Source organism: Pituophis catenifer, unplaced genomic scaffold (assembly GCF_029215685.1).
Source record: "Pituophis catenifer annectens isolate HBS135680 unplaced genomic scaffold, rPitCat1.0.hap2 SCAF_3, whole genome shotgun sequence".
In the NCBI taxonomy this organism is placed as follows: domain Eukaryota; kingdom Metazoa; phylum Chordata; class Lepidosauria; order Squamata; family Colubridae; genus Pituophis; species Pituophis catenifer.
This window is the reverse complement of record NW_027256883.1, coordinates 137,869,104-138,013,282: the sequence shown is the minus strand read 5'-3', so window position 1 is coordinate 138,013,282 and position 144,179 is coordinate 137,869,104. Positions and strand designations below refer to the sequence as shown.

At 38.6% G+C, this 144,179-nt stretch overlaps 1 protein-coding gene across 1 annotated transcript; it reads right to left on the bottom strand.

Moving 5' to 3' along the window:
* Positions 1-54,095: 54,095 nt before the first annotated feature.
* Positions 54,096-126,810, bottom strand: TTLL7 (tubulin tyrosine ligase like 7). The gene is made up of 20 exons (XM_070939435.1): positions 126,786-126,810; positions 125,497-125,628; positions 123,807-123,928; positions 121,140-121,207; positions 107,320-107,478; positions 106,258-106,474; positions 105,271-105,435; positions 104,656-104,814; positions 93,891-93,985; positions 92,230-92,377; positions 92,055-92,128; positions 88,459-88,594; positions 86,789-86,875; positions 77,004-77,193; positions 75,222-75,487; positions 72,844-72,972; positions 68,521-68,601; positions 63,953-64,113; positions 63,000-63,173; positions 54,096-54,210 (listed from the first exon to the last, which is right to left on the bottom strand). The coding sequence occupies exons 1-20, from the start codon at positions 126,808-126,810 to the stop codon at positions 54,096-54,098; spliced, it is 2,703 nt and encodes a 900-aa protein (XP_070795536.1).
* Positions 126,811-144,179: the final 17,369 nt, after the last annotated feature.

Here is a 144,179-nt window from a genome sequence, read left to right as displayed (position 1 = left end):
TCTTTCTGTTCTGAATCCTTCACTATTTATTGGATTGAAGGAGAGGGAGAGGGAGAGAATTCCCCATTTTTCTCTATCATACAAAGATTTATATAACTTTATCGGTTTCTCTTTATTCTGCTGTTTTTTCCCCCTAACATATATCACCCCAAATGCTGTCATCTTTCCTTGTACAGGAGTTACTCCAGCCTTTTCATCTATCTGGCTTCATCCAGATCATGATTTAAACTTGAAGGACAACAGGTAGAAATTCAAGGATAACCATTCTTTGATAAGCTACAGAAGAAAGTCAGCAGACCTTAAGTCTCCAATTTCAAACTTTGTGTTTCTTTATCTGCTTGAAATCTTAATAGACTGAGAACTGGTCACTTCTCCTGGGGGGGAAAGGGAAACAGTTGACATCTGAGTATTGTTCTTGAATGAAACTGTGTCCTGGTTCTTTTGAACTTTCACCACATAATTTGCTTCCCTTTTTCTATACTTTTTCAACCTTAGATGCAGACCTTGACAAAGTACCCAGGGTGATAATAGATAGATAGATAGATAGATAGATAGATAGATAGATAGATAGATAGATAGATAATGGATAGATAGAAGATAGATAGATAGATAGATAGATGATAGATAGATAGATAGATAGATAGATAGATAGATAGATAGATAGATAGATAGATAGACAGACAGACAGACAGACAGACAGACAGACAGACAGACAGACAGATAGATGATAGATAGATAGATAGATGATACAATAATTACAATCATGGCAGATTTCTTTTTGACTTATGTTCTAATTATGAGTTAATTGGCAGGCAGATTTTTCTTGTTGGCCTAGCAATTCCATGATTCATTCCAGGTCTTAAACTTATTTATATAACATTATAGTATTTTTCCCCTGTGGATCTCCATTCAGCAGGCCTCAATTGCAATAAAGAGAATTTTATTTTGGATTCCATCCTAAGGGATCAAGGAGGCACATCTCAACCACTAGTTTGGAGTGTTCAACGTTAAATTGTTGTTCACATTTTTGCTCTACCACATGATTCATCATGACTTGTAATGTCTCACTCTTGATCCAGTTTTGCTATTAATTTTCTGGATTGTAATGCCCCTCAGTTCATCAATATCCACTATGCTAATCACAGTCTATTGTAAGGCGAAACCCAGAAAGTGTAGCTTGCTCTCTATTTAATAAATAAAAACAAAATAAAAAAAAGCCCACTGCCATTGTTAATCTCCTCTACTCGGAAAAGAGAGTGAGGGAGAAAATAATACAGACTGTAAATTGTTCGTCTCAGCTGGAACGCTCTGTTCAGCTGCACTCCATGTCACTTGTGAGGATATTGTGTGATTGGTTAACAGCCTTTATGGCTTTTATGAAGAGGAAAAGGGGACGATGGGGTGGAGGGGAAAAGCTTTCTCCAGGCGATTCACAGTCACAGATACAAGTTGCTGTTTTGTATTCCCTCTATGACTTTGTACTGGAAGCAGCCAGCCCCGGGAACTTGCTCCCTTCTGCAGTTGCCAAGTGTTTGATGAACACCGCTCCTTGTTTAAGTTCAAAGAACATGCAAGGTTCTCACTTCCCCCCCCCTCAGTGGAGCAGCTGCCAGTGCTTCAGTCATTGACAGAGTCACTGAAATAAAAACATACTGTCATGGTCTATTTGCACAAGGCCCAAGTTTCCTTTGGGCAATTTACCTGTGACTGTCACAGTTGAAAAGTGCTCACTGTTGGGAACGTGCCTCCGTTAAGCATCCAGAGCAGCTTACAAATGTTGTGGTTCACCAGCAGCCTGCGGAGCTGGCAGTGGAGTTGGACAGTGAGGAGGCAGGGGAGGAACATGGGCCAGTCCTGGAATCTGGGAAGGCCCTGACGAGGGCTCTGCGTTGGAGGCAGAGATGGGGCTAGGGCCATCTGAGAGTGATGCGTGGACACTCCAGAGCCTCCAGAGTCGGACAGCAGAGAGGCAGAGGAACAGGAATGTGCACAGAGCTGCCAGAAGGCATGAACAATTAAAACAAAAGGGATGACTTGGGAATAAGGCCTGGAGATGATTGGCCCCTCCCATAAGGCTTAAAAGATTTTGGTTACCACCTTTAGAGCTCTCCATGGCTTAGGACCTGGGTACTTACGGGACTGCCTTCTGCCACCAGTAGCCTCTCACCGGCCAGTACGCTCACATAGAGAGGGGCTCCTCAAGTTGCGGTCGGCCAAACAGTGTCGACTGGCGGCCCCCGGAGGAGAGCCTTCTCTGTGGGGGCAGCTGCCATCTGGAATGAGCTCCCCCCGGAGATACGGAGGATCCCGGATTTACGCACCTTCTGCCGTGCCCTCAAGACCTTTTTATTTCAACAGGCTGGCCTGGCCTAACTTCCCTTTCAATTGTAAATTTTTAAATTTTGTTTTAAAACATTAGGGGTGTTTTAATTTGTTTTGGGGCAAATTATTTAATGGGTTTTTATATTGTCTTTTAAATTTTGTAGTTTGTGTGTTTTATCTTTTTGGCTGTTCACCGCCCTGAGTCCTTCGGGAGTAGGGCAGTATATAAATCCAAAAATAAATAAATAAAATAAAAAGAGGAGAAAAGGCATGTAGGCACTTTGCAGGAAAGCAACGTTGTTAATTCTGTTCCCAGTCGGCATCTCTGTTTGATTCTGGATTCCATGTGGCTTTGCCAAGTAGGTCTTTGGCAGCATGTCAAGGGAAATAAAGGTTGGTGATTCTCCCGAAGGAGTTTTTGCAACTAATTGGGACTCAGCTGTGAATGAAATTAATTCACAGCTGTTGTAATAAAATAAGTTTTTGGGACTACTCATGTGTTTTAATGACTTAGGAAGCCTAGATCACAACACTTACAGCCATTTGTCTAGCGACCATTTGAAGTTACAATTGCCCTGAAAAAAGTAATTTATGACTGTTTTTCACACAACTGTTGCAGCATCCCCATGGTCACATGATCAAAATTCAGACACTTGGCAACTGGCTCATATTTATGATGGTTGCAGTGTCCCGGGTCATTTTGCGACTTTCTGACAAGCAAAGTCAATGGAGAAGCCAGATTCACTTAACAACCATGTTACTAATTTAACAGCTGCAGTGAATCACTTAACAACAGTGGCAAAAAAAAGTTATAAAATGGGACAAGTCTCACTTAACAACTCTCTCGCCTAGCAACATAAATTTGGAGCTCAATTGTGGTCGTAAGTCAAGGACTACCTGTAGTTGAATAATTGAACTGCCTACAAAATTCAGGAATGCCTAGCTAAGTGAAAAGTTAACCAGGAAGACAATGCTAACCATATCCATGTGTCTGCCAAAAGAACTGTGTGGAATCAGTCACCAGGTAAAATGCACCTCTAACTTTGCTTTTACTAAGTACTTAAAACAATATTGAGATGATCTTAACAGTCAGTGGTGGGATTCAGCCAGTTTGCACCACTTCGGGAGAACCGGTTGTTAACTTTCTGAGCAGTTTGGCAAACTGGTTGTTGGAAGAAATCATTAGGGCAGAGAACTGGTTGTTAAATTACTTGAATCCCACCACTGTTAACAGTGGATCAAGATGGTCATTAAATGCTATTATATTTCAGCCCTGCAGTCCTCCAGATAGGTTTACAACTCCAGCAATGCCAAAGCCAAAGCCAAAGTTCAGTACAGCTAGATGATCCCAATCAAGGAAAGCTGGCATGCAAATCATTAATCTGATCTGGTGCTTACCAAAGTGACCCATATTCAACACCATATACCTAAACCATTTAAATTCTGCAACATGGCTCAGGATTTTGTGTCTGCAGAACTGTCCTCTCCAAAAGGAATCTGCCTGTTTTGTGCGTCCATCACAAGAGATATTAAGGAGATTGGGAACCAGGAGGAAAATCTTTAGTAGTAGCCCTATCATGATGGAAAATTTACCCCCTGAGATCCAGAGGCCCGGATACCACTTGGTTACAGCATAGGAAAGCAGTGAAGATGGTGTATTGCAACTGTTCATGTTTGGGACATAGGGATAATCTCGCTGAGTTGTTACTGTCGATGTGTGATGTTGAATGGTTAATATGTGTTAATTTTAAGTTTAGCTTTAATTGATAGTATAATTGTTTGATTGTCTTTAACAATTGTGGGGGTTATGCTTTCATAAATTGTGAAATCCTCTGAATGAGAGCGAGGGATCAAATGTTGCAATAAATTTTTGAAAAAAATAAAACAAATGTGTATTTATGAAGTTGTTTGCCCTCCACACTCAATTTCCTGGGAGGAAATCCCATTTAATTTTATTAGACTTGCATTCAAGAATCCTTTGAAAAAATTCTCCCTGGAGGATGAGCAAAGTCTCCAAACCTGAACTAACCAATGTGCCTGAAGAACTAATGCTTGGTATCCAACCTCAGTGAAGATGTGAAATCATTGCTTGAGTCCGCAGAAATACCAAAACATTAAAATTCAAAGTCAGAAAGATAGTAGGCATAGAAAAGCTCGCCTGCAGAGGAAACCCCATTGAAAAAACAGGCTTAATCAGGGAGAAGATTTCTATTATAGTTTTTGTGCCAGTTAGTTGCAGCTGGGGACAGGTGGGGCCTCTGGAGACTGGAACATAAAATCGTTCCATTTGTAACAGGCCATTGCCAGAGCAACATCTGGCATTAGCACAGCTGCCCTGTGGTTGCACAGTGCTTGATGTATGAACTCATTTATGTTTGGACCCCTAACTTTCTCTGATATGTCTTTTTCTCTTTGCTTAGTTCCTGTGTTTCTTGAATGTGACCTTGGATTGTCTCCTGACTCAACTCTTGTATTCTTTTGAATGAGTTGCTGTATATCTCTGTGTAACAACCTGCAAGCTGTGGCTGATAGATGCTATGAAAGGCAGTAAAAACTCAGGAACCCAACCAAAGGACTAGCCTCTTGTCGCATTTCAGATTCCATACGGAGTGTGTTTCTTTCTTCCTATTTAGAATCTTATCTATGAACTTCTCTCTCTTCTTTTTTTTTTTTGGCTTCCACAGTACACAATAAATAGTACATGAAGAATGTAAACAAAAGTGACTGTGAATGTGCATACACACACACACACAAGCACATATTTTTCATAAAGAGAAGAGAGGAGGATTAGAGTTTAGAGTTCAGAGTTTATTGAATTTCTATACTGCCCTTCTCCCAGGGGACTCAGGGCGGTGTACAGCCACATTAAACACATGAATTTATAAAATTTAAAACCAATTAAAACAAATATATACAATTTGGCCCTCAAATTAAAACACGCATACACCCACTTAAAATTCATATTAGGCCAGTCCGGCTTGCTGAAACAGGAAGGTCTTTAGGGCACAGCGAAAAGTACACAGGTCGGGGCTAAGACGAAGCTCTAGGGGCAGCTCATTCCAAAGGGCTGGTGCCCCCACAGAAAAGGCTCTCCCCCTGGGTGTTGCCAGTCAGCATTGTTTGGCCAATGGCATCCTGAGGAGCCCCTCTCTATGGGAGCGTATTGGCCGGTGGGAGGTTGTTGATGGCAGAAGGCGGTCTCGTATGTATTCCGGTCCTAAGCCATGGAGCGCTTTAAAGGTGGTGACCAACACCTTGAATCACACTCGGAAGACCAACTGGAGCCAGTGCAGCTCGCGCACGAGGGGTGTTACATGGGCGCGCCGAGTCGCACCCATAACCACCCGTGCGGCTGTGTTCTGGACCAGCTGGAACCTCAGAGTGCTCTTCAAGGGGAGCCCCATGTAGAGAGCGTTGCAGTAGTGCAGACGGGATGTGACCAGGGCATGAGTGACTGTGCGCAGGGCATTCCAGTCCAGAAAGGGATGCAACTGGTGCATCAGGCAAACCTGATAGAAAGCTCCCCTGGCCACGGCTGTCATGTGCTCTTCCAAAGACAGCTGTGCATCCAGGAGAACACCCAAGTTGCGAGCCCTCTCTGTGGGGGCCAAGATCTCACCCCCAATAGTCAGCGATGGCGCCAGCTGACTATATCGGGACGCCAGAAGCCACAGCCACTCAGTCTTGGAGGGGAGAAGTTTGAGCCTGTTTCTCCCCATCCAGATCCAAACGACCTCCAGGCACCGGACATCACATCAAGAGCATCATTGGGGTGGTTCAGAGTTGAGATGTACAGCTGAGTGTCGTCAGCGTACTGATGGAATCTCACTCCGAAACCACAGACGATCTCTCCCAGCGGCTTCACAGAAACGTTGAACAGAAGAGGCGAGAGGACTGACCCTTGCGGCACCCCACAAACAAGGCACCTCGAAGGTCGACTTCTGCCCCCCTGCGGCCGGAGAGGAAGGAGGAGAACCACCGCAGCATGGTGCCTCCCACTCCTAACCCCTCTAATCGTCGCAGCATGATACCATGGTCGATGGTATCAAAAGCTGCTGAGAGATCTAATAGGACCAGGACAGAGGAACAACCCCTGTCCCGAGCCCTCCAGAGATCATCAACCAATGCGACCAATGGTGTTTCCGTGCTGTGCCCTGGTCTGAAGCCTGACTGGAACGGGTCTAGATAATCGGCTTCATCCAGGTACTGGGGCAGTTGTCGTGCTACCACACTCTCAACAACCTCCAACCAAGCGAAGGTTGGAGACTGGGCGATAGTTCGCTAATGTAGCCGGGTCCAGGGAAGGCTTCTTGAGGAGAGGCCTCACCACCGCCTCTTTCAAAGAGTGGGAGAAGTAACCCTCACTCAATTGATTGATCGGCCGAAGAGGTTGTAAAAAAAATGCTTTTAAAAGCCTCTGACGATCCCAGCTGAGATGCACGATCATCAGAGGCTTTTTTTTACTTTTAAAAGCATTTTTCTGCCGAAGAGGTGGTAGAAAAAATGCTTTTAAAAATAAAATTAAAAAAGCCTCTGACGATCGCGCAGCTCAGCTGGGCATGGGGGGGGGCAGGGATTTTTGCTACCGGTTCTCTGAACCACATACCTCCATCACTACTGGATCGGGCGATCCGGTCCAAACCGGGAGCATTTCATCCCTGATCCTAGGTATGAAATAGGTATGATCAGGAGGATGAAGCACAGCCCAATCAGACTTGCAAAATTATGATAAGCCAATCTCAATACAAATAGTTTTAGGTTTTCTGTGGAGCTAATTATTTCATCTAGTTTACCTTGTGGGCCTGACATTTAACTCTTGCCATTTTTAAAAAAATATCAAAGTTCTTTTCTGATGCCTATGAATAAAAATGTTTAGACCATACTGGTCAGATTTGTTCTGTATTGACAGGCCAATCTCCTATGAACCTAAATGAAATCTCATTGAGAAAACAATCAAGACCAGATTCTCACTGGACATAAAGAGGGGGAAATAATGCCATTGGTATTTGTAATGCCAGGAATTACTGGAAACAAACAAACCAAAAAATTTGGAGCCTGTTTAGGGGGAAAAAGACAGCTGTGTTCTTGTTTGGAGGACCCAAAAGAAGAGTCGTGTATTTGTATCAATGAAATATGTTAAATGTACAGCAAAGCAAAAGCACAAAATGTTTGCTGAAAAATTAAGATCATGCTTAACAACTCGTGTTATGAAATAAATGTTAGACAGATAACATCACTTACAGGCTGTAATTTCAAGTTTGCAACTAGAAGAAGAAAGCCAAAATGATATGGCTGGAGAGACTAATGAAAAATTCATACATTTTTAATAATTTACACCATTGGACCACTGACCTTAAAGTCTTGGGTTAAAAATTAAGAACCTCGTGGAAATATTATTTCATACACTCAGAATGTGACCTTAAATGCATAATGTAGCCTTAACACACACAAAAACTTCACCTTTCGCAATTAGAAAGGAACAGTTTTTTGTCATAAACACACATCATATGCTTATGTATTCCCCACCAAAGCTGCACAAATCAAAGAACAGGCAACTTGATAGAAAACCTAGAATACTTATGTATGAAAAAGGCAAATTCAACTGATTTTAGATTTCACTGAATACCTAAAACCAGTGTTTAGCAGCTATGGGGAATAAAAATCACAGGCAGCTACATTGGTAAGGTTTCATCCACCCTTTTCTAAATGCAAAAATAATTTTAAAATATCTAAAACAAAGAACAACAGACCTCCAAAGAGGGTTACATCAATCCAAGGGGCCTTTAGACATAAGTTTCTCAAATTCTGCAGTATTAAGGAGTATTAAGGAGCTACAGGTAATCCTTGACTTACGACCACAATTGAGCCCAAAATTTCTGTTGCTAAGCAAGACATTAAATGAATTTTCCCCATTTTACGACTTTTCTTGATACAGCTGTTAAATGAATCACTGCAGTTGTTAAGTTAGTAACAGGCTGTTAAGTGAATCTGGCCTCCCCAATGACTTTGCTGGTCAGAATGTCAAAAAAGATGATCACATGACCCCGGGACACTGCAAGCATCATAAATATGAATTGGGTGCCAAATAACTGAATTTTAGTCACATGACCGGGCGGGCGCTGCAACGGTCGTAAGTCACCTTTTTTGTGCTGTTGTAACTTTGAATGGTCACTAAATGAACTGTTGTAAGTCAAGGACTATTTATACTCTTCTGGCGTACCAGGAATAGAGTGCATTGTTTTGTGAAGCCTGCTACAGAATTCTACTTGAAAAATACATTCTTTTTCTGTTCATCCAGATAGTTTGTAATCAGTCGGAGGGAAGCTTAAGATAAGCTAAAGGCATCTACTTGTGGTTTTCATCAAACGTGACACAGTTTCAGCCCAAATCAGTGCCCAAGAACAAAGATTGCTTGGGAAAGGCAACTAAATTGAAGTTTAATCAACCAGAAGCAAAAATGTTAATAGAACTAATAAGGACCCAGGCTGAGATCTGCCCTATTCTGTATAGACCTGGGTACTCTGAATGTGCATAATATTGTTCATGTTAAAAATGGACGGAATCCTGCCGCTTATATTTGCAATATTTTTAATCCTACAAAGGAAGCCTTTTTAAATGGGACTTTCGCTGAGGTAAAAATTAATTTTTGAAAGGAAAAGCAGCTTACTTTAGAGGCTAAAGTGTAATATTTTTCTTTTAGCTTTGCAAACTTATAGTAGCTCCATTTCCAATTTTCTTACTTTTGCCTACAAAAGCAATGATCACAGAACAATCAGTTGATTGTGCAACTTATGTGGACAGCCGATCATTATTAGAGGTGATGAAGATAGAGATTGGGAAAGTAAATAGAGGTGGTTGTTATTAAAATAACAAGATCCCTCCTTTCTCTCACTCTTCCAACCATGAATGAATATTAGAGGAAAACACTAGCATGTCACTAGTTTAAATGGAATATATAGCCAGACAGGCTTTTTATGACCTTTGGATCCGGTAATCTATATCTGTGTCCCTATGGAACCTGTCAATTAAATCTTGATAGCCTTCAGAATACATATCACAATGTTATATATGTGGAGTCCTTGATCCTCTCTGAGTTTGGTTGTTTGCTGGCAGATGTTTCATTATCGTAAGAATTTATTTCATAACAATTGGCATATCTATACCCCTGCCCGGAGTCTTGACTGGGCAGATTTCAGAAAAGGCAACCCTTTCTTCAGAACCCAAGTCAGATGTGTACCGGGTTAGTTGTCTCATCCACAATCAGATCAAGGATGATAGGAGCTTTATGACAGACCAACCTGCCATTGGGTAGCAGCAACCAGAGTCCAGGATCCCTGAAGGTCCATTGAAGGCTGAGTTCAAGGAACTGGAAGGTGAAACTATTACAAGACAATGGTCTCAGTCTCTGAGAGTGGCACCTTCCTTGTCTCCCACCATACTACCCCATGCCCACTACCATCATAATATTTTAGCCTACCTCCAATCTTCAAACAGTAGGACTACCCCCATTTCCCAGGCCTTAGTCCAGACCTTAGACCTGGGAACCAACAACTCTTCTCAGCAGATATCCTTGGAAAGGTCATATAGGTACTCCTCAACTTATAACCCTTCATTTAGTGACTGATCAAAGTTACAACAGCACTGGAAAAAAAACTTATGACCATTTTTCACACATATGACATTGCAGCATCTCATGATCACATGATCAAAATTCAGGCAGTTGGCAAATGGTTCATATTTATGACAGTTGCAGTGTCCTGGGGTCATGTGATCCTCCTTTGTGACCTTCTGACAAAGAGAAGCCAGATTCACTTAACAACCATCATACTCACTTAACAGCTATGGCGATTCACTTAACAATTGTGGCAAAAAAGTCATAAAATGGGACAAAACTTGCTTAACAACTGTCTTACTTAGCAAAGAAATGTTGGACTCAATTGTGGTCGTAAGTTGAGGATTCCCTATACTTGCTTTCACTTTTATTTTTTGCTTCATATCTTTCCATTTGCTGCTCAACAGTCATCTATGCCTTTTCTTGCTCCTTCTGCCGAGGATGTGCTTGTAATGCCCGGGTATTAGTAAATAGGTAGCAAACATTAGTTTCTGCTTAGTCTTTTTCTCACGTACCTCTCAGCATTCTTTAGTCATCCTCTGCAGTCTTGGATCTCACCTTAGCTCTGATGCTATCATTTATACTACCACCACCACCCCAACTTTTTGGGCACCAGGGACCGGTTCCATGGGGAGATAGGTTTTTCTGCGGACCAGAGGGGGCGGGGTTTCACATGCTACCTGCATCCTGTGAATGGAGCTTTGCTTGTTTGCATGGACTAGTTGCTGGCATGCTGCAGACCGGTGCCAGTTCACAGACCAGGGGTTGGGGACCCCTGATTTATACCACTTTTGAAAGTTCTTTGCTTTTCAAAAACTGGTCTCTCGTGATAAAATGTCCTTCCTCTTTCAAGGTGCAAAAAAAAGACCAAGGCAAAGAAGGACGAAATGGCTGTCCCCCAAAGTTGGAAGGAAAAGTATTTGATGAATAGAAATGAGGCAGAAAATCATTTATCTCATATTTGAATGCAAGCTTATCTAATTTTACTTCTTCTTTTTTTTTTTGAACCAATACAGAAACTTCAATTATTCACTGAAATCCAGGCATCTCCAAATTTTATTATGTAAGTCACCAATTATATATCAAGTCTACACAAAAATGCATATATTCATGAACACCATGAACAAAAATGCATTATATAGAGAAAATTAACTGCAAATACAGTGCTCATCAGACAAAATTGCAAGCAAAATGTTTAAGAAATATGCAGGAAAGGTATATAATGTATGCAGCATCTGAAGGAAACATTCAGGCTTTAACAAGCAGCCATACTAAATTCTAAGCAGGAAATGATGTAACAACAAAAGAAATAAGAAGAATACAGAATATCAGGTTTGTCAAGGAATCATGAAACTGGAAGAAGAGTCAATAATTAAATGAGTATTTTCTTGCATACCACAATATTTAAAATTTAGTGTGAACTTTTTTTTTTCAAATAATAAATGATGGAAGTGCGGTAGACTGAATATGTTAATAAATTCACAAAAATTAGAAAAGCTAACAGAACTCAGAACTGGTTATTATGCCCATCCCATTTCATGAGTCCCCAATCAGTTGGAATTAAAAAAACAGGCAATGAGCTGAGTGATCAGGGAGATTTTAACAATTCTGTTAGGGTTTTTTTTTTTAAATATAAAGCTAGGCATGATTGTTTCCCATGTCAGATGCTCTATCCCAGTAGGCTTAGAAAAGACAAGCAGAAACTTCCCAGAAAGGCATCCCGGAGTTTTGCACTCCTCAGAAATACCCAGGATGTTTTCTTCATAATGTGCTGAACTCCACCTTACAACATTCTGTATTCCAGTGGTCCATGGCAGTCACCTTCTCATTGGTCCCCTTGACCCCTGCAAAGCTTTGGAACCGTTTCTTAAAGGTACAGAGGTTAATAAGCTCCTTTCTTCTGGGAGACAGGCAGTGCTCGGTTTTTTCCCAGAGAGATTTCAGGAGAACAAGTGGCCGAGCTCGCTCTAAGCTTCTTTCTATTCCGTAGTAGATATGAATTTTCATTATAGTTTTATGCTATTTTACGACTTTATATCTATTTTTGTTTTTATTTGCTGTGAGCTGCCCTGGGGCACTTTTAGAACAGGAATGGCAGGAGATAAAATTTGAAATAAATGGAATAAAATCAGCACCCTGCTCCCCAGTTCTCTACAGCAAACAACCCCTTTCCAAGGACATTGAGCAGCAAAAACTTACTTTAAAATAAAAGAAGTTAGAAGTCTAGCCTCCGTCTAGGAAACAGGAACAGGTGATAATGCAAGCTAATGTTTCAGTTTGCATTATCTGAGCAGTGAAATAGACCCACCAGTCACGATCCCTTGGCCAAATGTAGAATCGTGCCAAGCTCAGAATAGAAATAATCATTCCGATTTTCACTTGATAGTTGCTTAGAAATGGAACTGGGAGAAGAAATTCCACTCAGAAAAAGCTTAGTTACATCAGCTGTTATGAACCCAACCTCTACTATTCTATCCCGAGACATGGAAGCCATAAACAGTGGGAACTGGGTGGCAACAGGAAGTTTAGACTTGTCTTATTCTGAATAAGATCAATCATCCACCTAGTCCTGTATTGTTGATGCTGATTGGTAGAGGATTGTTAGATCGTGGGAAGCAATGAAGAGGCAGGAGGACAGACAGTAACTTCAGCTCTTTATTTAAGTGAGTGACTTCTGCTAAGGCTGAGTCGGCAGCACTCCCTTTTAAAGGGAGCAGTCCCACCAATTCAGCCACTGACAATGCTTTACATTTCCCTCCGTTTGAATCCACCAATCAGTGGCGGGCCCCATTTGAATCCACAAATCAGTGGTGGGCATGCACATGTCCAGCTAAACCTGGACCTGAGTGTAGCCTACATCCATGGCTACACTTGCTATTTACATATGTAACAAGGATCACCAATGTTTCTGACATTCTCTAGCTCAGGGCTGTCAAACTCATGGCCCATGCATCACGCGCTGGCCATGCATGCCCGGTTTAGCAAAGGGGGGGGAGTTGTGATACATCATGTGATGCTGCAAGTTTGACACTCCTGCTCTAGGTCTTCTTCAAATGGCCAAAGACTGAATCATGAATCAAAGACCTATAAAGTATGCACTTCATCAGTGAAGTATGACATCAGTAGGAATAAGATAGGAGCTCCTTAGCCTGGTGGTTATATTGTCATGGCTGTAGTCTTGCATCCATCTGGCTAGGTAGACCGGATCCGGAAACCAACTCTTTAAGGAGGCTAAAACTACTTTTTATTGAGATTGGCTACAACAACAGAATCTAGCAAGTCTGGTTGTGTTGTATCTCCTCCTACCCCACTTCTTATACCCCTGTGAATCAGGAAGGTACAGTATCTGCCTGAGCTGCTTCAAAATATTATCTCATAACTTGGACTTAAAAAAAATATTGCATCACCTTTGCCTAGGTAATGCTTTGCGATATTTCCATCAATGTTATCTTCTTTACTCTTTCTATCCTGCATGTATCTCCAGTATTGCATTGATGCCTATTTATTAATTCACTGGACTGGACTAAACTCAAGCCATATGCCCAAGTATTTATGCAAACTGTACTGCAAATGAAAGGACTTTTTTCCTAATATTTTTTGCCTCAATTTTCCCCTAAGAATGTCTTCCTTTTTTTTTCACAGAGGATCATTCAACCATTGAATTTCCCAGTTCAATTTAAAGTGTATGATCCAGACACAGCTAATTCAAAGGAAAATAGGGCATGAATACACTTATAGAACTTATTTTTGGTATTATAAAATTAAGTATATACTTAAAATATTTAGGTTTAATTAAATTACAGGTAGTCTTCAACTTATAAGCAACCATGTAAAGTTTCACAGTACGGAAGTTCCATTTAGCAACCATGTAAAGTTAAAACAGTGCTGAAAAAGGTCCTTGCACTTACGAGCATTGCAACACTCCCATGGTCATGTGATCAAATTTAGGCATTTAACAACCAGCCTATATTTATGAAGGCTGCAATATCCTGGGATCACATAAAACCTTGCCAGATGCAGCCATTTGCAATCTCCCCACCTATCTTCCAACAAACAAAGTGATTGGGGAAAGCTGGATTCATTTAACAATCACATGATTCACTTAATAATCACAGTGATTCCTTTAACAACCATGCAAAATAGGTCATAAAATTGGACAGGGTCACTTAATGATTGCCTCACTTAGCAACAGAAATTCCTGTCTCCGTTGTGGTCATTGTTGAGGACTACTGTATCCTTTCTGAGAATAAGTCACAGAACTCTAACATTATGAGCGGTATATTTTTAAATTCAAGGGGGCGGGGATAGAAATGTAAAATGTTGTGTTATGTAACAAAACAAAGAGTTGTTCTTTCTTAAACCAGGGGTGGGGAATTATGGCTTCTTTATGACTTGTGGACTTCAACTCCCAGAATTCCTGAGCCATGCTGAAGTTGAAGTCTACAAATCATAAAAGGGCCATAGCTCCCCACCGCTGTCTTAAACAAACCCAGAGGTTTGTTAATAATCTGGAAAATGTATATTGCCAGCATCACAGATTTCTCAATTGCTAATCAGTTCTGAGCGCCCTACTGCAAATGTATGAATTTTGCATGACTCTCTATTTCTGGATCCTTTCAGAGCCAGGGTGCAACTGTGATCTCCCATAATGACAACCCCTCCCAAAAAGTCCTAAATTTTTTGAAGCTATCAAATGGTATAGATGGGTGGGTGAATGTCCTGTTTGTTTGTTTGTTTGTTTGTTTGTTTGTTTGTTTGTTTCAAATAAATATTTAAGGTTTGATTTAAGGTTTAAAATTTAAGGTTGATTTTGAAATCAAACCTTAAATTGCCAAAATGAGGCCACCATTTTGGCTTTATCATTGACCAGAACAAAATCATTTTCAGTGCATTCTACTAGTGGTAAATACGGATCAACAAATGGGCCAAAATCTGAACCTGCATGTTAAATTTATATTTACTGATGAATTCTTTGTCAGTAAATATAAGTTTAACGGTAAATATAAATGTAACACAAAATAGTTTGTCATGAAAGCGACTGCCTGTGAAGACTCCCGGATTGGGGCTGAAAGGCAAAAGGGAAGCAATATGTGGCTTTCCATATTTTGGTTAGACCAGGTTGCCCTGATAGAAAAAACACTTCTGCATCTGCATCTTTCCACATTCACACAGCGTGTTGTTATCTGCCAGCAACCCTGACTTGAACATATTAGTCTTAACACTTAGGCACTCACACCCTCAACTATTCATTTGTCCTCCAAGTAACATAAGGGGAGATCAGATCCCTCAGCCATGTTCTCTTCTGGGATTATTCCTCATTCCATAAATGTCCTTCTTTTGAAAGCACCAAAGAGAGGTTTTTACTTAGCTGTGTTCTTGAGGAGCAGAATTATGAATATCAAAGGAGCTCTACAGGAACACCTTCTACAGGCTCTGAGTTCAATATACCTGCTGTCTTAAGCATCAAGTCAATGCCCCATAGTGAAAGACTTAACTTTTGATCCTGTTGGTCAAGAAAGAACAAAACTAAGGAATATATGTAAGTATTTGCCATGGGGGGAATGAGGGAACAAAGCATATGAACAAAATTAAGTGTAGCACAGAATGCATTAAATTAAACCACTACTTGTGGGGCAGGGTTGCATTAAACTGATCTCTTGAAAGAGAATTTTATAAATATATAAATTTTAAGCGATGTTAAAAATAAAAGGTGTATGCAGACAACAAGATTGAAGTAGATCCAGAGTTTTAGATGTTGCCCACTTTGTTCCAGACCAAACCACAAAATATTTGATCCAGTCTGATGCCCAAATGTGAAACTTTGGCCATCTCATTGTCTAACATTCAAAAACCACAAGCAGTGATAACTTTTGCTTGTTTGTCCATCAAAGAAGGACAAAATTTGTAGGTAAAATAGATCTTTATGATGAAAAAAAAGTCTGTCTAATGTCATTTAAATTGATTCAGGCAGTCTCTGAGCTGTGTTTCTTTATTATTTTTTTAAAATGTACTTTTATTGGCTGGGGAACAACATTTGATGAAAATTGCAGTGACAGTAGCCCCTACAGTATGAAATACTCATGCCAAATTTCAGACAAGTTTCAAATTTTATGTGCAAAGGAATGTTCATAATAGATTATGATGCCCTGTAAAATTCTTCTCCAGCTTGCTCTTCTCTAGATATTCTGAGACTGTATTTCCTCAAATTCCCAATTATCCTAGCCAAATTGGTTGGAAACTCTGGGAGTTGCATTCTCAACTAATGCTGTAGCTAACATTTCATCTACTTCAATTTCATCCTGTTCATAAAGGAGACGGAGCAAATTTGGAATGAATGGAGAGCGGTAACACATAACTAATTGGTTGGTTGTATAGAAAACGAGTAGAAATTAATTGTATAGTCAGCCAGATGATTTTATCGACCTATCAAATGTTGGTATTAAAGGTATTGTTGATATTAAAGTTATTGTTGCAGGATGTAACCCATTCTAAGTAAAGAAGTCTTTTTCAACTGACTGTTGGTGACTTTGTCAGTGCAGATGACAGATGGCAGATGAAAGATTTTGGCACCCAAGATGCCTATTACTATTGGTATTATTTTTGCTTTCTTTTGCCAATGTCATTTTCCTTCTCTTTGCATGTCATTTTGTGATTTTCCCCTGTTCTTTTTCTTCTATTCTGCTATCTCCAGTCACTGCCACTATCTAGACTTTTTTTCTGTGTGTTTTTTATCAACAATAAGAAAGTCTGGGGCGCTATGTGGCTGATACTGTTTGAATTCTAAAGTCCCAGAAAAAATTTAGCTTCTTCATTTTCTATTACTTTGCCTACCATATCTTTCGGAGTATAAGACGCACCTACCTTTTTTGGTGAGGAAAAGAAGAAAAAGAAATCTCCTTCTGCCTCTGAGCAATTTTGCCTCGTTACAGCAAACAGCCTGCTTTACTTTCATTTTCGTTTTCAGCATAGCTTGATTAGCACAAGGGGGGAAAAAAATCTGCTCCAGCAATTTTCTTCCTTGTAGCAAGCAGCAGAGGCCTTCATAAAACAGCTGAGAGCAAAACAGCTGAGAGTCGGGAGGCCGATCCAATCAACTTCTGATAATTAGGCTGTGCTGAAGCTGAAAGGAGCTGTTTTTTCTTGCTGTTTGCTGTCAGGAGGTAACTGCTGGGAGACAGAGGCCAAAGGGTCGGGGCCAGTGGGTGGAAGGGGCTACATTCAGTGTATAAGACGCACCTAAATTTTCACCGACTTTTAGGTGGGGGAAAGGTGTGTCTTATACTCTGAAAAATACGGTATTTTGTGGTCCTGCCAGCCCTTGATCACAGGCTAATGGTATTTCTTGTACCATTGTTGCTACTTTGTCATGCCATTGTTTGTAATCAGTCTGTGTGATCTTCATGCAGCGGCTAATTAGGTGGTCCACTGTTTCTTCAGCTTCTTTGCAGAGACAGTGTTATTATTATTAAGATTTCAACCCTTCCACACGACAATAGCACAAAGGAACCAGTTCTTTTAGTTTCTGATCACCTAATCACACAACACTGTATAATCAAGCAATCATTGTCAGATTAAACAAGACAGCAGAAAAGGTTCCTTGTGCTGGAGGACTCTTCAATAAGTCCAGTTCTGTGTGCTTTAAAAGCTACAACTTAATTATTGTGGTTGAATTCTGAACACTCCTCAGAGCCCATAGGTTAAGCAAGTCAAACAATGAAAGTATAGAGAAACATGAAATGTCTTTGTTTTCAGAACAGTGAAAAGTAAGGCTTCCTATAGAGGTAGAATTGGAAGCAGGATAGGAGAAAAAAGATTTCAGGGTCCAATTGAGAACGAGTTAGAAATATTTAGCATATGTTGTGATTTAATTTGACTTTTAGATGGGTAATTTGTATCTTACTGTCCAAATGGGCAATGTTATAAACTTTTATTTACTTTCTTCCATGATACTAACTGCCACGTACATGGAAAATTAGAGTAAAATGGCTGTGACCATCATAAGAGGAAAGGTGGGGATAGAATTACAGTACATTCTTATCCTGAACAATAATTCTTTGTTTCAAGAGATGAGGACAAATTTTGTCCTTACTCCAACAATTTTCCAAAAAACATCTCAATAAACCTGACTCCACCGAAACTAACAGCTTTTTAAGAAGAACAACTATGAAAAGGGGAAGAGAATATGATAATTCTTTGCATTCTCTCCCTTTTCAAAAATTCTTGAAAAGATATTGGACAATGTAGAAATCCTGGACCGACTAAGAGAATTATCTAGGCTGAATACCAAAGGGTAATAGCTAAATGCTTGTCACTGTGATTGACAGGACAGCAGAGAAAAGGACTCACTATGTGTCATATTCCCTATATCTGGTTTGCCTGGGTTGCACAAATTATGTATGCAACAAACAGCAGGGTTTTTAATCACAGCAAATGTAAAGAATGTTCTCATATAATATCAATACATTAAATTGTTGTTTCATATACGTTTCTCCTTTTATTTCATACAAATAGGAGTGCCTTACCCCATGGTAAAAATTTATAGGCTGAAAACCCTGGATTTAATCTTGATTGGATTGAATTGTTGAGTTGAGTTGAGTTGAGTTGAGTTGAGTTGAGTTGAGTTGAGTTGAGTTGAGTTGAGTTTATTGAACACCTTGCCTTCAGAAATCATGGGTGCTCCATCACTGGAGGTTTTTAAAAAGAGACTAGACAGTCACTTGTCTGAAATAGTACAGATTCTCCTGGTTGAGAAGGGAGCTAGACTAGAAAATCTCCAAGGTCTTTTACAGTTCTATTCTATTCTATTCTATTCTATTCTATTCTATTCTATTCTATTCTATTCTATTCTATTCTATTCTACTCTACTCTACTCTACTCTACCCTACCCTACCCTACCCTACCCTATCCTATCCTATCCTATCCTATCCTATCCTATCCTATCCTATCCTGATGCCCCACTTGTCAACCCAATCACATTATTTGATACTCCTATGTTGGTGGTTTCTGTTTATACAATCAACTTTCGTTTTCAGTAGAACTAAGAATCATTTAGATATGCTGTCTGCCAAAGAAATCAGCATTATAGAATTATTTTTTTCAAAAGCGCCCAATCCTGAATGCTGCGGGAAAGTGGCCAGTGTCCTGGCAAGATCAGTTACCATGTCCCTGCCAAAAATGAAAATGTGTTTTATATTATCAGACAGACAGCTATTGGATTTCTGGTCCAGGAGAGCATTTCAGTAAGATCTTTTCTAATCTTGTTAAGTGATGCCTCAGCGGTCTCCTGTTTTTGAAACAACTTCTAAATGACAACACAAAGAGAACAGGGGGGGAAAGTCTAAGAAAGCTCTTAGTTGATTAAGGGAGAAAAATATGCGCTTTCTTTTAGAAAAAGAAGAGGAACAAACAATTCAGGACCACTTGCAAAAATTAAAATTGAAAAACTTCATAACTTCCAAGAAAGCGAAAACAAATTAGTGCTTGAGTCTTAAACTAATCCATTCTGGATTTGTTTCTTTGTCAATGCATTAAATATGAGGGCTTTGCGGTGATTCAGATTTGGAGACAGAAAGGTCTTTTGGAGAGTGTAAGGATGTGCATATCGCATATATCTGCAACTTCTTAAAAGGAAGGTGCCATTTCCTGAAGTGGTGCTACAGGTGCAGCAGTGAGCCACATGATCCCTGGAACAGACTTAGCTTAAGGACAGGTGCTATGTGAGTGCCACTGGCATTTTGTGTAGCATCCTCTGATTTTTGAATTTGAAGCACTCCGTAACTCTTTAAGAGCTTTGAAGACCTGGCTTTTTTCCCAGGCTCTGGGCTGGAGGAAAGAAAGGAGGGCACCTGAATGGTATGAGGTGAATATGGATGAGGTTGTCAGTTCTCCGACATTTTAGCCATTTTTATTATGATTTTAATTAACACACTGTTTAAAATTATATGTCACCCCAGTCATTGGGAGTTGGGTGTCTTACAAATTTAAATTATAAATGGATGGATGGAGATAAAAAAATGATTAAAGTGTTCCTGTTTCAATATTGATGTGGCCTAGGAACTAAACCGGGGGATTGCCCAACATTTATTCAGCCTAAACTGTCCCAGAAGCCCCTTGGTAACTGGCAGTGGTGGGTTCCTCCTGGTTCGTCCTGGTTTGGCTGAGCTGGTAGCGGTGACGATATGACATCACTGAACCGGTTCTCTTTGTTCGGGAGCTGGGGCCTCTCCCCCCGCGTTATTCTTACCTTTTATTTGGCCCTGCCCCCAATTTATTCACTGCCTCCAGAGTCCCAGCTGATCGGCTAGAAGGAAAAAAACTGTTTAAACTCTTGCCACGGGGCTTCAAAGGGCCGCCCTACAGCTGATCAGTGTTAAAAGGCAGTGTGGTGGTAGACCAGTGCGCTCAAAAAACAAATGGATTGACCGGTGCCTCCAAAAACAAATGGGTAGACTGGTGCCTCCAAAAACAAATGAGTAGACCGGTGGCTCCAAAAACAAATGGGTAGACCGGAATGCTCCAAGAACAAATGGGTAGACCAGTACAGCTCTGCAAGCAGTTCAAAACCTGGTAGACCAGTACTTCTGCTAAATCCTAAAGAATTGTCACATGACCATCAAACCATGCCCACAAAATAAGCCATGCCCACAGAACCGGTAGTAAAAAATTTTAGACTCCAACCCTGATTACTGGTGAGGGATGGCTGGTTTCCATGTTCCTCTTTCTAGTATGAAAATATTGATGGTTTACCATCTAGAGATGTTGGTATAAAGTGATTAGGGTGCCACAACGGGCTATAAAATGGTGCATGATCAAAATTCTCTCTTCTGTCACATTACCATTTCTTCTCATAATATAGTAATTTATATCATTATTATAAGATCCTATATACTTCCATCCACCATTATCCCTTCCTTTTGAGAAAACTAACACCAGTTCTCTCACAGATCCACAAGATATACAAGAGAAGAAGAAAAAAGGTGAAACAACTGTGAAATTAGTTGTCCCAGAGTCATACGTTTTTTAAAAAATCAGACTGTTATTTAAAAAAAGAACAGATGGAAACTATAGGTCCTTCCCAGACAAGAACGTCTTCTAGCCCTTTACTCAGAGTGGGCAGGAGAAAAAAATGCAAGGCACTGATTATTATAACTAGGACTTATATTTGACACTCAGCACTTGCTGCAATTGATTTGTAATGGCTTCTTCACTTTCCCTCAATAAATTGCACTTCAGAAGTTCTTGGACTCTTGTGTATTTGTTTCATTAGTTTCTGCCCAGCCAGCTGAGAAGAAACCTAAAGCAACAAGGAGGAACAGAGATTATACGGAATGGAAAAGGGGGAACAACAAACAAGAACATCCTACATTATGGCACTGAGTCTGGCACTATGTCACAATCTACTACCCACAGGAGATACAAGAGTGTATATTATGGATTAGGGTTTATGCTGCATCGTCTCTCTGTCTATCATTCTGCTTGCTTTTTGTTAAATGAGATTATTAATCTCAAATCACTTCCTGCTGCCTTTGGTCTCAGACATGTAAATATGGGCATTTGCTTATAAACTCTCTTCCTGACAGGAAGTAGTAAATTAGGTGTTACTCTTTGCCTATATATGCCATGTATTTCCTGAAATAATCTCCTTTCTAACCTGACTCTTCCCCCAAGCATTGGGTAGAATGGGGTTGGGATCAGTGGTGGGTTTCAAAAATTTTTACTACCGGTTCTGTGGGTGTGGCTTGATGGACATGGCTTTGTGGGCATGGCAGGGGAAGATACTGTAAAATCTCCATTCCCACCTCGCTCCAGGTGAAGGATACTGTAAAATCTCCATTCCCTCCCAATCCAGGGAAAGATTACTGCAAAATCCCCATTCCTACCCCAATCCAGGGGAAGTTTATTGCAAAATCCCCATTTCCTCCCAATCAGCTGGGACTTGGGGGGCGGGGCCAGTCAGAATTTTTACTACCGGTTCTCCGAACTATTCAAAATTTCTGCTACCGGTTCTCCAGAACTGGTCAGAACCTGCTGAAACCCACCTCTGGTTGGGATGGGGTGTCAACAGTATGGATAGAATCATAGAATCATAGGGACTTCAGAGGTCTTCCAGTTCAACCCCTTGCTCAAGATAGGAGAGTGTATACTATCCCGATCAAATGGAAGTCCAATCTATTTTTTGAAAATCTCCAGTGATGGAGCACCAACAACTCTAGGAGGCAAGCTATTCCATTGATTAATTGTTCTCACTATTAGAAAATTTCTCCTTATTTCTAGGTTAGATCTCTCTTTAACAAGCTTCCATTAATTACATCTTGTCCTACCCTCTGATGCTTTGGAGAATAAATTAATCCCTTCTTCCCTGGGACAGCTATTCAAGTATGAAAGACAGTTATCATGCACCCCCTAATCCTTCTCTTGGATAGTCTCCACATACCTAGCTCCCTAAATATATGATGTATTTTTATGATGATGTTTTACTGGTTGCTGTAAGCCAGGGGTCCCCAACTCCCAGTCCATGGCCCACTAGTGGGCCGCAGCCTCTTCAGAACCAGGCCACATGAGTAGTGGGTGAGTATGCACATGCAAGCAGCTCCACTTGCACGAGTGGCAGTTGCTCACGCTCACAAGCAAAGCTCCATTTGTGTGAGTCGCAGCCATGCATGCCTGCAGCCATGCACACCTGCAACTCACACAAATGGAGCTAGATGCGTACGAACATGCCTACCGCTCACACGGAACTATCACCTTCCTCCCCCTCGCTGGGTCGCCAAGCCGGAATGGTTGGAGATGGCTGCTGTAAGCCACTTAGGATCATTGTGTGAGATAGGAGCCCATGTAAGTTCTTTAAATAAATACATACATAAATTATAAAATCTGCGTCAGTAATCATTGCTCCAATTGCATCCCCGTTTTCAAGAACCCTCCTACCTGCCCTCCAACATCTATCCATTTCGCCTTCCTGTTAATGCAAGTATCCCTAATGTCTCAAAATGCTATTACTTGGTCCCATCCTACATGGCAGTTGGGGGTTTCAAAATTTTTTACTACCAGTTCTGTGGGTGTGGCTTGGTGGGTGTGGCATGGCTTGGTGGGTGTGGCAAGGGAAGGATACTGTAAAATCTCCATTCCCACTCCACTCCAGGGAAAGGTTACTGCAAAATCCCCATTTCCTCCTGATCAGCTGGGACTTGGGAGGCAGAGAATAGATGGGGGCAGGGCCAGTCAGAATTTTTACTATCAGTTCTCCGAACTACTCAAAATTTCCACTACCGGTTCTCCAAAACTGGTCATAACCTGCTGAAACTCACCTCTGCTACATGGCAAAAGTCAAGTTCCAATACAGAATAGCTTACTTCCAAAACTCTTATCAAGAATTTACAACAATGTAGAGAGTTTGGAGTATTAAAAGTAAAGGTAAAGAAGACAGATCCAGTAGCAACCATAGGGATTGGTCAAAATTAACAAAAAGTGGATGGAGTATTGCAGTGCAAGTCCCTTTTGTACATGAACTAATACTGGTTGCATGTTCAAAGGGGGTGGGTGGAGCTTATATTATGATATGCCTTGCACTTTTCACACACATATCTGGATATTTACTGTATAAATATTGTAAATTTCTAATCCTGGTTCAGTAAAATCTTCATAAATTGAATCGCTTTAGTTTAATAAAAGCTAACAAGCTCAACTTTGCAGCACATCTCTGCGACAGCAGTATTTATGGGACCTGGCACATCATATATATATTTGGAGAACTTTGCTCCCTCTCGCTACCTAAATAACATGAAACTTTCACCAGAATTTGCTAGATGTTCTCCAAGATCTTTAGATCTCCAAATAATATTTGCATTCTGCTGCTTGAAGAAAAGGACTTCCCCTGTTTCTCTGAGGTGGCAGTTTATGAAACATGTTGAGCCACAAAACCAGCAGATATTTGTGTCAGTGTATAGAAGGAGCTCGGAGGGATAGGAATGAATAGGTAGCATTGTTTGGTATTACAAGAGCCGGGTCAGTTCAAGCAGCTGTTTATAACATCTCATGCCATCCAGACTGATTACTCACTGGGGTAATCCTTTGCTTTTAATCAGGCTATATCTCTTTAAATGGACATGAAATTACTCAACTACGTTTTTGAACATAGGAGCAAATGGCTAAATAAAAGAGCAGCATGACTTCCAGTGTGGCCTTTTAAGAGGTCCACTATCAAAGGGCTTTTGGGAGATTAATGGGGATTAGGAATAAAGGCCCATCTGGCAGATAGTTATGTAAGCAAGCTTTGGGCCTTATCAATCTGTGCAGCTCCTGAATGAAGTGGAATATTTCTGAGTACCAATCTGAATGAAATGCACACGAAGCTGCATGGAGTTAAAGCTATTTTCCCCTACTCAGTAAAGATTGAGGCATTTTCTTCGTCAGTCAAAAGAGCACAGCGATGGCTAGAAAGCGGGTGGGACTCTGACCGAGGATTTCTGAGAACACAATATGTGCATATGCATAATCTAGGGAGCTGATTGTGTGTTATCACCAGAATTTAAGAAGCGAGGTCACCGACAGCTTTGACTTAGAGAACTAGGAGGATCATGACCAATATAAAGAGGCAAGATGAAAGATGAGATTGTAATTCACATTATATTTGCAGTAATGTGCGCAAATGGCTTTGCCTGTCCATTAATCCTCTGAAAGCTTTCACAGTCAAGCAAAAAAAAAAAAAATGCTGCTGGACTTTGGCATGCCAAGCACATGTATTTCTGACCGTTCATGGCAACAGCTCTGAGTTTGAAATAAAGGGCATTCGAGTCATCCTGACTACTGAGCAAAAGGTGTAGTATTTGTGGATCTACTGTTCAGGCTTTGCCAGGAAGAAGACAGGTGGCAGGAATGACTCTAGGCACCATCACCAAGCTGTGGCTTTATTAAAATCCTCCTAAGGAAGCCAACAAGCACCTGCCCCCGTACATCACCTGGGATCTTGCAGTTTGCAGTGTCTGGCTACAGGCGACTTACTCGGCACCGATAATTCCTGTCCCGGAGCTTCATCATTTTTACAGAGATCTTGTTGTTGTTGCAACTAATTGGGGCTGAGATTCATCCAATGCAAAACCCTCACTTTGTTTTTTTCCTTGCAGCTCAAGGTAACTCAAAGGGAGTTACTCATAAAGTGTTAGCATGGGTGATGATGGCAACACTGAAATATTTTGTGTGTCTATACATACACAGGTGTATGTGTGTTGTGTCTGAAAGTGTTTGTCTAGTAGAAAACAGACTAAATAGTAAGAAAAATGTGTGTTCTAGTGCTCAGGGATAGAAATATTAAGAAACCTGAATTCTGCAGCCTATATAGATTATTCAAGTTAAGACACACACATTTATATGGTTATTCAGCAGTTGTGTCTCTTTGCAAACTTTCTTCTGCTTCCGCTAATTGTTGGAGACTATGAGTCATGAGAGGCCCTGACTCTTCCCTGTTGTCACCAGAATCCTCTTTTTAATAAATTTCTAACCTTGCAGATGTTGTCAAGCCTTGCCACATAGTTCCAAGCACATTTTTAAGACCCTGAGGATTAGAAGTCTGATTTTAACCAAATGAAGCAGAGAATTCTGTATATGATATGTTTGTTCAGCATCTGATGGTTTAAAACTGCACGCTGCCTTTCCAAACAGAGCTTTCCCCACAGAGTTTGTAGGGTGTATTTTGACTTGCCTGAAAGCTCTTCTGCAAAGCAGCCTTAAGCTGCTTGTTTCCCAAGCTGAACCCTGATGGAAATAATGAAATTGCCATCCCAATTTAAATCTGTTCTTCCACTTTGGCAGTGATGACAGTCAGGTATTCTGTCCAGACATTAGACTCCCCCTCCCACAGCCCCAATCAGTAGATTTTCCTTCCTTTTCCTTGTTCCTATTCAAGCTAACACCGCAAGAACCCTCCGTGTTCCTTTCTGGGGGTAGTTTTTTGAAGACATGCATTTTCCATTTACCAAACTTTTCCATAAATCGCCTTCTGTTTTAAACAAAGGTTTTCTGGTCTTGTGGGAAACTTTAGAACGTTTCCTTCTTGTCCTTTCTGGCTATCCCTTGTGTTGCAAGAAGGGCTGGCGGTATGGGCATACGTTTTGCCAGTTTCTCTATTATGTTTCTTTGCTCTGCTGTTTTACTGTAACACTTTTACACTAGTTCACTAATTAAAGAGGAGGGACGGTTACTCCTCCATTTTTTTATCATTTTGTCCTTTCATTGGTTGATTAGCATAAAAGAATGTGGACAAGATGCAGGAGATGACCAGGTTGAGCCTGAAGGAGGGGCCAAATGTGTCATGAGTCCCTGCACGCCTGCAAGAGATCTAAATCCAGCCTACCTTGAATGCCTCTCTTATCTCCCGCTCATTTCCCTTGACTGCCAATTGATCAGATTCTTGTAGAGAGCTTAAGCTTGCAATAAATCTTTATGCTCATTTGAACTGCCTGAATCTCTTGACTTCCCCCGCACTTGACACAATCATCTTGATTGATGAATTCAAGAGCCAACCCAGTCTTGGGAAAGGGGAAAGGCTGAGAAAGAAAATCACTGTCACATCACCTTGATTCTGTTTGGCCTAAGAGTGGGCAGAGAAAAACTCTAGCAGGCTTCCAAGCTTCTGTAACTACACCTGGTGGTGTCTATTTCCTGACCTGGCCTCCCTCCATCAATCTTGAAAGTCTGGCAGTGTTGGATTCATTGTTAGAATGTATTTCTATGCAACAACTATAATGGTATTCAGCCAGTAGATAGCAGTATTTACACATTTGGATCTATGGTATATACTCTATGCTCTTTTGTTCTGAGTAGAGTTTCCTGTTTCCTATTACAGTTAACTAGTTGAGCAGTAAAGCACATGATGACTGTACTCTGCCTATTAGAAATTCTGTTTATATAAAGCACCATAGAACGAACGGAATTTGAGGGGCATTTTGAGGATGGCAAAATGCTCTCCTGTAAAAAAAAATAATAATAATAGTTGGGCCCTGCTTGCACTGGGACACTGGCAAGATGTGTGAATGAGCCCTTTCTCACTGAAGTGGCCAACCGTACCTATGAGGTAAACAGGACTTGAGATATTGTCGTCAACCAAGTCCCTTCATAGCTGTCATATTTGTTTTGCCTCATGAAACTCAACCAGGATGTTTCAATAATTACAATACAAGATTGCAACAATTCATTTCAAGTTCCCTCTCAGAGCACCAGTGATTTTGGTCATTTTTGGAGACTGCATCACACAGTCCCTGTAAAATTAAAACGGCAGAAGCAAAGATTATACAGCATCTTGAGCTTCTTAAGAAACATGGGAAAAGCTATAACAACAAATAAATTTGCCTACTTTTTTTTCTTTTTCTTTAAAGGTTAATTAGATGACTGCTATCATAACAGGATAAGAAATCATCAATATCTTCTTACTTTTGGCAATCATAGACTTGCAAACCAGCTCTGCTTGCTAGGAATAATAATGCTACAATTAATATTTCTAAGGACGGCACTCCTAGAAAGGATTTTATAGACAACAATTTCTTCACATAAAATATAGACACAAAGAAAGATTCACCAGCTCTCTTTTTAAAAAAAACAAACAGAAGAAAGACTACATTGTTTCAGCTTATTCGAGATGATGTAGTATTTTGGAATAAAGAATAGTGAGCTGCAGGGTCTGGGAATGCTGAGAGACCACCCAGAGAATTTTAAGGCAGGTTAGTTGTTGCCAAAATTGGATTTTGCAATTTGTCACCATTCAAGTGCTATTATATTAGCAACAACTATACTTTGACATGAAATTATTTTCTGAGTTATATGAAGGGGAAAGGAAAATTTGGAATTTGGAATCTATACAGTAGATTGTTTTGTGCCTGCCTTCTGCTTGGGTATTGTTTTGTTTTGTTTTGTTTTGTTTTGTTTTGTTTTGTTTTGTTTTGTTTTGTTTTGTTTTGTTTTGTTTTGTTTTGTTTCAAGTATTGTTATAAAAAGTGCATGTCTCTGTCTCCATTTCTTTCTCTAAATATTGTCACTTTACTTAATCAGCTCAAGGCATATCAACTCAAGACATCATGCTACCTGGGGTAAAGGATAAGATGAGGTCTCCGTCATCCCATGAGCCAAAGTAGGCTTAGGTTAGCAGATGAAAACTATTTTTACTATACAGTTGAGCCAAGTTTGCCTTCTGCATTTCTGAGTACAGATTGGTACACAAAGTACAAGGCAGGCAATAAGGGTGCCAAAATTGATAAGTTGGGTAGTTTTTAATTTTGGGGAGTTTGGGGAAAAGTCTTGGGGCCTGGTGGGTGCAAAGGGGCCAGTCTTTGGCTTAATAATGATAAGGATTACCCTGAATAGTTAGTTTTCTTTCTATAAGTCTGGAACTTCACAAGTAACAAAGACATCTATACCAGTGGTAGGTTTCAATTTTTTTTATTACCGGTTCTGTGGGTGTGGCTTGGTGGGTGTGGCTTGGTAGGTGTAGCAAGGGAAGGATACTGTAAAATCTCCATTCCCACCCCACTCCAGGGGAAGATTACTGCAAAATCCCATTTCCTCCCTATCAGCTGGGACTCGGGAGGCAGAGAACAGATGGGGCGGGGCCGGTCAGAGGTGGTATTTACCAGTTCTCCGAACTACTCAAAATTTCCGCTACCAGTTCTCCAGAACTGGTCAGAAACTGCTGAAACCCACCTCTGATCTATACAGGACTCCATACAGTTACAAGATAACATGATAACTAGCAGTAGTAGCCAATCTTACAGAATAATATCTGTGTTAAGATATTACAAGTAAGTTAATTCTCCTTGAATGTCTGTTCCCCTAAAGTTAGTTTTTCTTCCTTTTGCATTCCTTCTAAATAGACTCATAAATCTAGCAGCATAGGTAAGGTCAACCAGGTATAATACTAACACCAAGACAAAAGTACAGGTAGTCCTCGACTTACAACAGTTCATTTAGTGATAGCACTGAAAAAGGGACCTATGACCATTTTTCACAGCTACGACCTTTGTAGCATCCCCATGATCATGTGATCAAAATTCAGATGCTTGGCAACTGATTCATACTTATGACCATTGCTGTGTCCCAGGGTCATGTGATCATCTTTTGCAACCTTTTGACAAGCAAAGTCAATGGGGAAGCCAGATTCGCTTAACAATCGGTTTACTAACTTATCGACTGCAGTAATTCACTTAACAACCGTGACAAGAAAGGTTGTAAAATGGGGCAAAACTCACTTCACAAATGTCTTACTCAAATTTTGGACTCAGTTGTGGTCGTATGTCGAGGGCTTCCTCGGCATTATTTCGCTAAATACAGTTTGCTGATGATTTACAAAGCTGGAGCCTCACCACTATTTGTAACGATTTGTGGGAAGGCCTTGAAAGGTGGGCCTAAAGGACCCTGGCTAGAGAATAGTCAGATAAGAGAGGGTACAGTCCTCAGCTGGATAGTGGGTGGAGCAAGAGGCTCAGAAAAGACCATGCCTAGTTTCTCAGCTGTAAATGAGACAGTGGGAAGATTGGTACTTTCAGACTTGAAATGTAGTTTTACCATAATGTAAAATAACCATACTAAAAAAGCAGAGACATCACCCTGCCAACAAAAGAATGTATAGTCAAGGCTATGGTTTTCCCAGTTGCAATGTATGGCTATGAAAGTTGGACCATAAGAAAGGCTGAGTGCCAAAGAATTGAGGCCTTTGAACTATGGTGCTGGAGAAGACTACTGTGAGTCCCTTGGACTGCAAGGCAATCAAACCGGTCAGTCCTAGAGGAGATCAACTCTGACTGCTCTTTAGAAGTCCAGATCCTGAAGATGAAACTCAAATACTTTGGCCACCTAATGAGAAGGAAGGACTCACTGGAGAAGAGCCTAATGTTGGGAAAGATTGAGGGCAAAAGAAGAATGGGATGACAGAGAATGAGGTGGCTGGATGGAGTCACTGAAGCAGTAGGCGTGAGCTTAAATGGACTCCAGAGGATGATAGAGGACAGGAAGGCCTGGAGGAACGTTGTCCATAGGGTCACGATAGGTCGGACACAACTTCGCAACTAATGACAACAAAATAAGCTTACCTGGTTGTGCTTCCTGCCTGGTCTTCTTGGCAAGACAGACATCAACCTTGCAAGTCTCAAAGTATAAATAGTCTGCCATCTCCTTCACAAGAAGTCTCTTGTCCCATCCACTGTCCAGCAATGGGCTACGCTCTCTCTTATCTCACCATTCCCTCGGCAACATCTTTTTGCCCTGGCTCCCAAGGTCTTTTTCCACATTCCATTACATTGGAAAAGGGTCAAAGTATATGTACTATTCCTATGTAGCAGGCAGCTAGCTACCCAGTTTTATTTGGATTAATTACAAGACATGCAGTACTTATAAGAACTGATGTTTACGGGGAAATAAGGCTTATTTGTTTACAGTCTAATGTGAGCAGAGTCTAAGTTGTGCCTGGAATGCAAAGTAAAAAAAAAGATAGAACCCCCATTAGTGGGAATAAGAAACTCTAGGAAAGTAACGTGAAGCCCTAACATGCTGAAAAATAAACACATGACTTCCTTGTTCCCTATTTATTTTCTCTATCAAGACATACATACAGTCCTCTAATTAATTAAAACAAAAGCAGATGTGTCAGCTTTCATCCTAAACCAATTAGGTTTTGAGTCCAGATCACCTTTTTAAAAGGGTTATGGTGGCTGGTCTCCAGTGGTTACTTCTCAGGAAGTTCTTGTATTGCTTAAAAACGAATATCATATGTTGGGGACTGAAAGCATAGCAACTTTCCAAACTAGTGGATATCACAGTATGTCAAAAGGCCCAGAATTTTAAGAGGAGTATATAAAATGGTAAATAAAAATTGTGTATCTTGTGAAACAAAAATAGAAAAGTTTTTTCCCCCACAGATGCACAGATGCAAATTACTTTCTTCTAAGTAAAATCCATGTGTTCAGGTGAATGTCAGCGTTCCAGAAAACCCCAATTAAAACTTCAATTAAAAACTCTGAAGCAAGCATTTTCTCAAAGTTCCATTTATTAGAGTAGGTATACTGGCACATCTGGGAAAACCCGAATCTGAAAGTTCCAGGTTTTCCCTCAGTAAATCAAAAACCCCAAAACCCTCCCCTCACTCCTCAGTTGATCACATGCTCCAATCACTGTCTGTCCCATCTCGAGACATCACTCCAACCACTCCTTCTCCAGATGCAGGATTGTCCTGACCTTGACCAAAAGGAAGAATGCTATTTTGTCTAAATACATTCCCTCTACTAAATCCCCCCCTCCTACTTTCCCACACATGAGAAGATGGCAGTGTGGCAGCTTCCAGGGCTAATATGGCTTCCAAAGCTGACGGTGAAACTGAGAGCAGAAGAACTGAAATCATCAAGCAAAGTATTTCATACTATGCTTAACACTGTTATGGAATTTCCACCTACAAATTAGCAGCAGAAGTCTCATATGTCTACTCAAAAGAAAATCTCACTGAGTATACAGAGGTTTCTTTTCAGATAAATAGTTATCAAGGCTCAGTCTAGATCAGGGGTCCCCAAACTTTTTGGCTCCATGGACTGGCAGCGGCTTTGGGGAGGGGAGGGGAGGGGAGGGTTTTGCACATGCAACCTAGATCCTGCACATGTGAAAATGAAGCTTCACGCACTTGCCTGCTGTTTGCATGGCCCGGTTTCCAAAGGGCTGTGGACCAGTATTGTTTCATGACCCAGGAGTTAGGGATCCCTGGTCTAGATGGCTTTAGAAGGAAAATTGGCAAATGTGAATTGGCGTTAGCCAGCAATGCCATATTACTTCTAAGAATACCCATTATAGGGCCAAGAATAGAAATCATAACACTTTTTTTTTACTTCTAAAGGCACTTGGGTGACCACTTTGGCAGATAAGAACCACTCATTTGATCGATAAGATTCTTCTTATAACTAACTAACCACTTTTTTTCTTGTGAATTCAAGCTTCGATGTTACTAAAGATACGTGACACAGAGTCACAGTAATTGGGCCAATTCTGGGACATGTTGATTTGAAATTAAAATCACTGTCTTCTTGAATCCTCAATATTCCTGTTACAGGAGTATGAATTCTTTCCAAGCGAAAGGCAACTGGTATCTTTACAAAATGAAATCAATGGAAGGGGGAAAAAAGAAATAAAGGACTCGTGTTACCTGAAGTAAATCCACTGATAGATTTGGGTGACAGAGAAGCATATATATTTGTATGCATGTTTGCATTGTTGTTTTTGATAGACCCCCCCCCCCCTTATACTGTTTCGGCAAACACATAAAAGGTATCTTAAACAAGAGCATAATGAATGAAAAGATATTGTGGATTAAAAATGCTAAAAGACTAATATGTGATCCATAAAACATACATCAGCAGCAGCTATAAACCTAACTAATAATTGCAGCACATCCATCAAACCCAGAAGTAAAAATAATAAGCTGTACAAAACAGAGAACAGTATCTCCCTGTGTACACTTGGAAATGGCTGCAAACACTTAGGTTTCTACAATGAGCTTAGATTGCTCTCTCTTGGTGAAAACACAGTACTGATCCAGCCTCTCTCTCTAATGGAATGCTAACCTTTTGTTTCTTTTCATTCACTCTCTGCCAACTCACCTAGCATTTATAGTTTAATAGAGGGATGACAGTTCCCATTCCAAACAGTAAGCTTTCCTTCACCTCATTCTTTCCGTTTCTAAACTTTTAAAATCTGAAGCTCTTTTTCTTTGTTTTGTTCTTTGCAAAAAAAAAAAAAAAAAGTCTGCTAATTCATTTTAGTTTTAGGAAGACAGCCAAGATTGTTCTCTTTCTTCCTCTCATATACACACAAACATGCATACACACGCCGCAGCCAGAAATGCACAAACACTGGCAGAACAACTCAGACAAATGGACGCCTCCTCTATTGTAAAACTTATTGTATTGTTTCATCCCTTTATGTCTTTTCCTCCCCTCTTCCTGTCCTCTTTCCCCTAAATATATGCATATTTTGAGGGGAGGGGAGAGAGGGAAGAGAAGAGAAGAGAAGAGAAGAGAAGAGAAGAGAAGAGAAGAGAAGAGAAGAGAAGAGAAGAGAAGAGAAGAGAAGAGAAGAGAAGAGAAGAGAAGAGAAGAACTTGCATGAAAGAAAATACTGTGTGCTCTATAAACAAGAACAATTTGGCCAAGGCAAAATGTGCCACTTAAATCAAACTGTTCCAAATACCATACACTGTAAATTATAAGGTGTTTCTCAGCACGATTGCTGAATATAGATGTATAAACTCGCTCCTTCCAAGACCTTGCTTTTTCCCTGAGCCTCAGTTTTAGGGGGTTACCATGGGGTTCTTTCCTGGCTATTGCCAGCTGTTTAAGCATGCTGCCCTTGCTTCTGCTGTCAAAATAAAACTGTATCATAATTCTCCTTGTTCTGTTAGTCTGTATCATTTCCGAACTATACTATAGTGTGGTTGAAATTCATAGTGAGCTAAATGACCTTCAGCCTGTCCCTACAGTTCACTAAATAACTTCTGAGGAAATAATGAGTTCACACAATTTTGGAGTTACTGAAATAACGGAGATCAAGGCATTTCCTCTGTGCAATTGATAGACGTACTCAAAATGCCTGAGATAATAAGAGCAAGAGATTCTACCTAGCTGCCTAAAGCATACCTGCACTGCAAATATATATTAGGCTGGTATCAATTTAACCAGTATGATTGCTCCCCCCTCCCCTGAATCTTGGAAATTGTGAGAAGTCTCTGCAAGAGCTCCTTAGCTCCTTGATCATACAACAGCAGGTTCTCAGGTACCCTGCAGTGAGGGAATGACTATTAAACCAGTTTAGGTCTGCAGTTAAGATATGCCTTAAAGGCAAAGCACGGAAGGCTCATCCACTTTATGGCAGCAATATCTCAAAATATGCAAATTTGAAATGGTCTATGAAATAACACAACCTTAAATCCTCAACTATCAAATTATAGGTTATTGCTGGCACTCAGAGACATAAAAAAGGCAGATAGCTTCAAGGCAATCCCTCAGGCCTAGAGTTATATCTGAAGCAGAATGAGGTTACTAACATGCTGAGTTGCTAGCATGAGATATACCATGTGGGAGATTTACGCTTCTGAAAGTTCCTTTATATTACCTTTTTAAAAAAAAAAAAGTCATGCCTATAGAACCAAAAGACACAAGGTTTACTTAGAGACTTCTCTGCATTACCTTTTCTGTTTGAGGTTGGTTGATGTCTGGCTTGGTTTGGTTGGCATAGTAGAACAGTCAAAAATGATATCTTTTTCCCCCACTTCCCAAATGGAAATCTCACTTTAAAGGACTCCTATTTAGGGGACTTTAGAGGTAGAGGATCAAATTTCTGTCTGGATGTTCCCCCACATAATTAATAAGTGTGTTGCATCCAAAGTAGCCCGGACAAAGCCATAAAATCTATCTCTCCTCAATCATATAAACACACACACACATACAAAAACTGGAATTTTGGCTTTTTTTAAAAAATTAGGTTTACCAAATGTTGACTGCAAAACCCAAGCATTCATTAAACGTTAGCAGACACACATAAAAAACTGATTCTTTTCTTCCTCCCATCCAATGAGCATCCAGACTTTTTCAGATTAGATCTGTTAAACCTACTGTTCAATTAGTGTCTCATGCGATGATGGAAGAAAAGTCAGAAACATAAAAAAGGCAGACAAATGATGTTTCCATCAGAGGATGGAGATGAACAAGAGCAAACTTTATAAAATCCAGACTGTCCAGCATCATTCCATGGCCAGCCTAATCTTGCAACCCACATGTTGAAGCCAAATAAGCCCCAATATGATATGGGGGGAATAGACTAATGGCTCTATGTATGTTACCTTGAGCTACTGAATGAAAGATAGGATATAAATAAAAGTTTAATGCAGCCGTACTGTCAGTCCTTTAAGGTAGTTCAGATCTGGGAACCAAATTTATGAACACTAATACTATTTTCACTGTAAATTTAGAGTAACAGAATCTTGAAGGACTGAACGTGCTTTTCCTTTACATTTACAAGAATTAGGCAGGGTCTTTCTCAAATCACATTCCAGCTTTGGATTCAGATTTCTCTTATCTGACTTTTGCCTTCTATGTGACTCTTCTTCCTGTTCCTCAAGGTTATTCTCACAGCCTATTATGCATACCATCTGGGACGGGGTGGGTTCTACTTACCTTTACTACCAGTTCGCAACGGGGCTGCGCGCGGGTGCTCACTTTGCTCGCACGCTCTTCTGCACATGCGCAGAAGCATTTTGATGTTGGGGGCGGTGGGCGGAGCCTCCCACCAGTTTACTACCGGTTACTACCGGTTCTATAGAACCGGTGCAAACCGGAGGCAACCCATCACTGATCTGGGACAATTTGACTACTGAAATCCAACAGATCTGGAGAGCACCAATTTGGAGGAGATTCACTCAATGAACATAGACACCATAAGGCAATGAAATCCCTGGGATTGGGTAGAGATTAAAGGGATTGGAGTGATGAAATCAGAGTGGAAATATTGCAACGTAATCACAGTCCCTTTGGCACATGTGTCATGATTGCATTTTATTTTGTACATCTCTCATGTCCTCAAACACATATCTGAAGGAGTCAGAGCTTTGGCGCAACATTACTTTCATCATAATCCTAAAGTCCATCTAGGAAACATACTTACTTAAATATACTTACATTTAATTTCGGCAATCGGTTTTTTCCAACATATCAATCTCCAGATGTTTTGGAGGGTTACATTTCCCAGTTTCTTGGCTGGGCACATCTGGAACCTAATGCATCTCTAAAAACAAGCTGCATGGGTGAAATACAGTTGGATCCCAAGCACTTGTATCCTTCAGCACAAGTTCAGTAGGCCTATCGCAAAACCAGGAAGACTTCTTGTGGCTCAGCTGGAGAAGCTTCCTTCACAACTCTCCATCGCCCCAATGTCTGTCTCTTCTACTGCTTAGTATTCTAAAGACACCCTGTGCCCCGGGACTCACTTGAAGTTGTTATGCCTCAATGTGATGATCCTGGTGCTTGAAATTTTAAAATGAATTAATTATTATGTATAAATTATGGAGAGAGAGAGAGAGATTAATTGAGCCATATTTCAGTCAAATGATTGTCGCAGAAGCCATGAATGCTGACAGCATTGTGGGATAATTTATAAACAGCACAAGACCTCTGGGGCAGGAATACAGCCATTTTAATTAATTGTTCCATGTTTTTCTTAACAACAGACAGTGGAAAGGAATCAAAACAAGGGTGCATTTTTTTTGTTGGGACCAAAGGATGTTATATATGTGGTAATAATAGAAACAGCTGGAGCTGTTTCATTCAAATGTCAGAATGAAAAGCTAGGGAGAGAGAGAGAGAGACAGAGAGAGGGAGAGATGACAACTGATGCAAGAAGATTAAGGTTTTAATGTTATTGACAGAGAAGAAGAAATATGGTAATATAAGTAACACAGGGGGAAATCATTTCCACACAAGAATAATCAATGAGGAAATTATCTTCTCTATAGGTCAGTGGAAAAGAAATATATGTCAAACCTTTTTAAAAATACAGCATTGAGTCAAAGTTGCGTGTGTATTTTAAAATGCAAGAAGGGGCATTTAAAACACAATGCAGACACCAAAATCAATGCATAAATTCCTGCCTAATCCCAAATGTGAATTATCTGCAGTGGGGCAGTTGTTTGCGCTAATCCAAAATGTAGACCAAATAAAAAATTATTAAAATAACTGCAGTTATAACTAGGACATGGGCCAGGGTCTAAAAAATCATGAAATGAAGACCGAAAATGTAGAAACACTGCAGACTTCGTTTGAGCTGTTTATTCGTTTCTGAAACAGATACCTCAGGAAAATGCCACATGATAAACAGCTGTGAATGAAAGGGGCATTTACGAATATGAAGTGGGGTCAGATATTCAAATTTCAAAATTCCACTGGGCCAGTGGATTGTGCTTTGGATCTCAGCCAAATGTATTTTTTTAACATCAATTCACTCATTCAACATCAACATTCAATCCACTGGCTTTCTTCCAAGACATTCTGATAAAATATTCCCACATAATCTGTGATAGACTGAGCTAAACAGCCACACAGCTATGATAGGAAGTTACTTAACCTCCTAGATAGTTGGAAATGGATTCCTTCTTTCTTCTCTGCCTCCCTTTTCACTTTGGGGGGGGGAGTGTTTGTTTGTTTGTTTGTTTGTTTGTTTGTTTGTTTGTTTGTTTGTTTGACTGGAACTGCAAAACTGAAAGAGGGAGGCATTGCCAAAGGCTTGTCAAGCTTTCAGCTTGAAAAAGGGGCGCAACTATACAAATCTGAAAGACAATAAGACCTGACAGTAAAAGATGAATGCCTTCATATTTCAAATCAAGCCCTCCTGTGGCTTCTTCTTGTTAACAGAATCAGCTGAGCAGAATAAATAAATTGGAGTCCCAGCATATCAGATCTGCGGGCCTTTACACAAATAAATTGGCATTAAACAGCTAGAATTCCTATTCTGTAAATGAGCAGAGTACCGGATTAGGTAGAGTTGCTTCCTAGCAGGAAACACAAACTAAACACATATGTGATTGGGCCTTCATTCAGGTCCTGAGGGAATGTTTTGTGATTAAAGGTTAAATCTTTACTTTCCAAGCTTGATGTGAATTCCTGCTCTTCCTAGTCTTCTTTTCAATGGATTTTGGGAAGACTTGAAGACAATGCCCACTGCACAAGTTTTGCATACTTATTCTGAAATCATGAAAATTTGGATCTGAAACCAGGAATCTCACTATTCAGAAAGGCTCAGCTCACAGGATTCCATTATATTTTCTTAGACTCCAAAGTAGGTTTTATTGCTTATAATGGGTTCAGTCTAAAAAATTTCAACTTATGTATCTATTGGGAATACTGATGTTAGGTCATTGATACAGATATTAGATGATTTAATGGTTGGTAAATTGCAAGCAAATATCAAGAATGAAGAGATATTAAAAATTATACTTTGCTGACAGAAACAGCTATTGATACTGTGATCACAACTTTAAAATGGAGAATTTTCAGGATGCCTGATACCAGCCAGATACTCTGCATACAGAGTAAGGAAGATGACCTTTGATAGAAATATGTTTCATCTAGACAAAGGGAGCTGAAACATTTTTAAGCCTGGAAAACAAGATATACTCATGGATAAATCAAGAATATTGGGTACCAAAAACTGGGTCCACTTTATCTATATAGATAGATAGATAGATAGATTTTTCCTTCAGCATTTTTAAAGTAGTCCTACACTCCATATATACTTGCAAGCCCAACTGTGGATAACCTGATGCTAAAACTTTTAACCAAAATACCATGAAAAATGTGCAACTGTGGATAAGCCAATTGTGAGAATTAAAATATACAAAATATACAAAAGTTTTGAGGATCATCTTACCCCGTGGATAGGCTTATCCACTGGTATATACAGTAATTTTTAGAAGTGGCTCAGACACACACTTCCCTGATTTATTGGAGATAAGAAGGAGGAAAAGGTACTACAAGATCAGACTTACAAGCTTCTGTTATTATAGCCAGTTTCAATCAAAGTAGTTCTAATCTATTTGTGGAGTTGGTTTCCTGGTATGATCTACCTAGTGAGATAAAATCAGGTTGCTCCAAGAGTTAACTAATCTCTAGAGATTAAGATTGAAGACATGGGTTGTTCACAGCCATATGATATACAATCTGTGCTAGACAGAATAAATTAAAGGATCTAAAGATGTGTCATAGAGGCAATGGGGCAGAATAATATCACTCCTTAATTTCTTTTCTTGTGCTCTTCTACGCTGCACGCTGTATTACAAGTCTATAGTTCTTAGTGGATGATAAAATGGACTCTATAATCTATTTAATAACATTTAATCAGCTTTTATGCATGCTGTTTAGATGATGTATTGATAAAACAAGCTTTTTATGAAAAACCAAAATATAATATGGTGAACAAGCTTTGGAGTTTTCTAGAACTAGATGTTAACCAGCAGGCTAGATGGGAAGCAAAGTGGGACTAGAGAAAGAAAGAAAAAAATGACTTGATGTAGCTACAATACTTTTAATCCCATTAGTTTGCAAAAACAAAAGAAAAGTGATTATGCCACAGAGTGATTAGATCAGATCGCACTCCTGTGGGAATGTCCATAATCAGTGTTTGACATTTGTTTAATCTACGTACTATAACAGACACTGACTTAATTAATTTTCATTTGCTCTCCTTTCATCTGATCAAGTCACTATTTCCTATAAATCATAAAAACCCAATGAAAGCTTTGTCTCAGACCTAAATTAAGAAGAATAAATGTTTTTTTAATGGGAAACATGACAAGTACTCTTTGTGTTCCATGTCAACAACACCTGTAATTTCTGACAAAGAGCTAGGGCCTTGGGGGTTATTGTACGTAGTTCTATCTCTCTATCCCTGCATTGGGGAAGCTTTAGATTTATAGTCTGGTATTATTTTAAATATTAGACACCATTCAAATTTTAGATTGTATTTCTGTCTAGTACATTCCATTGAAATCAGCAAGACTCAATCAACATGCATAGAAGTGCACTATCAATAATTACTTAAAACTCTAGAACTAATCTACTCTTCAGTCAAAAGGTCCATATATTCTCATCATTTTCTTCTTTCTAGCTATCTGTAGCTGCCATCCCATTTGTGACCAAGCATGTCTTTTCCCACTTAACAGGGAACTACATTATAAAACTGGTTACTTGCTTTTTTTCATATGCTATTGGCACTTGTAATATTGACTGGGTTCACATTTAGGTTTTTATATCATGATTTATTGAATCCAGGATGGAAGTCCAAATCCAAAGGTATTTGGCTGACTTTTCAGCATCTCATGATCTACTTACCACAAAGCAGTTGTAGAAGATAGATAGCTAAAGATTACTATCTGTCCTGTCTTTGTCCATCACTTTGATTGTCTAAGTGGTTGATGATCTGATGTCCTTCCCTTTGCTTTTTTTCCAGGCACATATGATACATGCAGAGCACATATTCTTTGATTCTGTTCTTGTAATACTTTTTTTTATCTTTTGGTAAATAAATCTTTTCAGTTATAGTTATAAAACCAGCTTCACTAGTCACTGTTTAGATGAGACTTCTACTCTCAAGAACATTCAGACGTACAGACAGAATGCTTCAATCTTCAATGTTTTGTATATTTTATTTATTTAATTTCTATAGCTACCCATTGCAGACCAGTGAGTCTGGGTGGAGTACAATCATAAAATAATGAAAAACAATTACAATATAGATATCGATATTGCCAGGCAATGGAGCCATTCACACACTCAAGGTCCAAGGCCCAGCTACTTAGCTAGGTCTTCAAGGCTTTACAAAAGGTCAACAGGTCTGGGTCATCCTAATCTCTAAAAGAAAGATGCTCCAGAGGACAGATACAGGAATGAAGGTACATTTCATAGTTTCCACCAGCTCACATTTCTTGATTGATGGGACCCAAAACATGTCCAACCTGCTGAATGGGCAGAAATAATTGGGAGGAGACACTTCCTCAGGTAACCCAGTCTCAAGCCATGGAGAACATTAAAGGTGGCAACCAGCATCTTGAATTACACCTAGAAACAACCAATGCAGCTCACACAGTAGAGTCTTACATGTGCCGAACAACAGACAACATTTATTAACTATGTAGTTATATTCTGCACCAGCTGAAGCTTCCAAATGCTTTTCAAGGGCAACCTCATGTATAGCCCCTTCTGCTGATGCAGACGAAAGGTCATCAGTGACCAGGAGCAAAGCCTCTCAGTCCAAGAATGGGCATAACTGGCACACAATCCAAAGATGTTGGGTTCATGCACTATACTGAGTTTTGCACTATACTTGGACTGTTCAAACCAGAATGGCTGTATTTATCCAATATAGTTATATAAACAAGTCAGATAATTTAACACAATAGATAAATTCGATCAATGAGTCTGAGGAATTCTGGTCAAATTGTTACACAGCCTTGTACATTCCTAATAGCAAAATCGTAGCTTCCAGCTAAACTCTGATTGCTTCTAAAGAGAACAGCCACAGATGAATAAGTATAACTTGTGTTAATTATACAGAGTGTGCCTACCTTTCTTTCATTTTTTTGTTAACTCCAAAATAAAGATACAGAAGTGGACTGGGAATATCCTGCCTGGAGAGCAGAAGTTTAATTTTTCAGATCCTTCTCCTTCTGAACCTCTCATGAGAGATTCCATTGGCAGCCATATGATCTTTTCAATTCAGCTGGGATTTTATGGATGCAAAGAAAACAAGAGGAATATGTTCTTCATAAACCTTCACTACAGGGGCCGAAACAGAAGTATTAAGCTAGTGAGCTTAATCTTTTAATTAAATGTAAGCATTAATATTCAGCCTTTGTACTCACTTTGATTTCTGTTAGCTGTCTCATATGGAGACAACTCTATTGCTGTTGACCTTGAGACTTCGCTCCTGAACACACTTGTGTTGAAGCAACTTTGAATGAAGTCTATGGCACTTTCTTTCGAGTTAGCATGTTGACAATCCATGTGTTATTCATTTCCAGTCTGATAGGAATTTACTGGTAATTAAAATATGATGATTCCCTTCCCCTTATCTTGTAGTTTAAACAGCAAGAAAAATCTGCACTTAGGCTATAAAAGCCCAAAAGAAAATTAGCTGAGCTTTATTCGAGATGGATGCTTTTAATTGCAGTGTCAAATTTTAAATAAGGTTCAGTGGAGTATTAAGAATCTTAAGTATTCAGAATATTTACTGGACAATCAATCTGAAAATGATCAACTTTGCATTTGTCTGATAAACTGCCTTCCCCACTCTCCACCCATCTCTATAATTTATTTATAAAGTTTCAAGTTTATTCATTTTTACATTACATTTACCAGCTTGCAATCTATAGAATAAGAATTTACCATGATCTATATAAGCTAATAGCCCATCTTGTCATTTGTTCCTCTGATCTATCTGTAATAGTAAATATTCCCTCCACTATAGACTGAGAAGTGACAAAACAAAACAAAAGGAAGGAAGAGTTCAAGCTCCCATGACTAACTCTTCTCCCCTTTTATTGGTGTGTATGTGTTTGACGTTGTTATGCTTGTTCTTCATGGACTATCCCACCATTTTTCAGATCTGATTCTGGAGCAAACATGGAGCATGTCCTAAAATCTCTTCACCCTAAACCATAGTGAGCCTTGCAATAAATTGTGCATGCAATAGGAAGTGATTCAAGAAAAGTCAGTTTGCAAAAAGTAAATCTTAAATGTAACTTCCTTCATTGATGGAGGCAGAAAGCCTCTGTATGTCAAGTGTTCAATAGCTTGTAGTATTAATTGTATGCATGTAATATTAACTGTATGCTTGTTGAGTTGTAGTATTAATTCTATGCATGGCCATTTCCCTGGCCATTTTTAAGTACAAAATGTTTCATTAAATAGAAATTTAAGCCAATCCAAACAATCGTCTTCTGTTCTTATGGAAAGAAATGATGCATCAGGACAAGATCAATAATGCAGGTAGTCCTCAGTTAGGGACCACAATTGGGACTAGCAACTTCATTGCTAAGTGCCACAGTCACTAAGCAGAAAATGTAAGCTTACCACATTATTTTCCATTTGGTTCTTAAGTGAGACATTATGTGATTGCAACTTGCAATGTTACTTCCATTTTCTCTGTTAGTGATGGAAACTGGTTGTAAAGCACGTGAATAGTGATTGCAACCACCACAGGACACTGCAACAGTCACAAATTTTAGGATTTCGCAAAGCTATTTTTTACACCACTGTAAGTTTGAACAGACACTAAAGGAGGCACTGGATAAGTAAGGATTATCTATATTGTGTAAAATGTTTACAATTAACTAATAGCAGTGATAGACATTGCAGGGATTATACAATATATAATAAACAACTTGATTCTCTTAGATTAATTTTTTATCAACTCCAATCAACCCAGAGCAGCATGATTATGACTACAAGATTTGAGCTGCAAAAATCTGAATCATCACTAGATGGGAACAACAACAAAAAAAATAGAAAATCCTAACTCTCTGATGTCACCTAGTGATCGTCCAAATTTCTGCAGCCCAGAGCTGGTAGCTCTAGGTATGTTCAGTATCAAGGGATAGTAGGAGATGTAGAAAATCTGGAGGGAAATGGTTTCTTTATCCTGGTCTAATATGATCCCATAAGTATGCAAAATCTGAACAGTCTTGCGGTGTATTCTTCAACAATAGGTCCTCTCATCAGTTTAGATCCCTTTGGATGTAGGGCCTTCAAGTTGTAGAATTGTCAGCAATGGCCATAAGAACTGAGAAGTTTTAGGAGCTGGTGCAAGCTCACTTTAAAGAATGCTGGTTTGGAGCATCTTGCAATAATCTAATCTTTAAATATAGTAAACAGTTTGATACTTGTGAAGTCTGACACGAATGCTGTCACATCTACATTTTCTCCACCCTATGCATAACTTTATCAGTGTCTGTCATCAAGTATTGCCTCTCACCAAGTGTATTCCCCCACCCCACCCCGAATCAAACAAAAAAAAACAAAGCTAGTTACTTTACCTTTGACTCATGGGAGAATTCCTCTAGCAAGCTGATCATCATATGTGTTTTTTATTGACATTTTTTTCCCCAGCTCTGTCATTTCTTTCTCAGATGATGTGATCAGAGGAAGTATCCCAGTTGTGTCTGCATCACAGATTTATCTAAAGGCATTGCCACACTGGTCATGTTTTCACATCTCCAAATAGATGTTTAGATAAATTTTAGCACATCTATCTCAGTTTTATATCTCTGTGCTGCACATGTTTTGAAGGCAAAGGTGTTCGTACAATCTGGAGAGAACATCTTTTAGAGAAAGCTTTTAACCTGCTGGGCTATGTAATTCATGCAAAACTCTTTTTCAGCTGCTCCTTTCTATTCAGGACGCAGTGCTTTTTCAGCTTTATAAAACAAGAACGTCAACAAAGTCTGGTGTGCTTTAGGCCTCTTCAGATATCACACAACTGGAAAATATTGTTCATCAACATCTGCTTTTAGCATTTGGAAAACAGCTAATAAAAGGGATGAATAGAGAAAAACATAAATACAGCATATGTGTGTATGTATGTGTGTGTGTATGTATGTATGTATGTATATATATGTATGTATGTATGTATGTATATGTACACACACATATATGTACAGTGTGTGTGTGTGTGTGTGTGTGTGTGTGTGTGTGTATATATTTAAAGAAATAGAACTTCAGAATCCAAACCTTCAAGTAGCTAAACAGCCTTTTCAAGAATTGATCATATCCTACAAATACCATCTTATCTGCAAAAACCTTGACAGCTGCTAGATGTCAGCAAAGAAAGATTATTTCTCCCATCTGTTTATTGTTGGATGATCTGAATTTTTTGCAGCCTAGATGTGGTAGCACTTAACTTTTAAAAACCATTTATCATCAATGTGATCCATTGTTACCCATAACCTGCTCTTTCTTCCTCTATTCATATGTTGCATATCTTCTGGACAGCTTCCATGAAAAATGCTGCTTTATTCTGCTTGAGATACACCTCCTCCTGCACTCCATCCTTGTTACTCCTTCACAAATCACAATCTGTACTTAATGCCAGATGTCTGCAAAATCAGAAGTAGATTTCTGTGCCATTATTTGTTTGGTTCCTTCTTCTCTTCTGTATGGATGATACAGCAGTCGCTTTGTGCACTCTGACTGGACTTTAAGCCTATAATTCAATTCAGCAAAGTAAATAAGATGGTCTTAAATTACCAAAAATCAAAAGTGCTGGTATTTGCAAGAAAATCAAAGCAGAGCAATTTGACAATAAATAGAAATAAAACCAAACGGATGCTTTAAAATCTTCAATGATGATTAAGTTATTCCTTTACCCTTCAGGAAAGGAATTAATACTGGCAGCTGTAACATTGTTTGAAGCTACAATCTTTGCCCAGTTTTTATACAGAATACAGGAAGGACCTTATATGGAAAAAACCCCACCCTTGAACAAAAATTTGAAGGCCCATAATTGTGGCTCCGAGGATATCCCCAGTGCAGAACTGAAACTCAAGATGGAAACACCCTACATAGGGCATGGTTGTTAGATATGATCAGTGGTGGGTTGTCCCCGGTTCAGACCGGTTCGCAAGAAACCGGCGGGAGGCTCTGCCCACTGACCCAGATGTCATCAGAATTGATCTGCGCATGTGGGCACGATGCGAACCAGTAGTAAAGGTAAGTAGAACCCACCACTGGATATGATATATATTCTGACTGAAGAAGCTCCTTCCATCAAAACTGAAGAAGCTTCTTGGATGAGAAGTGAAACGTCTTCAAGCAAAAACAAAGAAAGTCCAGTTGCCTTTTGAAAAAACACCTTTGGGACAACCATGACCAGGATGGCTGAAAATCTCCATAGATATGATATATTCTTCTGCCATGGCTTGGTTTTGCTCCTTCAAAAGGGTGATCACTCCTCACCATGGATATGAGCAGTAATCAGAGATGGATGTGCTCTGGGTTAGCTATATACTTGTTTTTATCTTCCAGTTTTGACCAGATTAAAAAAAAACAGTCCTTCAAAAGTTGAATTATATCGAATATCAAACTAACATTAGCATCCCTTCCCAGAACAGCAGAATCCTGATAGCAACAGCACTTGCTAATACAAGCTACAGTATCTTTCATATATCAACTTTTCCCAGATTGAGGAAGGATTTTATTTTTAAGCCAGACACAGTGGGTTTCTATCTGCAATACCACAGAGTAGGTTCACCAGAACTCCATTCACGTACTTGCCCTTTGACCCTAGAGAAATAGAAGCCTTCCAGTATGGAAAGTATTTACTGCAGTTTTTATAGGGATCTGTTGAAAGATTACGCGTTACCCCTGCTTCCCAACCTCTCAGGAAAGACAGTGTGGCACTTCACTAATCTTCTTTTAGATTCTAACTATGCGATCACCAACTCAGTAGACAAATTCAGTGGGACTGCAATGAAAATGTAGCAACAATTAGTGCCAACCTGAGAAATTTTCCCACCTGCACTCATTTTTATTTATTTCATTTTATTAATTTTAGTTTTCTGGCTTTAGTTCTTTGATATGCTGATCTTTGATCATCATCATCATAAACCTGACTGGATTTGAGACTTGAGCTGCAGTTTTAACAGAAAGCTGGAATGGGCTCTGATAGATTATGGATCCTGAAGCTCAGTAACACCTGCACAGCCAGGAATTTCTCTGCTTTATTTTACCATCACGTAATGAGATTAGTATTTCCTTTGCTACCAAGAAGCAATGTTGAAATGATCACTGCTTCTAGCAGGCACATGATCTCTATTTCTTCTCTGCTTTTATCTTGTTAAATCCATCTTTTCCTAAACATTGCCAATTGGTTGGTGTAAGCATTACAATGATTCTGCAGGACCTAACCAGGGGTGGGTTCCGCTTACCTTTACTACCGGTTTGCAGCGGGGCCGCACGCATGCGCGCTCTTCTGCACATGCGCAGAAGTGTTTTGATGACGTTGGGGTCAGTGGGCGGGGCCTCCCGCCGGTTTTACTACCGGTTCTATAGAACTGGTGCGAACCGGGGGCAACCCACCACTGGACCTAACTATGCTTGGTCCAAGGCATGTTTTACCGCAACCATCACAACAGCTTTCATAACAACCCACTAGCTTTACATGGCAGCCTTAAACCCATTCAACACCTTCTGATGTGTTATAGGAGAAATGACGGAACCTAGGCCAAGCTCTTCAATGCAGGAAAGAGTTTATTGTGCACGGTTCAAACAGTCCAAAGACAGCAAAGGGTCTGAACAATGATGGCTGTTTCTGGCCAGATATTTATACAGGATAAAGGCAAAGTTATTACGAAGAGTGAGACATTTCACACGTAGAAGTTACCCTTTAATCTATCTCTAGGAAAGACATAACAGCCCTTTTCCCACAGGCTCAGGTTCTCAGCTCCACATAATAAAAGAGGAGATAAGGGGCTTAGAGACACCTCAAGGGCAATAGAGGAAGCAGTATTTCTCATCTTAGGATATACATGACATTTGGGGTGTAATAAACATTAAACAACAGGATGTATCTGTTTAGGGTCAGTTTGCCCTTTTACAATTCTGTACCTACATCAAATGCCTTTTGCCATCTTAGCACCTTGGCACGGAAGAGGCACTTCTGTCTTGACCAAAGATTTGGATTTCTAATATTTGAGTTTTATCCCAATATCGAATCTTAGCCTGGCTCAGATGAAACAGGATTTCATCAAGTTAGCTAACAATAATTTTCACAGGTTCGCCAAAGCGGTTTGAAGAGCAATACTATGTAATGGCAACTTCAGAGGTGATTTGTTGCTTTCATCTTTAGAATTACCTCATAAAAGTGTAGATACAGGGAAGGTAGCAATTTCAGCAAATGTGGCTGCAAAGATTTGCTCACAAACAAGTTGAATACTTTGGAATGTATTTTGTGGCATGCATTCTTAACCACGCGAGACCTAAGCTTTTTAAACTGGTTGCATCCAATGCAAATGGAAGTAAATGTTCATTTTGTTAAAAAGAAAGTGTAAGGCGTGCTTCTTTGAAAAGACAAGTGGCAACATGTTCTGAGTAAAATAAACTATTTGTGTTAAAATGAGATCTAGAGATATAATTGAATTGTAGGCAGGGAGGAAAAAATGGAGGGAGGGAGGAAAGAAGGAAAGAAGGGTCTCAACAAATAGCTGCCATATTTTTTTGAGAAGAACAGCTGTGATGGAACATCATCTCTTAGCTAGAACATTTTCAAAATGTTGGACTATCCTTTGCCAGCTACAGTTTCGAGAAGGTGGAAATTGCAGCCAAATAAATATAGCAATAGCAATAGCACTTAGACTGCTATACCGCTTCACAGTGCTTTACAGCACTCTCTAAGCAGTTTACAAAGTCAGCATATTGCCCCCTACAATCTGAGTCCTATTTTACCGACCTCAGAAGGATGGTAGGCTAAATCAATCTTGAGTTAGTGAGAATCAAACTGCTGGCAGTTGGCAGAATTATTGCATTCTAACCACTGCACCACCACGATTCATAATATGAAGGGTTTCATGTCAGAGAAAGTTATTCTAGACATTTTAAATGTGGAAACTGCTTTGTTTGCAGATGTTCCAATCTCATTTTTTTTTCCTAATGAACGATCTAGTTAATGATTTAAGGTAGATTAAGGCTGCACTGTGGAATGATCCAAAATGCATTACAATTTGAACAGGTTTATAAATTCTTCAGAGATTATTCAACAAAGGTAAGACCACTGTCAGGAGCCACAGGTGTTCTTATTAACGGTGTGTGACTTAAATAGGCTAAGGGAGTGGCCAATTATCCTCAAGCCTTACTCTCAAGGAGACCTCCTCCTCCTGAGTAGCCACTCCTGCCTTTTGGCAGCCCTGTGTGCTTGAGCATTGAGGAGAGGCTCCTCCACTTCGCTCTCTCCACTTGAAGGAGCCTCTGGAGGTTCTGAAGGCCCTGGCTGAGTTTCTGCCTCTGGCACCACATCCTCTTCAGCCTCCTCGCTGTCCGACGCGAGCGCTGGCTGCGCAGGCTGCCGGCGCGACACCACACCAGCCTCCTCTTCATCGGGATCAGCCATGATCCGTGCAGGCCGCTGGCGGGCCACAACAACAGGAAATAATTGGAAGTGAGGTAACAGCTGGAAATTATGAGTTATACATCAAAGATAGAAATGTATAGAATCAGATCATCCCAACAAACTTGTGGCTTAATCACGGTTCCAGCCAAAAAGAAATCTGATTAGCTTCTTCTGTCCAGGAAAATTCAGCTGTCATCCTATATCCTGAAATTACTTCAGTGCCAAAATGTTGGATTATGCTCTACATACTCTGCATAATCTACAAGATAGCCATTTACTTCCAAAACTGAGCGTTTTTGGCTCTAATCATCGCAATCCATGACATCCATCAGTATACTCAGATTGATATGAAACGTGTTTCCTGTTTCCCAATAAAAAAATAGGCTTTAAGTAATTCCTAAAATATAGTGAAATCCCTATTAGTAGAGGACTTATAGTACTACAGAATGGGCTGCTAGTATATTTCCAGTTCCTATTTTATCTGCCAAATTGAAAGTTGAAGTTAAAAAAACAACAACGCTGATAACATAATCTTTCATTAAATTAAGACTTCTGGGTGTTGTCATTATGTAGAATACACAATGAAAAATATGTAAGCAGCCTTTGGAAAGAGACTACCTTGTAACCAGCACACTCCAAAAGCCATTCAATTTTATTGACTTTAATGACATGCAGAGCTGTCCCTTTATGCCCTTATAGGCTCTTAGAGAAGATGTGTGTTAGTAAGAAATAGATCACATTTGCCTGCATGTTTAATTGGAAGGCAAACATTTGTACCATCAAGAGCAACAACAATGATTTGTGCAACAGAAGGCGGCTGTGGTATGATTTTTCTGTGTTTTATTACTTTATGTATAACTGAATAATTGAAATAAGCCTTCCCTCTCTTTCTTCCTCTCTAAATCTATCACATGCAAAAGCCTGTCAGGGTATGTGTTAATTACATATGAGGCTGACATTTCAAGCATATTCTCATTATTTGCAACCCAGTACTGAAAGGGAAGCCTCTGGGGATTGGAAACAAAGTGGCCTTAACAATACCTTCAGCTCAGTCTCAGCAAAAACCTAGAACAGGCAGAGGGGACAAGGGCTGCGTACATTGTGTGATGCTTCATTGTAGGGAATCCTCCAATATTTGCTTAACAAGAAGAAATAGTTATGGCTTCAGTTCTTCCCAACATTACCTTGATTTGGGGGTGCCATATTGGAAGGTCAGGATGTGACTCTTTCTCACACCCAGTACTGGATTGCTCCAAACTGTAGGGTCCTTGGTGTTCTCTTAGCCTGGTTGTTAGGTTGTGGATGTTTCACTATCCGACTAAATGACATTATTAATACTTGTGCACAATAGTTTGTGCACTATGATGTTACCTAGCCGCAGTGGTGAAATCCAATTTTTTTTTACTACCGGTTCTGTGGGCGTGGCTTGGTGGGCGTGGTGTGGTTTGGTGGGCGTGGCTTGGTGGGCGTGGCAGGGGAAGGATACTGCAAAATCTCCATTCTCACCCCACTCTTGAAGGAAGGATACTGCAAAATCTCCATTCCCTCCCCACTCCTGAGAGGATATTGCAAAATCTCCATTCCCACCCCACTCTGGGGCCAGCCAGAGGTGACATTTGCCTGTTCTCCGAACTACTCAAAATTTCCGCTACTGGTTCTCTGAACTGCTCAAAATTTCTGCTACCGGTTCTCCAGAACCTGTCAGAACCTGCTGGATTTCACCCCTGCCTAGCCGGTAATGAAACATCTTCAGCCAAACAACCAAGTTCAGAGAGCACCACGGACTCCACAGTTCAATCCTGTGCTACAGATATTTTCTTTGATTGCCCCAAATCCTAATGCTAGAACTAGTTGTTGTTTCACGGGTGCCTTCTTGACAATTGTTAGGAGGGAAAAGATGATGTGCGCTAATAAAATGGCAGCTGTGTCTCCCTATGCATTCTGGAATAACTCACAGAATAGAATCACAGATCCAGGCTGTAAAAATCTCATGGCACCCAGAAGGAAGTAACAAGCTACAAAAAGCTCTTTCTCTCTGCTGCCACCTAGCGGTTTCCAGCTTTTTTGCAGTCCAGATCTGGAGGACCTCCAGGCCTTCTCCTGGTTTGCCTCTTAAAACTCAGCTATAAATCCCAAAATTTCTTAGACCTCTTATCATTAGTCCATTAATAAGGAAGTAAACCAATTAAAATATTCAGAGTGATGTGTATTCAACTGTAGGACTTTTATAAAGCTTGTTTACAACCGTTCCAGAATTAACACATTTATTTAGCTCTTCCTTCCTTTTAAAGGTCTCATTTGATGCCAAAATTGCTGAGCATACACTTTAGATTCCTAAATGTTCATAACTGTTACCCAGCATTTGTCTTAGTTTGACAATACTGTGTACTTGAATGGGAATGTGCTATCTGATCTGTGAAAGTTTTTCTATTGTTTCCCAAGTAGCATTTGTAGGCAACATCTTTAGTTCTGCATTTAATTTTGACTCTCTTCAGTTTTTCACCCTTTGCCTGTTATTTTGAACGTTGTGTATTGAATTCATCTCAAAAGAGCTTTTCTTTCTTCTTTTTTAGAAATGTAATATGAATAAAGCAAACTCGCATTTTTTATTTTATTTTTATTTTTTATTTTATGGCCATGTACTGTATATCTGGAAAACACTAAGATACAAGTTAACAACAATCATATTGCCCATAAGAGAGGGAGAGGACCCTCAAAATTCTTACTGAGAATAAGAATTTTATCCAGACAATGGTTTGCAAAAAAAAAAGGGGGGCATAATTTTTCAAGTTTCCAAAAACTTTTCAAGTGGCAAGATACTTAAACCCCATGGGGAAAAGGTCAAGGACAGGGAAATATGATTGATTAAGCTATATTTAAGCTGACTACACTTCCTTTAACTAAACATGGAAAGGTTCAAACTGAGTAGAAGACTGCCAGCATATGCTCATCTGATCCTACTCATTTTGACCTCCAAGCTTTGGCCGTCCAAGCAAATTATATAGCTGCCCTTCTTATCTACTCGCTTTCTAGTTTCCACATGTTCAGGCAAGTGGCTGATGGAACTTTCTGCCTTCATTGTGCTATTGATCAATAATCCATCTGCCACTATCCCACTATTGTACTTGAGACTGGATGACATCCCAAATGCAGGAAGCCATTGGGGCTTTCTCCGTTCCACTTACGATTTTGGATTTGCTCTTTTTGAGAATGCTTTTGAAGAAAAGCAGGCTAAATTGGATTAATAAATAAAAATAAATTTATCTGGTAACGTAACGGTTGCTTTGGCAGTGGCACACTTTTCCCCCTTCCTTCTGAGAAATGAACACTTCCCATTAAAATCCATAGAATATTGTTTATAGTCCCTGGGATCCACTGCATCACTCAGAAGTGTATCTTATTACAAATGTGTATTATATAATATTTGAAAGGGATATGATAGTATCCTAAGGATTTTAAAATGATATTTGTACTGTCAATCACATTGTAGAAAGAAAGTACAATACTTTTTCTTGGAAACTGAATTATCTTCTTGAAGAAAGCAAGCAGCTCAACACATACACAAGCGAACGCACAGACATACACACAAATAAAAGAGCCAATACAAATGCTCGCTGCCCGTGTTTTTTATTAGTAGTAATAATATTACAACGCTCCAGCTAGAAGCTATGGATCAGAACGGATGGTCTTGAATAATTTACCCAGGGGATTGACTTCACTTAACTAAGAGGTCTCAGCATGCCCTTACTGAAAAATAAAAATTGCACATTTCTTATCCTTCTCTTCAGTTAAAAATATGCCCAAAGGTACATTAGGTTTCGGCGTTTATACAAGTGTCTTTAACTGTGAAACAGAAATAACATACTTAGGAGTTTACTATCTTTATTCCCCTAAACTTTGTCATCTAATCCCAATGGCACATTGCTCCCTACATGAGAAGGAAAACAAAACAAAACAAACAAAAAACAAAAATAAGCTTTACATAAATAGTTCAGATCTAAAGACATTCTGCCTATAAAATAAATTAAAATTGTAACAGGACCTGCAAGGTCAGTTTTGTTGGGCAAAGCAATCCTATACTCAGATGATGCTGAGGATGGAATCCTGGCAACATTACACCAATAGAATAGTCCCTGTAAACTGTCCACTGACCTACAATGTGGAAGAGTATAAATTAGGGTTAGGACATTCAAAATGGCCACATACTCACCACCTTTTTCTTATTCTTTCCCTTCATTTAAATCCCTTGTTTGGGGTCTATGGGTTTTTCCTTGAGACATTAGCTTCTCTATGGAGATGTTCTAATTCACTTGGCTATCAATGCAGTATTCCCATTAAGTATATTGCTGTAGAGCCTAGAAATATTCCAGGGAGAGATTGTTGGCAATTGTATACTAATTCCTCCTTTTAGTAATCTGGTGGCCAACCAGTCCTTCCCATTCCTTGCCCGTTTTACCTTGGATAAATGGGAATGAAACACAGAATTATACTTTGTAGTCTGGGTTTCTTCCTCCTTTACTTCTTTGATTGAGGGACTCTGCCCTGCCATCTCCTCATCACAGAAACAAAGTTGATTGTTGACAGTCTGTTTAATGTCTCAAAGCAAAATGCCAGTTAGGAGTGTGGGCAGAGAAGTGTTGGCAATCTGCTTTATGAGTATTTCATAAAGAGCTGCTTCTGCATAATGCTTTTTTCTTCTTGTTTCCCAATGTTCAGTCTTGTGCCCTCTAAAATGTGTGCAACATGAGATCAAATATAGACCCCCAAGTTACACACTCTTTCATCACAACGGTGGTTAACCTATTGATTGTGCCTTTATACACGGTGATGATTTGCTATAATTGGGTTTTGAGCCACACTATGTCCCAGATATAGGCAACAAAGGCAAGACAACCAATGCACTCATGGATTTCCCCTCTCCCATTAAATTTAATGGGAGAGAACGTAACAAATCTGGACCTAGAGAAAAACCGCACCTTCTGTGGGAATATGTCCAACAGATTGTAGTAGCATAGGATTTGACCAAGGTTGATTCTCCTCTATTCAACTCCTATCTCTGCTATGCTCTACCCTTTCTATAAAGATTATCTTCATTAAGAGAACATCTCTGCCTGCAGAGAGTCTAGTAGCACATGAGTTAATATTGCAACATAACTAGTATTTCACCAGATAGCAGGGCGTCCACTAAAGTCTACAGCCCCTCAGCTGAAAGATCTCCAATATAGGATTGTGCCCTCTGTGCCTCTGCAGCAAAAGTATCGTTTTTAATACAAATTTATTTAGTCATCTAGCAAATGTGGACATTCACGTACCTCTGTAAACAGTTTAATAAGGTTTATTATATTTCTGAGAAATGTTATGCGTTTACAGCAGGTTTTTGAGCTACATCTTATATATGGTAATAAATATATAACAATATCTATGTTCAGTTCCATCACACATTTGTACTTGAGGAGAAAAATAAAGCGAATTGCCCATTAATATAACGTTCCTTTTAGTTTCATGAATGGTCATATTTAGATGTAAACAAAACCGAGCGAGTCATTCCAGATGAGCTACCCCCAAAACCAGTGGAGGGTTTCATGATGAATTGCAATGGTCCTGGTAGTAAATACCTAGAAAAGGGTTTAAAAGACAAAGGCATAAGAATTAAACAGATGTCTTCAATTCAACCAAAGAAGTATTCAACAATAAATAATCTATAAGGAAGAGGGACATACACTTGTACGATTCAATCATAATATAACCAAACAAGTATCAATATAATAGTTAGTTAGTTAGGTTACTTTATTGATTAGCCCTTGGGCCATATCAAAGTGCAGAGTTCCAGATACAAATTATTACTAAAATCTGATAAAAACAGTTTAAAATCAAATTGGATAAAATACAATTTAAAATGAAATTGGAATAAAATATAATAATTCAATATATGGATAAATAAAATATGATAAAATTATATTTCGGTATCACCCCTACAATCTACCCCAATCAGGCTTACTCCGTTAAATAATATTGCCCTTTTACATAAATTATGTACTTTGGAAATGCTTCCCAAATTGGGGAGTACATCAAATGCTTCCCAAATATTTGAAAGTACATCAAACAATCCGAACTTCTTGTTTGAAATGAATTCAGATATATTATTTACAGATATTATCTGGAATTCATGTTTCTCCCTGGTGCTCAGGCCAGAAATTATGGTTTCTGTGGAAAATGTATATATTTTTAATGCTTAGCACACTATTGTGCTAAGTGCATCATGCATGCAGTGTGGTACTACCAGTTACATACACACACATATCACATGTCATCATAACACTTCTTTTCCTCACATGCCTACAGAACATTTAAGATTTAAAAGCAAGTAAAACATGAGCCATTTAAGAATAAAAGCCTTCCAACCTCAATAGTTTTTCTATTGTTTTGTTCCTCATTATTTTCTTTAAAAAAGACGTGCATATTCTGTCTGGCCTTTATGCTGCTTATCCCAAATTATGACAGGGTCAGCGTGAGGGAGGACATAGAATTTAGGGGTAAATCATTTTGTGTTGCTTTGTTATTATTATTACATTATTGCCTGCATAAACTCTGACCCAAAAACATCAATACCAAATTTTGCTGTATTAGACTAAACCATACCATTACTTAATGAAGTTGTAATATAGCCACCACCTCATTATCATGATTTTAGCAAATCCCTAATTCACCATTCATCAATGACTCTCTTGATTTATATACTTAAATAGGTGGCAACACCAGCAGAAACAGAACTTGAATAAAAACCTACAATCATTTATCATAAATTGTCTAATAATCGCCCTTTAATTTATTTCCCATTACTAACGCTCTATAATTGCTTGCAAATATTAGATGCTCTACAAACGTATAAATATAACACCTACCCTAAGTGGAAGCTACGTTACAAGTAATGTATTATGCTAGAACTAGTGCACATAATAGAGCACACAGTTTAGAAAACGTTACATCATGGGATGATGAATTCTAAGCACCGTGCTGTAAGAGTCACAATGATTAAATGCCATGAGAGCATATGCTAAAGCCAGGTTGTTGTTATGAAAGGCTTCCTGTGAAAGAGCTGCAAACAAAGACCTGTTTTAGCGGAACGATGCCTATATTTCAGGTTCCTTTCCTCCCAGATCAAATCCAATGAAGTGTGTAAAATGGCAGAATTCATGCCCTAAGGCTGCATGCAAAGATCATTAAATATGTCCACAGTAGAAAGGACACATTAATTACAGGTTTTGAACAGTTCAAGGGGAAAATAAATATATTAAAGAAAGAAGTGAGGAAAGCAGCTTTTTGTGAAGGGCAAGGGAAGAGAAGGAGAAGGAATGGAGTATTTTTTAAAGACACTTCTAAGTGATAAAAGTCTTTACTATGTCATTTTATCACTCAGAAATGAAGAGAAATTCCTGGACGTTTTGACAGGCAATAGTGGTTAGCTCAACTGTGTAAGTGGTATTTACAGTACTTAATCAACTCAAAGTTGATTCATGTTAGATCATCAATGAACAAAGATAAAATACTAGCTATGTGTAGCTATGTGTAGTTTGTTTGTTTGTTTGTTTGTTTGTTTGTTTGTTTGTTTGTTTGTTTGTTTGTTTTGGAATAACTCACTGCCCTGCCAATGCTTTTTACATTTGGCTTTAAGTTACATGACACATGTGACTGAGTATCTAATACTCAGTTATAGCAAAGAACTGGACATCGTCACCTATTGCTTTAAAGAATTCTAGAGTCTTTTAAAAAAACACTCTGCTTCCAGCAAATTCTACTAAGCAAATATATGTAATTTACAGAAATCAAAGATGGTTATTAATGAAGGTATTAGAAATGCCTCCTTAAAGTCTTCATGCTTCTAAATTAACAAACCAAGAGTGCTAAATATACTGCTCAAAAAAATAAAGGGAACACAAGCAGAAGACATCCGAGATCTGAATGAATGGAATAGCCTTATTAAATATTTTGTTCTTTACATACAGTAGTTTATACACTGCTCAAACAACTAAAGGGAACACAAAACTACTGTATGTAACGAACAAAGTATTTAATAAGGCTATTTCATTCATTCAGATCTCGAATGTCTTCTGCTTGTGTTCCCTTTATTTTTTTGAGCAGTGTATATTCTCCACTTTAGCACTTTTAAAATAAAAAAATCATTGGCTCAATGACAGGTTAAACTTCCATTCAGTTTAGGAGAATTAATTCCATGTAGATACTATTCTATGTATGTAGCGCAGTGGCTCAGTGATTAAGACACTGGGCTTCTCAGCTGGAAAATCAGCAGCCCAGGTTCGAGACCCGAGCACCACACAATGGGGTGAGCTCCCGTTCTCGTCTTAACTCCTGCCAATCTAGCAGTTCGAAAGCACGCAAATGTGAGTAGATAAATAGGTACCACTTCGGTGAGAAGGTAACAGCAAACCATGACATTGTGCTGGCCACATGACCGCACAATTGCCTTTTGACAGTGCTGGCTCAATGTCCTTGAAACGGAGATGAGTGCTACCCCCTATAGTTGGCAACAACCAACAGAGTAAAATCCACAGGGACACCTTACTATTCTATATATGTTCTGCCCTGCCAAAGCAGCATCTACTAAATATATGTATAGTTAGTCCTCGACTTAAGAACATTTTTAGCAACTGTCTTAGTTATGAAGATGCTGAAAATTATCCAGTCCTCACACTTACAACTGAGTTGTGCACCTGCGACTGCTGCACATCCACAGAATCATGTGATCAAGGCACTTGTCAAAGGGTATGTATTTATATGGATTGCACCATCTAGGGGTCTCATGGTGACCTTTTGCAACTTTCCTAGCTGACTTCCAACAAGCAAAGTCAATGGGGAAGCCGAAATTGCTTGACCATTGCATGATTCACTTAACAACCATATTGATTCACCTAACAAACACAGCAAAAAAGATCAAATAGTTTGGCACAATTCACTTAACAACTACCTTGTTTTAGAGCAGCAGTTTCAGGCCCAACTATGGCCTTAAGTCAAGGACTACCTGTAATGCATTACTCTACGGGTTCTGTCCAGAAGCTGCAGCTACTGATTTCTTCTAAATATACAATAATCACTTGCAAAATTAAGTTTGCCTTTGCTAATGTGTCAAATACATTGCAGTAGTCCAAATGGGAAGCCTTGCTCAGAGTTATCCATGCCTTAGTCAACTCCTGTTCGGATTACTGCAATGTACTCTACATGGGGCTTGAAGACCATCAGAATCTGCAACTGATGCAGAATGCAGCAGCATTCAGTACCTTATGGCAGCGCCCCCCAACCTTTTGGGCACCAGGGACCGGTTCTGTGTGTTAGGATATGGTATAAGTCTAACAAGTTGTCCAGGCAATATATGTGTTCTATCACTTTAAATGTATTCTGTAACTTTAAATGTAATGCTGAGTAATTGTACTGCTGAGTCACTGTAATGACTAATGACTGCTGACTAACTGCTGACTGCAATTATCATAATTGTACTGTTGAGTCATTGCACTGTTGACTTCACTTATCTTAACTGGATAATTACTAGTGTAAACTGTATATAAGAAGGAAGCCGAGCTATAGTCATTGTTGGACCTGCTCTCATCATTGCTTGACTTGCTGCTTGACTTGTTGGTTGGAACTGTTACTGTCGTGTGTGAAGACGTGGATGGATATGCTACCATCGTGATTTGTTACCAGTGTTGTATTGATGTTTATTACCAACTGCTGTTTGTCTGATAAGAAGATATCTGTAACTTCGGATTGATTTGAATGGCTAAAGACTTGGATTGACTAAAAGACTATGCAATTGTTTTTCACTACAAAGTAAAAGCTTTGTTAAACCAGTTTGTATGTATTGTATTCATTGCTCTCAGTACCGTTTCTCTGTGCACTTACTCTGCTGGTTGGTAACACAACAATATCCTTAACACCGTGGAAAGAAGTTTTTCCGCAGATAGGAGGACAGTTTCCGGCATGCCATGGCCCAGTACCAATCCACAAACCATGGGTTGGGGACCCCTACCCTATGATACACTCAAGTAACCCCACTCCTGCATGAATTGCACTGGCTTTCAGTTACAATTCAAGTGCTGGTTATTACCTTTAAAGCCCTACATGACACAGAGCCAGGTTACTTGCAGGATTACCTCTAGCTAAAGGTTTCTGCCTAGATTAGATTTGGGGCTGGGGGGTATTTCCCGATCCTCTCCCTTAAATGTTGCCATCTGATGAAACCTCAGAGGGATGTCTTCTCAGTGGCTGCCCCAATATTTTGGAACAGCCTCCCACTAGAGTTCAGAGGAATTGCTACCCTTTCAGCCCATCTGGGATGTGTGAAGACCTGGCTGGTCCCCCAAGCACCAGGCTAGAATGGGGGGAGGGGGGGATAAACTCTGGCACCTGGGAGGAAAGGTATGTTTTTAATTACAGATTGTTGTGAACTGCCTAGAGTCTTTGTATGAAATAGGCGCTCATTTAAATCCTGTAAATAAATAAAAATGGATTTCAATTGAATTGATTACGGACTAGGGGGAAAAGAAAACATGGATCCAGCCAGGAAAATTGGACGAGAACTCCTGTGAAAAGGATTTGAAGTCTACTTTATAAAATACTTTCAGTTCAGACAGGATAGGAGAATAAACTACAAAAAGATAACAAGTACACTGCAGAGAAGAAATCTATACTATTTTTATTTTTACAAAAGGCAATTCTCTGAGCATAGCAATTGCTATGATGCATTACCTATTTAAAATTTAAAAATTTAAAAATTATAGGTAGCTCTTCATTAACGACTGCCTTTTTAAATGATGGTTCAAAGTTACAACAGCGCTGATAAAGTAGCTTTATGACTGGTCCTTGAACTTATGAGTGTTGCAATGTTTCACAATTACATGACTGCCATTGACTAACTTCACAGCTTCCAACAAGCAACACCAAAAGAAAAGCCAGTGATAAGTTGCAATTTGTGGTCACAGGGTGTGGCACTTCAAGATTGTGGATGATTTGCTTAACAACTGCAGTGAAACGGATGTGGTAAGTCTGGCATGGCCATGTAAGGTTTCACTTAACATCCATATTGCTTAGCAACAGAGTTGCTGCTCCCAACTGCAGTCATTAAGTGAGGACAACTTGAAATATAAAGAGCAGCATTTTGATAAAATCTTCCTAAACTTTAAATGCTCTACAGTTAGTCACAGATGTTTCAAGAATCTTTGTTTCAAGAATCAAGATGTCAAAGCACTTTATGTAGAACCCAACTTTCTCTAACTTGGCAAGTCAGTATGATGTGAAAGCAAGTGCGGTGTGTCATGAGAATCAGAAAGGTCCAGGTTCAAGTCTACTCTCAGCCATGAAAACTCCCTGGGAGTTTTCAACCTACCTCCTTAGAATTGCTATTGTGAGGATAAAATAAAGGGAGAGTTCATGTAGCTACCCAGAACTCCTAGAGAAAAGGCAGATCTGTAAATCTAACAAATAAATAAATGGCGCCTTCCAGACCGGTTGGACTACAACCCTACCTTATAACAGCTCTCTAACCTCTCAGGCACTGATTTTTTTTCCAGCCTTGCTACTAAGGTTTTCTTAACTGAAGATGCTGGCCCTGAATTATATTGCTTCTCAGCAGTATTGTTCGTCTTTGAGATGTTTCCCCATCAAAATCTGGTTCTGATTATTTCAAATTACTCAACCTGAGGTGGTAATTTTCTTTGGAACCATGTTGTGTATGGAAAAGGAGACAGAAAAAAAAAAGAATTCAAAGGATTTGAACCTTCCCTTATCTTATTTGAAAAGCAGATTTGATTAGGGTATTAAGAAGATTCTGCACTTTCCTTGGAGGAAACAAGAAGAAGAAGGTTCCTGATGATAATTTCATATGAGCTTTGAATCGGAGAGTATACATTTTCAGTTCTTTCCAAAGGAAATGCTGATGAACAAATGTCTGGTGGTTAATTGCTGGAAAGAAATTACACACTTCAGAACTGGAAATTAAGGACTGGAGCATTTCCAAGAAACGCCAGTTACAAGGAGGAAACAAAAAGAAAGAAGTCAGAGTGGATCTTTAAAGGGAGTAGATTTACTGCAAATTTTCTGCAACATCATGGAGTTCTCAGCCATAGAGACACCTGCCAGCAATCATCACCCTCTTTCTCAAAGTTGTCAAATGGCTGAAGCTTGCTTTTTTTTTTTTCCTGACAAAGGCTATTGCATAACTATTGTGCATTAAAATTACTACATTAAAAAGATAGAACAAACATTCTGAATTTAAACTGTGTTCAATTTAAAATGCGCTTTTGAACATTAAACAGGTTTAAGGCCCACACTGGTATATTAAACTGGTATATTTCAGAGATTTCTGGAATGATTTTGGGCTCAAAAGAGTTGAATTCAGAACATTTTTGCATATGTCTATTACTTTCCATTTACATCTTGCCTTTCTCTTAGAAGTTCAAATTGGTTAACATGGCGTCTCATTTCTTTTTATCTTATCCCCTCTACTATAGGCCTGTCAAACTGAAGAGCTGAGAGAGAAAAAGGCCTGACTCAAAATTCTTAGTCAGAGGAAGACTTGAACCTGGATTATCCAATCCAATGTTGCCATTTTTTATTACACTATTACCTTTTTTTTTTAAGTTATGCAGACACTAACCTCTGGAAATGTATTTCAATTTTTGTCATATATATATATGTTCCAACATAATGGTGTAAGGCAGGCAGGATCACTAACATGTTGAATTTTGGGGATGTAGCACAGGCTTTTACCACAAATAAAATTATTTCGGAATGAAGTAAGAGAGAATCAGAGCTGTGTGGTATTTCTATGTCATGGCTATGTCGAAGGTGCACCACATCCTGATTACTATGGCCCTACGGTAAGGAAATTCTATAGGTAATTTATATTGGGTTTATATTTCTAAAACAAATAATACCTATGCTTAATTTTGCTCCTTTTTGAAAGGTCTGTTGAATTAAAATAATATTCCATCTAGCCTAGAATCATTTCTAATAATGGCACATTACATGCTTTGGAGAAAACCCTTTTAATTTCTTGTAAATGGCATGGATTATTAAGTTTATCATAACATTCTTGTAATTCTCAACTACTCAATATATAGCAGGGGTAGGTCTGGCCTATAAGTTCTCAATCATTATGAGCAATGGCCAAAAATAAATGGAAGGGTATACCACAGCTGGATTATTAAAATTTATGGCTACTACTACAATGTATAGCAATAAATTCTATTAAGTTAAATCAGAATCGCTGCAGATAAAGCCCTTGGTTGTTGTTGTTGCTCTTAAATTTGCCCAAATAATCATTTAATAGAAAAAATGACTTTGGGTTGTGAAGCTGATATTGTCTTCAGAGAATTAGACAATTATAATAAAATTTTAGTCTAAGGAACCATTTTGTAAAGTTTATTGTTCTTTTAGAAGTACAGTGTGACCTTACATCTCTTTGACTGCCCCGGACATCAATATCCATATGCTAATCAATCAACCAAGATGTCTTGAGCAAAGAACTTGTACTATACTTTCTAAAGCATTCAAAACTGTATTGGGAAGCTGATGGAAAAATTATTCTGAACACTATTACTATTTGAAGAAATCTTTGTCAAACTGTTCCAGATCACTCAGTGCAAGTAACAGCTTTTTAAAAATTAGCTCAAAATTGGGAAAAGTTCTAATAGAACTCTTCTCCTACTTATTAAAAAGATGACCCAAAAAGGATTTGTATAGATTTTCATCCATGCTACACCAATCTATTCGATTGGGATTTCATATTCATTATATTAACATGCACCAACTTGGTACCCCTCAGATATTTTACATTACAAAGTCTTGGAAAACAAAGGGGAGAAAGTGATTATGTTTCTGCACTAAAATGTCTAGGCAACAATCAGAAGCTAGAAATTGCATATATATGAATCAAGGGGTTGGGGTGGGTGTCCTTCCATTCAGTGGTGTGCAATAATGGGAGATTGCCTGGACAAATCCCTGTGATTTCCTTGGCAAGGTTTTCCGAAGTTGCCTGCCACTGCCTCCTTTCTAGGGATGACAGAAAAGTCACTGGCCCAAGTTCACCCAGCTGGCTTTGTGATTAAGGCAGGCAGAACTGAACTCACAATCTCCCAGTTTCTAGCCTGATGCCTTAACCACTACACCAAACTGGCTCTCACAAGAATCAGTTTAAACACATGTAAACTGCTGGATTGGAGTTACTAGCCTGAAATGAAACATTAAAAGTTAAATTAAACTTTTAATTTAAAGTTTGGTATCAACTGAAATTCTGCAACAAAATCCAACAGTATGGAAGCCTAATCATGCCCTTGCATCCCTAAATTGCATTTAACATCAGACCGCAAAATGTAAAATTCAGCATCATGCATACCTTGTGTCGTCCCAATCAGAATTCATTCCAGAGATGGTCCCTCTAACATCAGACGAGTATTTGTAAACCACTAGCAGGCACTGTTTACAAAGTTCAACTATTCGTTGGCAACACTGGAGTTGATCGGCAGTCACGGCTTCTGTGCTTTTACTGAATATTGTCTCCCAAGAGCTCCTGTTGGCATGGAAACAGACATGACCTCATGCTTTTCCGCCACAAATGACAATCTGAAATCTTTACGTGAGAAATTTAGCTACAGAGAAGGAAGTGAATTAATGTATGACCTTGTTAGTTTACAGTAAAGAGCTGGTACTGTTTCACTCACAGTTGGTGGGAAATAGGAAAATACAAATTAATAATTCAGCCTTTGTATTTCAAAGGCCACACTAGTCAGAGTATCTGTGGTAGAACTGTTTTTGAGGAGAACAGAGTTTTGGGATGGGAATTGTATTCTTCTTTATCCCCAGCAACTGTGCCCTTGAAATCCAGCAACATTGTCAAGATGGGCTCTGGAAGGAGCACAAAGTAATTCAGGAGACATAGGAGCTATTTCTGCTCTTGACTCCAGAGCAGCTCCTGCCAGGATGACTGTTGCCCATGGACCACCAGATGATTAGGGAACACGAGAGCTGAGCAAATGATCAAAGCAGCAAAAAGTCTGTGTATGTGTTTGTGTAAAAATTTCAGTTCAAACCACTACTTCCCAAAAGAACATGCCTACGACTTTGAGCAATTCTGTCTTGATTAAAAAGTCCTGCATCCATAATCTTACCAACACTCAGAATATAAAATATAGAAACAGAGAAATGAATATTTTTAAGAAAGTCTAAATAAGTAAACAGTATTACTAAATTAACTATGAGGAAAATAAAGTTGCAAACGAGAAAGAGCCTTGTTTTTATTCAAGAAAAACAATTTCCATGTCTGTCTTTTCTGAGTGTATATACTCTTACCCTGAATTACAGAAACAGTTCCACAGGCCTTGGCCGTGGCTCCAGAGCAGGCGATTAAACACACGGTTAAAAAGTCGGTATAAATGTAAACATTCCACATCTGAAACTCTCCAGATATGCTTCAGGACAGAGCGAATACTGACTTTCACAATGTCTAAAACCTACAAAAAAGATTACATTGACAAAATAAATAAAGAAAACTTAAGGAACAGTTTAGAGAGCAACTTGAAAATTACCTCACAGGTTCTAGGATGGACCATTTTTGTAAAAAAAAACAATATACTTTTAGCACTTCACTTATTGCATATTACATCAAATATATTAATCAAAAACATTTTATTTAATCATTTATTACATCCATACACTGTTCAAGGTGACTCTAAACAAATCTAAATTATTTATTAGGTATAAGGCAATGCCTACCGCTACAACCACAACAGAAATATAAAAGGAAATATAAAAGGAAAGGAGGAGGCAACTTCTTGAAATTTAGGTAGTTTTTATTTATTTTTTTAAAGTTTAATTTATCTTCTCTTTCATAAACCAGGACTATTTTCAGAGGTATAAAACAACTGCTATTAGGAGGCTTCCAGATTTACAAAATTTGACTCCATTTACCATGATTGTCAAGATGTAGCATTTTCTGATAAAGGTTGAATTCAAAGGAAACCTATTCTTCCCGTTTGCAACCCAAGCCAGCTAAACGCAGTATTGATTGGCTATAAATCTTTGATGTCATGAGATGACTTCCAGAACAGTGTTTCAAATTATCATGATAATGACAATGAAGAAGTTTTTGAATCAGTACATCAGTGCCTCAAACTGAGAAAAACTGCCTGACATGTAGAAAAGGGGAAACAAATTAAAGTGATCTAATTTGAGTGTTCTGTTTAATACGTTTTCGTGACACTAGTATTCCAAACATGAGCAAATGCTGAATTCGACCTGCTGAAAAAAAGACAGTCCCTGACATTTCTGTGCTTCAATATTCACCTTTGATTTCCTATAAGGCTAACACTATTCGTACATTCTATTTTTCTACCTAAAATCATATCCAAGCTAGTTAAGCTCTAAGTTAATGCTCTCAAACACAAAGCATCTACAATTCTCATTGTTTTCTAAATATCTTGCAGATGGTTTGAGGGTAAGTTCTTTCATCTGATTACACAGGAAGCCAGTAAATTATGGCAGTACAGGCATGGCCAATATGATATCTCAAATAGAAACGGATACTATTCTTGTTTAATTCGACTAGACTTATTTATAACTGTTTCTGGCTCATAGTGAGACATTACTGTTATCAATTTTTCTTTTTAAAAAAAATAGACCTGCAATTGTTCTTATGGAAGCTTTAATTTGTCTTCTATTTATGTACCGTATTTTTATGTATTTGAACAAAATAGGTAATTTTATTGCCCTCCTGGATCCAGTCACGGTTAGTCTATTTGAACTATTTCTTCTTTTTGGTGGATATGTACTGTACTTTACCACTCAGTAATGTAATATCTGAAGGGCTGATTTCTATAATTAAATGATATACGACAGGCCCATTAAAGGGCCATGTGGCCACTTAGATGCAGACCTCACTGATGGAGATATATACAGAGCCTTGGAAGAGAAATCAAAACTGGTCACATGAAACCAAGTCCTTCTCCTTTAGGACAGTAATGACCTTATTTCAATTCCTTTCAGCATTGACTAGACATCATAGACCCACGTCTTGCTGCAATTAACTTATCAATTCCAATTTTCTGTAAATGAATGTTAGAGATTCATAGACTTTATACTGGACCAATATGTTCCACCCAACATCAAATGTGGAACTGTAAATATAAGAGCATTGCAGAAACTATTTTGTGGTTTTAAGGCTAATTGGCTATGCATTAAAATAAAAGCTGGGTTTAAAGAAAATTTATTTAAGGATGCCTGAACTAGAAATTCTGCACAAAGCAATATAGACGGAAGGATGGACATACCAGGGTGCACAAATGCCTGGAAACCACAGGTAATTTTATACACAATGCAGTAAAACTGAATTTAGACTTAAGACTTACAGGGACAAAAAAACATTTTTCTATTTGCAGAGATGTTTTGTGTTGCCTATAGCGACTGCATGGTTTTGCAGACATGTTTTGTATTGTGTAAGAACTGCAAAACCTCAAATACCTCTTCCGCTAATCTATTGATAGCATGTTCCAAAAATATACTCTTCTTTGAACATGGCTATAAATCGTCAAGTCAAGATAATGTAATCATAACAATTATGATCACAAATCTAATACAATGGAAGCAGGTTCAGAAACAAGTTTCTATACCAACCCCAGTGGTGGGTTGCCCCCAGTTCGGACCAGTTCTATAGAACTGGTAGTAAAACCAGAGGGAGGCTCCGCCCACTGACACTGACATCATCAGAACACTTCTGTGCATGCGCAGAAGAGCATGCATGCATGCGAGTGAAGCAAGCACGTGCGCACGGCCCCATTGCAAACCCAAAGTAAAGGTGAGTAGAACCCACCCCTGACCAACCTCCACACATGATATGGCTACCAAAACCCCTTCTATCTTATCTGCCAACTTTTTGTACAGCGGAGTAAGTCTGGCCACAGACACAACTTTTCCATTAACTTAATCCTTAAAATGGATATATACCAAAATATTGGTTTGTACTTCTGATTTGTCATAATTGCCATATATTGTCCTTAACCGATATCTTGCAAAAATATATTTTTTATACCACCACTTTCTCTTTGATTTTCTTTCCTTTTTTTTAAGCACTTGCCCTTGCTCCTATATAAAGCATTGGTTTTTCCAATAGGGTCACAGTGTGTACTCACACATTGTCTGAGTACACAATGCAAACTGTAATGTCAGTGTCAAAGATAATCTTAAAAACAAAATTAGGTTTAAATACAGGGAAGCCTGCAGAACTGTCTCCTTGCCAAAAGAAGTTAAGAAGTTAATAGTACTTCAGATAACATTCATTCTCCCAGTATCAGGCATATTTTCTCCAAAAGAACACACTTTCTACACAGCGATCTAATACTGTATGTCATCCTGACCTAACCAATGTATCTGAAATATCACTCAAATCAGTAGAAGAAAGCTGGTGAAATATGATGATTTTTTTATGGGGTCTCCTTAACCTCCTTATGGGGTCTCCTTAAACCATCTACAGGAAAATATAAGTTGGAATGGTTTCAAGCATGGGACTAGTTTGAAGCACAATTGTAGGAACAAGTAGTTAAGGAAAAATGAAACAGCACAAATATTCCTTATTTTTTGACATGTTAATTCTGGAGACTGTAGGGATGGTGACATTCCATGCTGGTACATGTTTAGCAGGGGTGGGTTCTACTTACCTTTACTACCGGTTCGCAATTGGATCACGCACGCATGCACGCACGCTTCTGCGCATGCGCAGATCGCTTTTGATGACGTCATGGTCAGTGGGCGGAGCCTCCCGCCAGTTTTACTATCGGTTCTATATAACCGGTCCGAACCGGGGGCAACCCACCACTGATGTTTAAGTGGCAATAGCTTGAGTACTTCACTTTCCTTCTCCAAGAGAAGGAAGGAGAAGAAAGTGGAAGGAAATGATCTTCCAATGGAGAAGTATAAAGAGATGTGTGCAAAAGAACAGCTTTACATCAGTCCTTCCTCCTCCCTTCCCCCACCGTGGGGACTTTTAAAGCAGCATAAGTAATTGGATCATAGCCAAGTTCTAACTATAAAAGGAAGATGCTTGCACACCTGAATATAGATACATATATGAAGAAGACACTTCAATAAGGAAGAGGAAGTTGCAAGAGACATCATAGAGGAGAAAATGTCATTTGAAATAAGAATCAGCTACACAGGACTGACAACTGCACCAAAATATTATCTGTGCCAATTGATCAATAGTGTAATTGTGCACCAACTGTTTGGAGTGCGAAACGCATTTTGGAAGTGCATTTTGTCCTTAATGTTGTGTCTTGATATGCTTGCTTTTGAGCAACCTGATGGTGCAGTTACTTTACCTAGACCTACATTGTGATGTAAAAACTTTGGATTTAGATTAAATCAATTGTCAAGATGATGGATTTCATTATTAAATTATTTATATTGATTTGAACAAAATATGTTTTTCCTATTAGGGCTGCTCTTATTTTAATATGCAATTTATTAGCACCACAAATAATGCTCCACAGTATTACAATTACTGCTAAACACAAAGATAAACAGAAAACAGAGACATTTCTCTGGATAGCATGTTCTGCCATTTTATTATTTTGAAAGTGCAATTCTCTTGCTCTGCTTAGGTGGCAATACAGTTACTCTGGAATGTGTCACCTGCTCAGATGAAATGGAGAAACGTTAGTCAGTCAGTAGATCTGTTTGTCTGACTGACTGACTGACTGACTGACTCCCTGATACTCATTCTTAAAAATATGGAGGACTCCTGAATTTAAAGGTACAGTATTAGCAGGACTTAACACAGCAAATGACTAATATGACTAATGACTAAATGACTAATAATAATAATAGTTCACATGGCTAATCTATAGTGAAAAGAAGTTGCTTCTTACCTTTCGCTGTTTTACAGAGTCTAATTTTATTAACCAATACGATGCCACTTTTGATTTATGGTATTTCCAGTTATCCATTATCTATATTAAAGAGAAAAGAATTAAAGTTAGAAAGAAGAAAGAGGTAGTTTCTAATTAATTAACTATGCATATTATTCATTCTTTCACTCATTCATTTCTTCTACTGTCACATGTCAAATGCAACTGAATTTGCTTCTCGCCTAGTCTGCTCTTGTGAGAACAAACATTGCCCATTATGCCAGACTAAAAACATTGTAATCATTACTGCACAAATATGAGGACTGCCTGCAAATTAAAACATAAACACAATCTTAGTCCCAGAAAATCTCTTTTATTCATACAGCTGTGAATTATTGTCATTCACAGTCAGAAAGGCTTCACAAACAGTCTTTCAGGTGAATGTTTATAAACACCCACCTCATCTCCCTTGGAATGCTGCCAGAGAACTAATTGCCAAATATAGGGCAAGGCCAAATTTAGCACAGAGTCAAATAGAACTTTCCAAAGCTTGGACCAACCAGATGAACTAATTGCTTCCTGCAAACGCTCACGTCCCATTCGCTCCTCTTTTATGTCTTATGGGAGGGGCCAATCATCTCCAAGACTTACTGCCAAGTCGACCCTGTTTTCTTAATTGCTCTTGTCTTCTGGCACCACTGTGCATGCACACACTGGGAACAGGGACCCACTGTTCTTCTGTCTCGCTGATCTCAGACTCCGGAGGCTCAGGAGGCAACAAATAACTACCAGATGGCCATGGCCCCCTCTCTGCCTCCGACTCAGAGCCCTCATCCGAGCCTTCCTCAGACTCCAGGACTAACCCATGTTTCTTCCCCAACCTACTCACTGTCCAAATCTGCTGCCAGCACTGCCACAACACATACATCTCAGAAAGGTGGTGTTTGCAGCTGGAGGTATCTAATGTGATCAAGGTATCTCACCTGCCAGATAAGTATATCTAATGTAAAAACATTACCTTCCTGGATCAGGTCAAGGGCTCACTTAGCTCTGTTCACACAGTGGCCAATCATATGCATTCAAGAAACTCACAAACATGGATGGGGGGGGTAAGGAAGGGAGGGGGGGTTGGGGAAATACTTGTAAAAAAAAATTGTTTTTTTTCTTTCTGTAAACTCTTTAAAAAAAAAAACTCACAAACATATTCAGGAAAGCAATATTCTTCTTTTACTATTGCCCTTTAATAGATGACATTTAAGATGTGCTATCTGTGATTCAGGCTATAGCCACCAATATTAATAGCTGGATTCTCCATGAAGGTGCCTAGTATCCTTTAAATACCATTTAAACTAAAGACTACTTCTATATTTGATAGCCATTTTGCCTAGATTATGTAAAAATAAAAAAAATCATTTCTCTTTTATTAGGCTTGAATGCCTCCACATTTAATTTTAAAAATGATTCCAAGTTCTAACACTGAAAAAAGGGGAAAACCTCCTTCTACTTATGCATATTTTCCTTCCATGAATTTGTATAGTTAAACTGTATCTCCCCTCTCAGCAGATCTCATCTCATAATAATTTTGATTAGAAATTTTTAAATTTTGTTTTCATTCTACTGTGTCATCCCTGAGGGTTGGTCATAAAACTATATCTTGCATTCCAAATTGTTTTAAGAGTGTTGCTGGATTAAAAAAAAAATACAGTAATTCTTTTTCTAATGATTTGAGGCATGGAATTTCCTTTTTATAGAATGCTTGCATGCTATGTTGATACTTCATTAATAGAACATTTATTAATATCATTAATATGTAACAATAATGTAGGGGTAAAGTTTCAAATATTTTACCCCAATATTTTGCATTTACATTATTTACTCTACATCATTTGTCATTTTGAGACTTATGCACCCGATTCTTTGGAGCTCTTTGCAATCCCATTTTGAATTTGCTACCATGAACAGTTTAAATATCATCAAAAAACCTGGTTATCTCATGGCTCATTTTTAAATAGACTGAAATGCCCACTCCTCTTCTAAACATTGCTCTAAACTGCATATTTCTATTTAGGAATTAGCAATTCAAAAAAAATCCCATTGCTTCTGAATCTGCTAATGCTCAAATGGAAATTTCTTAAGTGTTCTTTGTATTTGTTTTGTTTTACAGCTGACGTTTTTGTAAACAGGTATAGGAATGCAAGATTTTGGAAACATAGCATGATGTTAAAGCATTTATTTGCAACATAAACATTATTTTAAAATACTGTGCTATAGGTAATTCTGCTGAGTACTCTTCCAGTTGTGCCACTAGATGGCACAAATATGTTATTTTAAAAGGAATATGCTGAAAGACTAGCAATATTGATGATAATTTACATGTGAAAATAAAGAAGTTTCATATTCTCCTCCCTCCACCAAGGATGGAAACTTCCAACAATTTAAATTGTTTAAATAAAGGGCCTGGTGGCTCAGCAGATTAAAAGCATTGTGATTAACACCAGCTGTCTGCAATTACTGTAAGTTCGAATCTCACCAGGCTCAAAGTTGACTCAGCTTTCCATCCTTTCTAAGGTAGGTAAAATGAGGACCCAGTTTGTGGGAGCAATAAGCTGACTTTGTATAAATATACAAAAGTATGAAGGCTATTGCTTAACGCATTGTAAGCTGCCCTGAGTCTCCGGAGAAGGGCGGCATATAAATCAATTTTTTTTAAAAAAAAAATTATATTCCGATGCCTTTTTCCCCACCCACACCAAAAAAAGAAAAAAGCAATGAGGATCTAATCTTTCCAAAAGTTGCTATTAATTGAAAAGCAGTCCGGTGTAGTAGCTATGGAACATACATAAAGGATTCTGTGTCATCTTAAAGAGTAATCAGTTGATTGTGGCATAAGTTTTTGATCTGCAAATCTGCTATAACAAAGACATGCAATAATTGAGAAGATAGATAGTTGTAGTCCATTATTTTCTGAATGGTACCTGACTAGTTTATACTGAAGCTTCCCCAACATGTAAGCTGTGTAACCCTAACCCTAACCCAATATGTAAGCTGTTAGTTTGCAAAAATTATATAGCTCAGGCAAACAAGCCAGGTTACATACTATATATTGACAATAATTTGCCCAAGAGAAAATAATTGTTTCCATTGCCAGATCCCAAATATTTCATTAAATTTAGAAAAACTCAAGTCAGGTAGAAAAGTCATCCGTATTTCATCTACACCAGGCATGTCCAACCCACCGGCCCTGGACAGCTAGTAATGCAGTCCCACAAGATGATAAAACTTTAAATATTACAGGATTTATATATCATTAACGATATTATATATTTTATATGTGGCCTAAAACAATTCTTCTGCATTTAATGAGGCACATGCATGGACACCCATGATCTACACTGTTTACAGATAGTCCTCAATTTACAACACTTCATTTAGTGACCGTTCAAAGTTACAGCAGCATTGAAAAAAAGTGACTTATGACCCATTTTTCACGCCTACGACCGTTGCAGCATCCCCATGGTCAGGTGATGAAAATTCAGATGCCTGGCAATTGACTGACAGTTATGACAGTTGTAGTGTCCTGGTATCCTGTGATCACCTTTTGTGACCTTCTGACCAGCAAAATCAATGGGGAGGCCAGATTTACTTAACTATCGTGTTACTAACTTAATAACTGCGGCAACTGTGGCAAGAAAGGTTGTAAAATGGAGAAAAACTCACTTAACAAATGTCTCACTTAGCAACGGAAATTTTGGGGCTCAATTATGGTCGTAAGTCGAGAACTGTCTGTACTTGTGCTGGACTGATTTCAGAAAAACAAGCCTCCCATTTGGTTTTAGCCAAGAGAGCTAAGAAAAAGTATGCAACTTGGTGCTGAAAACAAGATTCAAGAGGCTTTTTCTGTCCCTAAACTGCTTCCATTCCAGTTCTTCATGGCAAGAACTACTGTTTATCTTGATAAGCGAGTGCCAGAGACTTTTCTTTTTTTATTCCTACACTTCCCCCCTCCCCCCCCAAACACACACATACTTTGTAGTGTGTCAGGTTTTTAGACGGTATATGCCTGCAGGCAGAATGTACCTTGTTTACTGATTACATATAAATCATTTTGGCAGTTGAATGGGATAAAAATGCTGTTATCAAATCAATCAACACCTCTGATTTCTCCGAGGAAGTTTTCTGTGAGAATATTTTGTCTATCACTTTCCCATCCTGTTTATCGCTCAGTTATCACTGCAAAAACATGGTGTAGCAGCTACTACTGCTAAGCAGGTTTCGGCAACGGCCCCCCATCTCATCTTGCAACTAAAGTTTGCCTTAGTGACAATGTTCTTCTGCGCTACTTACATCTTCAATGATTAGATCTGCTTCTTCGTTTGTTTTCCCTGGGTATCGTATCTTCATGTCATTGAAAATGGCTAAAGTTTCCTTTGTCAATAATTCTTCCTGCTCCATTGTTCCCGGCTGCATTTCACCCTGCCAAGTCAGGACAAAAGGTATGAGATAGCTGAAAAATTCTGTTTCAGTGCCAGTGACTGCAAAACCATTCAGTGTTTGTCAGTTCTTTCCATATGAAATCGAATTAACAGGTAGCTCTTTAATATATCTAGACAATACCTTCCTTGACAATAACATTATTCCTACAATGGAGATAAATACAACACAAGACTTTAATTTATGACCTCGTGGAGGTATTGCAGCCATGGAAGCCAGTTTGACCTAGTGCTGCTTATCCATAGAGGCAGTCCATATATTCTTATGGAGCTTTATTTTACAAATGTAGATTGATTAATTAATAAGGAAGGCTACAGTACCCTTATACAGTCAAGAAGAAAATTTAATAAGCTAAGAAGCCATATTTATCCTGTTTTTATGGTACTTTCAAAATAGCCTCCTGGGCTGGTATAAGTAGTCCTCGACTTACAACCATTCATTTAGTGACTTTTCAAAGTTACAACAGCATGGAAAACGTGATTTATGAACAGTTTTTTAATTTATTATTTATTTATTTATTTATTATTCCAATTTATATACCGCCCTTCTCCCAAAGGACTCAGGGCGGTGTACAGCCAAAAGTAAAAGCATACAAATATAAAATTTAAAAACGATTTAAAAGCATATTAAATAATTTGGCCCAGCTATTCAAATAAAATATCCGTTTTAAAATTTTAAAAAATTAAAAAAGTTAAAAAAATTAGGCCAGCCCGGCTTGTTGGAATAAAAACGTTTTGAGGGCACGGCGAAAGGGTTTTGTTTTTGTTTTTTTAAGTAAATGGATAGCTTCTTTTCCTTGCAAACTCCTCCTCTGTGCAAATTTTCTCTATTGTGTTTAGGAACCCTCTAGAGCATGATCTGAAAGGCAGAAAGAGGGTAAGAGAAGAAAATGAAGACCCACTATATCAACATGACTCCTGCATGGCATAAGGCCCTATGAATTGTGGAATAAAGTGCTATTTAAACATATGGTGTACCTTTATGTACAGAAATAGGTTGAAAATGTTAATGAACCAAACATAATCATAGGAACTCTGTGGGAAAGTTTCTAGGAATCCATGCTATTAGAGTAACAGAATATCAGAGTTGGAAGGGACCCTGAAGGTCTTCTAGCCCAACCCTCTGCTCACTGAGAAGACCCTATACCCGTGATGGCGAACCTATGGCACATGGAGCCATATCTGCGGGCACGCGAGCCATTGCCCTAGCTTAGCTCCAGTGCGCATGTGCGTATCAGCCAGCTGATTTTTGGCTGCCCCTCCCCTCCCAGGAATCTCCACGCAGACTGTTTTGGATGCCAGGTAAGTACAGGGCTCGCGTGGAGGCTCTGGGAGGGCATTTTCAGCCTCTAGAGGGCCTCCGGGGGGTTGGTAAGGCAGTTTTCACCCTCCTCAGGCTCCAAGAAAGCTTCTGGAGCCGGGGGAGGGCAAAAAACAGGCCTACCAGGCCCACCAGAAGTCAGGAAACGGGCTGTTTCTGGCCTCCGGAGGCTTCAGGGAGGCTTGCTAGGCCCAAAATGGGGTGTGGGGGGGGTCATGCATGCATGTGCGGGGGGGTCTCATGTGCATGCACAGGGTGGCGTGGCGCGAATGGCATTGGATTTTGGGTGTGGGCACGCATGCGCATGACCTCCCAGTGCTCCCTCCCAATTTTGGCATGTGATGGCAAAAAGGTTGCCATCCCACTGCCCTATACCATTCGGGACAAATAGCTGTCCAATCTCTTCTTAAAAACTTTCAGGGATGGAACATGAATTATTACCATGAACATCAATAATTCTTTTTAAAATATAGATATGTAAAAGAAAAACTGAAGAAAAACTAAACCAAATAATCCTTTCTCATCTGATAAAATAAAGACACCAATTCCCACCCCCAGGAGTTTCTGCAAAAAACTTCCCTCTAGGTTTTATTTTTTCCTAATGATTCCGAATCTTCTGATTATCCAAATGTGCAGTTCCTGTAAAACTTTTTCATTTTCCAATCTGAAGCAAAAAATTTCATTTAGAACAAGGTTGTTGTGTAGAATAAAATGCCTAAGCCACCTTTATTTCCTCTGGCCACAAGTGCAACTGGTTAATTTTTTGTAAAAACAAAAAAAATTTTAAAAAAATGGTTTGGATAGCAAAATGGATGGTAAAATATTAATCTCGTTGCTCTTCATCTCCCCCAACTCCTGAACACTTCATTAAATATTTGTTATTACAAAACAGGCATGCTTTGCTAACTTACCCCAGATACAGAACCTTGGTTGGCAGTGTGAGACACTTTGATAGTAGATGAACCTCTGTTTAAAGAGTGTGACCTGCTCGCGAGTGATGACCGAGAGAGATGCATTACTGGTTTGGCTGTGAAAGGGCGTTTGTCAGCTTGCATTTGCATAGCCAAAGCTGAAATGGATCGAGGGCAGCTTACAGAACGCCGGATAGGACTAGTCGAGGAGGCGGCAGATACATAAGATGGGACTTTTTTCAGTGGCTGCTTCCAGTGCATTCTGCCTGGAAATGAATACAAAATATTCAAGTCCTCTCTCAAATCACAATTATAGACTAAAAAAAACAACAACCTCCAAACTTGCATGCATCTGCTCAGAATATATTCTGAATTTTGTATGGATTTTTTTGACTTTTCAATCCAATGTTACAAGTGGCCTCTAAATACCTTTCCTCATATATTCTGTCTCTTATTTTCCACTACTCTGGACCATGCACGTATGCAAAACTGATAGGGCAGGAGTGTCAAACTCGATTTCAGTAAGGGCCGCATCAGGGTTGTGTTTGACTTCAGGGGGCCAGGGTGGGCATGGCCAGGGTGGGCGTGGCCAGCTCGACATCACTCGTATCGGTGGTGCCTGGGGTGGCCCGAGCACTTTGCCATTTTCGGCCGCGACAGCCTCCTGCAACCCTCTGCCAGCAAAAATGGAGTTCATGAGGGCCTCAGACGGCTCTCACGTGGCTCTCACGAGCTCCGTTTTCGCTGGCAGAGGCACTGTGGGCCGGTCTTTTGCTGTTAAATAGGCTTAAAATATACTATAAACACACACACACACACACACTCTCACACACATTAAATTCAAGAAAGAGAATTAAATTCAAGAAAGATAAATCCTGTCCTTTGTATCAGGGGTAGGATTCAAAACCCGTCGCTACCAGTTTGCTCGTAGACGTACATGTATGTGCGCAAGCAATGCTTCTGCACATGCGCAGAAGCGTCCAGGCGGTGGGCAGAATCTCCCGCTGCCGCCGCTACTGGTTTGCCTGATCTGGGACGAACCAGTAGTAACCCACCACTGCTTTGTATCACCACCCTGCACATACTGCCTCTCCCACACACACACACACACACACACACACACACAGGTGTTAACACTTTAGATAGCTATCAAAAGAGACCTAATAACAAAACCACCCATAATCTCTTTCAAAATCTTCCCTCAGTTAATTGTGCATGTTATGGTATAATTCAACATCTCCTGAATTATAATCAGTGGAGCTTTCTGTTATGCCATGTATAATACAGACTTCAATGCCGTGAGAGCTTCATTTGGATTCTCTTTTCCTGCGTTTCACTCATTATCAAATATTATTACTCCACCAAATTTTTTAGTCCAATTGCCTGCCTTATTTGTTCAGTTCAGACTAAGGATGCTGAATTAACTCACAACAATCCCAGCCAATATAGCCAAATGGGATGGATTGTAGTTATGGTCTCCTTGCTGTTAAATTATGAGGACTGAGAAAAACAATCGACAGGAATGTGGGGAACGAGTGGGGTTTTTTAAAAAAAAAATTGGAATGTGCTTTAATTCTTATTATACCAAAAATTTTCCGCCTCCCCATAACAACAGAGCATGTATTAATTAATTTCTGAAGTATTTCAAGATATCACATATGTTTGCACATTTAGAAAACATTCTCAATCAAGTGGTCTTATAAACTTAAATGACCAGCAAATCTCCTTTTTAAAAAAAGGATATTAATATAAAAATTAATCAATTCCATTCATATAACTTACTGGATCGCTCTATTAATTTTCTATCTTCGAGATCAAATGTGACATTTTTTTCTTTCTTCCCATTTTCATCTTCTTTCTCAGCTTCCTCTTCCCATTCAGAGATGTCACTGCTGCTTTCATGACTACTGCCACTGCTGTCATTCTTGTTCTTTTTCATGAATTGTGCACTTTCTGGCATCGAATACAGAGGCTGCAAGAGAAAAGAGGAAAAACGTATTAAGCCTCAGCCTTCATTTTTATCAATTCAACCTGATTCAGAATGTGCAAGAAATTTTAAGATGCAAAATATAAGAGCTTAGATCAGTTCCGCTGACTGCAATAAGGTTTGCCTACTAGAGTACTACTAGAGGGGACGCGGAGGCTCAGTGACTTAGAGGCTGAGCCTATTGATTGAAAGGTCGGCAGTTCAGCCATTCGAATCCCTAGTGCCGCATAACAGGGTGAGCTCCCGTTACTTGTCTCAACTTCTGCCAACCTAGCAGTTCGGAAGCACATGAAAAATGCAAGTACAAAAATAGGGACCACCTTTGGTGGGAAGGTAACAGCGTTCCGTGCACCTTTGGCATTTAGTCATGCCGGCCACATGACCACGGAGACGTCTTTGGACAGCGCTGGCTCTTCGGCTTTGAAACGGAGATGAGCACCGTCCCCTAGAGTTAGGAATGACTAGCACATATGTGCGACAGGAACCTTTACCTTCACCTTACTAGAGTCAAATCTTTATATATATCATATATAAGTATTATCATGTGTCAATCTGAGCTTAACTTTTACAACATTCCAGAACACAATACATTGGTAAGTAAAAGACAGTTACAATTTTTTACATCCACAGCTTGGAAGCTCAAAGACATATTGAACCAACTCCTAGAACAGAAGTGAATTCTGAGACTTGAAATTGAACATATCTGAAGGAACGCTACTTTGGAGAAGCCTGATCATAAAATAGCACCATTAAACCTATTTTAAAGACCTTTAAATTCCCAAGATCTGTGTGTAAGATGACCAGATGCAAAACAGAAAAAGGATCCTAGGCCTTTAAGAATCCAGGAGAAGAAGGGATTTCAGGAAATGAAAGCTATGCTCTCTGAAATTCTCTGTGGTATACAACTCTCAAGAAAGTGCTTGAAATTTATCTGAAGGAAAACAGCACAGTGCAATATTCTTATTTTAAAAACCTATCCATATTGGGCATTTTGGAAACAACTAATTAAAGTAGCACAAATGTATATATATTTGTATATATAAATGATACAGGGTGTTTTCTCAAACACAGGGAGGCCTACTTTCAATATTTTTATGCTACCATATTGGAGCTTTTCAACAGATACTCAGTGAAAAAGCTAATATTTTAATTTAAAACTATACAGGGCTTCTGAAATTTCAGAATTTCCCAACATTCAAAGTGAAGCTTTTGACAGACTTCTTATCAGAGATCACCCACAACATAATTGTCACTACAAAAATTCCTTCCTACTTTCAAATATATTATCAGTACATCAGTAACGTAAGGAGATATCAGATCACTCTGGAAGCTGGAATCTCATGATTCATTGCTATGTTAGATGATATCAACGTTAACAGAAAATAAATACCATCATGAAATAATTTCCTTGACACAGGTCATTCAGCAAAAAAATAGCTATAAATTAGTGTCAAAGAAGAGGAGTCATTAAAATATATCAAACTATTTTATACCTAGACAAAGCTATCAGTACTGTCTACTTTGACTAACGCCGGCAGAGAAATATAAAGAAAATCTTTATTATAATCAGTGGATTTACTTAATAATGGAAAAAAACACAAATTTAAGGTGGGGGTTTCAACATATAAAAAATGTATTCTCTCATGAAATAAAAAAGAAATTCACTTTATTGGATCTTCTATCAATGCATATATTGGTGGAATTAGCATGGCCAAAAAGTTAAAATCCCAGGCATATTCATATTAGATCAGCTTTCTCATCTTTGCTTATATTAAAAAAGCTAACTATATATTTAAGCAACATGCAATTTTATCCAGAAATGAAGCAATTATATGACTCCCCCCCAATAAAGAAATTAATTGGAGGGAAGCTATATAAGATTTGGGATTTTATACATACATACATACATACATACAATACATTCCTAATATAGAATGTCACAATTGCTTGCCTTTGATTTGGCAATTACTTCAATCCCAGTTGGTTGTTCCAAAGGTGCTTTTTCAGGAGGAAACTAGATTTTCTTGTTTTTTCTTTCAAGACTTTTAGCTTCTCACCCAAGAAGCTTTTAGCTTTGAGTGGATGGTGGGGAATGAAAGGATTATATTCCTTGCAGACAGCTGGTCATTTGCATTCTTTTAGAGAGTCATTGAGGCCACTTGGAGGTTTATCTGTGTCCTCAGGGTCACCTGAGTAGTGCAAATAGGTGTGAAGCCTTCTTGGCTACAGGCTGTTTTCTGCCCTACAAAAAGGCTCCGCACCCATTTGCATTATTCAGGTGACTCTGAGGCACAGATAAACCTCCAAGTGGCCTCAATGAGTGAAAAAGCAACTTTGGGACAACCATGAGCTGGATGACTGAGAATCTCCATAGACTTTTAGAATCCCAGTTGATTGCTCCAACTTTTTCCACCATACAGTATTTATCTACAGAGATAAGCATGTATGAATAGGCCCAGAGCTTACAATGACTGCTTACCCCATCAAGTATCGCAGTGATGTATTATTTTTAAATGCATTGAAGCATTTAGAGACTTAAGCTACATATGAACACTAAAAACAGCAGAAAAAATAGAATGAGAAGTTTTGCTAATAATAATTTATTAAATTAATATGCTACTCCACTCCTAGCGACTGTGGGTGGTTTACAAATTGTGAGACATTGAAAACAAAGAAAAAATACAGTGAACACAAAACAGAACAAATAGTCATAATCAAGGACCCCATATGTTCAAGTATACTCCTGTTTTAAAACTTTGGCAAATAATGGTGAAAGAAAAAAAATTCACAACAACTATTTCAAATGGAAATTATACATTTCCCAAACCTGCCACAAAGCTTTATTATTATTATTTTACTCTTGATTCATGCTCATTAGTGTAATGATCCAACACAAGCTACTACAATACAGATTTGGAACTAATTAGAAAACAAACAAAAAACAATATTTCATAGTTGGGGGATAAATCTGTATGCAACAGAAACAGAATTTGCTCAGGAAATCTCACTGTAATCTCAGGGAAGGGGAGGGGGAAGGGGGAAGGGGAAAGGAAAGGAAAAGAAAGGAAAGGAAAGGAAAGGAAAGGAAAGGAAAGGAAAGGAAAGGAAAGGAAAGGAAAGGAAAGGACAAAAGTCAGAAAAACAGCCACACCAATAAACAAGGTCACTTCTTTCATACAGGGGACAGCGGATGGTATCATTTGTTGCAATCTGCCTCCAATACCATCCTCAGCTGAGACTGAGACTTAATCTTTTTACCAGCTGAGGGCTAGGAATTATCAGAACAGAGGCAAATAAAAACGTAAATGAAAAGTAAGTCACTTGACACAAAGAAGTAGCTAATTCATCTTCCAACGCTGTGCCACACGTACAGAAGAGGATTAGGATATACCCTGCAGTCCTTTGTATTCCACAGGGCTGTCATTAAACTGGCATCTCAAAGGGCTATAAGGCAATTCATCGTTAAAGGTATCTAAATGCCCCATTTTTCAGTGGGACTAAATTTACTGAAAGGATTGCTGTGAATCAATAGTTACTGTCATCTAATGGGCTAAGCAAGCAGTGACTGTGAATTTCTACGTATCTTCTCATAGGAGAAGGAAGTGGGGAGACAGATGAAGACTATCAGATGTCCTCTAGAGATTTTGGACTGCAGCCCTCATTATCCCTTGACCTTAGTGAAACTGGTAGACCAATGAGATAACGAGTCACCTCTTTGCTAGTTTCCGTCTCCCATACAAGGGGCCTTCAAACTCATCTTACTCTCCACCATAGTTAGTCTGTCCAAACTACCCAAGTCAAAATTAGAGATATTTGAGGGATCTGATATTGTATTTATTTTTTTTCCTGATGTCAGCAAACTTATATTTCTTGATAGTTATTAAAGAACACTGGGTCTAGAATTGGGTTTGTTTGGTCATGGTCACTTGAATTTAGATCAGGGATATCAAATTTGCATCATCAAGACGGAGTCATGTTACATATCGTGACTTTTTCCCACTTTGCTAAATCGGGCATGGATGTGGCCAGCATGTGACGCATCCGGCCCATGGGCCACGAGTTTGACATCCCTGATCTAGATGATATACAGCATTTGGTTTAAACCTATGTACAAACTCAAGCTATAAGACAACATAGCAAAATGCTAATTGGATATTTTTTCGGTGAGGTGTGGTCATTGTTGTTACATAAACAAAATTCCACATGGCAGTCATGGAAACGGAAGGTTTAGCAACCGTTTTCATAAAGTACGGTTTGTTATTATGAGACTGGAACTGTGTGGTTAATGGCAGTTTTTCCTAGCTCTGGTCTTCAACTCTCATCATTCCATGGATCAGATGACTAAATTTAGGTCATGATATTGTGATAGATGAGAGGAGGAGGGGGATGTAACTCAACACACAAAAGATCCAATTTTTTCACGTTTGAAGTGACATAGTCCCCTCTTTCTTTCACCTGACACAGAAGCAACCAAGTCAGAATTATACAAAACTGCCTTAAGAAATCTTCCAGAGGATGAAAGAGGTAATATGCATGAGGAATGCATATGCCATTTTGTGAATGAATATCCAATACTGTAACTACAAGAAGCGTGGTATTAGCAAGCATAAAAATATTAAACCAATGTGAATGACTATGAAAAATTTCCAGTTATAAAGTATAGTATGCCCTCTAGAGGACACAAACTACAGTACTAGTTTCGGAGGGAGGGAGGGAGGGAGGGAGGGAGGGAGGGAGGGAGGAAGGAAGGAAGGAAGGAAGGAAGGAAGGAAGGAAGGAAGGAAGGAAGGAAGGAAGGAAGATTTTGTTTGCAGTCAGTGCAGTTTTGGCATGTCTTTTATTACATTAAAAAGAAATTAGTATTTTATTATTTATTGTCCAAGTATAATGCAATCTCGGACAACAGTTCTGACATAAACCTTCTTGCCTGCCTATGTCTACAATCCTGTTGCATTCTCGTTTTATAGTCCCCAACTTCAGCTTCACTGTATTACAATATAAACAGTGTTAATATAATTGCACTGTAGTACTGACACAATAGTCATTTCCTTTTGATGAAGATGGAATTCTAAGCTTTGTGGAAGGATGGAGCCATGATAAATTCTAGTCTGCTATGCAAAGCTGGTTCTTAATCTGAAGATCCTCCTAGAGCAGGGGTCTCCAACCTTGGCAACTTTAAGCCTGGCGGAGCTTCGCTGGCTGGGGAATTTTGGGAGTTGAAGTCCGCCAGGCTTAAAGTTGCCAAGGTTGGAGACCCCTGTCCTAGAGCCAAACTCCAGTTGGAAGAGCAATGGTGGCTGTGTCTGGGACAGCTTTGTGTACTTGTCATGGCCTTTTCTTGTTTTCTTTTCTGTTGTCTCTGAGGAGTGCTCCTGGCATCTTTGTATATTATTTTCCTTTCAAACCATCTATTTCCATGCTACCTAACTGATTGATCAGATTTTGAGTAGATGGGACACCTAACTTGGTTAACCAAAACTTCTCTGCTCCGTTTGTGTCTTCTAGTTTCAAGTTCTGGAGAATTCTTTGCTGTTAGGTTTAAGAGGTCCTTCTTTGCCGATTCTTTCTTTCTTGCTGAGGAAAGAAATATGCCTCCAGACTGCATGGCATAGGGATATGCAAAATACCCATTCTTCTTTCTGGCTGTTCCACTGAATAAGTAGTTTGATAAGAGGATTTTCAGCTTGGCCTTTAGCACACAGCATGTGCAATCGTGATACTTGACCATGTGTGAGTCCTTGATGAGTGAATTATGTATAATGGAGATCATGCCTCCTGTATCTTTCTAAGCCATTAGTGGATGCCTAACTATTATCACTTTTACTCAACTCATGGGTATAAATGAAATCCCCACAGAGAATTTAAGGAGACTTATTCTGAGAGGTTTCTTTAGCTTGTAGGTCCAAGGTTCAGTTTGGTTTTCTTGAACCTTCACTAAGGAACAATCCCTTTTGAGGTGACCTGAATTTAAAACACTTGAAAGCTAGCCTATTAGGAAACTTACCTCCTGGTTGTAGGTTGAGTGATGCCGGATATTATAAAGTTGTTTTTGATATGATGTAGCTGGACTTGAACATGCTATCGACCCTGGGTTAATTTAATTAGCCGAGATTCTTCTCATTTTAGAAACATCTTGAGATAGTCACATTGAATGATATTTTTGGCTCCCAGAGGACTTGACTAATCCAGCTTCTGGACCATCTTTCCTACTGCTTCTAGGGCCTTGAGTCCCATTAGGAGACAAGATCATAGAGGTGGTCAGTCCTTGGGCCAAGAATTATACAAATTGTGCTAATTCTGTGACATTGAATCATGTTGGCTTCCACATGATCTTGCCAACTATTGTACATTCTTTTAAAGTTGTGGGGGAAGGTTGAGTAAGACGAAGATGCCTTTACCAAGTGTGTCCTAACCAGGAATTTGCTGCAGTCCTGAATATTGTATAGTTATCCATGTCATTCCAAGTCATTTCATAGACCACTAAAAATAGAGAAATAGTTCTCTAAAAAAACTGAATATACCAAATTTTCCTAATTTTGTAGATAAGACAAATCATTTAAAAATTGTTCAGGAAGCAGTTTGGATTTTCCCCTCCTTTTCTGAAAATGTCTACTTTCCTACAAAAATATTAGATTCAGAGAACCCTGCTCTTCACCTCTTCTTTTCTACTTATTAGGGACATTCCTTTTCTTCTTTCTATAGTTTCAATGTTTCTTTTTTTCCAGCTCCATTTTTTTTAAGTTCTTCTCTACATTCATTTTGTTATGATTCTCCTCCTTCTTTATTTTAGTTCTATGATTTCTAATTCTACCTGGGCTTGGAATTCTAATTTGCTAAACTTCAGTGAGTTGATAGATCCCGTAAGAGACTTCTGGCACCACAATCTTGGAATCTCACTCGCTATCCCTTAAAATGTTGACTGCTGCTTGGATAAGCAAATATGTTTTCCCAATAGCATAGAGTAGTGTTTTTCAACTTTGGCAAATTTAAAATGTGTGGACACACACAAACTGAAGCCCAGTCAGTTTAAGTTGTCAAGGTTAACAAACACTGGCATAGAGTAGTTCTGCCCCCTAATGGTTCTGTTAGAGTAGCTAATGCTAACCTAGCTACTCAGTCAAATCCAGAAGCTAAGAATGCAAATAACCCATCAATCTTTTTAATATTCCGGCTATAAAGAATGTAAACAGAAGAAGTGGGGGAGGTGATATTCCAGTCAGGTAAAAACAACATTCTTCAAAGAAAGAAAAAACAACAGATATTATTACGTAATTTTGGTATTACTCAAGGCTGCCCTCCACTGTTCTTGATCCCATCTCTGGCACCCTATAGCAACATGGAGGCAGGACCCACTGATTAAAAGTGTGGAGGTTTCAACAAACCTTCTTCTCAAGAAGCCCACTGGATCTAAACAACCTGGCTTCACTTTCTGCTCTGGTGTTGGTGCTTGCCCAATATTGCTGTAACCACTCACCTTCCAGGGGACACCTTGCCTGGTCTTCTTTCTGAGCCAATTTATGATAAAGGAACAGCTTACACAATTTGGGATGGCCTTCTGGAGGTGACTTTCATACCCTTCACTTTCACCTCTTTTGCAGATTCTTGACTAAAAGTATTCTCCTATTTCTACAGAAACAACCTGAATCTTATAGCAAAATCCTCTATTTCTTTTCCCTGGATATCCCCCAGTGTAATTCCAGCTCCATCAAAACTGTTGGGAAGATCGTACACTGCTGCTTTATTTCCCAACTCAGGCAGAACTTCTTCTTTTTTGTCATGTTTTGTCCTTGGACTTCTCTCTTTTTCTTTTAAAGGAACAAGACTTTCTCTTTATTGAGGAAGCCTTTTGCCCATGTGATTTAAAAAAAAAAAGGCATCTCTCCCTTTGAATGTTGACTAAAGCACAGATGCTACCCAATATTTCAAATGGCAGGAAAGCAAGCTATTCCAAAGTGAGATTTGTAGAACAAAGCTTTGTGCCTCAAACTTAGTAGCCTGGAAATGAACAAACAGCAATAACCTTTTAACTTTTTATAATAATAATAATAATAATAATAATAATAATAATAATAATAATAATAATAATAATGATGATGATGATGATGATGATGATGTCAGAGTTTGCTGCAGAAAATCAAATCCAGAAAGCACAGATAACTGATGCAGCAGGATTCATTAAATAAGAAACTTCCTTATATACATAATAACACATCACACATATGTACAATACCAAGAGCAGTTCTCAGAATCAGAAGCATAATCACAGAAGCAGTTAATAGGAAGGACAATAATAGGAGTACTTAACTTATATTTACACATATCAGTTAACCTAAGCCACTCCAAGCGCCAAGCTGTTTCAGCTCCCAAACAGCCCTCATTGGCTGACTTAGTTGCTATGCCTATACATTGGCTGACCTTGTTGCCATGTCCTATTCCAACTGTCCCCAATGGCGGACCTGTTGCCATGTCTATCCCAGTCATAAACTCTCATACACACTGACAAATGATTATTATTTTTAATTATAATAAAGCAGGATAATGTTTGTAGAAATAATAGCCCTTTGTGGGCATTCCTATAAACAAATGCATTGAGGAGGAAAGGTTTGAGGTGACTATGTTTCTTCACATACTGATTTTTTTAAAAGAACCTGTACCTTTTTCAGTGTTATCAGAATTAGATAAAAGTTGCAAACACACTATCCCTTCTATAAGGAGGACCCTGCCAAATTTCAGACACAAGGTATCTTAGAGAATATATACTATATAGCTTAGGTTGACCTGTGGAATCCTTAGTGTTCTCAGAACTTGGTTGTTTGTTTTCAGACTTTGCAATACCCAACTAGCTAACATCATCAGTGCAATGATGTTACCCAGTTGGGTAATGAAACATCTATTAGCAAACAAACAACCTCAGAAGAAATTTTACCATGGATCCGATCCCCTTTACAAAATTGAGAAGAAACAGGAACTTGTTTGGTGGTCTAATTCTGTGATAACCAACAATACAGAGTCACCCTTTCCTAAGAAGCCTGACAAATTGTAAAAAGAGTGGTTTATAGCCTTTTACATTAAGTGCCATCAACGTTGATTTTCAGGATGGGAAGACAGAAAATTAACTGCACACATACACTTCACTAACACCACAGGAAAGCTCTTTAAAGTGTGACAGCATGGCTGAAAAACCACTATAAAGAGTGGGGAACAGCATGTAGCAAACTAGTATGACCGAAGGGCTGCTGATTAATGGTTGAATTGAAAGGTAGACTTGTCAGTCATGGCTGTCAATCACTCAACTGGTTCCCTTCTCATTCTCTCTGCTTCTGCCTAGCTTCTAGCAACATGAAAGCACAGTAACCTCTTTGGCAAATGAAATATCATTTTGTAATCTTCCAGAATGTTAAATTGCTCATGAAATTTTATGACAGCGGCAATCAGTTTCTGGTTGTTTCAGATGAAATTCAGTTTGGGAATGTGGCACACAGAACTGATCCAAAACAGCCTAATTCAGCTCAGAATTTAGATGAACCAGATGCACTTCATTTAAAAATATAAATGTCATTTATTTCCATTCAATAAATACCTTTGGTCCACGTGATCTGACAGATTTTCCCATTAGTTTCTCATCATCAAGTTCACACTGTTCCAGAAGATCCAATATGTCTTCTTCCTGAAAAGATGTATTGTTGAATAAATGTGAACAAGTCAGAATGCACACAACATTTAGTATGTTGTGAAAACCGCCCTCCCCCCCCGCCTTATATTAAAAACAATGTCAATGGAAACTTGCAATTATTCTTGTTGAGGTAATTACAATGGTTGAAAGAAAAACTATGCCTCCACCTCCAGTTTAAATAGGGCTATTTTAATAGCTTCAAGGGTTATTTTCCATTTTAATTTATTTGGCTATTTGTGTTTAATTCTTCCCATAATCACCACCATTTGCTACATACTTTGCCAATGATGTCCAAATGAGTTACAGCTGTCACAAAAGAACTCCACACTTTAATCTCTTCAGCCAGGTCCTGACAGTCCTTTCCATCTCTTCCACCTCTATCCCTCTGAAACAACAATTACACGGAGTTTGGAAGCACAAGAAAGAAATGTTGCCGCAAGGTGACAACACGAGACCTTATACCTCATGAGCCATGACAAGAGGCAATTGCAAAGTTGGATCTCACCTCTTATTTCATCCGTCATAAGAGTCCAGACTTGGTTCTGTGCAACTTCCACCTTTTCTCAAAATTGAAGGAATACCTTAGTGGGCATCTGTTTGACTCAAACGAAGAGGCAGAAAGGACTATCAGGACCTGGTTGAAGAGACAAAGTGTGGAGTTCTTTTGTGATGATTGTCCACTGTTGGCAGAAGTGTGGAGTGAATGGTGGTGATTATGTGGAGAAGTAAATACAAGTAACAAAAGAGCTCAGTTCAAGGATTATTGTCTGTTTTCTTTATTAAATTATCCCTATTTAAATTGAGTTATGGAGGCGAAGGCGTCACTTTTTATTTAACTCCTATATAATTGTTTTTGGCATATTTTATTGATAGGTGCCCAAAAGCTAAACTAGTCAGGAATTAAGCAGTTGAACACAATAACTTAACCCACGGCAGTCCTATACATTTATTGATCTCTGAGTCTATGAACATTAACATTCCACAATGAGAAGACAAGATGATACTACCTAACCACAGCTAAGATCACTACATAGGAATTCCAGCACAGCTGTCCATGTAAAGGCCATTTGAAACAAGCATAAAATGAACAAGCAGTTTAGCATTTCTTTAAAAAGCTGCTTGAGGTTTCAAAACCAGGCAACATCTATCAGATCTTCTCCCTGGAAAGGCTGAAGTAATATGACATGTTTTTCTCTTTCAGGGTGCTATTTGCAAACTTGATAGATGAATAGCCAGAAAAAGCGTATGGGGAACAAACCATAATTGGATGCAACATGCAAAGATATAACACATGGTTTATGAATCCTTGATGTATGGATTCAGCCATTATGGTTTTTAAACCAACATTTAAAAGTAAGCAAATGAAACCGGAAAATTGTACTTTTTTTCATCAAGCTATGTTTGAATTATTAGTAAAATGTATAAATCAACAATGTTGGTTTCACTGCAGTATAAACACAACTGTTCGACAGTACTACAAATTGGATGAGAAGAAAAAAGAATCTAAACATTTTAGTATTTCCACATAGGAATACAATTATTTGAAACCATTAAGTCAATAGCAGCACTACTAATACCTTCATCCTTTTCAAAGGGTTGTTCATTTCCCGTTGAAGTGAAGCTGCCCTCCCAGCAAGAAATGTTTGAAAAGCTGTGGCTAACAAACCTTCATATTTTTCAAGCAGAAATTTATCATCGGGAGGGTAAATACGTCTACAATATAAATAAAAGAAAGGAAAAATCTATGAGATGCAAACAATTCCACAACCTGTTATCCTGTATACATGCTTAATTAAAATGAAGTTAAACAATATATATATATATATATATATATATATATATATATATATATATATATATATATATGCGCATTACTGTTCTAGCCAGGGTTTTTCCTACGTAAATCAAGATGTTTGTATTGCCATAGTTAAGCGACATCCCAAATCACTATTTTCTAGGCTTTATCAGACATTTAAGCAGCATTATGCTGTCTGCTGTAAGACTTAAGGGAGAGTAAGATAGATCTATTTCGGTCTTATAAGGCCTCCTCAGTCAGCCACACCCTCATTTTATGACTCCTCCCTGTATAACGGTCAAATATTTATTACACGGGAGAAGACCCAAATACACCAAGACTTGCATACCTGTACCCATGAAAATCTACGAAAACAAATATATATATGTATGTATTACATTGCATTGGTTTATGTACAGAGCTAAGCCACCGAGATTTTTCAAGGAGAACACCGATTTGGTAATATATTTAAGCAAAACACAGACTGTGAAAACACTTATTCTACTTAAAATCTACTGTATTTTCACTGGAGAAAGGAGACACTGCAACTAAAAAAGGAAAATAGGAATAAAGCTTGTCTTTATACAAATAATAAGCTTAAGTGTTCAAATACTCACTGTAATGTCAACCAGGTTTGCATGAGACACGAAACATTATATATTGCATTCATAATTCAGAGACAGAGAGAGTGAGTTTGAGAAGGACATTACAAAAACCACAAAAATTGCATTAGTCACCCACTACTTTCTTTCTGATAACAACTATCAATTATAACCCATTTCCTCCTTTCTATTCAGCTGAAATGACTGCTCCCTGTTCCACTCCGACCACACAGATTACAATTTATTAATATCCAGCATGGCTATTATGGACTGCTGGATGACACATACACAAAAATGTTCCAGACTTCAGGACAGATGCCTCCTTCTGCCATTTACAAATTCTGGAATACACCAGAATTAAAGCTGCTGCATAGATAAATACACAAAGTATTGCAACTACTTTGGAATCTCACTAAATCTGCTATATGTAATGGCAATATGCAATGGATGTTTTGTTTGAGAAAAGGAAGTTCTTTCCAACATACAACTTTTCCCTGCGATGGTATGTTTCAAAACACATTACAGAGTAAGCTACATGAAGTATTACAAATTTTACACATATTGAGGCTATTATTTGGCAGTGTTAGAATAAAGAGGGAAATTATTCCTCAATAGTACTGCTAAGGATGATTCAACAATGCTTTTGTGACCAAGAATTAATAATGAAAGTTGAAAGAGAAAGGATTCACATTTTCAGTCTTTTTTTGTTTCTTTTGTGATCAAAATATTTAAAAATAAAATAAGAACATTACTAGATTTCAATGGTATAAAGTGAAAAGCTTCCCAGGGCTAGGGAGCTGAATCCTTCCTATAAACTATATCTATTAGTTGCCCAAACTAATCAAGAAAAATTAAACCCCCTAAACAATTCTGAATTCCTTATAGTCACACCAAGACCTAGTTTCTAGCAGCAGGCACATAAGGATACTTTAATTAAAATGTGGCACAGTGGTTGGAAAATAGCATTGTATGCTAACTCTGACCACAGTTCAGAGTTCAATCCTGATGGGCTCAAGGTTGACTCTACCTTCCAGCCTTCTGAGGTCAATAAAATGAGGATCCAGATTGTTGGGGGCAATATGCTGACTCAGAGAGGGCTGTGAAGCACTGTGAAGTGGTATATAAGTTTAAGTGCTATTGATATTAGTATATGTCATCTTTCAAAACCTGGTTTTCCCAAGGCTTTCTTAAAACACACAAATATCACCCAAATGAAATATCAAATAAAACATAGTAATAAAAATATTTAACATTATATCAAAGGAGAAGTTCTAACAAAAAGCTTCCAAAAACACTATAATGAACACCTTATGCAACAGCATGCGATCAATTTTATCTAAAATTTTATTAGATTTCAGGGTTTTTTTCCTTTTTAATTGGGGAGCAATCAGGCACCAGGTATTTTGCTGCTAAGGTAAAGGTAAAAGTTCCCCTCACACATATGTGCTATCGTTCCCGACTCTAGGGGGCGGTGCTCATCTCCGTTTCAAAGCCAAAGAGCCAGCGCTGTCCGAAGACATCTCCATCGTCATGTGGCCAGCATGACTCAACACCAAAGGCGCACGGAACACTGTTACCTTCCCACCAAAGGTGGTCCCTATTTTTCTACTTGCATTTTTTACGTGCTTTCGAACTGCTAGGTTGGCAGAAGCTGGGACAAGTAACGGGAGCTCACCCCATTACGTGGCACTAGAGATTCAAACGGCTGAACTGCCGATCTTTCGATCAACAAGCTCAGCATCTTAGCCACTGAGCCACCGCGTCACTCAATTCTGCTGCTACATGCCAGTAAAACACATTATAAAGCTCTTAAAATTAGTTCTCTATTTTTTATCTTTCCTTATGCTGCATTTTGAGATTCCGTTCAGAAGAAACACATTTCTGTATCTCATTTTTAAAAAGAGCTATCATGATTTTTAAGGAATTCCTTTTTTTTTATTGAAAAAGTTTTTCAAATACAAATTTTTCCCCCTTTTTTCCCCCCTCCTCCCTAACCCCCCCTCCCCCTCCCCTCCCCCTGTGGCTTCTCCAAAATAAAACCCAAATTAATAACAGATTATATAATACTTTACCATCCTTTTACTCCACCCCCCATATGCTAACCCTTTCTTTCTAACAATATTATTATATCCCCCCTATACTATACATTTCAGAGCAACATTCAATTGTAAAATTATATAATAAATCCTAATTTGGCAATTTCAACTCATAATCTACCCATTTCCTCCTCCCTCATACATATATCTCTTAATTCAAGTCTTTTACGTATATTAATATATGATTTTTAAGGAATTCCTGATGCATGACAGGACATTCTTCTGTAAACTATCAAAAGAACTTAGGCTGATAGTGACATACCTCAAAATCTGTCTTAAAGTTTAACAGAATGAAAAACTCATTAATATCTTGCTGTTATAATCCGAGATCAATTGGGCAACATGTTGTTTAAGAAAGTTGGCTTCGTTATGGCTTTGATTTCATACTACATCTGTCTTTATACTAAACTTCCATTTTAGCCAGGAAAGCATTCCCTCTGAATATATATCTCTGAAATGTCTCTGAGAACTATAGAACCATGATTCATCATGTGGTTAGCAATAGTATTTTAAGAACACATAGCCTACACCCATCCTAAGGTCTATTAGTATTAGCCCATTTCATCATTCAAGAAAAAAGCACCTTTACGCAAGCATGATACAAGCAAAGTGAATTCCATTCTAAATCAAATGAATCCAAGATACACTTTGAATTAGGAAACTAGGGATTACATAGTTACCTATAATTTCCCATGTGCCTGTTTTCATGCTCTTCTTTGGAGATCTGCCTGCGTACTTGTGCAAGTCTCTCTTTCTGGAAGCCAAGAACATGTGGAAATGACTGAACATACCACTAGAGAAAAAGGTAGAAAACATGGCTCCTTCATTTATATATACATAGATGTTTTAAATTACCAGTTCTTCTCTCCTCCTTTCTAGGGAACGCCGTTGCTTTTCCCAGTCAGAGGATATAGGTGACAGCCTTTTCATTGACCCTTGGCCGTACAGCCTCTTCTGAGCTTCTGCTTTTTGCTTGGCTAAATTTTTTCTTTTATCACTTGTCCTGAAAAGAAAATACTGGAAAAGATCAACAAAAGCCAACCAAGTGGGATTTTCAGCTTTTCTGGCACAATGATGTCAGAGTCCAGGGCTATCTTTATTTGCAAATGACCGGCAAGATCACTTTTTTCTCATACCTACCAACCTCCCAGATGGAAAAGCACAAAAAGTTTGCCATGATTGCAGAAATAGAGGTCGGCCATTTTCTTCCTTTTGCTACATGGCAGCTATTCCAAGACAACCTTTCTGTTTTCATCCAACTTCACTGGCAAGCCAATGAGTGCTTGGTACTGACAAGCAGCAATAGAGGGGAAATAGAAGTTGCTACTACTACAACTGCTCTTCCCTAGGAGAGAGCAGATGGGAGCTATCTCTGTTAGCCAAACAATGAACTCTCAGAAATAGGTTCTCCTCAGAAACAATCCTCCTCAGTTGGTTATTAATGTCAGGCCCCGAAAGGGTGGTGAACACCTGGCAATTGCCAGACTCTGCTGCTTTCAGATGCTTCACCTGGTAATACATGAACAACTAACTCCTCCTAAAGACCCTGGACCAGGGGCGAAATCCAGCAGGTTCTGACAGATTCTGGAGAACCGGTAGCGGAAATTTTGAGTAGTTCGGAGAACCAGCAAATGCCACCTCTGGCTGACCCTAGAGTGGGGTGGGAATGAAGATTTTGCAGTATCCTTCCCCTCAAGTGGGGTGGGAATAGAGATTTTGCAGTATCCTTCCCTTGCCATGCCCACCAAGCCACGCCCACCAAGCCACACCATGCCCACCAAGCCACGCCCACAGAACCGGTAGTAAAAAAAATTGGATTTCACCACTGCCCTGGACAGACGGTACCAAACAAGATATTGGAATTCCTACCATCAACTAGATCAGAGGAATACATAATGTCCTCAGAAGCCTCATTTATAATAAGCTGTTTAAAAAGAAATCATATGGTTCTTGGCATTTTCACATGACACAAAACAATATCCATAGATATACAGTAGTACCAGTCTCATTGTAATCTTCTTAATCCAATCAGATGGACAAAAGAATACGTCTTTCTTCTGCCTCAAGAAACTACTTCATAAAAAATCTGGCCAGACCAGTATAGTTCTTGGATCAAACTAAGATTTAACTTACTCTTTTCCAATAATGACAAAGATTGTATTATATTCAGATTAAATATGATTTAACTTAAATCATATGACAACAATTTTTGGAAAATATTTATTTATTTATTTATTTATTTGTTGGGACTTGTATGCCGCCCTATCTCCACAGGACTCAGGGCGGCTCACAACAATTAAAACAGAACAGACAAACCATTAAAACAAAAGTCCAAGTTAAAATTAAGAAATTCAATAAAACCCAGATTAAAACCCCCTTCAGTCCAAGGCGGCCAGGTGAAATAGCCAAGTTTTCAGCCCACAGCGGAAAGAGCGAAGGTCGGGTAAATGGTAAATGGTAGCTCTTTTTCTTTTATAACCAAAATAAATAATGACAACTGGCCTATGCATATTTACCTGATGTTGAGAAGCTGTAATGCATTCAAAAGGACACCCTTTTTCACATCATAATCAATTTTCTGGTCAGTACCAAAACTGGGGGCTCGATTAATCTGAGAAAATGGGGGGGGAAAGAACATTTTTAGGAATGTTAAATAATAAATCATAGTATGTACAAAACTTTCCATCACTCACACATATGCATGCATCACAGACCAAATTTTCAAGATCCTTACTTGCAAATGTAGCAAGTACCGTATTTTTCAGAGTATAAAATGCTCCAGACTATACGATGCACCTACATTTTTGGGGGAGGAAAACAAGAAAAAAAAATCTGCCTCTGCCTCCCAGCAATTTGCCTCCTTGCAGCAAACAGCGGAGGCCCGCTGCAATAGGCAATGGCAATCCCTGCAGCCTGAAACAGCTGAGGATCAGGAGGACGATCCAACCAACAATCAGCTGCTTGTGCTAATCAGGCTGTGCTGAAAATGAAACAGGCTGTTTTTGCTGCAAGGAGATAAATTACTGGGAGGCAGAGGCCAAAGGGTGGCGGCCAGCGGGTGGGCGGGGCTACATTCGGTGTATAAGACACACCCAAATTTTCACCCTCTTTTGGGGGGAAGTGCATCTTATACTCCAAAAAATACGGTAAGCATATTTTTCTATCTGAAAAAAAATCCTCTTATTTATAAAGCAGGTAAGATTTACACAAATGCTATAAATTTTATGGCATATGAAATATCCAAAATAATGAGTTACATTTAAAATGTGTTTACTTTGCCTGTATTATTTACCTATTTGCTATTATAATTGGAGTATGAACACTCAATCACAAGTGGAGAAAGAGTAAATGTTTGCACTGTGCAGTGTAACACATTTTAATTCATATTTCAAAATGTTTAATGATTTGTATTAACTTTTAATTTTTACATAAAACTAATAATGTAAAGCTATTAAAATGTGTTTTACTGTAGGTTTGAGAGAAAACTACTGCCACCCATCTCCACAATCCCCATCTCAGACACATTAACATCAGCCAAGCCTCCTACAACCTACCCCATTCCATTGGGCCCATCACCTCTGATGAATACAGAGAATGAGGTGCAAGGTCTATTTCACAGACAAAAGCCAGGAAACGCATCGGGCCCAGACAAAATAACTCCTTCTTGCTTAAAAGCTTGTGCTGACCAACTGGCCCCCATCTTCAACCGCATCTTTAATAAATCTCTAGAGATGTGCTATGTTCCTTTTTGCTTCAAACACCCTACTATCATCCCAGTGCCGAAGAAACCCTTCATCAAGGAACTGAATGACTTCAGACCCGTTGCTCTAACATCTGTAGTTATGAAGACCTTTGAAAGGCTAGTGCTGGCCCACCTGAAAACCAACACCAATCCGCTGTTAGACCCCTTGCAATTTGCCTACCGAGCAAATAGAACGATAGATGCTGCTGTTAATATGACTCTGCACTACATCTTACAACATTTTGAATCTCTAAAGACCTATGCAAGGGTCCTCTTTGTAGACTTCAGCTCAGCATTCAATACCATCATTCCAGATATTCTTCTAACTAAACTAAATCAGCTGGCTGTACCTGACCACACTTGTAAATTGATCATAAGTTTCCTAACAGACAGGAAGCAACAGGTGAAATCAGATACCTGTACAATTAGCACAGGAGCCCCCCAGGGCTATGTGCTCTCTCGAATTCTCTCTATACACCAATGATTGCATCTCAAAAGATCCCTCTGTTAAAGTACTGAAGTTTGCAATGATATAACAATGATTGGTCTCATTTGAGACAACAATGAATCTGCACACAGAAGGGAGGTTAAACAACTAGCCTTGTGGTGCAACGAGAACAATCTTGAACTAAATACACTCAAAACTGTAGCAATGGTGGTAGATTTTAGGAGAAACCCTTCTATACTACCACATCTTACAATACTAGACAACACAATATCAACAGTAGAGTCCTTCAAGTTTCTAGGTTCTACCATATCTCTGATGTTAGGTGTCTAAAATGGACACCTAACATCAAAAACATCATCAAAAAAGCACAACAAAGAATGTTCTTTCTGCGCCAGCTCAGAAAGCTCAAACTGCCCAAAGATCTGCTGATTCTGTTCTACAGAGGAATTACTGAGTCTGCCATCTGCATCTCTATAACTGTCTGGTTTGGCTCTGCAACCAAACAAGACAGACATAGACTTCAACGAATAATTAGAACTGCAGAAAAAACAATCGCTACCAACCTGCCTTCCATTGAGGACCTGTATATCGCACGAGTCAAAAAGGGAATCCTATGACTATCACTAAGTGTTGTATCTTATGATTCTTGATAAATATATTTTATTTTTTCTTTATGTACACTGAGAGCATATGCACCAAAGACCAATTCCTTGTGTGTCCAATCACACTTGGCCAATAAAGAATTCTATTCTATTCTATTCTATTCTATTCTATTCTATTCTATTCTATTCTATTCTATTCTATTCTATTCTATTCTATTCTATTCTTTCTATCTCTATTCTATTCTTTCTATCTCTATCTCTATCTCTATCTCTATCTCTATCTCTATCTCTATCTCTATCTCTATCTCTATCTCTATTTCTATTCTATTCTAAAACCAAAACAAATCTGAAAAGTATAGGAATATATGTATATACAGAAGCTTATTATGCTTTGTAGAAAAAAGGTGATATATGAGGATATTATTCCTTCTAACAAAAAAAAATTGAGTAAGGTTCAAAAATATAGAATTAGTTACATTTCACTGTTCTTCCCAATAGGATCACAGTTGGAAATTCATGGCCCTTTTAGAAGATGACCAAGTTGAGCCGGAAGAAGGTATCAAATACATTGTTGAACTGCCTGGAGTCTTGATTTTCTGCACTTAATAGCACTCCAATGCTATATCTAGGAGCTCAGGCACCGTGGCCAGTTGTGAGGGATATTTGAAACTGTAGTGTAATAACATATGGTGAACCACAGATTCCCCATCCATGATATAGAATATTTCATGGAATAAATCTGAACTCCATGCTATTTAAAATCACTGAATGTAAGCTATCATATATACTGTATGGTAACCTATTTCAACAGCAAATCAATAAAATTTGATAGAATTAGTAACAGACCAATCAATTATTTATGCAGCGGACTACAGATAATAATGCTGCTACTCAATGAGTGCACCACAATGATGGATTAGGTCCTGTTCAATATCTTGGGGACTATAGCAATCAGTACATTTATGTGAGGTTGGAAATTATCTTCCTCTTGCAATACGAAGCCAGCAGTCACACAAATAATGTTTTGCTAGTGGCATTTTCTCAAATAGCAAAAAAGCTGTTATATTTTGATTTTTGAATTTGGATTCCCCTGATTATAGTAGGTATCAAAAACTAGACAAAATGCTTCACAAAACCTAGAAGTTGTCTACTTTTGATCTTGTGCTTTTGTTGCTTAACATCATGTTCGTATGTTTCTGCAATCCAAATATGTATTCTGACAGAAAATAATAATTACAATGCACTCTCCTCTCTAACCAACAGGAAGAAAGATCTTAAGCCACAACCCTCAATTCTCACAAATACTAAGCTGCTTAAAAACTTATCTCCCAGAGTTGGGGATAAGCCAAAATTTGCTACATTGTTATTCTAAAAATATTTTTAGTATACTTTGCTAAAGTATCGCTCTATTGATTGTATTGCCTATAACTGTTCAGAGTTGTAGGCCAGCAATATTGGGGTGTTAACAGTTTCCCCTCCCTTAGCTTAGATCCTGAGAACAGGAAAAGTATGAAAGGATTTATTAAGATAGTTTTAATCGTTTAGGCATTTAAAATCAAAACTAGTATTTTAAACTGGACCCCAAAACAAATTCTTAATCAATGAATGTTACGTTTGTATATTCTTCTTTACTGGCTTCACTTAACTGCAAACATCTGCAGTCTGGAAAACTCAGATTATCAACACAGAGTACAACACAATATATTCTGCTGTCAGAGTTGTTTTGCAGAGTGAGATGTGTGGCATATAAATTAATATGAATGAATGAATGAATGAATGAATGAATGAATGAATGAATGAATGAATGAACTATGCAGTTTTACAATTGTTACCAACTATCAACTATGCAGCTTTACAGTTGTTATTGAGATGTATTAAAATTGTAGATCAGTGGTGGGTTGCTCCCAGTTCACCCCGGTTCAGGCGAACTGGTAGTGGCGGCAGCGGGAGACTCCGCCCACCCGCCCAGATGTTCTGCGCATGCACAGAAGCACTACATGCTCACAAAGTGAGTGCACACAAACTCACGCTACCGATAGCGAACTGGTAGCGCCGGAATTTGAAACCCACTACTGCTGCAGATCCCTTAATCCTGCATTCAACATTGACTAGAGATCCTGAAAGTAGTGATCAACACATCTGATGGAGAACTATTTTCAAGCACATTAATCTATCTGTAACTTTGTTGTTGTTAGTTGCAAAGTCGTCTCCAACCCATCGCAACCCCATGGACAACGTTCCTGCAGGCCTTCTTGTCCTCTACTGTCCTCTGGAGTCCATTTAAGCTCACGCCTACTGCTTCATTGACTCCATCCAGCCACCTCATTCTCTGTCGTCCTCTTCTTTTGCCCACAATCTTTCCCAGCATTAGGCTCTTCTCCAGTGAATACTTTCTTCTCATTAAGTGGCCAAAGTATTTCAGTTTCATCTTCAGGATCTGACCTTCTAAGGAGCAGTCAGGTTTTATCTCCTCTAGGACTGACTTGTTTGTTTGCCTTGCAGTCCCAGGGACTTGCAGGAGTCTTCTCCAGCACCATAGTTCAAAGGCGTCAATTCTTTGGTGCTCAGCCTTTCTTTCACAGCCATACATTGCAACTGGGAAAACCATAGCCTTGACTATACGCACTTTTGTTGGCAAGGTGATGTCTCTGCTTTTTAGTATGCTAGATTTGCCATAGCTTTCCTCCCCAGGAGCAAGTATCTTTTAATTTCTTGGCTGCAATCCCCATCTGTGGTGATCTTGGAGCCCAGGAAAATAAAATCTGTCACTACCTCTATTTCTTCCCCATCTATTTGCTAGGAATTGAAAGGGCTAGATGCCATGATCTTATTTTTCTTAGTGTTGAGTTTCAAGCCAACTTTTGCACTCTCCTTCTTCACCCGCATCAAGAGGCTCTTTAGTTCCTCTTCGCTTTCTGCCATTAGAGTGGTATCATCTGCATATCTGAGGTTGTTGATATTTCTCTTGGCAATCTTAATTCCAACTTTCGATTCAACTAGCCCCGCCTTTCTCATGATTTGCTCTGCATATAAGTTAAATAGGCAGGATAACAGTATACAGCCTTGTCAGCCTTGTCCCAATTTTGAACCAATCAGTGGTTCCATGTCCAGTTCTCACTGGACATGGAAGGGTAGTTGGAGGGTAGAGCCGAGGACTTTGTACAGTATCTGCATGACAAAATCACTCAGATTCGGGAAGGTCTGGACTCCGACTGGGTAGTTTCAGCGGGGAGGACTGAGGCAGGTCTTGAGAATGTTATCTGGGATGAGTTTGATCCTGTGACTCCTGACGACATGGACAGGATTCTGGGTAGACTGAACACGACCACATGTTTATTGGACCCGTGTCCCTCCTGGTTAGTGCTGGCTTCTCGGGAGGTGACGCGAGGCTGGCTCCAGTAAATGCTTCATTGAGTGAGGGTGACTTCACTGCCGCCTTGAAAGAGGCGGTGATGAGGCCTCTCTTCAAGAAGTCTTCCCTGGACCCGGCAGTGTTGTCTAATTATCGTCCGGTCTCCAACCTTCGCTTTGTGGTGAAGGTTGTTGAGAGTGTGGTTGCGCGACAGCTCCCCCAGCACCTGGATGAAACAGTGTATCTGGATCCATTCCAGTCGGGCTTCAGGCCTGGGTACAGCACGTAAACGGCATTGGTCGCGTTGGTTGATGATCTCTGGAGGGCTCGGGACAGAGATTGCTCTTCTGTCCTGGTCCTATTAGATCTCTCAGCAGCTTTTGATACCATCGACCATGGTATCATGCTGCACCGGTTGGAAGAGTTAGGGGTGGGGGGCACTGTGTTGCAGTAGTTCTCCTCCTTTCTCTCCGACCGGTTGCAGTCTGTGTTGGCAGGGGGGCAGAGGTTGACCCCAAGGCGCCTCATATGTGGGGTACTCTCGCCCCTTCTGTTCAGCATTTATGTAAAGCCACTGGGCGAGATCATCCGTGGTTTCGGGGTGAAGTACCATCAGTACGCTGATGATACTCAGCTGTACATCTCCACCCCGGACCACCCCAATGATGCCCTTGAAGTGATGTCCTGGTGCCTGGAGGCCGTGCGGATCTGGATGGGGAGAAACAGGCTCAGGCTCAACCCATCCAAGACCGAGTGGCTGTGGTTTCCGACGTCCCGATATAGTCAATTGGTGCCATCACTGACTATTGGAGGCGAATCGCTGGCCCACACGGAGAGGGCTCGCAGCTTGGGCGTCCTCCTGGATTCACAGCTGTCTTTAGAAGAGCACTTGATGGCCGTGACCGGGAGGATTTTTCATCAGGTTCACCTGATTCGCCAGTTGCGTCCCTTTCTGGATCGGGACTCCTTACGCACGGTCACTCATGCCCTCGTCACTTCCTGCCTGGCTACTGCAATGCTCTCTACATGGGGCTCCCCTTGAGTGCACCCGGAGGCTCCAACTGGCGCAGAGTGCGGCCGCGCGGGTGGTTATGGGAGCGACATGGCGTTACCATGTAACATCTCTCCTGCGCGAGCTGCACTGGCTCCCGGTGGTCTTCCGTGTGCGCTTCAAGGTCTTGGTTACCACCTTTAGATCGCTCCATTGCTTAGGACCTGGTTACTTACGGGACCGCCTGCTGCCACCAGTAGCCTCCCACCGGCCGGTACGCTCTCATAGAGAGGGGCTCCTCCGGGTGCCGTCGGCCAAACAATGTCGACTGGCGGCCCCCAGGGGGAGAGCCTTCTCTGTGGGGGCACCTACTATCTGGAATGAGCTCCTCCCGGAGATACGGAGGATCCCAGATCTACGCATCTTCCACCGCGCTCTCAAGACCTTTTTATTCCATCAGGCTGGCCTGGCCTAACTGTTTCCCTTTTTTCCCTTTTTAAAACATAAATTTTAATTCATTTTTAATTTATTGGGGTGTTTTAAATCTGTCTTCGGCCAAATTGTTTAATTCGATTTTATTCAGTTTTAAATTTTGTATTTATGTTTTTTATCCTGTGGCTGTTCACCGCCCTGAGTCCTTTGGGAGTAGGGCGGAATATAAATCAAATTAAACTAAACTAAACTAAACTCACTGTTGCTTCTTGACCCGCATACAGTTTCTCAAGAGACAAATAAGATGGTCTGTTACTCCCATCTCTTTAAGAACTTGCCACAATTTGTTGTGATCCACACAACCAAAGGCTTTAGCATAGTCAATGAAGTAGATGTTTTTCTGGAACTCCCTAGCTTTCTCCATGATCTAGCGTATGTTGGCAATTTGATCTCTAGTTCCTTTGCCTCTTCGAAATCCTGCCTGTACTTCTGGTAGTTCTCGATCCATATACTGCAGGAGCCTAGCTTGTAGGATTTTAAGCATAACCTTACTAGCATGTGAAATGAGTGCAATGGTGTGATAGTTTGAACATTCTTTAGCATTGCCTTTCTTTGGAATTGGAATGTAAACTGACCTTTTCCAATCCTGTGGCCACTGTTGAGTTTTCCAAATTTGCTGGCAAATTGAGCGTAGCACTTTTATTGCATCGTCTTTTACGATTTTGAATAGCTCAGCTGGAATACTGTCTCCTCCACTAGCTTTGTTGTTGCTCAGTTTCTTAAGGCCCATTTGACTTCACATTCTAGGATGTCTGGCTCAAGGTCAGTGACTACCCCATTGTGGTTATCAGGGATGTTAAGCTCGTTCTTTTATAGTTCTTTAGTCACCTCTTCTTAATCTCTTCTGCCTCTGTTTGGTCCTTGCCATTTTGGTCCTTTATCATGCCCATCTTTGCATGAAACATTCCCTTCATATCTCCAATTTTCTTGAAGAGATCTCTGGTTCTCCCTATTCTATTGTTTTCTTCTATTTCTTTGCACTGTTCATTTAAGAAGGTATTCTTATCTCTTCTAGCTATTCCCTGGAATTCTGCATTCAACTGGGTGTATCTTTCTTTTTCTCCCTTGCCTTTCGCTTCCTTTCTTTCCTCAGCTATTTGCAAAGCTTCCTCTGACAGCCATTTTGCTTTCTTCCATTTCTTTTTCTTTGGGATGGTTGTTGTGACCCAGGGCCAAGTAGGTAGTATTAGACGCAAACAGTTCCAAAACAAACAGACTTTATTAGAACAGCTGAGAATTAACTCATTCTCAGCGTAGTCCAAACTAAATTAAAACAAATTCTTCAGAACACAAATTCTTCAGTCTAATCACCAACCTTGGTATAATTAGGCAAACTGTCAAAGGCTTCTCTTGGCAAAAGTTCAGAAGCAGAAGACAACCACCAGAGATAAGTGCAGCAAGACAAGAACAAGTCTATCAACGTTATTTTCTGACAAAGAGCCCAAGAGCTGTTGCTGGTCTTTTAAGCCTTATGGGAGGGGCCAATCATCTCTTGGCCCTACTCCCGAATCGTCCTCTTTGCTGTAGCTGCTCTTGCCTTCTGGCAGCTCTTCTCATACGTGCATTAGGAACAGGCTCCTCTTCTTCCTCTGCCTCTCTACTGTCAGCCTCTGGAGGCTCGGAGTCCACACATCACTCCCTGATGGCCCTGGCCCCATCTCTGCCTCTGACGCAGAGTCCTCATCCAGCCTTCCCCAGCCTCCAGGACTAGCCCCTGTACAATGTTGCGAACCTCCATCCATAGTTCTTCAGGCACTCTGTCTATCAGATCTAATTCCTTAAATCTATTTGTCACCTCTACTGTATATTCAGTAACTTATCTGTAACTTATTTACATTATTTAAATTTCTTGGAATTTAAAGGCAGTTGAATAAGTACCTGACCGTAACATGAAGAAACAAGTTCTGTTCAACATGGAACTCCTTACAATATAGATCTCTCTCTATTCATATATTGTTGATTGTAAATGCTAATACATTATCCAGACAAATTAAAGATGAAACAAAGTAGACAAGTTTACTTTATTTAGAACACAGCATTTCATGTTTTATCCACTAGATGGTGTAAAATACTTGTAAGATGACATACAAGCCTCTGCTAGAGGAAAAACTATGTGAGCCTAGCTGGAGAAAAGAGGTCCTGATTCATGGTTCAAACATGTAACTAATATTGTCCTTATGTTTCATCTGAGAATATTTTTATGGTACATTTCTAAAAATATCAGCCTTGATCTAAAAAGCTGTTAGTTAATCACAGGATAGATAAATAACTGGTGTCACCATAATCATTATAATGAGAATCATCCCAAATTACTCCACTGCAGGATGAAGCTCTGCCTTCTCCCTAGGGAGAAATGAAGATGACTGGCTCAAAGTCAACCAGGAGTGGAAATCATGGTCTCCCAGCCTCTAGATCAGGGCCTTTAACCACCACATAACAAAATATTGTATTATAGGATATGCATACATACATGTTCCTATATTAGTGTGTCTGTGTACAGAGTATGCATTTTCAGGAGCCATATTTGATTGCACAGCTCACTTCAAGTCATCCTCTTAATTCTATTTTTTAATGTGTAATATATAAACCAGTGGTTAGATAAAGGTAAAAGTTTCCCCTGTCCAGTCATGTCCGACTCTAAGGGGCAGAGCTCTGTTGTGGTCCACCGGCGGCCTGCAGAGCTCGCAGCAGAGTCGGACAGTGAGGAGGTTGGAGAGGAATAAGGGCAGTCCTGGAGTCTGGGGAAGGCTCGGATGAGGGCTCTGCATCAAATGATGGCAGAGAAAGGGCCATCTGGGAGGTACGTGCTGCCTCCAGAGCCTCCAAAGTCGGACCTCAGCGAGGCAGAGGTACAGGGGGAGCCTGTTCCCAGTGTGTGCATGCACAGAGCTGCCAGAAGGCAAGAACAGTTAAAACAAAAGGGATGACTCGGGAGTAGGACTTAAAGATGATTGGCCCCTCCCATAAGACTTAAAAGAGGAGCAAAGGCACGTGGGCCTTTGCAGGAAGCAACGTTGTTAATTCTGTGCAGTTTAAAGTCTGAAGCTCTGTTTGATTCTGGACTCCATGTGGCTTTGCCAATTAGGTCTTTGGCAGTGTGTCAAGGGAGATAAAGGTGGGTGATTATCAGCCTTATCCCGAAGGACTCTTTACAACTATTTGGGACTCATCTGCGAATGAACAGAATTCACAGCTGTTAAAATAAAAGAGGTTTTTGGGACTACTTGTGTCTTTTACTAACTCAGGAAGCATAGGTCAGAACAAGCTCATATTCATTTCTGAGGGACCAAGTGTTGTCCAAAGACCACATTACGTGGTCATGTGGCCAGCATAACTAGGCACATGGAATATTGTTACTTTCCCACCGAAGTGGTACCTATTTATCTACTCATACTTGCATGCTTTCAAGAACTGCTAGGTTGGCAGGAGCTAGGACAAGTAATGGGAGCTCACATGATGCTCAACTTTCAAATCCGGGCTGTCTGCTTTTCAGCGGACAAGCTCAGCATCTTTAACTGCTGAGCCATCATGCTCACTTCTAACTGTTAGATAGGAACATCTGATTTTTAATTCAACAACGGTACTGAGTGGCAAACCAGTTGTGATTTTTTTAAACCTTTATACACTTATTGAAATTATTGTAAAGCTGCTCACCTCTAATAGCCATGGCTTGAGTTTCTTGTCCAGCAGAATATCAAATCCCAGAACTTCAAAGCAAACGCTGTCACTTCCAGGAGATTGCCCTGGTCTACACATACGATAAGCATGAAGGACATGTGGCTCTGCTACTATAAGTGTCTTCACCACTAACTCCTGGGAGATTGTGTAAAAGGTAAGGACAGCAGAGTAGCATCATTATTGTGTTTATTTGACTTTTACAGAAAAACATTCCATTAAACAGCAAAATATGATAGACAAAATAAGAATTGATTGTTGGCTGTGCTCTAAATGACAAACATTCCAGGGGAAATAATATTTAGGATCTAATCAGGACTGCTAAAGGATTCTAATAATTTGTTCAGAACATTATTCAGTTTCCCGGGGGGGGGTCTGGTACTTTGCCCATTTCCCCTCTTTGACATAATGACAAGATTCTACACATAACAGTTCTGTCTTTTAGTAATTTCACCGTATTAAAAAATTTAAATAAGGACTTCAGATGCATGCATCAAAATCCATATTATGTCCTGGTCCAAGAAGAACAGTATAGAGCATTACCACTATGATGACCAAACACAGAACAGCTATTGCATATTAGTTTTCTCTTACTGAAATATCATTCCAGAATTTGGAAACGTCAAGGTGATTTGTTTGCAGAAACTCAGTAAACCACTTTATAGAGCGCTTACTGCCTTTATCTTCTGTTTCATCCCGTTCAAAATGCTCATTATGCTTATTCACAGAGTAGTTGGTCAGATGCATATACAATTGGCTCTGAAACAGAAATCAGAATGTGATTCCTGAGGGACAAGTAGAGAAAGAGTTTACAGTTCTATTTAAAGAGAGACTTAATGAAGATGATGGTAATGAAGCAGTTTTTACATTGCAGAAAAGATACTTTTTTTATTATTTAGTTTTTAAAAAGTTAAATAATATGGAATACAACAAAGGAATTAAAAATATGATAGATATGGGGGGGAGGATCAACCTTGTAGTTTTTTCCTTGATACAGAATAGTATTTACCTAATTTATTTGTTGTTTATTATTTAATTTATTTGTTTATTTATCTAATTTTATTTAATGAAATACCAAGGTTGGAAATTCAGGATAGACAAAAGGAAAAACTTAATGCCAAACTAAACTATTCAAATTTGCTGGCATAAAAATTGGTAAAATGAATAAACTGATGAAGAATAAATCTATCTACTGTTGTCATGAAATCTGTATATTGTCTCCAGGATCACAGGCTAAACATAATTCCATGGAGAATTCTAAAGGAAATGAATTTGCTGGACCCTTTTTAAATCAGTGCTTAGGACTGAACATGGAACCAAGATGGCACTGGTCACACATCCAAGTTGGTTATTGATGAAGGTTGTGGCTGTTTTAGGCCTCTCAGCAGTTTTTGATACCCTCAACCATTGTATTCTTCTGACTCTCAACTCAACAGAAATTAAAAACAAAGTCAAATATAATCATTCCAAAACGATTTATCTTGCAATCAATACCTAGCTGTTTTCTATTACAATTTATACTGTAGGTTTGCCTAAGCATATGTTGTTGTACTATTTTTATTCGCCCAAACTTTTACTTACCAGATTTGATTCATTGGGTGGATGATATTTTTCTGTGCCCATTCTCACTAATCCATCATGATATAAAAATATTTTAAGTGGATCACATGACGTTACTAAAATGTATACCCTTAAATCAAATTTGTAACCTTCCATAAGGAAGGGCTTGTCAAGGTATTCTTGAACTATGAGGTGGTCCTGGGAATGAAGTTTTTCTGCATTTCTGACAAGGGAGATCCTGATAAAAGGCAAAAAAGAAAAACTGAAGGCTTTTCATTTTGGCTAATTGTTTATTTTAAAAAAAATAATGTCCCTTAAATACGTAGTAAGATACTGGTTTCACTTGTTTTAAGCCAGGTCTATTAAGCCTACTTCTTAGGCATGTACATCAAATCTATTATACCGTATAGTTTACGAAATATTTGAATACCTTTCAGCTATAATTATTGTGTCACATTATACTATGCTGTGCTGTGCGTTGGGAAGTTACATAAAACTTTTTAATAAATAAATAATAAACAGATTGTTACAGGTATTCCTCACTTAATTATTACTCATTCAGCAACTGCTCAAACTTACAACAATGCTGAATGAGTGATAATTACAACCGTATCTTGTACTTACAGATTTTACAATCACCTGCAGTCAGGGGATCGTGATTACTGACTTTCCCTGCCAACTTTCCATAAGCAAAATCAATGGGGAATCCAACAGGAAATTGGAATTTGTGGTCATGTGGTGTGCTTGTGGTCCTTGCTTAATGACAGCACTGGGACTGTCAAAGCTACTGTCAATAAGTGACACAGTCGCTTAGGTTTTTTTATTTATGGCCACATCCCTTAAGGATAGAATTTCCAGTCCCAATTAGTGTTGTCAAGCATGGACTACCTATATACGGAAACAAAACTAACAAATCCAGTCCACTATTTGGAAGGAAATGTTTGTTGCCAGTATAGTAACAATAGCCTGCTTACTGTCCTTGTTATTAATAAAAGCATTTTTAGAAAGTCAATATCTAATTATAATTCCACTACTATAAAGAAGCATACTCATGTGGAAGAACTGGATTAGCACTGCACCTACCCATGTCCCATGGCCCCATTAGCTGGTTTGACTATGAAAGTTTTCTGTCGGCGCTTTCTTTTAAGTTCTTTTACATAGTTCTGGAACTGGGTAAATTCTGCTGGAAAAATCCACGTCCGAGGAATGAAACTATATTCCTGTGGCTGAGATTTGATCATTCTGAAAAAAACAGAACCAAAAAACCAGTGCATTTTCATTATCTGTGGTTTCAATCTCATTTAATTCAGTGTTTAGCAGCAGCAAACTGGACAAAGAAAAACATATTCATATATTGTATATTTAGAATGTTATATAGGTAGTCCTCGACTTACGTCCACAACTGAGCCCAAAATTTCTGTTGCTAAGTGAGACGTTGTTAGGGAGTTTGGACCCATTTTACAACCGTTCTTTTTTTTTTTTAATTTTTATTAATAATATAAAAAAAAAAAACCAACATAAATACATTGAAACAACATACAAAACGAAAAAACATCAATTCAGTCCAATGACTGACTCTTAGAAGTTACTACAACAGTGGGTTATTTTCATATTTCTATTTGTATCTATATCTACAGTCACATGTTTACATGGTTATATATGTATATATATAATTGACTCCTTGTTTACTTCTATACATTTCTGTTGAATAGTCGAAAATTATCTTTATATTCCTATTTTTGCCTCCAGCCAGCTGTACCATCTTTGCCATACTAAATAGTAATCAGTATCGTCTTTCTCTTGTATTTCTTTTGTGAGCTTATCCAGTTCTGCACATTCTGTAATTTTGGCTATTATTTTGTCTTCTGTGGGTTCTTGATGCTGTTGTTAAGCTAGTAACACGGTGGTTGTGAATCGGGCATTCCCATTGACGTTGCTTGTGAAAAGGTCACAAAAGATGACACAACCCCAGAACACTGCAACGGTCATAAATATGAGTCAGCTGCCAAGCATCTGAATTTTGATCACATGACTATGGGGGATACTGCAAAGGTGGTAAGTGTGAAAAACAGCCATAAGCCACTTTTTTCATACCGTTGTAACTTTGGTCACCACACTAATGATTGTAAATTGAGAATTACCTGTAGTTTAAGGGCATTTATTCCCAAATATAGTTTGGATTGCCACTGTAATGCTTTATTGGAAACCATAACTCAACAGGGCAGGTGCCAAAATTAAGGTTATCCAACAGTACATATTACCATTGTAAGATCTGAATTTCTGTGTGTTTCGTTACTTTAGTAAATCTGCATATATATTTTTTTTTTGTTCAAAATGTTACTTTCACATTCAGAATCTTTCCCATCAACTGAGATGGAAACGTTTAGGAACAAAAGTGCACATTAAATTGCTTACAATTTATTTGTACTCCCTTCTTTTAAAGGAAGCGGAAAAATATAAGAAAATTGTTATAAGAATTACCACAGAAATGACAGGTATAAATAAAGATCTTCATATCCCCAAAGGTTGTAGTAAAGAAATGTTGATTCAAGTCAGGTACTGCTATTATATTCGTCATTTTACAATAAATAGAAAGCAAAGCAAAACAAGAAGAGAACCATAACAACTTTCCTGTCATTCTTTTAATTTGGCTGAGAGATTGTATACAATTACTAATCGTTTATGTGGGTACAAAACTTGCAAAAATGGCCATCTGCAGATCCAGGATTGGAGCCAAGAGTGTCAGGGTCTGTGTACAATAGAAAGCCTGTTACAAAAGCAACTAGCTAATTGTGGAAAGAACACTTCAAAATGAAAACAGAAAAACCCACAACCATCATGGCAATTTTTATAATTGTGCTTACAGTTATTATAGATCCCAAGTAATGCCAGCACTGTGATTCAGGATTGCAGAATTGCTTTGTTTAATTACACACGGTGATTATTATTTTATTTTTTGGGGATACAGGTAGTTCTCAAGTTATGACTGTAACGGAGCCTGTTCATCATGGTGGTAACTGGTGACAGTCGTAAAACGGTTGGTCACATAACAGACCCAATTTTACAACCTTTTTTTTATGGTGGTCATTAAGTTGTTAAGTGAACCAGTAGTTGTTATGGGTACAGTTTTGCGAAAAAATGGAAGGAAATCCCGTTTTTCGCAAAACCATCATAAAATGCAGTTGTGTGATCGCAAGATGCTGCAAACAGCCATAAATGCAGCCTAAATGTCAAGCCTCCAAAGTGCAGTTATGTGACCATGAGGGGGGAAATAAGAGCCTTGGTGGTGCAGCGGATTAAAGTGCTGTTAAGTAGCACTTAGCTGCCAGCTGCCTGCAATTACTGCAAGTTCAAATCTCACCAGGCTCAAGGTTGACTCAGCCTTCCATCCTTCCGAGGTAGGTAAAATGAGGACCCGGATTGTGGGGGCAATAAACTGACTTTGTATAAAAAAGAACACCACTTGCGGGGCCCGAAAGCCCTACTAAACAGGTATATACAAAAGTATGAAGGCTATTGCTTAACGCATTGTAAGCCGCCCTGAGTCTCCGGAGAAGGGCGGCATATAAATCGAACTAATAAATAATAAATAAATAAATGACTATCAAAACTTTGACTCTAGATCCTAAGTCACCTTCCCACCCCACCCCATAAGTCTGTCAGAACTTTGGACAGTTGCAAGTTCAAGGACTACCCATATTCTTAATGTCACAAGTATATTCAAGCTAAGATTAAGCTCATATCTTCACCCCACCAATTGATTCTGTTATTAGATGACTTGGAGTCTAAATGTCTGAAAAATGTGTACTGTATTTGACATGATAGAAACTTCTTACTGGTCAAAAGTGATGAACAACATGCCTTGTTTGCTAAAGTAACACTTCAGTACAGGTAGTCCTCGAATTACATCAGTTCATTTAGTGACCATTCAAAGTTACAACAGCACTGAAAAAAGTGACTTGTGACCTTTTCACACTTACAACCATTGCAGCATCTCCATGGGCACATGATCAAAACTCAGATGCTTGGTAAAAACCATACACTTTAGCATCTTCCTCATATCTTGATTGTATTTGCATATGTAGCCACCATGCTAAATCAATCCCTTGACTATTCAGTTCTTGCTTAGTTTTAAGTTCCCCTTTTTCATTTAAAATGGCTTTTATAAAGAATCAACAGAACTAGACCAGATACTCATAGGAATAGATGAAAAACTAATCAAAAAAATTTATAGCTACTTATTGAGCATTAAAATAGAAGAAGAGAAGTGAAGGAAACAATGATAGTATGGGCTAAAAATTTTGGTTATACTACAGAGTTAAATGGTAGAAATTGTGGGATAAGAATTATAAACTAACAATGTCAACTGTATATAAAGAAAATCTATATAAAATGTTTTATAGTTGGCACTTTTCAGCAGGACTTTTTGCCAGCAAGACTGGCAAAGATGTCCGCTAAATATTGGAAATGTAATCAGACACCAGATTCATATTATCATATGTAGTGGACACGCCCAAAGGCAAAAAAGTATTGGACAAAAATACATACATGGCTAGAAAAAATGGTAAAGCAACACATAGATCTAAAACCAGAAATATTTTTGTTGGGTATTTTACCAGAAAAATACAATAAAGGGAATACGTATTTAATTTTACATGTGTTAACAGCAGCTAGAATTGTGTCTGTGGAAAAATGAAGCGATCCCTGCTGAGGAAAATGTAATTTAAAAAAATACTAAAATGTGCAGAAATGGCTAGATTAACACTTAAAATTAAGGAGAAGATGGGATTTGAACATGGGATTTGTTTTATCAATGGCTAACTAGCAGAAACAGAAGTTAGAAACGTAGAAGCATAAGAGAATGATTAATTAACTACATAAGAAAGGTCCACTGAAATGGATAAGCAAATACTACTATTATTATGTGATCAATATTAATGTTATGAATATTATTGTTTTTATTATGTTTATTATTTCTCAAAAATAACTGTACTCAGACAGCACACTGTTTATGTAGACATCGAATTTTTTATATTTAATAAAAGCTTTCTAAAACTTGGGGGGAAAAACACCTCAGATGCTTGCAACTGGTTCATATTTATGATGGTTGCAGTGTCCAGGGGTCATGTGATCACCTTTTGCGACCTTCTGACAAGCAAAGTCAATGGGGAAGCCAGATTCACTTAACAACCTTCTTACTAACTTAACAACTGCAGTGATTCACTTAACAACTGCACCAAGAAAAGTCAAAAAATGGGACAAAACTCATTTATGTTGAAATGTCTCACTTAACAACAGAAATGTTGGGTTCGGTTGTGGTCGTAAGTCGAGGACTACCTGTAACTCTGAAGGTTGGTATTGAAAGTCAAGACTAGGTCTTCTCTAATCTGATGCCCTCTGGATATATAGAATTATATCTCCCATGATCTCTTCTTGATATCAGCTGAGAATGCTCAAAGATATACGAACAAATTTGAAAGGTGCTATTTTGGGGAAGAGTGAGCTAGTTTTTCCATGGGGAAACTGTTATGGGATGCTTTCTTCAAACAACTAAATCTGCTCTCTATTTAGAAAAGAGGGAGGAAATCCCATTAAGCTACAAAAGTGTCCTAACTGATGAAAGGGAGAAAAGAAAAGAAAAGAAAAGAAAAGAAAAGAAAAGAAAAGAAAAGAAAAGAAAAGAAAAGAAAAGAAAAGAAAAGAAACCCATTCTACAGAGCCCCTTCTGTTTTTCTAGGAATCTGAAAAACATACAATTCAAGTATCAAACAAAGAATCATTCGTGCAGGCTTGTCTTCCCTTGGTTTAAGGCATTAGTAATGCTCAATTAATTTGTTCAAGCTCTTTTTGAAATGACAACTACAGTAAAGTGGTAAATGTCAGAACATTTTTTCTGCTTACTGAGCACTGAAAGTATTGATATGAATGCTTCCCTCTTATTATACTATACGTTTTAGGATAGAAAAGGGCAAGCCACAGCAATGGGTTGTATGACTAGCCAGATCATTTCTGTACCATTCTGCCTTGCCCAAAGCTCCTGAGATCACACCACTGAAAAGTATTTATTTTTATCCCACCTTTATTATTTATTATAAATAGTTCAAGGAAGCAAACATATCTAATACTCCTTTCTCCTCCTATTTTCTTTCCACAAACAATCGTGTGAGGTGCGTCAGGCTGAGCAAAAGTGATTGACCCAAAGTCACCAGGCCAACTTTCACACCTAAGAGTGGGACTAGAACTCACAGACTCCTGGTTTCTAGCCTGGTGCCTAAACCACTAGACCAAACTGGCTGGCAAAATTGCTAATTTTCAGTTTGATTTTGTTTTTAAAGTAATGTTTCAAATAGATGTGTTAACCTCTACTAATCCTAATCTATTTATTATTACTATTTTTTTAAAAAGTCACAAAATTTGAGAATTAAGAGTTTTATCACACGCACAAACATACATGCACACCAACATGATTATAACTCAGATCAGTATAAAGCAGCTTTCTGAGTTTCGAATTATACTTCTCCGCTACCTTGGTAAAAAAACCTTCTCTGCTACCTTGGTAAAAAAAACAACAACAACAAGGCATTATCTCAGGATAACTATTTTTATGCTTGTAAATTTAATTGTTGGGTGTTATCTAGCATAAAGTATATCTCAGCATAAAGTAAAAAAATCAAATTAAGTATTCAAATTAAATGTATATAAATATAGATTGCATGTTTACAAGATAGACATATTTGAAGAATTCCTTACAAGAAAACTTTTTTTCCCAATTTTTCCAATTTGAAACATTTTTCTGTTGCTTATGAACAAACACAAAGAAAACATAATCAAACTCGACTTCCGGTTTCCTTGTCTTCGGCGTCGGCGGCGCTCTTTGAAGCTCCGCCAGCCCCGCCGCCTGTAGAGCCGCTTCGAAACGAAGAAGCGGCTCGAAAACTTCTAAATCCTAAAGGATTGAAGAAGAGAGACCGCAGGGCACAGGTTGAGCCCCTGTGACCCCCCAGGGAAGTTTCTGGGGAGAGAACAGGCGTGGCTCCCTCCCAGCCTGCTGAAACTCCGGGCGACGTGGGACGATTCTGCTTTTGCAGAACAAGCCGGCTGCAGGAAACTTAAAGCGAAAGAACCGGCTTTAATAAACAGCGAAACTACCTGAATCCTGAAATTTGGAAACGCAAGTATCAGCACTTTATTGACTTTCGATTTGAGAAATGCGAGTGAGTGAAAGTGCTTTGAAAAGAAAAAAACATGGCGCCTAGCCTCAGAGTTAACGAGCCAGTGAATGTGGATTGGTGAAGTTATCTTGTTTTGTTACAAAGTTTCCAAGTTGCTACAAAGTTGCCTTGCTTGTTGTAAGAGAAACAACAATTTCTCCCTTTTTAATACTGGATTTTGCTTTATTCTAGTCTTTATTTGATTAAATCTGGGGGACTTTTTTAGAAGTTTTTGTGCAGGAGGGAAAGGAAAAGGAACCTCCCTCTTTAGAAAAACTAGATCACGAGCCAGGATGGCTTCAAAGAAGCAGGAAGGGAAGGCATCAGGGGGGGGATCCCCCACACACAAACATGAAAAGCAACCTCCCCCTGCTCAACAGTTACAAACTCAGAAAAAAGAATTTGATGTGGGAGATTTAAAAGAATTTATTTCTAAAACTTTGGATGATAAATTTCAAAAATCCCAACAGGAGATAGATGATAAACTTCAAAAATCACATCAGGAATTTATGCAGGAAATTAATGAAGTTAAAGACATGGTGAATCAGAATCAAAAAAAGGTGACCAAAAAAATATCAGAAGTGGCGTCTGGCCTGGTAGAATTTATTGGGAAAGTTGATTTTAAAGTTGAAGAATTTAAATCAGAAGTTAATGTTAAGATGAAAGACAATGATTATAAAATTGATGAAGTTGACAATAAAATGCAGAGAATTGAAGATGAGATTGTTATGATACAATTCCGGGCGATGGAATTTGCTATACGGCTTCGGGGAATTCGAGAGGAGGAGAGACAGGACTTGAGACAAGTTTGCTCTGAAGCCTTGGCCAAGATTTTACAAGCTAATCCTGATTTGGTATTTCATAAAATAGATAAAATTTACAGAGTCAACTCTTGGGTGGCCAGACAAAGACAACTGCCTAGAGATGTGGTGATATATTTCACCGATAGAGAGATTAGAAATCATATCCTGCAAAAATCTTTTCACACCTCTGTACAAGTGGGGGGTTCACGACTTGAAATTTTTAAAGAATTACCTCCTAAAATGCTGAAAGCTAGAAAAGAATTTGGTTTTCTTGTTAAGGAATTGAAAAATTTACAGATACCCTTCCGGTGGGACGCACCAGCTGGGATAATTTTTAGATACAAGGGAGAAGGATATCGGTTGAATACCGTGGAGAAGGCACAACATTTTTATAGTACTATACTTAAGGAAAGAACTCCATCTCCACGTACATCTACAGTTTTGGAGATTAAGGAGAGTGAAGAGAGGCAATTGGAAGAACAGTCTAAGCAGGAATTAGAAACAGTGCAAGGTGCAGAAGGAGGTTTTCTGAGTGAGCCCTTGCTGGATTCTTCTCCAATTTTGGATTTGATTCAGTTGGCTGAAGTGAAAGATCAACGTATAACTAGAGCTCAATCTAAGCTATTTAAACAACAGCAACAACAACAACAGGAAAGACAAGACAAGAAGGCAGTTAAGAGTACCGTACAAGAGAGTGGCGCTATGGGAGGAGCGAGATCGAAGCTTTCGGATGAACTTCAAAGATATTGCTCCGCGCTCCAGAAAGAGGCTGATGACCTTTAAGTGTCTATCTTGGAATGTCAATGGGTTGAATTCAGCACAGAAAAGGAAGAAATTATTTACATATTTGAAACAATTTAATAATGATATAATATGTTTACAAGAAACGCATATAACTACTCAAGATCAAAAATATTTGATAAACTCAAAATTAGGAGCACATTTTATATCTTCGACTTCGCAGAAAAAGAATGGTGTGGTTATTTATGTAAATAAAAAATTAACAGCGAAAGTTATAGAAGCAGATCAAGATGGTAGGTTTGTAGCAATTGAATTGTTTACAGTAAATGGACCAACTCTTCTGATTGGAATTTATGCTCCCAACCAACAACAGGATTATTTTTATAAGATATTACATACTAAAATATTGCAATGGGACTATAGATCTATTTTAATTATGGGAGACTGGAATGGAGTAATTGATTCTAAACTAGATAAAAAGAGCTTGGCAAAGTCTAGAATTAGACTACCACAGACTTTTTTTGATATGAAAGAAGATATGGAATTAAAAGATGTTTGGAGAATACATAATTCAAACGTATTGGATTACACTTTTTTTTCTGATAGACATAGATCTTTTTCTAGGATTGATTTTATCCTGTTGTCAAATGATCTACTTGTTAAGACCAAAAGAACAAAGATTTTTCCAAGAACTTTGACTGACCATAGCCCTGTATGGATAGAAATTGAGATGGATAAGGTTGAGAGACGTTCCTGGAGATTAAATGAGAACTTGTTTAGATATGAAAAAAATACAATAGAACTTAAAAAGCATTTGAAAGAATTTTTTGAAATAAATTTGAATAAAGGTACTCCAATTGAAATTGTTTGGGATGCAAGTAAAGCTTATATGAGAGGGGTACTTATCTATATGAACTCTAAACATAGACAGTTCAGACAAAAGAAAAGAATTGAGTTGGAAATGGAAATAAAGAATAAAGAACAGCTACTTATTAAAAACCCAACAGATGAAAGAATTCGAAGTGCTATAAAACTTTTGAAAGACCAATTTCAAATGCTTATGGCGGAACAAGTTGCAACAAGCCTACAATATGCGAAGCATAATACATTTTGCAACGCTAACAAACCGGGCAGATGGTTGGCTTACACATTGAGGAAAAAACAAAGTATACGGACTATTGATAGTATTGATATTGGCGGGAAAGAAATCTTTCAACAAAAATTAATTAAAGAAGCTTTTGTGGACTATTATACTAAATTATATGCTAAAGAAGAGGTGCAGAATGGACTTATAGAAAAATATTTAAATGATAAGAGAGTTACAAAAATTACTGATCAACAAAAGGAAAGAATGAACTATCCCATAACAGAGGAGGAGATAACAGCAGCAATTAAACAGTTAAAAACAGCCAAAGCTCCTGGCACGGATGGTTTGACTGCAGTGTATTATAAAACTTTGCAAGCTGAAATGGTGGGACAACTTAGAGATTTATTTTGTAACATTCAACAAGGGGGTAAAATACCCCCATCTTGGACAATTGCTTATATATCTTTGATACCAAAAGAACAAGTTGGTCCTAAAAAACCAGAGAATTATAGACCAATATCTCTTTTGAATACAGACTATAAAATTTATGCGAAGGTATTAGCCAACAGGTTGATGCCAGTAATTCAAAAGGTGATTCATGAGGACCAAGCGGGATTTATTGAAGGCAGATATATGAAGGACAATGTAAGGCAAGTAATAGACTTATTGGAATATCTTGATAAGAATAAACAGATTCCTGCAGTGCTGGCTTTTTTGGACGCAGAGAAGGCCTTTGATAGAGTGGATTGGAATTTTCTATTAAAGACTTTAAAAAAGATGGACTTTGCGGACCAATTTATACAGGCAATCTCAGCAATTTATCAAGAGCAAAAGGCACAGATTATTATTAATGGAAGTTTGACGACAGAGTTTAAAATTGAAAAAGGAACAAGACAGGGATGTCCGTTGTCCCCACTTTTATTTATTTTAACATTGGAAGTCTTGTTAAATACAATACGGGATTCTAAAATTTTGAAAGGCATAATGATAAGGCAAGAGGATTATAGAATAAAGGCATTTGCAGATGATCTGGTGGTTACCCTATCACAACCAATGGAATCAATAATCTTGATGAATGACATTATACAAGACTATGGTAGAGTTTCAGGTTTTAGATTGAATTCAAAAAAGACCAAAATGATAGTTAAAAATATGACACAAGATCGTAAATATGAGCTTGAAAGGAGGGCAGGTTTTGAAATTGTACCTAAGGTAAAATATCTTGGAGTTCAGGTTGCAGAATCAAATTTGAAATTGTTTCAAAATAATTATGAGGTGCTGTGGCGAGAGGTCCAGAAAGATATGGAGACCTGGAAAAAGCTGCAACTGTCTTTACTTGGAAGAATAGCAGCAGTTAAGATGAACATTTTGCCAAGACTTCTGTTTTTGTTTCAAATGATTCCGGTGCTTAAAAGTGATAAACAATTGAAAGTTTGGCAGTCTGGTGTGAATAAGTTTGTCTGGAACGAGAAGAAGCCGAGAGTGAAACTGAAAATTATGCAAGATGTTCCAGAAAGAGGAGGCCTTAAACTCCCAAACCTACAGTTATATTATGATGCTGCAGCTTTAACTTTAACAAGTGATTGGTTTGGAAGTAAAAAGACTGGAATACTGAACGCAGAAAGTTTTGATCTCGAATTTGGATGGCATGCTTATTTATTTTATGACGACAAAGTAGATAAAGTATTTAAAAGTCATATACTTAGAGACTCCTTGATGAGAGTTTGGAAGAAGCACCGATTCAAATGGGATTACAAAATACCGCTATGGCTGGATCTTGGTCATACTTTGTGGAATACAAATATAATGTCACTCGGGGGGTTTTTATACAAAGAGGTTCTTTTTACAGATGCGGGCAGATGGCAGCTGAAGACATTACAGACACTGTTGGATGAAGGGCTTAATCTAACTTGGTTACAATATAATCAATTACAACTGAGATGGAAAGAGGACCAAAAAACTGGTATTATGTTGCATGAGGAAGAATTGGTTAGACATATAAGAGAGAAAGGCCCAATGCATATTAAAAGGCTTTATAATGTTTTGCTAGAAAGGGATTCAGAAACTGAATTAGTTAAAGATTGTATGATTAAGTGGGCACAAAATTTTGAAGAACCAGTGATGTTGGAAACATGGGAAAATATTTGGGTTCAGAATGTTAAATTTACACAGTCCCAGAACTTGAGGGAAAATTTCTATAAAATGTTTTATAGATGGCATTTAGATCCCAAAAAGTTGTCATGTATGTACCCTAATGTTCAGCCAAAATGTTGGAGATGCGAATGTTTGGATGCTACGTATTATCATGTTTGGTGGACCTGTAGGAAAGTTAAGGCTTTTTGGATAAAAATTTGGTGGGTCATGCAGAATGTTTTGAAGAAAAAAATTCAATTTTCTCCACAATTGTTCTTATTGGGTATAGTTAAGGGTTTTACTCGGGGTGAAATAAAACTAATATTGTATATGATAACAGCAGCAAGATTGTTGATAGGTAAATATTGGAAGAATGAAGCTTTGCCTACTATCGAGGAATGGACTTTGAAGATGGCTAGTTTTGCAGAGATGGCGAAGATTTCAGCGTATTTAAAAGATTGTTCACAAGAGACTTATGAATGGGAATGGAAAAGGTGGATAGAATATGTTCAGAACAAATACCAAACTAGAAAGTATCAAATAGCTTTTATTTGAAAATAATGTATTAGAAATATTTTAATGTAAAGAGATAAAGAGGAAAAATTATATAGGGGGAGGGACGGGTTCAGGCTTATATATTAGGGGGTCCTGCCGGCCGCTTTGAAAGAAGCGGTTGTGAGGCCCCTCCTCAAGAAGCCCTCTCTGGATCCGGCTGTTTTGGCTAACTATCGTCCAGTCTCCAACCTTCGCTTTGTTGCGAAGGTTGTTGAGAGTGTGGTGGCGCAACAGCTTCCCCGGTACCTGGATGAAGCTGTCTATCTAGACCCGCTCCAGTCCGGCTTCCGGCCTGGGCACAGCACGGAAATGGCATTGGTCGCGTTGGTGGATGATCTCTGGAGGGCTCGGGATAGGGGTTGCTCCTCTATCCTGGTCCTGTTAGACCTCTCAGCGGCTTTTGATACCATCGACCATGGTATCATGTTGCACCGGTTGGCGGGGTTGGGGGTGGGGGGCACCGTTCTGCGGTGGTTCTCCTCCTACCTCTCTGACCGGTCGCAATCTGTGTTGACGGGGGGGCAGCGGTCGACCCCGAGGCACCTTGCTTGTGGGGTGCCACAAGGGTCGGTCCTCTCGCCCCTTCTGTTCAACATTTATGTAAAGCCGCTGGGTGAGATCATCCGTGGCTTTGGGGTGGAGTTCCATCAGTACGCTGATGACACCCAGCTGTACATCTCCACCCCAGGCCACCCCAACGATGCCCTTGAAGTGATGTCCCAGTGCCTGGAGGCCGTGCGGGCCTGGATGGGGAGAAACAGGCTCCGACTCAACCCCTCCAAGACCGAGTGGCTGTGGCTTCCAGCGTCCCGATATAGCCAGCTGACGCCATCGCTGGCTATTGGGGGCGAATCACTCGCCCCCACGGAGAGGGCTCGCAACTTGGGCGTCCTCCTGGACGCACGGCTGTCTTTAGAAGATCATTTGACGGCCGTGGCCAGGGGGGCTTTTTATCAGGTTCGCCTGATACGCCAGCTGCGCCCCTTTCTAGATCGGGACTCTCTACGCACAGTCACTCAGGCACTAGTCATTTCCCGCCTGGACTACTGCAACGCTCTCTACATGGGGCTCCCCCTGGGGTGCACCCGGAGGCTCCAGCTGGTCCAGAACGCAGCCGCGCGGGGGATTATGGGGGCGACGAGGCGCTCCCATGTGACACCTCTCCTGCGCGAGCTGCACTGGCTCCCAGTGGTCTTCCGGGTGCGCTTCAAGGTGTTGGTGACCACCTTTAAAGCGCTCCATGGCTTAGGGCCGGGGTATTTACGAGACCACCTTCTGCCACCAATAGCCTCCCACCGGCCAGTACGCTCGCACAGAGTGGGCCTCCTCAGGGTGCCGTCCGCCAGACAATGTCGGCTGGCGACCCCCAGGGGGAGAGCCTTCTCTGTGGCGGCGCCCACCCTCTGGAACAACCTTCCCCCAGAGTTACGTATAATAACAGACCTCCGGATTTTTCGTCGGGCCCTGAAAACCTATTTATTTCAACAAGCTGGGCTGGCCTGAGTTAAATTTTAAATTGATTTTAAATTGGGTTATCTTAATTTCGGCCAAAACATTTAATTATTTTAATATTGTTCTTAATTTTGTATGCTTTGTTTTTATCTTGGCTGTGCACCGCCCTGAGTCCTATTGGAGAAGGGCGGTATAGAAATTTAATAAATAAATAAATAAATAAATATTAGTGTTATTAGTTATGAGTATATAATAGGGAAGTCAGGGGGGGAGGGTTAGGGAGGGTTAGGGAGGATGGGAAGTTTGGGGCGGGAGATGGGGGGTGAAAAAGGGGGTGAAAATGTAATTGTAAAACTTTTGCAATAAAAAAAAAAAAAAAAAAAAAACATAATCAAACTCATTTAAAAAGTAACTTTTCCTGGATCAGGCCAAAAAGCCATCTTGTTTGGCATGCAGGCTAATTGGAAGCCTTCGAGAAGTTTAAGGCATAAAGCAGAAGTGGGAAACCATGACCCCCTTTATGACTTGTGGATTGCAGCATGACTGGCTCAGGAATTCTGGGAGCTGAAGTCCACAAGTCATAAAAGGGCCATCGTTCCCCACCCCAGGCATAAAGCATGCAATTTTCTTGTTGTAGTTGCCCCTGAACTCACATCAAATATCACTTATGGCAGCTGCAGGACACATGGCTGCCCTGTAGCTATTGATAGTTCCATCCTTCATAGCTCTTTGGAAGAACCACCAAAGACTGGTAAAGGACCAGCTTATTTTGGACTTTAGGAACTGGATGACATTCAGGAACTACTAATGAGTACTTGGATATCCAGTAAAATAAACTAATAGCTATATTTAAACTTCTTAACCTGCATTGTAACCAACTGTTCTCCATTATTAAAAAAAAAGAAAAAGAAAGCAAATTACTTAGTCATGTTTCGTGCCAAGAAGTCCTTCCTACAGATTTCCCCCATTCCAGGAAAATGGTTGATTCTCTGGTTAAAAACAAAAACAAAACAGAAGACACACATTAGATAGAAATTTCTGATACAAAGCTGATGCATATTAAAGCTGAAGATGAGTCAATAACTGTAAGTGCAAGATAATATTACTAAATATGTTCTGAAGCTTCTGACATTTAGTAGATGGTGTGTTGACCAGAAATATGTACAGGTAATGCTTGCTAACCAACTTTCTCATTTAGCAACTATTCGAAATTACAATCATTTAAAAAACAGCTTTGCGTCCAGTCCTCACATTTATGACCGTTGCAGTATACCAGTCTTTTGATCGTGCTTTGGGTGCTTTGCAAGCAGCGTGCATTTGCAGTCGTCAGTATCCCACAGTCATGTGATTGACATTCTTGTTCTTCACAAACAGCTTCCAACAAGCAGTTAGAGAATGTGAAAGTAAAATTGCAAAGTCATTATCATGTGATGTCGTGTTTAATGACTAAATGGGAAGTGACACCACAAACCCACCATGGTCACACAATCTTCTACTTAGCTATTGCAGTGCTTAATGGCAGACTTGCCAGTCCAAATTGTGGCCACTAAGCAAGGACTACCTGTATGGGCTTCTTAGCAATCTTACATAGAAGGTGATTAATATAATACAATCTTTCTCTTTTTCTCTCAGTTTAGGAATTTGGTCCCAGATCACTGAAATCCTGAACAAACTATCAATTAGGAACACAATGGTTCTTTGTTTCTTACTATTAAAAAAAAAATCAGATTTGGAGTGGGGGGGTGGGGGAGAAATACAAAGGAAATAAGAATATTGCACTACACTAACATAGCAAGTGCTTTTGTTCGGATATTTTACTGGTACGAGTCCCCCATCCAAACAAGAGAAGGAACAAAAAGTAGATAATGTAGCTAGTAAGTGTAACCCTGAAAAATCATTGGTTCGCTTGAGGCCTCATACAACGTATAAGAATACTTTATTTACGTATGGGATTTATAAGGCTGCCCAACTCAAAATTTATGATTCTGAATAGTATACAAATTTGCAAGGCTGCTACGCTGAGAACCGAATAACAAAGAGAGAAGTACGAGACAACTTGGAAGATCTCCTTGACAGTAATGATCTGTTCAGGACTAAACTATTACTCTAAGGTAGTCTAGCACATCTAATCAATATAGCCAAGAGATTTTTGCATAAATCTGCATAAGTCTCCAGCAAACTCTATTGATGGTGTCTTTACCTTTGTCCTGGTAGATGGCAGTACCGAGCTAAAATTGGTTATCTCAAACCAACTAAGTACAGTCTGATCACTTGATGAGGGTAATATTAGGGCTGTGGACTAGACAGTGAAAATAACACACATTCACTCAGATACTATCCTAGAAGAAGACAAGGACAAACCATTCTTGAACCATTGCCAAGAAAACATATCCATGTCCATAAAAACACCAGAAGTCAAATCCACAGTGAAACAACATCTGTAATACCCTGTTTCAGTGGTGGGATTTAATTTAACAACCGATTCTCTGCCCTAATGATTTCTTCCAAAACCAGTTCACCAAACTGCTCAGAAAGTTAACAACCAGTTCTCCCAAAGTGGTGTGAACTGGCTGAATCCCACCACTGCCCTGTTCTAAATTGACCCATGTGTAGAACTCAGTTCCAATTGTGACTGTCCATGTAATTTGATTTCTGCTAGAAATATGATAGGCCTCTGCTGCTGTAGAGGGGTATAGAGGTAATTTTGAAAAAGATACATAACAGTGGTTATAAAAACATGAACTTGCCTGGGAAAACAGGAAGAGATAAGAAAAAAAGTCAATATAACCATACCTTGACTTTCTTTAGTATAAGAAGTAGGGACAATGAAAAGCTGTAAGGTTAAAATTCAGTTAACCTATATCAACAACCTATATCAATAAAATATTAATATTTCTTGTGTTGTCTGTTTCCCAACCTAGTCTATTTCAAAGGGTTGACAATCGTCTAAGCCAGGGGTGTCAAACTCAATTTTATTGAGGGCCGTATCAGGGTTATGTTTTACCTCAGGGGGCCGAGGTGGGCTTCAGTAGAGTGTGCATGGCCAGCTTGACATCACTCATGTCAGGGGCACCTGTGGTGGCCTGAGAGTTCTGCCAGTGAAAACGGGCTCCCAAGCGCCATTTTTGGCTGGGACAGCCTCCTGCAACCCTCTACCAGCAAAAATGGAGCTCGGGGGGGGAGGGGTGCAGGGTGCTCGTGAGCTATTTTCAGGCAGGACGGCCTCCTGCAACCCTCTGCCAGCAAAAATGGAGCATGTGGCCCTCCCGAGTTCCATTTTTGATGGCAGAGGCACCATGGGCCAGTCCATTGTTTTCAGGGTGGCCCCGCAAGCCAGATCTAAGCAACCCACGGGCCAGATTCGGCCCACGGGCCTTAGTTTGACACCCTGGTCTAAGCTATAGATACTAGAATCTTTGCCTGGAACTCTGAACCATACCTTGATCCTACTTCTGCCAAATGTATATGTTGAAAATAGTTTGTTTCCAATTTTGAACCAGGATTAATTGACCTGAATTACTAAGAAAAATCCTGGACATATAACAGTTTACTACTTTAATCAATGCCTCAGTGCTTCCCGGTTTTTACCTGGTAGTTCTGGAGATCTGCAATTTTTTCTTGCTGCACAGCACAGTCACTCCAGATAAGGTTTGCGGTCTCGTCATCATCCCGAGTCTTCACAAATCCAATTTCTTCTATTGCTACCCGAACTACAAGACAGAAATAGATACATGAAAATCAACATAAACAATTAAATTTGTCAATATGCAGAGACCTAACCTTAATTTTCCAGATTTAGAAGTATAGCAGATAATATTAGCATACAACATTATTAAAATTACTCACATTATTCAGCCCACAATATGAATACAGGTAGTTCTCAACTTACAAACATTTGTTTAGTGACTGTTCAAAGGTACAACTCTGAAAAAAGGAATCTTAAGACCTTTTAGCTTTCAAAATAATCTACTAAAAACCTCTGATTGATTTTTACTTGAAACTGTAGGAATATGTTGACTCTGACAAGAATTCACTTTATAAATGTTTCTAAGTTGTCGCTTTTCTAACTAAATTTACATAATGGAAGATATAAGATATAATTCATTCTCTTCTTGGTTAATTGCTGTGTGTTAACAAGCAATATTTGTACTTTTCTTTGTTTATGCCAACTGAAAAATCAGACAAAATCTAAGTGATTACACCTATAGACAAGCAAAAGCATAATGTTGGAAGAATAGTAGATAATATTCAAGAACCCCCTAATGATTAACATTGAGACTTAAAGTGAAACAAAAAACAAACCAAGAAATCCTGACACATTTTGTATAAAAGTCTTCTAAATAATGAAGTATCTCATAATGATACTTTCACTCTAAATGATAATGATAGCAAGAATATGGTATTGACTGGACAAATTATAACAAGACATCATAATCCTCCCAATTAAAAACAGATTTTCCCTAGCTGAAATGCTAAGCTCCGGTTTAATAACAATGTGCTCTCTTTTGTAATTCATGTGTAAAATTAATGTGAAACTGAATGACCACACTGAGCTTAATGCATTATAATATTGAAAAATATTAACTGCTAGATGTCTATGGAGATGAAATGCACCTTTAGGATTAGCTGCTAGAACAATTTACCAAGACAAAAAATATTTCCTAATAAATATGCAACTTTCTAGCAGAAGGGTAGGATTTTAATAAAGAGAATACGTATAGCTCAGGATTGAACTATGGAGTCCTTGGTTTCATTATCTGACTATGGTAACAGAAAACAACAGCCTAATCAAGGAACTACCAAGGAGAAAACCACACCCCCACTGACATTGACACAACAAGCTATTGTATATAAACCCCACACCCACTAGCACTGATAATATTGCCTAGTCAAGTAATGGAACATCTGCAAGCAAACACCCAAACTGAGAAAGCACCAAACACTCCACAAAATAAGATTTTTTAAGTAGTTACCACTCACTTATGATTGGATTAAAATGTAGAGATTAACTTTTAACATTAATCTATGGCTAAAATTTCTGAATGTGTCACTGTATGGTAATGGAGGCATACAGGTGATCACAGTCTGAATGAAAGCCCAAGCAGGCGTCTCTGATCTTTCTCAAGGAAGAACGCAAAAATACATCAACATCCTGATATGTAATATTTTGACATGTAAAGCTTTTTTTTTGGCTATGAAACTTTCCTTTCTCCATCCACCTTTCTTTATTTTAACCACAGGATTAAATGTAAATTAAGTAGAATATGTAGTTTGCTACCAATTTCATATTTTGTGCCAGCAAGATTTGCAGTAATGGTTGCATGTTTTTTCTTCTCTCTGACTTTTCTCCTTATTGAGCTTTGGAATGATAGGCCTGAACTCAAAGTCAAAGAAGTGGTTCCTTGGTTATCTGCTTAAAAAAAAAGGGGGAATATAGTAAATCATCATCATACTCTCTTTTCAGTAAATTGAAAATATACAGAAAATCATTTTATTGCATGATCTTAAAAACATAGCAAAGCTAAACAAGTGGTTACAAACTTTTGAAATATCAATTATAAAATTTCAATTTAAAGTGACAATGTATTTACACACCACTAACATAATTTACAATCATCTCAATCAGGGTGGATTTGATTTAAATCGAGTTGATTTAAATCACAATTTAAATCATGATTTAAATCACTAGTAAAAAGGCTTGATTTAAATCAACTCGATTTAAATCATAATTTTTAAAGAGCAACTGTCATCTCTGCTACTCCTTTGACCCACTGTTGATTCACCGATAGTCCCAGTGTTGCAGAATATACAGTCTCATGCTACATAACTAAGCTCTATTTCATGCTGAATAAACTAAATTATTTATGTATCTTAAATAGAAAACTATCTTACAATAGATTTTTACCCCAAGTTTTTTATTAAAATAAATTCGATAAAAATAAAAAAAAATCCGATTTAAATAAAAAAAATCTGATTTTTTTTTATTTTTTTAAAAAAATCATTGATTTTTATCCACCCTGATCTCAATCCTAGCAAAATCATCACATGATCCTTCTGTGGTGTAAACATACACTCCTGCCTAAACATATACCGGTAATGTGGTATGTTTCAGATTTATTTCAAGAGTGATATTTTAAAATGACAGGGAGTACAAAAGCAACTCTTGCTTGGAAATCATTAAAACAGCACCTGTTCCTTGGGTTTCTGCTGCAGCTAAATGAACCTGAAAGCAGATGCAGTTGTTTTAATGAACCAGTCAAGTTCTATGACTACATTTCTTTGTGTCCAAAGCAGTTGTTATATAGAGAATACTAACACTGCATGGTCCCAATATGGAAGTAGCTTGATCAGTACTTAAAATCCTTTGCTGTGCCCCCACCAAATTCCCTGTGTCTTTTTTAAAAATATAGAGAAGCAGAATGACCCATAATGCAATTATACCTGGAGGTCCATTATCTAATCATGCATGTGGTATTGCCAAGGTTGAATAGAATACATAATATCTGAACTGCCCATAAGTTGCTTGTTAAACCCAAAGTATAAGGTTTCTGTAATATGGTAGCTTACCTCCCTCATTAGGCAAGGATGGCATTATCTCTGGGATGCTGTAATCGGAGAGCTACACACAGTCAAGGAATTTAAGAGGCTTTCCAAGCCAATCTTCTTTTCATACCATTTCAGTTTAAGATTGAAGCAAAACCCAGATTTAAGGGGGGGAAACCCCCCACAGGTGCCTGTATTTAAGTAGAAAAATGTACCAATTAAGCATTCCTTGCAGATCAGTTTTCAGCATTCAGATTTTCAGAAAATTTCTTTGAAAGACATCTTAAAATTTGATGAAGGAGCTGATGAAGAATATTTTTTTTAATTTATTTATCTCATTTGCAGTAAACTCTGACACAATCTTATGTAGAGACTCTAATCAGGGGAACATGGAGACTGCTTGGAAAGATGGCTTAATGGTGGACAGGACCACATGTTTTTTTTGGGGGGGGTACTGGGCAAAATGAGCACATGGCTGAGAGAGGGAGAGAGATTTATACTCTCTCTTGGGCTCCGCCTTGGAGTTTCCTGTTCCTCTGTAAGAAATGTATTCTGATTGGTTGTCAGACTCCCATGGGGCCATGCAGGGGTAACTTTGTAGGTTATTTTAAGTCCCAGGTCTGGTTGAATCTTGCTGGGTGATAATGTAATGAAGGGACTTTGGGCAATTCCTATTATGGCTTAATGGCTTTGTCCTGGTTTGGATCTTGAGTGAAGGCTAATCCTATCATGCCCTGAGGGCCCTGTCTTATGTTTTGTAGATAAGCTGGCCCTGTCCTGTAGATAGGTTGGCACCAAAGTATCTGCTGGGGAATTGGGGGGGGGGGCAGGGAGCTGAGGCCCTGAGTTTGCCTTTGAAACATGTTTCTCCTTTAGAGAAAAGATAATATTCTGCCTTTTATAATATTTCCTAGAATATTTCATTTTCCCAAGAGAGGAGTGGGTGCTAACTTCCTACACCATCCTTGCCTGTAACTCATGCTTAAAGAGGAAGTAAGAAGAAAAGTGATCTAGCAATGTAATAATTTGTTTACTTGGATCTGGGACTGCCCTAATCAGCAGCCACCAAGCAGCACAAGAAATGTCCAGTTAAGCACAAAACAGCCCTTGCACCCTGAGTGGAAAGAGCAGCTGTTCATAATGTCTGTGGGTGGGAGAAGGGGTCTGGTTAGGGGGCTACTTTTTTTCTAGGCTTTGTGTTTTGATTCCCTTCTGTATTTTTAAACACAGCGAGAAGACAAACGGTCCTTCCTGGCTTGGAACAATTGCAAAGGACTAGAAAGTCAGAAGGAGGAAGTCAGGGAAGCCTAATTAGAGGCAAAATATTAGGTTTCTCAAAGGCATACAAGATATAATTACCATAAGACATTTTTGTATGTGTGTGAGGGAAGCAACCATTTTGGGACATGGCCTCCTCTTTTTTTTTCCTTCAAAATTTTCAACAAACATATATAAAATAAAAATGAACAACTCATTACACATGAAGAAAAAAGGAAACCCCCAATAAATAAAGATTTGGGGGGGGAAACCACTTTAACCACAAATATATTCTAAGTGCATCTCATTTTAAACATGAACCTTGTCCAATTTTTCTTCTCAAAGGAAGAGATAATGTGGCATTTGCTGATTGACAGAATTAGTAATTTTCTACAAATTTGCTAGATCATCTCGAACATCCTTTATATCTTGAGTATAGTTTTTCCCCATCTCCTAAGGATTTAACTTTTTAGTATTCCTATTCTGGTTTCTTTCCAGACTGTATAAATCTTTTGCTCTCTTGACCCTTATATACCTCTTCTAAATTAATATAAGCAAGTATGCAGATTCTTTAAAAAATGATTTTAATTCTGCTTAGAGTTTGTTTCTGTCCTAGTAACCACACTTTCAGATTTGGGATATGCAGCATGGATTAAGATACCCAAGCTAATTTTAGTCATGATGCATCAAGAAATAGTGTGTGAAGGGAGACAGCAGCCTGAAAGTCTCTCTTTCTCTTTTATGCATTTTTTTAAATAAAATATTTTGATTACAATAGTAAAAAAAAATCTAATGCAAAGAGTAGCAAGAACCAATAAAAAGTAAAAAAAAAAATGAAAAAGAAAAAAGAATATGATAAAGAAAAATAAAATTATATAAAGGAATGATTTCCAACCCTCATTACAACAAATATAAATTTAATAATTCTTCACTCCACAGAAAGTTACAGATGAGTATCTCTTCCTTTATCTATAGATAGTCCTCGACTTATAACCATTCATTCAGTGACTTCTCAAAGCTCCTATTGTGCTAAACCAATGGTGCTCCTCCGAGTTTTTATTTCTTCTGTCCCGGACCCCAATTCTTCCATGCCCTATCATTCTAATTTGTCACTACTGTTTAACTGAAAGAGGTAGGGGAGATAGCAAAGATGATATCCAGTCTTCATGGGTCAATGTGAGTTAATTAATTCAAGGCGTACAAATGAAAGCACTTATTGTGGTTATCATACACATTTGAATAAAAGGGCAATATTTTGTTTGAGGTTGAGAGTCATTCTAAAATGTTTTGGTGGGAAATTGTTCCTCCTTTTTTAAACCACGTAGGTTCCTTTGAGAATGGACAAATATGGCTGTTCCGTGCTATTGTTAAAATATGTACTTAGCCCATATAATTTTAGATAAATACCAAATTGCAGTGACTAACTTAGAGAACAAAAGGTTGGATGTTGCTTCAAAACAAACATCAGAATAGGATGGAGAATACAATGCTTTCTAAGTGTCATCTGGTGGTTGATTTTCTTTGTGAAAGATTAAGGAACTAATTGTAGGGTTGTAACTTGATATGTGCAATATAATTTCATGTTTTTTCAGATCCCCCATCTCCCTTAAATGGATATAATTTTTTTTCTTTAGCCTTAAAGACAACCATGATATACTTACATGTCTCATTTTAAATTATTAAAAGTTCAGGATTTGGGTCTAAGATAACAGTCAATATAGTGGTTTTTATCTTTTCTGCCTAATAATGTCATAAGAAAATGTAAATGCATTTGGTTTAAATTCAAAAGTTCTCTTTCCAATGTCTTTCTCCCAATTTGGGATTGAACCCAGATGGGCATTTCTTCCAACAATGGTACAGTAATCCTTGTTTAGTGACAACTGGGACTAGCAGCTCAGTAATTAAACAAAGCGTTCACTTCCTTCAGCTTTCCTTTGTTTGCAGCCCTGCAAAGGTCTTAAATGTGAGAATTGGTTGCAAAGTTACATTTTTGTCACTGGGGGAACTATGTATGGTCACTAAATGAGGTAGTCATTTAAATGAAGACTACCTACAATAGGGACACTGTGGGCTTTTACTCCTGACAAGAATGCATGGCCAATGAGAGGAAGCTTAGCACTAGGCAGGCCTGGTGAGTTACAAGCTGGCCCACCTAAAAGCTTCGGAGACAGTGGGCTGAAAAGAGTGGGAGATGTGGAGCATCAGTTCACATGACTAAGATAATGACTGGATTAGAAATAAATGCAATTTATGAGAAGCAGCTGCTGTCTCATGGTAGGGTGTGAAAGCTGCACAAATTCCTTCTTTGTTTACCAGCTGGCTGCTGAGAAGACAAGGGTCAAATTGCCCTCTCCCTGCCTGAGGGGCATCTATGGAGAGAATGTGTAAAAAAGTGTCAAGATGGTGAACCTGACCACAGAATGTACCCCACCTAAAAAGACGAACTTTGATGGCCCAGTTGTGACTCCCATCTGTACTTTTTCACAAACAAAGACAGACACACACTCTTTTGCAGTCACCCTTGGAAGAGGATGAATCCCATAGATCATGCTGGCTGGAGTATTCTGGGAATTGAAGATCACACACCTTAAAATTGCTCAAGTTGAGAAACACTGCCACAAATCAAATGAAGCACCTGACCGGGGCACAAGGACGAATTCTAATTGTCATCAAAGTGGCAAGGAGGCTTCTTAGGAATCAAGTGGTAGCTGCTGCTAGAGCTGGGAGGCAAGGGGAATGGTGGCAGTAAGACCCTCTCGGGACTGCAACAATTGGCTCGGTAGTGGCTTGACATCTCCTTTATGTCACTTCAAACAACCTAAGAGAACCTCAGTGAAGCAACTGAAGGATATTTATTTCTTCAGATGAAAGGTAAAAACAGCTTTCTTTTTTGTTTAACAAGCCAAGTTCTCCACTTGCAAAGAAGTATCTTCACTCTTTAGCACAATCCTCAGAAGTGATCTGAACGCAACTTTGTTGCCTCAATATTGGATACTACCACAGAATATTTTGAGAATTGAGAATTTTCTGAGGAACCCCTTGCCAGAGAATGGGCTTAATGCCTTGACAATGCATTGTAAAATCAATGACTAAGGAAAGTCTCGACTTCAGTTGTAGAAAATTAACCTGTTGGCCAGATAAAAGAAACAAGGGGCCATCTTCCTATATAAAAAGTGAAAATGAAAGTTAACTGGAGGATTCCAATGTTTATGTGGGGATATTTTTTATGTTTAATTAAAAAACAAAGTTATTAAAATATATAGCTTAAGTATCTTTCAAGCTTTGCAAGCGAGAAGGATATAAAAACTGAAATATTTGCCACCCCACAATTTCCCTGGCTTCACCTATAATTTGTCATCCTGCCCTCTGCCTCCACAGCCCCATTAAGCACCAGTTGTCAGCAACTACTATACTTTCCCAGTTTGGAGATAGCTGAATGCTAATTAACGCGAGGCATTATTGGTTGAGGTTCAAATGCAATGAGAACAGAAAGGAGTGATAAAAAAGATGGGGAAATGGGTCACAAAGTATATCTTCATTTACTTACAGGACCAAATGTCCTACAAGGAAGAGAAGCAGCAGCAAAGGCTGAAGAATTGCCCTTCTTCTGTTCTTACCAAGCCCATCAGAGCCAGCTATCCTGTAAGAAAGAGTAGTAAAATTCAATACACTCGGAATGGGGAAATTCCATCACAATTGGTGCCCACGCATTTTTTCTTCTTCTGTATTTTTCACTCCCACAAAGTAGACCAGACTAGATAATCCACTCCACAAAAAGAATGAGAGGACGTTTTATTGAGATTGAATGTAATAGCAGAATCTTACAAGTCTGTATTATATTTCCATTCCTATAACCCTGTGAACCAGAGAGACATCTGTCTGAGCCACTCTAAAGGTTTCTGTTTCCCAGGACTTAAGGAATGTTAGCCCCCTTTGCTTAGGTAATGGGAGTTTGGTAGTAGGGAAGGTGCTGTCCTAAAAACCAGGAGATTGAGAGTTGTAGTCCTGCCTTAGGCATGAAAGCCTGCTGGGTAACCTTGGACCAATTATTCTCCCTCAGCCCAACTTAACTCCCAGAGTTGTTCTTGGGGGCAAGGAGGAGAAAAGAGTATTAAGTATGTTCACCACCCTGAATTATTTATAAAAATAATAAAGGCAGGATATATATAAGTATATAAATAATTGGTTCTTGCATATTTCTCTCAAGGTCATCTACAGGGTTATATTTTTGTAGTGTATATGCCTGAGAACAGGGATTCTTTCACTCACTTTGGAGACATAAAAGCAAGGTATAAATGCTTTAATAAATGCATATTTCCCAAATCAGGTCAATCTATGATTTCACAATTCCAAACAAATAAATTTATTAACTGAGTCACATTTAGAGATTACAAATAAACAAATATTTCCTGTAATGCCTAAACCAATCTACACTCTCATTCTTTTTTTACCTGCTAAAAAGGTTTTGCCCAATAGTCCAATATTTTGCCCAATAATACATTCAAAACAATGCCTTCAGATGCATTCTAGATAACATACCTGTGCAATATTTGCATAACTTGAGTTGTTAATTAATATTCATGTAACCGAGTTTAGCGATATTCATGTAACTAATGTGTTGATTAATAAAAGTTTTCAGGATTCAGGAAATTCGCCAATGCAAATTTCTCTGCTGTCAACAAAATCTATTTGGACATGAGATTTTATCAGTTGTGGTTGCCAAAAAAGGAACTACAGACTATTTTTATAAAATATATACACAATCTTTGTGTTGTTACATTCTTTTTTCTCTGTACCCAAGCAGTTAAAAATAAATGAGATCAGAAAATGGAAGCAAGGTTGCATAACATGATATTACTAGATGTTACTAGATAAGTAAAACTACTGATCTCCAAGTTGATGGTCTCATGAAGAGATCTAAAAGAAAGTCCTGGGGTACACACAGTATCAGGATCAACTGGGTAGAGGTTTCAATAATGCATTTTTCATATGTTTCTAAAACAATGGCTTGTAATTACCATGCCTTCATATTCAATATAAACCAATCTACTAAATTTTAGAATGTTAATCTGGTTCTTTCAACAAAGGTTTGCATCTTTTTAATTACCATTAGCAGATAGTGTAAAAAATATAATTATTGTGGTTGACTCACTTGCTCTAGTCGTGTTGATCAAATAACTTCAACAACAAGAGTACATAACTACTGACTAGCTTGCTTTGTCCTTGGAAATAGATAATAAGCCAAGGCCTAACAAAGATGAAACCAAACAAGATCTTGGAGGCTATGAATTCAGTAATTATGAAATCAGATGCCATGGTTTTGTTTTTTTTTCTGGAATGGTGCATGGACTGTGTTCTAGTGAAATTGAGGTTCTATCATTCCCCCTGTGAGATGAGAATAGAATAGAATTCTTTATTGGCCAAGTGTGATTGGACACACAAGGAACTTGAGTTAGGTTGAGATGATTGGCCAAAGTTACCCAGCAGTTTTTCATGCCTAAGGCAGGACCAGAGTAGCAATTTCTAGAAGACATGACACATAGACCACATTTGCTAGAAGTACCAAAAATTGTGACCTGATAATGAATAGCACCATCACTTTGTTGACTTGCTGCCAGCAGGAATGACTAAAGAAACCATGAATGTTCTGTAATTTGCTAGTCTAAGGTGTAGACTAGAAATTATAATTTATTTCTTTAGCTGCAAATCAGCTCAAAAGCTGTATTATAATCTTTACAGCCTAGAATCCTGATTCATGTTATGGTTAACAATCCATAAAAAAGCTTAGACATTTCCCATAATCCCAGCGTTTAGTTAAGTACGCTTTATTACTGTAATTACATTTGTCACGATATATCTCAGGAAGAGACTATTCTTTCCTTCTCTGACTATTTATAGTAATACGTACATGCCTCTGGAAAGAGCATCAATAAAGACTATTTGCTTTTTAAAAATACAAGTAAAACTAAATCTCCATTCTTCATTGGTCTATGATGATATCTGTTAGTAACTAAATTACTTTGAAAATGTTCTTTCTCACTTTCCAAAGCATCTTAGTTGTAAGCAATATAATATTCAGAACCTCACTAACATGAAAATCGGTATTAAATTTTATTCATAATTTCCTCAAACCCCAATACTCTTTCTCAATATAATTCATGTTGAAAGCCACATGAACATAGAAAAAGGACAGGATCTAAATTAAATGGAATTTTAGGACAAGTATTAACTGTCCTGAAATCCATTTCAAGGTCTGGAACAAACAAGACATCACTGTTGTTTTGCTGAAATTGCTGAACTTCAGAAAAGATGGTGTAGGATGAAAATGAAGAAAAGCAACCTTAGACAAAGACTACCACCAGATGGAGGCCTCTTACCATTATTGCTTAAGAACCACTGCAGAGCTTTCCAATTCCATCTTTACCTCTTTAACTAAGTTTCAATAGGCAAACTATAAGACTTCTGAGAAAATGTGCAAGTTTACAAACACAGAAGAAGGGAATCTAGACCCTTCCCTTGATTAAATTCAGGAAATAAAGCAGGCTAGTTGCATGATAAAAGCCTGACAAGTAAGTAAAGGGGGGAGAAATGGATCAATTGTTAATTTCAATTCATTTTCATACCAATGTGATCCTCAGCAATCAACAGTTAAGGAGGCAGGAATAATGACATAGATCCACATCAACAAGACACTAACAAAATCACTCTGCTGTAAGGATATATTCACACATGAATCTGATTCCATTATGGGCAATCAATTATATGGACTTTTTTTCTTATTGAAGCATCAAAATCAATTAGTAAATGAAATAAGGGGAAAAAGCACTAACACAGGAGAAGCATATTTAAGAAGTTTTTTCAGTGTAAGAAGTCAAAGGTCACCATCAGAACAAGCTCAGAGCAAGGAACAACAAACAGACTGGCTTAAACAGAAAAGTAGCCTTTAGCTTCAAAGCTATTTTATAATGGTAAATACAAAAAAAAAAGTTTCTGAGAAAATCTTCAGCTAAAATATGGTGGACTTAAGAAATTACATTTGGAATAGGTACACCATAGAAGTTTTCTCAGTTATTTTCAGCTGAGTGCCTTTTCTTGCTATCTCCCCTGAGGAACACATGCTGTTTTTTAATTGTGGGAGGATACCTATTATGTACATGATGCTTTACAAAAAAAAGGGGAGCTCTTGTCTCAAGGGCTTACAATCAAATAGACGCACATATGAAAACAACAAAGAAAGGGAATGAGAAAAATAGAAAAGAATACACAGTTAATATCAAGGTTAAAGAAAAACAAGGAAGAATACATAATTCTTTCAAGTGAGTATAGTTTGGTTTAGTTGTATAATTGGAACCGTATATACAGGACAGTTTCCTCTCTCAAGCATTTTATATATTAAACAATTACTTGAAAGAATACCAGTCCTTAAATGGAAGTAGCAAAGCATGATATTTTCTCTCTTCAGCTCAAAGGGTAAGACCCTTGAAACTGAAAGAAGTACATGTGCAACAGAAAGATCACAACCATCACAAACAAAATAATCCCATAAACATCAGTATTCACAAATACTTCGATCCACGTATTACACAGCTATACAGGTAGTCCTCAACTTACAACCATTTGTTCAGTGATCGTTCAAAGTTACAACGGCATTGAAAAAAGTGACATGACCATTTTTAAATTTATGACCGTTGCATCATCTCTGTGGTCACAGGAACAAAATTCGGACCCTTGGCAACTGGCATGTGTTTATGACACTTGCAATGTTTCAAGGTCATGTGATCACATTATGTGACTTTCTTACAAACAAAGTCAATAGGGAAGCCAGATTCACTTAACAACCCTATTGCTAACTTAACAATTGCAGTAATTCACTCAGCAACTGTGGCAAGCAAGGTTGTAAAATGGGGCAAAAACTCACTTAACAATTGTCTGCCTTAGCAACAGAAATTTTGGGGTCAATTGTGGTCATAAATCAAGGACTACTGTAAATCTGTGTATTTTCAGATATTGCTGACAACTGACAACATCCACTAGACATAGACACTGAGGTGCTGAATTTCATTAGGGAGCCTAGAGATTTTCTATCTCTGCCCAATATGTGCTTTAAAAGACAAATTATGACCAGGGAAACATGAAAATTATCAAGGGAGAGATGACCTGAAAGAAATGGAATCAACTTCAACGCAGTCTGCTTCATTATTTGTTCAGAAAATCACAATTAACCTTGCTGCTTGTATGTTTTTAATCTTCTGTTCATAGCTATTGTAAGGATAAACAAAACAAATACTTCAGAAATTACATGCTGTACAGACTAAAGATCAACCAAGCAATTATTTTGTCTTTTCAAAGCACATTATCTGAATTCAGCATGTTTCAAAACTAAAAACTAAGAATAGAGCTTGGCCACAAAAATCCATACAATCCCTATTTGGTAGCAAGAAGATACATATACATTTGAATGCTGGCAGTCCAAATGTGATATCCTTATTATAAATTCAATCCCAACGTATTAAGGACTATACAGTGAATGTCAGAAAATAAAGATTATCTTTTTGTTTCCCTAAGAAGCTGAACACAGCTCAGAAGCAGCAGTTTTTGAGCAAAAAGGAGAAAAAGGATATTCATACTTTAAATATTCAATCTAGTAATTTTCTCTAAATGTAATGCTCCATAAAGCCTTCTGAAAATAACTTTTTTTTCACAGTGTTTTTAAAATAGCACATCTCTGCCCTAAATTTCCCACCTCTTAAAATAACATCCTGCTACATAATCAGCTGATACTCCTCCACTCACAATGTAGAAGTCATTTGCTGATAATTAACCCATTTGTCCTCTAAAGAATTATTTCACCTGCTTCATTACACTGACTGACCAGGAACTCAGAGATGGAGGGCATTTTAACAACTTTTTCATCTACACAGTTTTTACACGTCCGATATACTTCACATTTGCACAGAATTTCTCATCCATTATCTAACTGTAATGAAGCAGGGATACAATAGATTCACGAAGTGAAAAGATATCCTAAAGAAGTCAAGATCTGCTTTCTCTTGTCCTTGAATGCAGGACATAGTAACATGGGCAAGTTACAGGAAAGCAGATCTGACTGAATATTAGACATAATTTCCTAACAAAAACAGAAGTTTAATATTGGAATAAATTAGAGAGGTGATAGACTCCCTTATAGTGGATGTATTTGTGGAGGATTGATTAGTTCATTCTAGCTTCCTATCTTGAGCCTGGGGTTAGATCTGTTCCTTCTAGCTCTATGATCCTCATAAGAATCATTTTTAAGGTGAATCAATTTATTCAGAGAAGGATTTATACAGAGAAAGATTTTTCTCAACAAAAGACAGTCTTTTATATATGATTTTTTTTTATTCTTTCAGGTCAGTGACTCTGGGGTATGTATTTATCCTACATCATTTTCTGAGTTTTGCATATGATTTATCTATCAAACAGAAGAAGAGAAAGTGTACAATCACTGAAACCTATCTGTCACATTGTCGTTTCTTATACATATAAAATATTTTACATTAACTTTCCATTACACAGATGCCCATGTCAGAATGACGCTTTCCATTTTATATTCTAAACCACTGCACTGAAGCTAAGTGCCTTCATACTGATCTGATATTCTTTCTCTTGGATTACAGAATCAACCCAAATTTATCAGTCATATTATCACATCTAGGCCTGAATGTACTTCAGATGGGCTCCCATTCCTGTAATTGGGGGTCAAGTGACTTTTAGAACGACAGGGAATGTTCCAAGATAACGTCCTTCTTTTCATTTCATATGAATACATATTTATTCCATTAGTCCAATAATATCTTGGAGAGGAGTTGGAACCAAAAGCTCTTGAAAGTAGGAAACAAAAACAGAAGTCATCGTGTGTGTGTGTGTGTGTGTACCCCCCACCACCACAGCAGCTGGAAAAGGAGTCCATGAACACCATCCTTGGCAACATGCCAGAAGTGACCACTGCCTCTGAAGGTCCAACTCTTCACTGAAAGTCTGGAGATCCTCATTGGTATGGGCAACCAAAAGGAAAGCCTTTGCATTTCAACTCCTTTTTGCAAGGAACGATGCTGAATCACTAGCAGCAGCAGCAGCTGCCTCCACCATCCTCTCATCCTCATATGACACCCTCCCTCCCAGTGGTGCAGCATCAATTTCACCCCACCACCTTTGTGTGTGTGTATGTGTGAACCTAGAAAGCTGCCAAAGCATCTCTCTGCTTTACTGTGGAATAAGATGCACTGGCTAGCTGCTTCCACCCTCCCCCCCCCACACACACACACAGGTTGGAGACAAGAGGATGGGAAAATCACGTCCAGAAATTACCTGCAAGCAGCCAGTACCGCCCCCCCATCCGAGGATGTGGCTTTCTGCGGGGTCGTGTGATGTTCCAACAGGCTCCTCTCGGCTACAGGACGTCGACAGCCCAGTCCAATGAACGACCCTCTTCCGCGGATCGCCTTCCAACCGGTCCTTCTCCGGCAGCACTTTCTGCTCTAATGCTCGCCAGAGGCCACCAAAATACTGAACCGGAGGGCGCTGCAGCAAAGCCGAGAGGCCGGAGCAATCCACTCACCATCTAAAAAGGGGGAGGGCAAGCTGACTGCACGACGTGAGCAGTTACAGTTAAAGGCGGCTTTGGGGCTTTCACGTGCTCCGTGTGGTAACCGCAGATGAGGGGGGAGGTCCCCCCGTGGAGTAGTGAGCCAGACCTGAAGCACGGCCTGAAGGAAGAGGCTTCTCTTCTTACCGCGTCCCCCCCTCTTCTGTTGGGAAAGTGGAAAGCTCCGCCTCGCCTCGGCTCCCTCGAGCGGCTTTAAGCAGGGGGCGATGCAAATGGGTTTGAGTGCGGTGACTGGAGAGGTGAACCTCCTCCAGCAAAGTTGCCATTGGGATAAACCACGTTTAGATTTGCTCTGCCTGATCCCCCAGGAAGATTCCGTCATGAATAGATCCCATCGATTTTAATGGGATCGGCGCTCAAGCAGCAAAGAGGTTGCAGGTGTTACCTGTTTCCCACCTTCTCTCTCTCTCTCTCTCTCTCTCTCTCCCCTATGTAATCGGGCGCGCTCCTATTCGAAGGGCGGCATTCCTTTACCAAAGTGGCCCTCTTCATTTATTTAGAAAACATAACATTTCCTAAAGCTAGATTAGATTCATAGCCTTGGAAACTAGATTAGATTCACAAGCAACATTTTGCTCACTCGTGGTTGGTGAAAAATTATCCCCAAGGGCCAGGAGCTGAGAGCTTAGGCAAGCATATGCTTTCTACATTGCAAATAATATATTTCCTTCTCTTTATAGAGCCTTTACTTTTTTTAATAAGATGTAAAAACAAAATCAGTTACAAGAAAAAGTTCAAGAGATCAGATTTGTTTTCCTTATTCATCTAGGTACCAAGTTTTGGATTTTTTTTTTTTGAACCCTGGTGGCTAAGAGTATGCTCACAATTAAATTGACTTCTGCCTATAATCTTTCCTGCAGTATAACATGAAGTCCAAACATTTGCTACCTAAATTCCACCCCCCAATCAGCTGTTAATGCTATTAAAATGAAAGTGCTATTAATTAAAATGACACTATTGAAAATGTATGTTTTCTAAATAAATTAAGAGGTCTACTTTGGGATAGTGGTTAAGGCACCTAGCTACAGACCAGAAGACCATGAGCAATAGTTCCTCTTCAGGCACAAGCCAGTTGGGCGAACTTAGGCAGTCACTCTCTCAGCCCTTGGAAGCAAACAGTGGCAAGCCCCTTCCAAAAATCTTGCCAAGAAACTTGCATGGACTTTTCTAGGCAGTCATCAGGAATCAAAGATTGACTCAAAGGCACAAATATATATAAGCATATGTAATACTTTCTAAAACTAAATAGCAAATGCTATACTATTTTATCATAAAAATTATACACAATAAGCACCTAATCTTAGTGTATGTATATGTACTGTATGTATAATAGAAAATAAGAAATAGAAATGGTACATAAAACTACTAAAAATCAAAATAACCCAATACTAAATTTAAACTGAAAATAAGATAACAAAGCAAAATACCTAAAAATATCAAAAGTATTCTTAAATATGTATAACAGTGTATAAAGGTCTATTAAATGTGAATAGTTGGATGTATGTGTATAAATAGATACCGAGATGGGGGGGTGGTATTATATGACTTTCTTCAATTTGTTCAAATCGTGATTCTATTTTTAAACAATAAATTAAACCCAGACCATACAGGAATCATATTCTCTGGTCTTGACTCTTCATTGATGCAAAAACCCCTATATTTTTTTATTAAACAAGTTTATATAGCTGCCCCCACACACAGTGAGTCCTGTGAGATAAACATGATGAAGAAGCATGTTCCTAATTATTATGCAACATGTAATACTGAATAATCAATGTTATTGACATTACTTTATTAAAAAAAATTATTAATGTTGGCTTGATAATTCTCTTTAAGTGTAATTTTAAGTGGAAAAATTAGAGTCCATGACTCCAGATGTTATGAAATACATATCTTGCAATCGGCAAGAAGGAGGACCCATATGCACTTAATGAATTATTCAGAATGGAAATCTCTAGTGAATTTTCCCTCTGATAATAAAGCCTTCTTTACTGTAGAAATAGTATACAGCTCCACCATTTTATTAATTTATAATCTTGTGCAAAATATTTTTAAAATGAATTGAAAATGATTCCCGCCTATGTGGGAAAAAAATCCTTTATTGTCTGACATGCACCCCTATAGTTGTATTTATTCACTTTCCATCCTACATACCTCAATATATATTTTGTTTTTCACAATTTAAAAACAGTATCGAATTTTAAAAACAGTATTAAAAAACAGTATTGAAAAACTAAGCTCAGGGCCATTGAGAATGCCATTTGGTTTATGGTATATACCTATAGGCCCAAGCAGTAATATGTTTTGTTGTATAACTTACATTTTTACATAGCTAATGCTCTCTCTCTCTGTCCCGCATACACATGGAGAAACTATCAATATGATTATAAAAAACTTAAGATTTTTTAATTGAGTCAGCCCATTCATAGCTCTGTCTCTTGCTTCCTGTAAATAATCTACTATCAATAGTAAAGTACCTAATATTCATATGAAAGCAAAAGCAACAGAATGAGAAAAAATCCATTTTAAGGCAATAGCTGAGTTTGCTTTGTGTGTGCATGCACATCTGTCTTTGAGTCAGTTTTTTACTCCTGGCAACTGCCTGGACTAGTCTCTGAAATTTTCTTGGTGTGATTTTTTCAGAAGTTTTCCATTGCCTGCTTTCTAGGGCTAAAAGAGAGTGATTGGGCAAAAATCACGCAGATGGCTTTTGTATCTAGTGTGGAACAAAAATTCACAATCTCCCAGTTTGTAGCTTTGGGTTAACCACTACACAAAGTGATTCTAAGTTTGCCTACCTATGATTAATTTAAGTATGGTTTGCTCAAACCCATTTTCTAGATTTGCTCAACTCTGTGGGCTACATTCACACAACTTGGTTACTAAAGAGCCAAAGTCACTAAAATCGTATTATATTTATATATTTGATTTCTTAAAATTCCACCTTTATTATTTTTATAAATAACTTAAGGTGGTGAACACACCCAATATTCCTTCCTCCTTCTACATTATTTTCCCCACAACAACCCTGTGAGGTGAAATGGGCTGGCAAAAGAGTGACTTATCCAAAGTCACTCAGATGGCCTCCTGGTTTTCATGATAGCACCTTAACCACCACATCAAATTGGCTTATATATACATGTTTATTATCACTCTTAGATCCTCCATAAAGTGATTTGCTGCTGAATATTAAAAACAACTTCATGTGAGGAACCGAAAGATAAAAATTTAATTTGGAAAACTTCCTCCGCCCTACTAGTGAGTTTATAGAGAATTTTCCTCTAATGTATTATTATAAACAATGATAAGTTTTAATTTCCTGGCTTATATGTACTTAAACAGTAGTGCTTATAATGCTATTTTTTATATTTATAACCTATTTTTGATTCAGGAACTTAAGGAACTATACACAACACTAGCTGTTCCTATTTTTTTTCTTACAACAATAACTTTGTAAGATAAATTGGACTGACAGCAAATGACTGCCTTACCAAGTGAACTTACATATGTGAGAATGGACTAGCATCTCTGTTTCTCTGAAACTGAACTAGTCTAATTTCTTAAATGCCAAATTATATATATCTATATATACACACAATAACTAAAAATAAAAAGGCCTAGAATTTGTATCATGAACAAAGCAACTCCAGAAAAAAGTGAGTAAAATTAGTCAACATCTATTTATGTGTTCTCTTTCCACCTGCAAAATGATTAATTCAAATGTTGGGAAAACCCATATCAGCAAGCTACTACCTCAGATATAAACATATATTTCAATATTTTATCATTTTGATTATATCACATATGAACCATGAATAATTCCTTGTACATGTAATGCATTCAAAGTGCTGATATGTATACTGTACAAGGAGAATCAGTCTGATATAGTAGTTAAGGTGTTGAACTAAGAGCAGAGAAGCCCAGGTTCTAGTCCATCCTTAGGCACAGAAGACAGCAGGGTAACCTTGGGTCAATCATTTCTTCTTAGCACTAACCACTGTATGGTTCTGCCACAAATGCTAGAAACAAAGCAACAATTGGTTTTATGGGCAAGAAGAAGAGATAAATGTTTGATAAGCAACAATCAGTATAATTGCAACAGCCTTATACATTTCAGTCTCAAATAGGACAGTAACCGAGTGAATCCAAATCAAATGAATTAACATTAAAAATTTTGAATTGCATCTCCATCTGTAAGTCTTAAATGTCCTTTATGGATAGGGCAGTGCATATATGCAACATTTAGAGCAAAATAAACTAGTTTCCAAAAGAACCTTCCATTGGTTGGCAGAAACAAGACAGCAAATTCCATTATTCCAAATGTATTATAACAATTAGCAACGATTTCATTTAGATCCTTGAACGTCTTCTAAAAATAAGTTATCTGTTTGGGAATCTCATGATTTCTTCCAAGATTTTTACAAATACGAAGTTTCAGATATTGTAATAATTCCCCTTTTAGAAGTGTCCTACCTGGGTTTCAGGACTGGCACCAGTTGTGATTCCAGGGCAGGGTGGTGGAATGTCTATTGTCATTCAGGAGGTTCTTGTGGCTTTCAGAGATGCTGTTCTGCAGATAAGCAGATGTGAGACCCAGTTTGTATAGTTGGTCTCTAGGAAGCAGATGGATTATTGCTGATATACTTACCTCCTTGCTGTGTAGTGGTTTATTCCTTCAGCAGCTCAACTCTGATCATGTTGATGGTATAGTTTCCCAGACATTGATATTGGGAGACTTCAAACTGCTTTCCTTGGGTGCAAAAGGCAACCATGGACCTGAATCAGGACATCAGGGATCAACTATTCTCAAGGATATCTATCTATCTATCTATCTATCTATCTATCTATCTATCTATCTATCTATTTATCTATTTATCTATCTATCTGAAGTAGTTTATATCATGGAGTAGTTGCTACATAATCAGAATTTGAAGGATATTAACGTCTATTTCTTGTGACGGTCTAATGGTCTCCCTCCTTCATAGGGAGCTTGGGGAGAATCCTGTAGCTGTAATTCACAGTTTGATTATGGCATTAATCATTAATTAGAATGAGAGAGTGACAATGACTTTAGTTTGCCCCTATGTGGCCTCTCCCTGCTTGTAGATCCCTAGAAATGCCCTGGTTCTGAGAGGAACCCTGTAAGATGACACAGAAGAAATCCATAGAGTGCCATCGGAGAAAGATGAAGAGTGAATACAAGAGTGAATATGCAAAAGTTAATTAAGCAACTATTTTTCCACTGTCATTACATCCACAAGTTGCCAACTGACGGCCTTATTTCAGATGACTAATCCTTTTAGGGGAAAAAGGGATCGGGGGACATCTGAAATAGCTCTAAAGCTCAAGATATCTGATGAATAAAATTGCTCTGGTCTACTGTGAAAATTTTGCATCCCCTTCAGAGTTGACTGCAGTGTAGTTTGGCTTGATTATCAGGGAGATAGTTCAGCCTGCTAGTTTTGAAGCAATAGGCTAGGTCCTTGGGTTTGGGAGTATAACCATCTATTTATAAG

Bases quoted from the DNA above. Each gene is read 5' to 3' on its own strand.
- TTLL7 (XM_070939435.1), bottom strand. From the start codon at position 126,810: ATGCCATCCTTGCCTAATGAGGGAG. The intron at 77,194-86,788 runs GTATTTATTGAA...TTTCTCTTGCAG, and splicing joins TCAGATCACGTGGACCAAAG to CCTCTGTATTCGATGCCAGA. The intron at 64,114-68,520 runs GTAAGAAGCAAC...TCTTTTTTGTAG, and splicing joins ACTCTGTAAAACAGCGAAAG to GTTTTAGACATTGTGAAAGT.